The sequence below is a fragment of the Rhinolophus hipposideros genome (genome assembly GCF_964194185.1).
Source record: "Rhinolophus hipposideros genome assembly, chromosome: 13".
NCBI lineage: Eukaryota > Metazoa > Chordata > Mammalia > Chiroptera > Rhinolophidae > Rhinolophus > Rhinolophus hipposideros.
The window spans coordinates 57,288,789-57,392,798 of record NC_138059.1 but is presented as its reverse complement, the minus strand read 5'-3'; the positions used below and the strand labels follow the sequence as shown (position 1 = coordinate 57,392,798).

General features: G+C 37.6%; 1 protein-coding gene, 1 long non-coding RNA gene and 1 pseudogene across 3 annotated transcripts; 2 read left to right on the top strand and 1 right to left on the bottom strand.

The window, feature by feature from the left end:
- Nucleotides 1-5,904: 5,904 nt before the first annotated feature.
- On the bottom strand, nucleotides 5,905-93,475 carry RAB2A (RAB2A, member RAS oncogene family). Its single transcript, XM_081070901.1, has 8 exons — nucleotides 93,134-93,475; nucleotides 63,197-63,268; nucleotides 53,287-53,354; nucleotides 45,461-45,543; nucleotides 44,918-45,010; nucleotides 32,263-32,374; nucleotides 9,230-9,298; nucleotides 5,905-7,237 (listed from the first exon to the last, which is right to left on the bottom strand). Exons 1-8 carry the CDS (start codon nucleotides 93,177-93,179, stop codon nucleotides 7,142-7,144), a joined length of 639 nt encoding a protein of 212 aa, XP_080927027.1. The 5' UTR covers nucleotides 93,180-93,475; the 3' UTR covers nucleotides 5,905-7,141.
- On the top strand, nucleotides 70,338-70,638 carry LOC308506879 (large ribosomal subunit protein eL43-like; annotated as a pseudogene). Its single transcript has one exon. The product of its transcript is annotated as a large ribosomal subunit protein eL43-like (transcript).
- Nucleotides 93,476-93,771: 296 nt separating the features above from the next.
- Nucleotides 93,772-101,423, top strand: LOC308506906. Its single transcript, XR_013994789.1, has 3 exons — nucleotides 93,772-93,924; nucleotides 98,066-98,164; nucleotides 99,553-101,423. It is a non-coding gene; the product is annotated as an uncharacterized lncRNA (long non-coding RNA).
- Nucleotides 101,424-104,010: the final 2,587 nt, after the last annotated feature.

Sequence of the window (104,010 nt, the reverse complement as noted above, 5' to 3'; positions counted from 1 at the left end):
ACAATGGCCAAGATGTGGAGGCAGCCTGGGTGTTCATTGATGGAGGAATGGACAAAGATAGGTGGTACATATATGTGTATACAACGGAATATTGCTCTGCCATGGATGGGAGGGGGTTCTTGTCATCTGTGGTGGCACGGATGGACCTGGAGGGTGTTGTGCTGAGTGGAGTGTTAGAGAAAGAGAGATGCAATGTGATTTCTCTTGTATGTGGAATCTGAAGAACAAAATAAGCAAACAAACAAAGCAGAAACAAATTCATAGACAGAAAAAAAATATTTTGATGGTTGCCTGATGCAAGGAGACTTAGGAATGGGTAAAAAAGGGGAAGGGATTAAGAAGTACAAATTGGTTGTTACACAGGAGTCATGGGATGTAGGGTATAGAGTAAGGAATATAGTCAATAATATTGTAATAACTATGCATGGTGTCAGATGGGTACTAGATTTATTGGGGTGATAGATGGGAGGGGGTTGGGAATAGGGTGAAAAAGGTGAGGGCATTAAGAAGTACAAATTGGTAGTTACAAAATAGTCATGGTGATATAAAGTAAAGCACAGGGAATATATTCAATAATATGGTAATAACTATGTATAGTGCCAGGTGGGTTACTAGTCAGGAGATCACTGCTTATGTTATATAAATGTCTAACCACTGTGCTGTGCACCTGAAACTACTATAAAATAATATTGAATGTCAACTGTAAGTGAAAATTTAAAAGGTGGGGGGAAGGTGAAGGGGAATGAGAGGTTTAAATTTTCAGGTATTAAACAAGTAAATCACGGGATGTAATGTACAGCATGGGGAATACAGTCAATAATATTGTGATAGCGTGGTACAATGTCAGACTTAGGGTGTTAGACTTATGGTGATCACTTCTTTAGGTATATAAACATGGAATAACTATTGTGTACACCTGAAACTAATATAATATTATGTTAGCTATATTTTAATAAAAATATTAAAAAAGAAAGTCCTATGTGTTGTATTAGTGTTTCTGACTTCTTATGAAATCTCTATGTACAAAGATTTCATATTCTGAATAGCATCCTGATGTATACGTTTAAATTTTTCTGAGGCAGGAAGATGTAAAAATACCTAGAGATAACTTTGCTTCTCTCAGGATGAGCTCTACATGTGCTAAGCTGTGAGGCAGCTGTTACGCTCTCAGAAACCCATGGCTTCAACGCCACCTTTCACTGAAGGGACACAGACAACCTATCAAAAAACATCTTCATTCATAGGCTATAAGGGATGTATTAATTTCCTAGGGTGGCTGTAACAAAGTGCCACAAACTGGGTGGCTTCAAACAACAGAAACTATTCTTTCCCAGTTCTGGAGGCCAGAAGCCAGACGTCAAGACATGATCAGGGCTGTAATCCCTCTGAAACCTGCGGGGGAATCCTTCCCTGCCTCATCCCAGCTTTCTGTGGATTGCTGGCAATATTTGGCATTGCTTGGTCTGAGGTTGCACAAGGTCAATCTCTGACCTTGTTGTTACATCGTCTGCTTGTGTGTCTGTCGTCACATGGTCATCTTCTTGTAAGGACACCAGTCATAGGGTAGTAGTAAACCAGCATGATTTCATCTTAACTAATTACATCTGCAACAATCCTATTTCCAAAAAAAGACAAATTCTGAGGCACCAGGGGTTATATTTGTTCTTTTTTGGGGGGGACACAACTCGTAACAAGGGGATAAGGTAAACGTCACGCTTTTGAGTTTTGAGGTCAATTCGTAAGGCAGCATTATTAACGGAGACAAAATTGTATCTACGAGTACAAGAAAGTGCATTAAACATATATTCATAGTTTAAAGAATTATAAAGCAAGTATCCACGTAAGCCCCATTCAGGTCAAGAAAACAAACATTGTTGCTAGCAGAGAAGCTCCCTGTGTGCCACTCCACCAAAACCCTCCTGCAGGATCCACCCGGCATCCCACATTGCATTTAATTGTCATGTCTTCTTGTTTTCCCCAATCTGTGATAGTTCCCCATTCTTTATCTTTCACGACCTTGATATTTTTGAAAAGTGCTGGCCATTTACTTTGCAGAATCTCAGTTTGGGTTTATCTGAGGTCTCCCAGTGATTAGGCTGAGGCTATACATTTTTTGGCAAGAATCCCACAGAACTGCCTCCTTCTCAGTGTATCCCCTCAGCTGGTCCATGTGTCCTCGCATCTTATTGTTCACTTAATGAAGGTGGCATCGAGTTGCTTATCTGCAAGCTGGCACTTTTCCTTTTGTCAATAGTATCTTGTGGAGATACACTGAGACACTGCACATATCCTTTTCTTGTCATGTTTTACCCAATACATTCAGCATTCGTTAATGATTTCTATCAATTATTGTGTTGTTTGATGATTTTCTGCTTACCTCATGTCTCCTGTCTGCACTAATTGGTATTCTACTCTAAGGAAAAACTACCCCTTTCGCCCCATTTATTCAATCATTTATTTATATCATGGATATTTATTTTATTCCATGGTTTACAAGCCATTACTAGCATCGATTATTTTTTTTCAAATTGTCCCAGATTTGGCCAATGGAAGCAACAAATTGGCTACTGTGTCCTTTGACATATGACTCTCCTCCCCACTCTCATCATTTTACGAGCACTTTCTTACTTTGGCGTCACAAGATGTCCCAGGCTCATTTTCTAATTTCCCTGCCCCAGCCTGGAATCAATCATTTCTCCGAGGAGCCCTAGTTCCCTTTACGAGAATGGTATTTAGAAACCAGTATCTGAGCAGTAGGTGTGCTCATTGCTACTGAGGTGTCTTTGCCTTTAGGCCCTCTCTGTACACAAAACAGGAAATGTGCGTATACTCACACACTCACATATTTGCATTTCTCTACCCATCTGTACATATAAGAACCATGAGTTCCGAACATCTCCATTCCAACCCAACACCACAAGGTTCTTTCATGCCCTATTCTCTTATTTGTAACTCCTTTGCTTTCATTATTGATCTTTCATGATCCATAATATACAGAGGGTGCCAAAAAAGGGTATACATATTTTAAGAAAGAAATAAAACTATTAAAATTGTCACTCAATATATACCGATAACAAAAGGTGAATACAAGTCATGTGTATACATTTTTTTGGTACCCTGATATTTGCTCCATTTTAATATGCAAAAGATTATTTCTAGAATTGCTAACCCATACTTTTTTACTAGAGTGTATTTGTGTGTAGTTAATTTTGTCTTTAGCCTCACAGTATACACAATCAAAATCCTGTTTCCCAAAGTTGCTGGTTGTATGCTGTTTTTTTCCTCTACCCCTTTGCAGGGTGGTAATGTCCCTCATTTGTAATACAGGTAGGTTCATTCATTAGTTTGTATTTTGAATTCCCTGCACATCATGGTTGACTTTAATTATTTCTGGAGTATGTGAAATATTACTATAGTTGAGTCAGAACTAAACAAAAATGGATACTGAGAGAGTTATCTCTTGTCTCAAATATCCCATTTACAATCTTCCTTACTTTCCACTCCATACCAATCCACTTCCTTTAGGTAATATGCCATTAGTTTCTGGTTTATTCCTCCTGTTTCTTTTGCACAGATAAGCAGATACATGTGTTATTTTCTTATTACCTTCTTTATTATATGAAGGATGGTGAACTGTAGACACTCTTACACTTTGCTTTTCTCACTTAATACATCCTGTAAATCAGGACATCAGTTCATAGATAGCTCTTCCTCATACTTACAGCTGTGTGGGACTAAATTGTATAGACGTACCATAGTTTATGAATAGGAGATTGCTCCTATGTATAAACGTTTAGGTCATTTCCAATTATTTTGCAATTACAACCAATACTGCAGTGAGCAGCCTTGTGTGCATGTGCTTTTGCATTGTGGGAGGGTATCATCAGGGTATTTTCCTAGAAGTGGGATTGCTGAGACAACAGGTGTTAAGTATATTTTGGTTTTACTAGGCATTGCCAAATTCCTCTCCACCAAGGAGTACTAGTTTGTACTTCCACCAGCAACATGAGTGTTTCACTAACACAATGTGCTGTCATACTTTTATTACATTTTTTTCCATTCTCATAGGTGAGAAATGGCATGTTTCAATTTGGCATTTCTGTTTGAATTTTAAAAATATTTTTTAGGGACACTTTTATTTAGTTCGTGAATTGTCTTTTTCCATTTTTCCTATCAGATTTTTGGTCTTTTGTCCTACAATTTTTAAGAGTTGGTCTCTTTATTTTATGAAGCTAATGAATACTGAATATGTACACTGGCATTTCAGTTTCCCATCATGACTTCAGGCAGTAAGTACCATTATCTAGTACATACCGATGCAATGAGATGCTCTTCTATGAAGTTAGGTTCTATTTTCATTTGAACACCAAAGCACATGTAAATTCTAAGCAACACAGGTAGATAGGTATGTCAGTTTGTCTATTTGTATAGTCAATTCTTACTATACAACAGGGTTATCTTTTTGTATTATTTTTTAGCTCCTATTATTAAACCCTATAAAGCCAATCTTATTACTGGGCTTACATGGGGCTTCACTATGAGTGAATTAATCTTTAATGTGTTCCAAAGCCAGACATAAGTCATTTTTTTGAGTGATTAGATACATCTTGGTACCATTTCCATTTCTACCCTCTGGACTATTAGAAGATAAATAGAGACTATTTTCCTTGTAACAGGGTATTTTAAAATAAAAAATTAACTGCATGAAGATCCAGTTCAGCTCCCATATAATGAATTGTATATCTAACTATATGACACTTTTTAAAAAATTGACTCGTCTTAAATTCAGAAGACAAACATTAATACTATCTTTATGAAGATAACTTCAGAATGTTACATGTTGAGATATTAAAAGTTGTATTTCTTTAGTGACTGATTTTCTAGCTCTTAAAACATGTCCACATGATGCTACAAAACTGAGCAAAGATTAAAGACTTAATTACAGTATTCAAGATTCAATGACAGGTGCCAGTATTCCATTATTGGTCACAGGGATAATAAAATGAGCAAAGGGTAGAAAGCAGACAGTGACATTGTCAATTGATGTTAGTAGGTGAGATTTGCAGAGAAAGCGGTAATGACCTACAGGAGTCCACTCACTGCTCACCCGCTGCCCAAGCCCGAGGCAGGTTAAAGCTGCATTGCTAGAAACTGTATTTGAAGGCTCCATCTTTTCTTAGGGCATTAAAATATACGTGCTGGTTTATTGTTTGTTTTTATCATTAGCTGCTCTTCTTATACTTGATTTACAAAAGAATTAGGCTACGAAGCATGAAGAAACAACATTCTGGGAAAGTTAAGAGCAGTTTAGAAATAACAATTTCCAAAGAATCATCCTCTTCTTGGTAGAGACCAGAACAAGTCCTAGTTGCCTGAACCTTGTCTACTCATTACTAAAAAGAGATCAATGGATTTGATATGAACACTCAAGTGAAAAAAAGTTTATAATAAAAATACTCAAGAAACTCAATTTCCTCTCACCTTTCCCTCTGCCCTGCAGGAGCTAGTTAAGACAAAACTAAGATGGCATTAGGTGACTTCCCATATGAGTAATGCTAAAGCTTTAACAGCGTTTTGCTGAATATTCAGGGAAGACCTGTAGAAAGTTGAAGTCAGTGTGAGAATTGAAAGTAGTTAGTCTCATACTTAGAACTTCCTTATAAAGCCTTCTCATAGTTTAAATGTGCTTTTGTGCTGGTTGAGAAGTAGAAAATATTGTTTACATCAGTAACAAAAAGAATTTCAATATTATGAAAAGTTTTATCACCTTTTAGCAAAATTTTAATAAGTGTTAAACATTCTGAGCCTTTTAAAAATATGCTTAAATACATGTAAAAGCTGTGGATGGACTAATAAAAAAAACAAACATTAAAAACATGATGTGGCCATAATAAAAAAAAAGAACACTTTTATACATAGGATTTTATTTTGCACTGCTATAACAATTTCATTATAAGACCAAGGGAGAAAAAGAAGAAAAAAAAAAGGATAAAACCACCACACTGAGTAAATTACTAAAGCTTTTCTACTTTTTAACAGGATTTTCCATCTGGTAGATTTATTGTCAGATCCCCTTCAAAACAGACAAGATGCTTACCATATTTTAAAGATTATAGGTTACCACCGAAAGGAAATTTTACACAGTCACTGTACATCAAGATTGAAAAACTGTCCTGCATGAAAAAGATACTTAGAAATCATGTGAATAAAAGAAAAAGAAAACATTATTGTGAATAAGGAAAAATTAAAGTCCTCGTAATGTGCCATCTAAATGTGGACATTCATTCTTCTCGGAGTCGCTTAGGTGTAGGGAGTTCTTGCCTCTGCCCGTTTCACTCATTGTACTGTATTTTTAATCAACAGTATTCATTAAGGCAAACAGATCCTTTTCTGAAGAGGTCTTAAAGAAACTGTGGACAAATAGCAAACTTTTGGCATTAAAACAGGTTAACACATACATCGCCTTTAGTAATGTACATTAAGCCTATTTTTCTTGGACTAGTGACAAGAAAAGATGAACATGCTAGCTAACAATGTCAAAAAGTTTAAAATTCAGTGTCCAAGCAATTCCTAACAATGCTTCGGTAGCTTTAAGCTCTAAACAGGATAGAATTTATGCAAATGCATTAATGAATTCAAGCTTGGCAAATTACACCCAAGCAGGTTATTAAACTATATATACAGAAAGTAAATGATAAATACAGAATTAAAAGAGTCCTTCTGTTTTTTTTCTTATAGCCTTGAAAATTGACAAACTTTTTGAGGACAGTTCTGTTAATATTAAACATTAGGTAACCACAGGTGTTGGGAAACCTAACTACACAAACTGATTTAAAATACTCAAGATGACTTTGTAGTGTTTCACATAATTCAGTTCGTGGGTAAGGGCACAAGACAACATTTAACAAAAATAATCACATCAATTGACCTAGAAATCAAATGCAAATAGGTATGAATACAATCTCCAAAATCTGTCTTTTTAAGTGAACATTAACCATTTTTTCAAAGTTATACAAGAATTTGAAAGAGTAAAGTCTTCTGTGACATAAAGCCATCTGGAATAGTTTCATGTCTCAGCGGAGCAGGACGGAAGGAGACAGTGGGCAGGCCCCACTTGGGCGGTGAGACAGGAAGACCGGACTCAACAGCAGCCTCCCCCCGCCTGCTGCCCTCCCTGGCTGCCTGCATGTGTGGCGTTAGTAGCAGCATGCTGAGGGCCAATTTTAATGCCATTTGCCTGAAATGGAAGAGAGGAGGAGAATACATGTAACTGAATCCGATAAAAAGCCATTTAATTCTTAATGACACAATTTTACCAAACAATTCAGAAAAGTATAATCTCTTAGGGGATGTGGCTTTCTTTTAAAAACAATGTTGTGGAACTATTTCTGAACGTAATTCTTTATCATACCAGATCCTGGTTAAACAGAACTGGACAGTTCTGTTTTTCAAGGAATTCTCACAATGGAGAAAATGTTTAGAACAATTCTTCCAAGTCATCTTTAAAGGATGAAAATACGTAAAGCCTCTGCTGCTCTAATACGACGTAAAATCTTTTCTCTAGATAGCGTTTCTCTTCCATGTTGAATCAGCTGTACAGGCTGAGGGCATATGAGTGTTCTGTGTCATCAATAATTTCTGTGATCCCCAAAGACATGGCAGCTTGCCAAGAACCCACACACAGAGTAGTTCTTTCATTCATCAAACTCACACTTATGTCTTAACCCTCACTCCCTCAAGTGGATTTTACCTAAAAATACAACACTTTGAGAAAAGTAATACAGTAGCTTCAGAAATTAAGCTCTTAAGGAAACTTTACGTCACAGTAAATCTTAGATTTATAGTGCTTGGCAGTTGTTCTGCAACAGTAGTAGCCTTGGGGTTTCTGGCACTAGCTCAGTATTGACAGCAGCTGATGTGGTTTCTTTTCGCTCTTTTGACTCCTCTTTAATAAAAAGCATGCCCTATGGCTCATTGGTTTTGCCCCCTCTGGGCTGGTAGCAACTTCTTGAGGAATCAAGGAGTCAGACTTGGCACAAAGCCAAATAAATCGCACGGCCTGTTGGCTCCTGACAGCACATTACAATCAAAGCTGTGGCAGACACAGCAAAGCAGTCAGCTACTATACGAAACCAGACAGAAACAATGAACCTGCCCTTTTAAATCGAGGCCCAATTACTGTTCAATTTATACGGCATTAGTCTCTGAGTGGTGTCGCCTTTAAATTAACTCAAGATCTGCTGCCAGATAAGCCCAGAAGATAGGTTTTAGAAACTGCAATATTCCAAATGAGAACAAATGAGAAAATCAAGCACTTTTTAGACAACTCAGGCAAACTGCTGTTTCGTTTTAGCAAAGAATACTGAAGCAAATAATAAAGAGCCTCGTTTATGTACAGGCTAAGAGACACACATGCAATGGCTTTCTAACATAATGCTTTCCTAATGGCAACTGGGGGAGGAATAAGAGGTTTTCCCTTGGAAGCAAAAGTCTTAATATAGAATGGCAAAAATATGTATGTAACAGTAAATAATATGCCATATCCACAAAAACATTCTGAAATAAATAAGGATAAATGCATAGTGGGGATTTAGGTCAAAATGATGAGCTCTGATAAACACTGAATTATATAATTCAAAGCTTTACACTTTTATCCTAATCATGTTGATCAAAACTGGCTTAAAATAATTTTACAAACAAAACAAACACAAATAACCTCAAGAAAAACAAACCAGTGCCAATCGCTAATTAAATTATTTAGTTTCCTGAAAATATGCTATGCTATATTGGAAGTAATTTCCAAATTGGGTATTTCCCTCTTTCCTATCAGACAATCGGGAGAACACCTTGCATTAGGAACATGGCACATGCAGCATTTACACACTAGAAAATTATTTCCCAAAGCAGATGACACCATAAGGATGTGGGGATGAATGTGGGTTTTCTTCTCTCTTTGGAGGATTTATATTATTTTGCATTGCTTGCAACGCATGGGGAGAGTCACTTACTTGAATATGTTTGTACAGATAAAGTGATGTTCTACAACATGAACATTTAGCTATCACATGACATACAACAAATTTTCAGTTATATGATTATAAACCAATGTGTTAATGAACACTACAGATCCATTTTAGAAATTCTAAAAAAATACAAAATCATGAATCTAAGTAGTAATTAAAATTCAGTTCTAAATTAGCATTAGCCAATAATAGTTGTATGTTTATACCTCATTATTAATGTCAAAGACTCCTTCTTGGATTTTTTCATAAATTTCTTTTGCTGTATTAATAAATGCCTGAAATATAAAGGTAGAGAAATTGGTTCAGATTATTTAAAATCACAATAGTAAAAGAACATTATATAAAAGCTCTATAGAACATCATAACATTCAACATAAGAAAGTCAACCAATGTAATATACCATATTAATAGAATAAAGGACAAAACCACACGATCATTTCAATAGATGCAAAATCCAACAACTTTTCCTGATAAAAACACCCAAAGTAGGACTAGAAGGGAACTTCCTCAACCTGATAAACAGCATCTAAGAAAACCCCCCAGCGACCCTCATAGCCACTTGTGAAGACTGAAAGCTTCCCCCTAAGGTCAAGAGCAGGGCAAGGACGTGCTTGCTCATTAGCACTATTAGCAGCAACATCCAAAAAGTGGAAATAGCAAAAATGTTTGTAAGCTGATGAATGAAAACCACAACATGGGCTAACCATACAATGGAATATTATTCAACCATAAAAAGATGAAGTTCTGATTCATGCAACAATATGGATGAACCATGAAAACATCATACCAAGTAAAAGAAGTTAGATATGAAGGACCACATATAGTATGATTCCATTTACATGAAATGTTAGAAGAGGTCACTCCACAGAGAGGAAAAGCAGATTATTGGCTGTCAGGGATTAAGAGAAACAGGAGAATGGAGAACGGACGCTAATGGGTATGGGGCTTGTACCGGAGTGATGAAAATGTTCTAGAATTAGATAGTGATAAGGCTGCACAACTTTGCGAATATGCCAAAACCCACTGAACTGCACTCTTTAGAAGAGTGAATTTTATGGTATATGAGTTAGATCTCAAAAGAAAAATTTATGACTGGGGGGTAAGTGGGGGTTACCATAATGTGAGAATAGCATACATGAAAAAAACATGTCAACTAGATCAATTGAATTAACTTCCATGTTGAAACTAGCTTACTTTTGGGTGCCACTGCACCACACAAGATCCTTTTGCCAGGACAATGCATTACTTAGTATACAGTTTAAGAGGGGAAAAAAAAAAATCAAAGGATGCTTATGATAAAAATACAAAAAGGCAGCTCAACTTCTATGCCACAAAGTTGCACCCTTTTCCCATACAGCATGCTACTAAATTGACCAAAAATTAGTGCCAGAACACTGACCAAATTAAGCCTCTAAACACTGAAATTAATCCACATTCTACATTTATGTAAAATATTTAAAAATTTATGCAAATATCGCCAATGCTACAGAAGGTGTTCCTAAACTATCAGATTTGAGAGATCAGATAATAGTATCAATATTACAAGTCAGGTCCTTTTTAATTAGCATTCTACGAAACTTCATAAAGAAACCTATTCTTTATTATCACTGATACAGACTTCAAAATTTGAAAAGTAAACAGGCTCATGGAGAGGAACAAATCATACCTTTCCTTTTTTCTGCAGTGGAAACATTTGACTGCTGAACTTGCCACCAGAGCTTTTGTTTCCTAATTAACAGGACTGATATGTTTTCACCTTTAAAGGCCTTACAGCTCCCCAGAGTAATCAATCTACTGCAGCTCAATTACTGCACCAAGAACACACCAGTGAGTGCAGGAGCACAGAGATATGAATATGCATAAATTCTAAGTGGCTGATCGAATCATCAGAGAGGGTCATGAGAATTTGCAGCAAAATAATGAGAAGAATTAATCACTGCAGATTCACAAGGCACTTTGGAAGTGAGTGTGCTTTTCATGCGTGTGCTGGAGTTAATGCGAAGGAGAAACTGGCTCCCAGCCAACTATGAATTGATTTACATTCCTCAAAATTGAAGTTATCCTGATAAATAAGGAAAAATTTAACTTTACTTACAATAACATGTCAATTATGGTGACTGTCTTAGCAACGAGGCTGACTAAATATTGAAGTCAACAGACTCATAAATACATACGGTTGGAATTCCATATAGGGACACCCACTTATGTACATTTCATCAGACTGTTAGAACTACAAGGTCCCCGTAAGTGACTTATAACTTCATATAAACAATTACTTTATAAAAGTCATTATTAAATGTGTCAATTTACGTAAATAGACTTTTTGCTAATCTGTTGATGAATCACTTTAAAAACTGGCTTAAGAAAGCAATGCTGTATAAAATTTTCCAAGTCACTACTAATTTTATTACATAAGAATAGTTGTAACCAATGGACTTAAGATATATTTTATTTGAAAGATACGCAATGAATTTCACTACAATTGAAATATAACAAAATGGTTACATTTTATTTTATAATTCTCGTCATCCCAATGAAATAGTCTGTACAATGCTACATTTACTTGTAGTCCAAGTCTCTGATTACATATTAGAGACACTGAAATAAAACATTTCCCACTCTTCTGAGCATATTATAGAGAGAAAACATATATAAATGGATTGTTTTATCAACATCATAGCAAAAAATAAGTATTTAATATATATTAAGTGATTAATTAGTGATCAATTTTAGTGAGTACCCAAGAGTTTAAAACCCAATGTAGACATTAGTATACCTGTTTTAAAAGTGTGTGGCTATGGACTGGAAATTGTCCAGTTCGCAAATATAATGAACATTAAGCAAATACTATTAAGGCTTATTAGAGATCAAATGAAACTTCTAAGATAAGAGCCTGGGTGTTACAGACAATATTTGTCCACGAAAGTTGCAAAACATCTCAAGAAATGTGAAATACAAGAGATAACATATATATTGCAACAATTCGCTAGAATTTTCTTTAACTGCTCATTTCACTCTAGTCACTAAAAATCAACCCCCATATGTATTTTTCAGGGTAGATATGTAACATTCTGAAATTCCTCTAGAACACACACACACACAAAATGAGGAAATCAGCAGTAAGTTAACTAAATATATACTATGTTTCTCCGAAAATAAGACCTATCCGGACAATTAGCTCTAATGTGTCTTTTGGAACAAAAATTAATGTAAGACCCGGTATTATATTATATTAATTGTATTATATTATATATCATTACATTACATTATGTAAGACCCGGTTTTATATTGTAGTAAAATAAGACCAGGTCTTATATTAATTTTTGCTCCAAAAGACGCATTAGAGCTGACTGTCTGGCTAGGTCTTATTTTCAGGGAAACACGGTATCACAAAGGCTTTACACTAAAGGTCATGCTTTAATACAGTCTTGAAACTCTTTCCAATTTTAGAAATCATTTGAACCGGTTTTACTTTTTCAATTTCCCAAACTGTAGAAGCCAGTTCTGAGGAGGGGGAAGGAGAAAAAGAGCAGGTATGAGGGTGGGTCTGTGCGAATCGGGGGAAGGGGCACTGGGTTGACTGGCACGCGGCAGCAGCTGTGGCAGCAGCGATGTGTGCCGGCAGCTCCTGATGGCAGAATACAAGCATTAATGATGATGGGCCCCAGTTATCCAAGGAAAGGGGCTCAGTATTTGCTGTTTAACATAAGAAATAGAAAATTTGTTTTTTGAAAACTTTCATCATTATTCTTAAAAGTTTTGATGTGATTATCAAGGTAAGATTTTATAACCTGGGAAACTATCTGCAATGCTTATTTCCCTAATATCAGAAAAATGAAGCAAGCTAATGGCATACCCACAGAAAATATTTAACACTAGTTAATGTAATACTTTTAAAACATGGCATCCTAAAGATAATTGCAGGTTTTGTGACATAAGTTAGAACTAAAGTAAGAACATTATAATCATATATATCCCACATTGAACCTATAATCAATCCAAATATTAATAGGTTATAGAATAGGAAAAAAAGTATTTGCTGAGAAACGGATGTCAAAGGAGTATTGCATTATCAGCACTGTGAAACAATATACAGGTGGGTCCATGACCATGAAGTATAAACAGATTTCCCTGCAGCCAACTTAAATTGGCGAGCCTCTTGCTCCCCCATGCAGAGCTCTACTCCGGTTGGGAAGCTTGACTCTCTTTATCTTGCCATTAGCTCTCCCCCTTTGCTCTACTTTGATTAATTGCTATGTTCAGTCCTTTACTTTCATTAGCCATTAATTGCCTTCCACCTCAGACACTCATCTTTCAGCCGTTGGCAGTAGTTAGTGATCTGAATGGTCCCAATAATATCTAAACTTAAGTAAAATTTCAGGGGCTTCTATTGACAAAATAAGATAAACATTACAACAAAGAACTATAAATGCATGATGAGTCAAATAATAAATATTCAGCAAAACACACAAGTCGATGTGTATCCTACCTCTATCATTTGTCATTTACTCAAAGTCTACCTCAGATTCAGCACGGCTCTAGGTACCAGGGGAGACATGGGGACAACTAAACTGTGCCGATCACACAGTTTAGTTGGGAGACTCGAAGCACAGGGCTGAAGCCTCTGTTGAAGACGCAGGAAAAATAAACTTTCTGTGCTGACTGACATGGGGAAAGAGGGCAGGGCTGAGGCAGGCCCAGCTGCGGGCCGTGGACAACGGGCTAAGGCGCCTCCACAGCTGACGGCAGAGCCAGAGCACAGGCAAAGGGGGACACAGAATACAATTTTACTTTTATTATGGTTTAAGTTTTGAAGGCAAAATACTGAAAATAAATTCGGTCTACAACAGACTAGCATTTAAATTATTTCTTTATGTAACATGCTGCCACCTGGTGGCAAGATAAAAATTAGAGCATCTGTTAGGTAAGAAAAACAAATCTTACTTAAACCTCTTGAACAGATGCTAGAGACAAAGTACCCTGTAAAATAAGTGACTCTTTAGTTTTCTCTTAGAACTGGGAAACATGAGGCAGCTAATTTTCTTCTCAATTCCTAGTCAACGCTATGGACATTGCAGGAGTCCACCTGACGAAGCTAGTAACAGCCAATATTTACCAAGTACTTACTATGGGTCAGGCACTATGCTAAAAATAATTTACACAGGTGTTCATTATTTCTGAAAAGAAATTCAAAATATGGATAAAAATAAGGAAATTAATTTTCTTTCATTTGCTTTCAAGAAAATCAATGTTTCTGGGATGAAGTTGTATCTGTAAGATTGGCAGAAAGGCTGGAGGTGGGCTCTAGAACCAGACTGTCTAGGTTCGAACCCCAGCGCCACCTCGTACTAGATGTGTTGCTTTGGACCCCCTGATAACCTCGCTGTAAAATGAGAATAATTTACTTCACAGAATTGTTGGAAGGATGAATGTAATGCACTGGAGACAGTGCTTGGCACATAGTAAGGACTCAACGTGAGTTAGCTTTCATCATCATGAATGTTTGAGTGCAGTGACATGTGGGGAACAACAGAACAGGGAACAGGTGCCAAGTGTGAATGTGTCCTGAAACACTGCAGACTAAAGGAGAGAAAAAGTCATCAATGCTCTTCAGTAAATTACAATTCATTCTTGATTAAATAAAACTAGACATTAAAACAGTAAATTAGCAACATGTAATGTGTTCAGTGAGCCCTAAAGAGTAAAATATATTGAGCTCAGACTTAAATATTATGCAAAGATAGTAAAGTCTTAGAAAAAGAACATTAGACTAGAATTTAAAATTAGGCAGTTTAAACACAAACTCCTTCAAATTCTGTGACTTTAAAATGTTCTGATTCTATTTGACTTCGTGTAAGTGGGAGAGGACTCATATATATATCATCCAATAGACTGGCTTTCAAACTGTTATTTCATGGAAATCCTGCAGGGGCCATTTCTGGGGGATGAGGTAGAAAGTAGGGAGAGTGCAGTGGAGGGAGAACCATTTTCTCCTCTTTCTCCCTCATTTCCCTTGGCATCCCCAATTCCAAAGCATTTAGATAATAAAGAGCTATTTTGCTTTTATTTCTTTCGTACACCTCCCTGTTTCATTAAAAGAGGGCCACTGCTAAATCTACTGATTAAAATTGGACATAAAAACACACACCTTTCTCACATCCTTCAAAAAGCTTCTAGCTAGAAACTATTTTGGAATTCTAGGATTATTTTTAGAAGTATGTAATATTTGTGATTATTTACATCCTTTGTGTCTTTCCTTTCTCAAAAATTACAATCACCAGTGAATGCTTATTAAAAGGAAAAGAAATGGCCTAAACAAATCTTGATCAATTTTATCAGGGAAATAAAGGGGTAAAATTACACTAGAAAGGTCTAGGGCATTGTAATATTGAAGAGTTTCCCTTCTATTTTCTGTCAGAGATACACAGATATGTTTATACACAGATATGTTTAATTTCTTAGTAAACTTAGTAAAACCAAATTACTAAATTTCTTAGTAATTTAGTTCTTCTGTTCAACAAGCATTTAATGAGTACTTGGTTTGAACCAGGCACTGAGCAGACTCAGGTAAATATGAATGTTTTCAAAGATATGGCCCAGGACATGTAAATCCAAAATTGAAACACAGCATGGAAACTTCCACAGTAGTTGTTTAGAGGGGTAGGCGGCATGACTTCTGATGGTAAAAACAAACTGTTGCAAAAGCCCTGTGAATGAAGGCCTGCAGGAAAACTAAGCTCCTACTCATTTGTTGAAAAACTTAGTGGCAGGAAAGAAAGAGCACTCTGGACAGAGGCAGATTTTAAGCTCAGTTATGCTGGAAGCTGGGGTCAGGTCGACATGTGAGATGAGGTTTAGAGGGGTGGCCCAACAGACATCAAGAACCCTGAAAAGGCAGGAAGAGGTGGGGACAAAATCAGAGTATAGTGTAGAGGATGAATTAGAAGGAGGCGAGGTTGGCAACAGGGAGACCGGCAAGGAGTCTAGAGCAATAATCCAGGTAAGAAACGAAAGCCTGACAAATAAAAACAGTGGCAACAATGGAGAGCGAAGGTCAGACTTAGTAACCACTTTGGAGAAATAATAAGGTAAGAATGGCAAGGTGTTTAAGTGACTGAGATGGAAGTGACTGAGATGGAAGGGCACAACTGAGATGGAAGTGACTGAGATGGAAGGGCATGCCATGAGTTGAGACAGATAAAAAAGAAAATGATGTTTCAAAAAGGAAATGCGTTTATTTTAGACATGCAATTCTAATGTTCTGTCACATGCAAGTGGAAAAGTCTTGGTAGTTGGTGATCTACATAATTATGTGCCTATGAATACACACTATAGATAAATGTGTGTGTGACATGCACGTATCAGCATGATTCTCCTCAGTAATGTTTAGCTACCCTGGTTTCAAAGTAGATAAAATGGATGAAACTTTCTAAGTTTGGTTTGAGTCATCCCTGAAGTTCCGTAGGATGATGGCCAAATAAGGGGTAGAGAAGCTGATGCTAGTCTGCAAGTCTTCCAATTTGTGGAAGAGAGTTGTAAATATTTATTAAACTGAACTCTCCTCCAGGGACGCTGCAGCTTGAAAAGGTCACGTCAGATTTCCAGTGCAAAGTCGAGTGGTACCCTCACCACTGAGAACACCGTTAAGGGGACAACAAAGCCTTCAATTTTCAGCCACATGCCAGCTCCTGTTTCACCACTTACAAGACAGCCCAAGGCAAGATGTCTTCTCAACACAAATTAAGTCTGCAGATTTTCAAGTACCGGAACAGGACAAAAGTATGAGCAAGGGGTCTTGAAATTGTTTTTCTTAGTTATTGAAGTCTTAGGCAGTCATGTGTTTTCCCCACAGAAATTCACCTATTCTGTCAGTTCAGATGGCTCGCAGGTTTCTGCAGTCTGCCTCGGGGTTAGCTGGCTGTATTTTCATCCTGGTTCTATCTTTAGTCCTTTAATAGTTAAACCAGGAATTTCCAGCCCTGGTTTTTCAATAGTTTAAGATTACTTTTAATTACTAGACTTTTGCCTCAAAATTTTTGTTTATATATTTTTCTGGTTTAACAAATTTTCAATCTTAAATTTTAAGTAAAATTGATGAATATTGGAAAAAAATAACACACCAAATGGCCAACAGGTTGAGAAAAATATTTGAAAAAATGAGAACTGTTCGTGAAATGGCAAATTTAACCATTATTCACACCACAATCACCTTTAGGTCCTAGAAGGAATTTAACACTGTATGTTTTGGTAATGTACAACTCTGAGGAAATGAAATTTTAACTTAAGGAAAATACACAGAGAAAATAAGGAATTATAGAAGTAAATACACTATGTCTGGGGTATTCTAAAATCTTCGAAAAGCTGGCATGGAGCTTCTGGGCAAAGGTACTTCCTAGCCATATCTCTGCTAGCTATTCCCGGGTCTAAAAAAAACCCTTTCAAACCACAAAGACTCCAGGCAGCTACTGGAGGAAGCTCCTGATCAAAGGAGGAGCCAATTTGTGCATCTGGGTTTTCTAAAAATCTCAGGTTTTTAGAATGCTTAGGGCAAAGGAAGTTAAGGACACAATCCCACCTACATGTTAACCAAAGCATAACCTGACTGAAGACTGAAGGAAGAGGAGCAGGTTTATAGTAATTAAATAAATACTGAACCATCCAAACATTTATCTCCTACGTGGGGGAGAAACTGTGATAGGGGTTGGGGATAAGAGATGAAGATAGTCTGTTTTCAAGGAATTCTGCCCTTATGATGAGCTAACGTGAAAAATGAGTGTCATGACAGAATGCTAAGATAAATTTATGCCCAGGATGTTACAGGAAAGCATACAGAAGAAAGAGCATATAAACTGACTGTGTGTACACGTATGTGTGTTGGTTGGTGGTGCTGGGGCAGGGAGGGTGTAACAAGGGCCATGCATTCCAAGAGGAGGCATTCGACCTGACTTTATCTTTGCAGGGTCAGGTAGGAAGGAAGGGCATTTCAAGTGCAGAGAACACTTTCTGTGGAGGGGGTAAAGAGTGTCACGCAGCTGATGGCTCCTAGTTTAATATGGAGAGCACACTGGGGGTGGCGGGTGGGGGGGGGGCGTTGGCAAATAAAGAGACTTGTCTCCCAAGCTAAGGAGTCTTATTCTGAAGCTGTGGGGAACCACACGATTTGATAAAATTGGAGAGTGACATTCAATATTCATTTCTTGAAAGATCTCACAGGCAATGGTGTAAAGGATTGAAAAACAAAGACAGGAAGTCCAATTAGGAGGCAATTATGGAAGAGGACAATTTGCAGAGATATTTAACAGGTAGAAATAATAGGACACAAGTGGAATGCAATATGTATGCATATTAGCTGAATAAATGACTGTTCCATGGGGTCAGGGAAAGGGAACGCTTTAGGATGCAGGATACTGAAGATCTGCAGACCAGAGAAGAGTTCTCAGTTCGGTTTGGATGTGTTAAATTGGAAGGGTCCAAGGACCACTCATGCAGCATGTCCAGGCAGCAGCCTGAGTCAATCAGTAGAGCTGAACACACAGCCTAGACGTCACGGATTTAAGTAACATTTCAACATGGGAGAGCTGGTAAAGGAGTCTGGGAAGGCACAAAGAAAGAGGAAAAAATGGTGTCATGAGCTAAGGAAAAAGTTTATGGAATAGTCCGAAGTAGCGACTATCCCAAAGGGAGTGTTTAGGGTCAGAGTAGAAAAGCATTTGTTAGGTGAAGCAAGTAGGTCCAGGGTGCCCTTGGCCATGATGGAGGAAACATCAGACTGTGAACTGAGGTGTAAAAAGAATGAGGAAATGGCGATAGGGCTTATTAGAAGCTAGAAGAGAACATGTCCAGAAGAACTGGGAATGACAGGTTTTTATTTTTAGGATGGTTGAAATGTGATTGTATAATCATATGCTGAGTGCCAAGAATGAGTAAAAAAGGAAGATGAAGATGAGAACATTTGAAGGAATAATGCCTCTGAGAAGACGGAAAAGGGAAAAGGATAGCGCTGCGCTCGGCCAGTTTCATCATAGCCTCAATACTTCTTAGAGCAAGCCCGCAACCAGCAGCATCCACAGCACTTGAGAGTCGGTTCCAAATGCAGACTTTCAGGCCACACCCCAGACTACTGAATCAGAACCTGCATTTTAGTGGGAATCCTAGGTGATCGGAATGCACACTAATGTTTAAGAACTGCTGTAAATACAAGTGATTTGAAAAAAATTTTTTATGGTATATTCTGAGCTTTAAAAAAGTAGTCTTCACACCCCACAGTGCAACGTATCTGTTAGCGTGAATTAAGAGAATAAGCAAAATAAAAGAGACACCAACCCCTCAGACGTGACGCATCCCTCACGTGTAATTCCGTTTTTGCGGGGAATAGCTAAGTCACTTGCAAACCTCTGGGTTAAATAAAATGCAACAACTTTCTTAATGTTGGATTCTCAGAAACTAACATGTTATTGTGAATTATTCTGGTTTTCTGAAAGGAAATAGTCCAGATCTTCCTAAACGTGTTTGACCAGGGAATGCAATGTAGAAGAGATCATTTTAATTAATGCTCCTCAAAGGAGGACAAGATGATCTTCAGTACTGCTGTCCTCCACCGTATAGCAGCACAACGTGAAGGGGAATGGCTGGGGAACTGAGACCCCTGGGTCTGAGTCCTCTCGGGAAAAATGGAGATAACGTATGTGAAGGAATTCTGACAATGAACCACACAGACATACAACAGCATTATTTTAGGTACCTGACGTGTTTTAATCATTTAAAACTACATCTCAAAGAAAATTTCCCCTTATGAGATGCTTTTCTAAATGCTGATACCCATTGTGCGACTGAGGTCACTGGATTCCAGTGACAAGAGGAGCTCCTTGCGATCTTCATCCTAACTCCTCAGTTTGTCACAACACAGACCCCAGGGGTCAGACCTTCCTGCCACCCTGCAGAGTAGGACACTAAACAAAGTCACGGTCCTGGAATGAACTGGCAAAGGCTGGTAGCTGAGGAGGTGTCAATTCTGATGGGGAGCCAAGGCAGTCGCCGGGCAAACCTGGTATCCTGCTGTCCTCAATGACCTTCCAGTCTCAGTTGAAAATGGAAGTCAAAACTGATGTTCAGAAATATTACTGCTGATCACTTAGTTGATTCTTATTTCCTTATCAGCAAAATCTTTAGTAAATGGAGGTCAAAATAAATTGTTTTTTCCGTTTTGGTCAACCAGAGGTAAAAAAAAAACTCAACATTCCTAACATAAAATGTGATAACACTATGAATGCTGTGCACGTTTAGCATAAATATCACCTAACAAATGATAGGTGACTAACTACGTGGGTTCCCCCCGCATGCCGTGCAGTCAAATACGGGTACGGCATCAAATATTACATTTAAAACATCAGTAGTAAAGCGAATTGAAAATGTAAAGAATGAGTTCTGATATCCTATTACTATGGGAATACCATATAGACGAGAATTATTTTGGTTGAAATTGGCCTTTTTATTTCACTGACATTTAGGAAATGACTCTGGAGTGGACTTCCACCACATTTTTGGGTGATTCCTCAGTGAACAACACAAAGGATAAATAAGAACAGCATATTTGGAGCCATCCCAAATTGTATAAAACTGATTAAAATCTGTCTCATAGATAGAAGAAATAAATTCCTTTATTGTAACTTGTAACTTGGAAATTATAACTTATAGTTTGAAAACAAATATACTTAAACATACTGATTATGTGCCATATTAGTTTGCTAGTACAAAGGTTTTATATGAAGAAAGCTTTCTGTGTTTGCATGTATATAATAAATGTATGTATATATATATATATATATATATATACACACACACGTGTGTGTGGTATTCATGTTATATATTATTTTATAAATATAAAATTATATCTATCCACTAAATAGCAGATCTTGTCCTGAGAAATTCTTACCTCTGTAATTAACACATAGTTCAGGCAGAGTAGGGTATCACTTTATGTTTATGCTCTTTAGAAAATAATTAAAAAAAAAGGAATTTGAAAGTAGAGTTCCGGGTGCCATTTTTTACTTAAGATCCCAGGTGAAGACCAGCAGCATAAATTCAGGTAATAGCAGAACAGCTGGCACCATCAGAGGCACCATAAAGGAAAATGTAAAGTTCGAGACGTAAGGAGTACTTCTACAGCAGTGCTGAATGAAGCATACAGAGTAGCGGGTCAGGATGGTTTAGGAATTTAAAAAACTTGGATTTAGGTGGCAACATCACCATTGAGATGCTGTCACAGGTGAGGACACTCACTGCAGAATCCACAGGTCACAGAAAGCTCATAAAGTACAAGTGGCATTGCTTCATAACAGCCCTTTCCAGTCTTCACTTTCTCCCCCAGGTTTCCATTGAAATGAAGCATTTTTAAGGTCAAAATCATACACCCTTCCCTCCCTCCACTGCTACATAAAGAAGATTCATGTATTATGCTGAGTTGTCGGTTCTTCATTGATTTTAATTGTATCCTATTAGTCTAGCTCAGTGTTTCTCCACCTCGATGCTACTGACATTTTGGACCATATCACCCTTAGTCATGGGGAGCTATCCTGTGCATGTTTTTCTAACACCTCTGACTCTTCTCCCTCTTAAAAAATCCTTCATGGATGAAATCATTAAGCTGAGTAAAACCAGCATGTCAACAGATTAAAAGTAAATCTAATTTCCAAAACCTCAACTAATGGTGGAAAAATGATGTTATTGTGTGCTGCAAATTATCCCAATCTTGAGTTAAACTCATGGTCTCTACTTGCATTACAGTAACTGGACTTGGTTAAAATATAAAAATAGACTACAGCATAATAGCAAACGGTAATGAGTCCATTTCTAAAAAGGAAGGAATCATCAATGTATCAGTTAGGATTAATCTTAAAAAATAGTCATGTAATTTTAAATTTCTAAAAGGAACTTATAGCCAGACGGTCCATAATCAGGACACGGGCATCGTATAAATCATTCTATCTTTTAACATAATTGTCTTTAAATAATTCACATTAAAAACGGCTCTTAAAGAGTTTAAAACAGGGTTTCCTCAACAACTTCTCTCACATAAGAGCCAAGGATTGGCTAGGAACTGAGTAATTCTCATTAGATTATACGAAAGAGGACAAGGAGTGCTGTGAGCTGCCCCCACACCAACCACCACTGCTCACTAGGACTAGGACGAGTCACCAGGACACCTTCCTTCCTCTTTTAACTCCTCACATGATCAGCTCTCCTACTGGAGGGTCCTCCACATTCAGGCAGTAAGTCAGCCCACAGCTTGAGTTTCTACCCACTGTGCTAAACTGCCTCTTCTGTGGAGGATGGCATAATTAGGCAAATCCAAGTCCTTAGCAAGTAAAAACATAAGGTACAGCACTTAGAACAAATTTCCGTGAAATCAATGCTTATTTTCTGCAACCCCAACTCTAAGTCACTGATTAAGAATATATGGACCCGGGCGGGCCTGGTGGCTCAGGCTGTTAGAGCTCCAATGTCCTAACTCCGAAGGCTGTCGGTACGATTCCCACATGGGCCAGTGGGCTCTCAACCACAAGGTTGCCAGTTATATCCTCGAGTCCCGCAAGGGATGGTGGGCAGTGCCCCCTGCAACTAAAATTGAACACAGCACCTTGAGCTGAGCTGCCGCTGAGCTCCCGGATGGCTCAGTTGGTTGGAGCGTGTCCTCTCAACCACAAGGTTGCCAGTTCCACTCTCACAAGGGATGGTGGGCTGCGCCCCCTGCAACTAGCAATGGCAACTGGACCTGGAGCTGAACTACACCCTCCACAACTAAGCTTGAAAGGACAACAACTTGAAGCTGAACAGCACCCTCCACAACTAAGATTGAAAGGACAACAACCTGACTTGGAAAAAAGTCCTGGAAGTACACACTGTTCCCCAATAAAGTCCTGTTCCCCTTCCCCCCCCCCCAAAAAAAAAATATATATATATACATATATATATATATATATATATGGACCCTGTAAAACTAACATATTTATCTCTTATATTTCATCATGATTCTTCCCTGGATCTAATTCTAGCAGGCTAATTCTTGCTTAAATCCCAGAGATAATACATTGTAATTTTATGAACTGTGTGGTTTCCCATTGAGGCCTTAGCTCTCCTGCCACAGAAAACGCTGTTGAGTGCCTATCACAAGGTGGACGTCTGATAAATGGTGACTTAGTTCTCCTTCTTCCCACTTCTTGAAGTAGAAAGAATAACTTTTGTTAGTCTTCCCTAATCCCGAAGAAACGAAATACTTGTTTACCAACATTAATTTCTGAATAAAATAAAAAGGATGCTATGTAGACTTGAAATCAGATATTATTAAGGAATTATTGCTAAGTTTGTTAGGTACAATAATGGTATCATGGCTATATTTTTAAAATTACTGCCACTGAGATATTTTATAGGTAGAATATTTCTGGAATTGCTTTAAAAACAGGAGACATAATAAAACAAAATCGCCAAAATGTCAAAACGGTGGTAACTTCTAAAGCCAGAAGATGCATATATGGGTTTACTTTTTAAAAAGGTAACACTGTTTCAATTGATTTACAATACCATGTTTCCCCGAAAATAAGACCTAGTCGGACAATCAGCTCTAACGCGTTTTTTGGAGCAAAAATTAATATAAGACCGAGTACTTTTATTATTATTATTATTATTATTATTATTACTATTACATTATACCCGGTCTTAAACTAAAATAAGACCGGGTCTTATGTTAATTTTTGCTCCAAAAGACGCATTAGAGCTGATTGTTCAGCTAGGCTTTTTTCAGGGAAACACGTTAGCAGTTCCATCAATCTTACTGTGAGCCTACCAAAATGCTTTAATACAGGTGATGTAGAAAAATAAACTAATGGATAAATGTGCGCCGTCATACAAATGCTCTTTACATAATGTACTTAATTGTGTTTTAAAGTCTGACAATGCATAAGGGTCATTAATAAACTTATTTTATAATACTAGTTTACATATTAAAGTGCAAAATGTAATGTTTATCCCATCTGGGGAATTCTTAGTTACTTTGCTAAAAGTAAAACTCACTATCTTCCAGGTCTTTCTTATTCCATATAGCCTTTTTTTTTAATATTAGTATAATTTCATCTTCAGCTACATCTGAGAAATCGTATTAAGAAAGTCTATGCATAATAAAAATCTCAACACTAACTATTATTTATTAGGCATATATAAACACATTACCATTTAGCATGAGTGAACTGGTTGTTGTGTAAAAATTTTCTCTGTGCAGAAATGTGACAGAGACTTGTGAAAAAAATCTTTAAAAATTAGTAACTTAATTTAAAAAAGAAATTCTGTGTTCTTCATGAATTCAAAAAATACCAGTTAAGCTTTTATAACTATATTCCATATTCCCACATTACTATTTTATAATTGTGAGACATCTTAATCCTTATTTTAATTCTTTTAGATGGCTACTGTGATCTTAAAGAACAGGTTAAATTTAATTAGTTTATGTGGTTATAATTATGGTGTTTTGATCAAACTTTCTGAGCTAATTACAGATATATGTGCAGGCACACGATAACACAGAGAGATCCTATGTAACCCTAACCTAGTTCCCCCAATGGCGGTATCTTGGAAATGTACGAGTATAGTACATCGTTACAATACTAGAAAGGGATACGAAACATTTCCATCACCACAAGGATCCGTCACATTGTTTTTTAACAACACCCACTTTCCGCCCACCCTGACAAGCTCCTTAACACTGGCGATGACTAATCTGTTCTCCATTTCTCTAATTGTGTCATTTCATGAAAGTCATATAAAAACAATCATACAGTATGTAACCTAAGCATAATTTTCCAAAGATTCATCCATGTAGTTTGTCCTTTTTTACTGCTAAGTAGTATTCCATGTGTGGATGCACTACAATGTGTCTGACCATTCATCCATTGAAGGGTAACTAGGTTGCTTCCAATGTTTGGTTATTATAAATAAATAAAGCTGGGTTTTCGCACATGGGTTTGTGCATGAACATAAGTCTTCATTTCTCTGGGGTAAATGTCCAGGGGTACAATTGCTAGGTCATATGGTAATTGCATGTCTAGTTTTTAAATACACTCCCAAAATGTTTACCAGAGTGACTCTACCATTTTAAATTCCAACCAGCAATATATGAGTGATCTAGCTTCTCCACATTTCTTGCTAGCATTTGGTGGTGTCATTTTTTTTCATTTTAGCCATTCTGATAGGTGTGTTGGGGGTCTTAATTTGCATTTCTCTATTGGCTACTGATGCTGAATATATTTTCAAGTGCTTATCTGCCATTTATATATCGTCTTTGATAAAACGTCTACTCATGTCTTGCTCATTTTATAATTAGATTTTTTTTTTTCAGTTTTGAGAGTTCTTTTAGATACTAATCCTTAGCTGGATATTTGGTTTGCAAACATTTTTCCCCAGTCTGTAGACTGTCTTTCTATCCTTCTTCCAGGATCATTCAAAAGTTTTTAAAGACGAATCTATCATTTTTTTCCTTTTATGGATCATGTTTTTAGTGACAAGCATGCTTAGTGCCAGATACTGTAGATTTTCTCACTTTTTCCCCTAAAACAGTTTCAAGTTTTACCCTTAATTCCATTTTGACTTAGTTTTTGTGTATGTGTGATACTTAGGTTCATTTTCTTGCCTATGGATAGCCAATTACTAGAGCACCATTTGTAGAAACAGCTATCCTCCTCCATGAATTGCTTTTGTACCTTTGTTAAAAATTGGTATGTTTTTGGGTATAAAAATTGGGTATATTTGTGTGGGTCTATTTACTGGTTTGTTCCACCAATGTATGTATTTATCCCTTCACTAGTATCACACAGTCTCAGTGATTCCTACTTTATGCTTCTTTTTCTAAAGTTGATTTAGCTATTCTAGTTCCTGTGTCTTTTCATATATATTTTACATTAATATTGTCAGATATCTAAAAAAAATCTTGTGGGAATTCTGTTTAATAGGAATTGGGTTAAACCTGTATATCAATTTGTAAAGAAGTGACATCTTTACTATGTTGAGATTCCAAACAATGAATATAGTATGTTTATCCATTTTTTAGATCATAATTTTTCATCAGTGTTTTGTAATTTTTAGCATACATGTCCCCATGCATGCTATTTTTAGATTTATATGTAGATATTTCATTTTTTCTGTGACTATAGATGGTATTGTATTTGATATTTTGATGTTCATTGCTAGTATATAGAAATAGTTTTTTAATATATTTGTCTTGTATCTTGTAACCTTGCAGAATTCACTTCTCACCTCTAGTTTGTGTGTGTGTATAAATTCCACGGGATTTCTTACAGAGACAATCATAACATACAAAAATTGGAACAGTTTTGTTTCTTCCTTTCTGAGTTGTGGGCCTTTATTTCCTTTCCTTGGTTTAGTGCACTGGCTAGGACTTTCACCAATATGTTTAATAATGGTAAGAGCAGACATTCTTGCCTGATCTAAGGGGTTTCACTATTGAGTATGTCAACTGTAGGTTTTTTGTAGATGCTAGTCAACAAGCTGAGGAAGTCGGGCTCAATTCCTTTTTTTTTTCTTTGCGAGTTTTAAAACGTGTGGGTGTTGGATTTTGTCCAATGTGTTTTCTGCATTGATTGCTATGACATGGTTTTCCCTCTTTACCCGATTAAAGCGGTGGAACATACTGATTCGTTTTTGAATACTGAACCACCCCTGCAACCCTGAAATAAATTCCATTCAGTTATGATGTATATATTTTATGTACATGTATATAATTTCATGTTGTTGAATTCTATTTGCTGATATTTTGTTGACAACTTTTGTTTACATATTGATAAGAGCTATCACTCTGTACTTCTCTTTTCTGTACTTTCTTTGGTTTTGGTATTGGTAATATTACCTCATAAAATAAATGAGGAAATATTCTACCGTGTTTCCCTGAAAATGAGACCTAGCTGGACTTATTCTCTGGGCTTAGAGATTTCTTTTCTGGGAAGTTTAAAATTATGAATTATATTTCTTTAATAGTTATAGGGCTATTCAAATAATCTGTTTCACACTAGGTGAGTTTTGGTCATTGTGTTTTTTTGTCCGTTTCATCTAATTTATCATAATTATGTACTATTCCTTTGATGTCTGGAGATATATAATTATGTCTTCTGTTTTGTTCCTGATGTTGGTAACCTGTGCCTTCTTTTTGCTTCTTTGTCAGTTGCCAGAAATTTGCCAATTTTATTGATCTTTTAAAAAACCAGCTTTTCTTGTTGATTTTCTCTATTGTTTTTCTGTTTTCAATTCACTGATTTCTGCTCTTATCTTTATTATTTCCTTTCTTCTATTTGCTTTGAGTTTATTTGCTTTGGGTTCTGAGGTAGGGGCTAAGATTATCGATTTGAGACTTTCCCTCTTTTTTAATGTATGCATTTAATGGTATAAATTTCCCTCTATGCATTACCTGTTTCCCACCAATTATGTTGTATTTTCAATTTCATTCAGTTTCATGTATTTTAAATTTTCCTTTGAGACTTTCCCTATGACACATATATTATTTAGAAGTATACTGTCTACTTACCAAGTCTCTGGAGATTATTCCAATTATCTGTTATTGATAACTAGAACCGATAGAAATGAAAGGAGACATAGACAAATCCATAAGCATAGTTGAGACTGTCTTTGCTTTCTAGTTTAATTCCATTGGTTCTATTGCTTTTTGCTTCACATGTCTTGCAGCTCTGTTGTTTTAGGATTGCTATGTCTTCCTGGTGGATTCTTCTTTTATTATTATATGATATCCCCCTGTCTCTGGCAATTTTCTTTACTCTTAAGTCTACTTTATATGATATTAATAGAGCCACTTCTGTTTTCTTTTGATTAATGTTCATGTGATATATCTTTCACCATCATTTTATTTTCAACCTGCCTATATCATTATATTTGAAGTGAGTTTCTTATAGACTCCATATAGCTGCATTGCTTTTTAATCCTCTCGGTCAATCTCTGTCTTTTGTTTGGTGTAGTTAAATCATTTACATTTCATGTCATTATTACTATGTGAGGTCTTAAGTCTGCGTCTTATTTTTGTGTGCTGTTTTCTTTTTTGTTTTTCCCCCTTGCTTTACTGAGGGTTAATCGAACATTTGTAAGAATCCTGTATTGATTTTTCGATTGTTTTTTAGTTTACCTCTGTAAATTTTCTAGAAGTTGCTCCAGGTATTGCATTGTATATACCGTGTTTCCCCAAAAATAAGACCTAGCCGGACAATCAGCTCTAATGTGTCTTTTGAAGCAAAAATTAATATGACCTAGTCTTATTTTACTATAAGACCCAGTCTTATATAAGGCTGGGAACATTATGATATGATATGATAATTATATTAATTTTTGCTCCAAAAGATGTATTAGAGCTGATGTCCAGCTAGATCTTATTTTTGGGGAAACAGGGTATATAATGTATCACAGTCTACCAGTGTTGTCATTTCACCCAATCAGGTGACATGTAACCTTACCTCCCTTGACGTCCCTTTCTCCACTATGGTTGATATTTCCTGTATGCACACTGAGAACCACATCAGACATATAGTTTTGCTTAAATTGTCAAACATAACTTACAAGACTCAAAAGTTTTAAGAAAAAATGTCTATCATAGTTATCCATACTTTTGGTTACAGTATTCCTTCCTCCAAGATTCTTTCTTTTATTATTTCATTTGTTAGAAAACTTCCTTTAGTCATTCTTTTTTGGTAGATCTGCTATCGATAAATTCTTAGTTTTTTTTCATCTGAGAATGTGTTGATCTCCCTTCATTCCTGAAAGATATTTTTGGTGGTTCTAGCATTCTGGGCTGAAAGTTCGTTTCTTCCAGCTCTTGAAAAATGTTGCTATTTCCTTCTGGCTTCCAGTCTCCGGTAATAAATTTGCTATCATTTTACTTGGTAAGATGTTTCAAGATTTTTCTTTTGTCTTAACTTTCAGAGATTTGACTCTGTACAGAAGTATGTCTTGGTAAGGATTTACTTGGGTTTATCCTGTTTGGAGTTGGCTAAGCTTCTTGAAACTGTAGGTTTATGTCTTCTGCCCCATTTGGGAACTTTTCAGTCATTATTTCTTTGAGTATTTTCTCAGAGCCATCTTCTTTCTTTCTAGGATTCTGATAACACAATGTTAGAGCTTTTGCTGTCCCACAGGTCCCTGAGGCACTGTTTTATTTTGTTTTTACACACCCCCCGACCTATTTTCTCTCTGTAGTTTAGACTGGGTAGTTCCTTTTACTCTACTATCAAGTCCATTATTTCTTTCCTCTGTTCCCTTCGTTCTGCTGATCCTATCCATTGAGTTTTCTATTTCACTTATTTTGTTTTCCGTTCTAAAATTTCTATCAGGTTCTTCCTTTTATCTTGTATTTCTTTTGCTGAGACAGGTTTTCATTTGTTTCAAACATGCCCCTAATTGTTTGGTAGGGCCTTTTTTTATGATGGTCACCTAAGGAATCTTTGTCAGATAATTGTAACATCTTTGTCATCTTGCTGTTGGCATCTGCTATCTCTTTTTTTTTTTTTTTTTTGCATTCAGTTTGAGATGTTCCTGGTTCTAGGTATAAAGAGTGACTTTTTGTTGAAAGCTGGACATTTTTGGTACTGTTTTGTAAGACTCTGGATCTTATTTGAACCTATGCTTTAGCTGCCTTTGTCTGACACTGCTCCCAAGGGAAACGATGAGTGTGGAAGAATCTCATCACAGCCAGTTGATGGTGCAAACAGTGCCCCGATTTTTTTCTGTCATGTTGGGCTGTAGAACGGTCATTTTCTATCTTGCTAGGCTGTGCCTTTCCTGGTCCTTTGGCTAGAGAGTAAGCTTCCCCTCCGAGCCCCCACACCTGTTAGGCTTTCTAGATTGTCAGTTTCTCTAGCACCCAATCTGAGACATACTCGTATGAGGCAAAAAGAGAACAAGGGAAATCACTGCTGTCGTTCCTCAGGCCCCAAGATCCCCAGCTGGTCAGCCCTTCTCTCCACCTTTTGGAATCTTCTAGTAATTGTTTTATACATAATGTTTTGAGTTTTATTTATACTTAGCAGGAAGAAGGTGAGAGTAAGTCTACTCCATCTTCCCAGATACAGAAGTCCTTTGGTTATTATGGTCACGTTCAAGCAGTTCCTAAGTTGTGTAAAGAAATTCAGGTTTGATTTCACTCTTTTTGGATCATAGAATGGTCCTCCAACTTCATAAAATAGTTTATATCACAAAACATTTTTAGCTTTGAGGTAAAACCTCATGGATGATAATATTATATAATGCTTGTTTATGAATCCTTTAAAAGTAGAATTTAGAAAGATTATTTCTTAAATCCTTGGCTCTGAGAGTCAAATTAATTTACATGATTAAATAAAGTGCTGTTCTCTCATGAATATGGGGAATTCCTGCCCAAATCAAATTTAAATGATTATTTTTATTACTAACCACAGATACAGAATGTTTGTAATAAGTGCTGCCAAAACATTAATTGAATAAGCAGGTTTCTTCACTATCCGAAAGTAGAGCGTTCCTATGAAACCTTTCCTAAGCTGAAATGGCATAAAATGAAGAGTGTCCTCTACTTACTCAAAGTCCGCACTGTGCCATTTCACTTTTACAAAGACCCACATTAGTATAGTAACAGCTTTTTTGGTAAAAGTGAGCATCCTCCTCGTATTTCTTTCAGCTAATGAAAACAGGTACTAATGTAGATCTTTGGTGAAAGTGAAGTGGCATAACACAGACTTTCGCAAAGCGGGGGACACCTGCATTTCATTTAAATGACAACAGCCAAATGACAACAGTAATTTACTGCTTACAAATAAACATCTACTATTACTTATTAAGAGTAAGAAAAATGAACACAAAGGCATTAAAGATAGAACTAGAAATCAATAGTGGACGCCTTGTCATCTCACTTCATAGCATGGCTCTTTATTAAAATGCAGACAATTTTGGCTTTATGATTCTCAAAATCAAGAAGAACATCTATTGTTAATATTAAGGATATGTTTCAGATGTCTTGAAACCCCCACAACATGTTGGCTCTTATGGTTTCAAATACAACACCTCTAATAAAGGAGTCTCTCTGAAACAGGTAGCTTTACATGTCTATTTTAAGTTGAATAAAGGCAAGGAACAGATTTCTCTCTAGGGTTGCTGTGTTTAATGAAACATTACTCTTGTATGTTTTCGTTTTAATTATTGGCAGCAATAGGTAAAGCATTAGTTGGTGCCTACAGAAAATGCATTAAGGACTATCACAGAGCACCTCATTAACTATAGATAAGTATAATATCTTAACTAAGAAATAATTCTTCAGTGAAAATACCACTGCTGTTCAATTATTGAAGTCAATTTGTGGGTTCAAGGGCTAAACAGAAGAGCTCCAAGTATCATTCTTAATAAATATTTACTCACTGTTTACTATGTCAAAGGCACAGTGCTAGCTGCTGCCTATGATTTCATCCTCTGCTATCCTTAGAAAAATGAGATTCTTCAATCATTTGTTTTCTATAATCCCTTTCTGTAATTGTTCTTAACATTTTTATCCATAAGGTGGAACAGTAGCATTACTCTGGGTAAACTACTTATTTTTTGGCCTAATTTCTGCATTTTGTAAAATAGAATGTAGCAATACATTACCTTAGGGAGAATTAACTGTCCTTTAATCTGTGTCCAGTATATAAATACCATATCCAAACACATAGAGCACATAAGAACACGATGTGTTAGGAAAACTTCCAATGGATTAGGTTGATCAATGGAAATAACTGAGATACTGCAAATTTTTTCTATTAAAGATGGTAGAATTCCCATGCTTTACATAATGTCACATGACAATAATATAATACTTTCCATAGTTCAGCAGAAGTGGCTACAAATAGCTACAAATGTTTAGTGTCTTGAAACATTTCCAAATTTTATTAGTGTCATTTTTTTCCCTCATGCAACAAAAAAAAGATTTTAGAGAAAATATATATGAAGATGTGTTAAAGCATTTTGGCTTCGAGAAGAAGGCTCAGGATATAATTTAACAGTCTGATAGAAGATGAATGTTATAAGGCATTTCAAAGGGAAGGAATTTTCCCACTTTATGATATTCAAACAGTATCAGTGATTAACAAGCTTATGGAAGATACACCAATAAATGAATATTAAGATATATAAAACAATCCTATTAAAAGATGATAAACATTTAAAAGGGTCTCTTATTTACCTCTTCTACATTAGATGCTGTCTTAGCAGAAGTTTCCATGAAGATAAGTCCATGTTCTCGCGCAAAAGCTTCACCTTCTTCTTTTTTTACTTCTCTTCTAGATTCTAAGTCACTAAACATGGGAAAGAAAGGGCCATATTATTAACCAACATAGGACAAATAGAGGCGTCTGTAGAAAATGTACCATGAGATTCAAAGTCATTCTTTCAATTAGTTTTTAACACAGTAATCAACTGTATCATGCTGGGTACTACGAGGGTCGAAGTGTTTCGAGTACACTGCTTAGTTTCAAACAGAAGAAAGATTCTGAGTTACAGTCCTAGAATGCTAAAATTCGGAGAAACTTAAAGGGAACATCTAGCCCAATACCCTGCCTTTCAGAATAGTGGATTCCAAAATGAAAGGAACCATTTTACTCAAAGTAATAATTTTAGAGAGCAGAACTACACGAGTCTCCTCATCCTTCAGCCAGATTGACTGCTATGAATATAATTAAAAAATAAGTCACACAATTCTCAGAAACTATAGAAAACTGCTTAATAAAATCCAAAGTCCTTAAAAAAAATTAATTAGATTATTAATACCAGTTGGTTTAATACCCAGTAAAATAAAGTCAAACCTAGAAATTTTGTACAAAAGCATAGTATTCATTTTTATCATACTAGAATTGCATTAGTAAAGTGTGTGTGGGGGGAGAGGTAGCAGTCTCCGTCAAGTGTTTTATTGTAAAAATTTTTAAACTTTACTATTATTAGAGAACCATAAAAGCAGCAAGAGAAAAGCAGTTAGTTACCTACAAGGGAGCCCCCATAAGCTGTCGGCTGCTTTCTCAACAGAAACTTTGCAGGCCAGAGGGACTGACATGATATACCGTATTTTGCCGTGTATAATGCACTTCCGTGTATAATGTGCACTCACGTTTTTGGCCTAGATTTTCAGGGGGAAAAAAATCTTTTGTTTTAATCTTTTAATTCAAATTTTTATTTGTTTACATTTAGGTACTTTTTTGTATTATAAAAGAATTTTAGCATTTATATTTTTAACATATGGTACAAGAAATTTTATGTAACAAATAAATACAAAACACAAGAATAGACACAAGGTACAAGAGATTTTATGTACTGGTAACAAATTTACGATATTTATGCATCATAGAAGGCAAAGAAGTCTTTGTTGTTGCAAGTTTGTTTTAAGTTCAACAAGACCGATTATTGTATTCCAGGGTATTATTTTGCACACAGATATCATTATTGATTTCTAGAGTTGTACTTTTATCACATAAGCATAAATAAAAGAACTAAAAACATTTATGTAGATACAGAATTAGTACTACCCATGTGTAATGTGCATTATTATTTTTCCCTCACAAATTTGGGCAAAATAGTGCATATTATACACAGCAAAATATGGTATGTAATGACAAAAAGCAAAGATGTACAACTAAGATTACTCTACCCAGCAAAGCTATCATTTAAAATGAAAGGATAGTTTCCCAGACAAGAAAAAGCTAAAGGAGTTCATAACCACCAAACCAATATTCTAAGAAATGTTAAAGAGACTCCAATCAGAGGAAGAAAGATAAAAAAGATGAATAATAAAATGGCAATAACTACGTTTCTGTCAACAATTACTTTCACTGTAAATGGAAAAAGATATAAGATGGCTGAATGTAAGAAAACAAAACTCTTACATATACAACAGACTCATATCAGATTAAAAGACACACATGGACTGAAAGTAAAGGAATGGAAAAAGATACTTCACGAAAACGGAAACAAACAAAAGCTAGGGTAGCAACACTTATACAAGACAAAATAGCCTTTAAAATAAAAGCTATAGCAGAGACCCAGTAATCCCACTTCCTGGTATTTACCGTAGAAACCCAAACACTACTCCGAGGGGATGTGCGCATCCCTATGTCCATTGCAGCATTATTTACAATGGCCAAGATGTGGAGGCAGCCTGGGTGTCCACTGATAGACGAATGAATAAAGAGGAGGTGGTACATACATACAATGGAACATTAGCCATAAAAAAAAATGAAATCTTGCCATCTAAAACATGGATGGACCTACAGGATATTATGCTAAGTGAAATACGTCAGACAGACAAAGACAAATACCATATGATCTCACTTATGTGGGGAATCTAAAGAACAAAATAAATGAACAAATAAAACAGAAACAGACTCATAGATACAGAGAACATTTTGATGGCTGCCAGGTGGGAGAGGGTTTAGGGGGACGGATGAAAAAGGAGAAAGAATTAAGAAGTATAAATTGGTAGTTACAAAACAGTTATGAGGATGTAGGGTATAGCATAAGGAATATAGTAAATAAAATTGTAATAATTATGTATGGGTCAGATGGGTACTAGATTTATCGGGGGTGATCACTCTGTAAGTTATGTAAATGCCTAATCACTATGTTGTACATCTGAAACTAATATTGTGTGTCAAGCGTAATTGAAAAATAGCATACCTATGTACTTCCATCTAGCCTTAACACATATTATTTTGACAGATTTATATCAGATGATTTTTCTGTTACGAAAATAAAATCAATAGTTACAGTTGAATTGTCTCTTCTGTGTCTGTTTGTTCCTGATCTCATTCTCTTCCCTTGTACTTTGTACCACTCTGTATTTGGCGTTTTCATTCTTGTGATGCTTTTATATTTATATTCATGGTTATAGCCATACAATAGAGGTGTTTTGTTTTTTTCCTCACGTTTTTAGAAAATACAGATGTAGCTATTGTTCTACTTGTTAATTTTGGTCAACATTGTTTTTTAGATTTATCTACATAATGTATGTAAATCTAGTTTCCTTATTTTTTTACTGCTGTATTAATTCTATTAAATGAATGGGACACAATTTATTTTTAATTCTCCATCTGACAAAGTTATTTGCAATTTTTAATTATTATAAACAATGTTACAATGAAAATTTTATCTAGTTTTTAGGTGTACATGTGCCAAAACTTTTCCACAGTACTATTTTTCAAACTGTACCAGGACTCAGAGAATTGTTGAACCACTTTAATAAGTCATAATCAAAATTAAAAAAAAAATGTTTATCACCCACTGTTTCATGGAATATACATAATTTTATGTATAGGGTCATGATGGAAAATGTACCATTTACCCGAAAATAAGACCTAGCCAGACCATCATCTCTAAGGTGTCTTTTGAAGCAAAAGTTAATATAAGACCCGGTCTTTTATTATATTAAACTAAGACCGGGTATATTATATTTGTTATTATATATTATATTATGTTATATTATACCTGGTCTTATATTACATTATAATAAGACCGGGTCTTATATTAATTTTTGCTCTAAAAGACTCATTAGAGCTGATGGTTCGGCTAGGTCTTATTTTCGGGAAAACATGGTATTTATTTTAGGTCAAATCAAAACTTGAAAAGCCACTGCCCCTGAATATATACTTAGTATATAGCTGCTTTCACAAAAGAGTTGTATAATTTATACTCTTAGCAGCAAGGTTTGAATCACCATTACATCACATCCTTATCAACATGTGGTAATAAGATCACACTTGTTAATATCTGCCAATCTGATGAAGGTGAACGGTACCACACATTTATGTTAATTTAACTTTATCAGAGTATTAGTGAGTTTCATAAATGCTTATTAGCAACCTCATTAAATTAGGAAATACAGAAAAATCTAAAATGAGAGTCATTCATTCAACATTTACTGAATGCCTTTTATATGCCAGGAATTTTAGTAGGTGGGATGTATTGATGAACATATATACATATAGTTGACCCTTGAACAATGCAATGGTTGGGGCATTGCACATATAATTGCACAAAATCCATATATAACTTTTGACTCCCCAAAACTTAGCTGCTCTTAGTATCTGCTAGGGATAGGTTCCAGGATCCCACAGATACCCAAATCCATGGATGCTCAAGTCCCTTATTAAAAAACGGTGTAGATTAATGCATATAGTTGGCGCTTTGCATCTGCAGACTCCCAACCAAGGATAGAAAACGGTACCAGGTATTTACTGGAAAAAAAAAATCCCTCTGTAAGTGGACCCGCACAGTTCAAACCTGTGTTGCTCAAGACCAACTGTATTCTAGTACGCGACACACAGACAATAATATTAAATGAGTCTTGTTTTTTTTACCCCAAAGTGACTTTGTGTTACATATATTCATAATCATGCTATATCGGCAACTTTGTGCCCTAATTTTCTTCACTTAATATTGGTATCTATGTCATTATGTCTTTTCCATAAATATTTTAATGACTAATTAATAATAATATCCCATCAAGTAGATATTTAACAATTCACTTAATTATTTCCTTACAACTGGATGGTAAGACTAACACAGCATGAACCACGTACTGTGTATGAAGTGTTTTACATGGATTATTTAATTATCTTGACAGGTGAGGAAACTGGCACAGACGAGTGAAGGAAAGCATCTGAGCTCACAGTATAGGAAGAGCTGGTAGTGATTCTATCCAGACCACTGTGCTAGACTATATCTGTAAAACATTTTTTAATGATTACTTTTTCTGGTAATTGATTATATTGAAGATTTTTTTTGTCAAATATGAAAAAATACACACATTCACACACAAAACTATCCATAATTTCACTTTGTACAAGTAATTAACAACCTGGTGAATATAATTTTTGATTACTCGTTTATTATTATTTAAAATTTATTGGGGTGACAATTGTTAGACAATGTACAATTCTGTAATACATCATCTATAAATCCCATTGTGTGTTTACAACCCAGAGTCAGTTCTCCTTCCATCACCATATATTTGATCCCCCTTACCCTCATCTCCTACTCGTTTATTATTACTCTCTGTTCCCTATCACACTTGATCTTAGCCAACAGGTTGAGAAACAATGTTTCTTCCCTACCAGAATATACTCATATCCACCATTCATTAAAATTTGCTTTTTTTCCCCACTTACTATATTGTGGATCATTTTCCCATGTCATTTTTGCAGTCTTTTACAATATTATTTTTACTGAGTACACAGTAAAGCATGGTAGTATTTTATGCAAATTTAAATTACACAAATTAGGGATAATATAGAAGATGTTAAAGTCTCATCCACATAATGTTAAGTAACGTCAATGTTTCAATTTACAAAATTCAGCAGGAATTTCATAACTTCAAAGCTGCGTGACAGATAAGCTGTCAGTTAAGTTTACAAAGTTGCCATATCAGTCATTATCAGTCACTGTTGTTTCTGTGATCGAAACTTCCATGAATGATTCTAATGACTGTTTCGTAACCTTCACAGTGACACTTTAGAAATAGCTTGCAGTTTATAAAATGCCACCTAAGCATTCATTCAGTGAAACAAGTGCTGAAAAAACACTCCTAAAACTGAAATAGTGGAATAAAAGTTTGATGTAAAATACTATAAAGGGAACAGCAAGTATAGGCCATGATGTTAATTTAGGTGACTGTACTATAAAATATTAGTGGTAAGATTAAAACACATAAAGCAGGAAAACTGAGTTTGCAAATATCATAGCATAACTAGGCAAGGATAAATTCTCCAACTATAATCTGAGGATCTTCTGGGCACCAAGCTCCTTCCTGGTTCTGGGGACAGACCACTCAACAAAACAGACAAAAATCCAACCCCTCCTGGCCTCATTAAGTTTACGTTCTAGTACAAATTAAGAAGGGGGGGAATGCTAGCAACAGTGATATGGTAACATGCTCCTGGAATTCAGCCGCTTTGTCTGACAATCATTCTTAAGGGAAAATTACCGTGTTTCCCCGAGAATAAGACCTAGCTGGACAATCAGCTCTAATGCGTCTTTTGGAACAAAAGTTAATATAAGACCTGGTCTTATATTAAACTAAGACCGGGTATATTTATTATTATATATTATATTACATTACATTATATTATACGTGGTCATATATTATATTAAAATAAGACTGGGTCTTATATTAATTTTTGCCCCAAAAGACACATTAGAGCTGATTGTCCGGATTCGGTCTTATTTTTGGGGAAACATGGTAGCTCTAAATTACACAAAATCTTCAAGAAAGTACCTTTCCCTTTCCATTTTATGCTTATGACACATTATACTTAAGCCATCTCTTATTTTGTGATATTTAAAGTTATTCCCAGTTTCCCACTACCAGTATCTGATTATGTTTGCATTTTAAAATGTTATCTTAGCAGAGGGTTAAGGACTTGGACGTTTGAGGGATTTTTCAAAGAAAAGCAAGTGACACTTTTCTATTCACAATTTTTGTTTTTATCACTCTACTTTGTTCGTTTCCTCAGTTTTCCTGGCATAAAATCATATTGTCTTTGACTTTTCACCCCCTCTAAATTGCTTTCATTACTTAAATATTTCTTTCCTAAATCATTCTTTTATTATGCTCCCTTTGTGTTTAAGGTTTGTATGATAATCCTTTAACTATTAAAAACTTTCATCTTTGTAGATTTTGCTTCCTACTTCTTATATAACAAATTTAAAATGGCATAGTAAGAAAAATCTGTGTCATCTGTCACTCTGACTAGGTTACTGCCCTTCTCAAATCCCTTCCCTGGCTTCCTAGTGCTTAATACACCTAATTCAAAAATTGCTTCTTCTGTTTCCACGTCTACCTCAACGCACTTCATCTAATAATAATCACCTCATTTATCTCCTTCATTCCCATTTACTCTTTGCATGCCATACATTCTTTTTTCCTTTTTCCTAGCTTCTTTCTTAAAATGTCTTTCCACAACTACAATAGTCCTAATTGTAAGGGCCACCCACCCACCGTCATTAGAAACACCTCTTGTATATACTAAGCTTTGCCTTTTTATATTTAGACTATAAGCTCCTCATGGGCAGCAACCAAATTCAAGACACAAGTGAGCTGCCACTCACCATGCTTCAGACACAAGGAAAACACTGGTAAAACAAGGAATAAAAATTCCCATTCTTCTCCAAACATTCTTCTCTTATCATATCACACATCACCACTTAAAGATAGTATGAATACTTCCGTATTACAAAGACTAAAGCTTCCTTCCAAGAGCCTTAATCTTAAAATGGCTTAGTGAGGAAGATAACCAAGAAAGGCCTTGAATGAAAGCAAAGATAATACACACTTCTAACTACAAAGTAATTAAAAGTTAGCCTTTTACGATGGAAATATCACTTAAGTAAATATTTTCTCTTAACAGCAAACCTAGATTTCTATTAAAACAATACTTTCTAAAATCAAATCTATACAGTACACTTGATATAAAAGAGACTGTACATTTAATGCAAAGTATGATGAGTTTGACACACATTACCTGTGAAGCCATCAGCCTCTCCCAAGTTTCCTCACATCCCATTGTAATCCATCCTTTCCTCCTCCTGCACCCCAGGCAACTAATGATCTACTTTCAGCCGCTATAGATTAATCTCCATTTACTACAATTTCATATAAATGCAATCACACAATATGTCTTTTTTGTCTGTTTTTTTTTCACTTGGGATAATTATTTTGAGACTCATCTACTTTGCTGCATATACCAATAGCTCATTCCTCTTTATTGCTGAACGGTATCCCATTGTATGGCTATATGACAACTTAGCTACTCACCAGTTAATTGAAATGTGGGTTTTCCCCCGTTTTGAACCATTACAAATAAAGCTACTATGAACACTCGCATGTTTCTTTGTGTAGACATACGAAAGCATGTTTATCTTGGGTAAAAGATAAACAGTGAAATGGATAGGAGTTCATTGAGTGAACTAGGAGTGAAATGGCTAGATGGTATGGCAGATGCATGTTTACTTTCTAAAGAAACTACCAAATTGGTTTACAAAGTTGTGTCATTTTATGTTTACACCAGCTGTATATAGGTTTAGTTCTTTTACATCCTTGCTGACACTTGCTATGTTAAGCTTCTTAATTTTAGCCATTTCAGGGAGTGTGCAAGGTATAGCTGAGGTTTTAATCTGCATTCCCCTCATGATTAGTAGTTAAATATTTTTCATGTGCTTACTTTCCATCTGTGTATCTTTAGTGAAGGGCCCGTTCAGATCTTTTCCTCGTTTTTTTTTTTAAAGATTTTATTGGGGAAGGGGAGGACTTTATTGGTACTTCCAGGACTTTTTTTCCAAAAAAGTACTTCCAGGACTTTTTTCCAAGTCAAGTTGTTGTCCTTTCAATCTTAGTTGTGGAAGGTGCTGTTCAGCTTCAAGTTGTCCTTTCAGTCTTAGTTGTAGAGGGCGCAGCTCAGCTCCAGGTCCAGTTGCCATTGCTAGTTGCAGGGGGCACAGCCCACCATCCCTTGCGGGATTCAAACCGGCAACCTTGTGGTTGAGAGGACGTGCTCCAACCAACTGAACCATCCAGGAGCTCAGCGGCACGTCAGCTCAAGGTGCCCTGTTCAATCTTAGTTGCAGGGGGCACTGCCCACCATCCCTTGAGGGACTCTAGGAATTGAACTGGCAACCTTGTGGTTGAGAGTCCACGCTCCAACCAACAACTGAGCCATCCAGGAGGCAGCTCAGCTCAAGGTACAGTGTTCAATCTTAGTTGCAGGGGGCACTGCCCACCATCCCTTGTGGGACTCAAGAAATTGAACCGGCAACCTTGCAGTTGAGAGCCCACTGGCCCATGTGGGAACTGAACCGGCAGCCTTCGGAGTTAGGAGCATAGAGCTCTAACCGCCTGAGCCACTGGGCTGGCCCCTCTTTTACTCATTTTTAAAACTGGGTTGTCTTTTTATTAATGAATTGTAAGAATTCCACATTTATTCTAGATTCAAACTTTGGTTGGATGTATGTTCTGCAAATACTTTCTCCTTTTCTGTAGCTTGTCCTTTTATTTTTGGAACTGCCTTTTGAAGAGCAAAAATTTTAAATTTTGTGGAAGTATAATTTATTGATTTTTTCCCTTTTATGCTTTTCTCTGTCCTATTTAAAAAATGCTTGGAGGGTGGACGTGTGGCTCAGTTGGTTAGAGCGCGAGCTCTGGGCAAGGTGGCTGCTGGTTCGATTCCCACATGGGCCAGTGAACTGTGCCCTCCATAACTAGAATGAAGTCAATGAACTGCTGCTCAGCTCCCGGGTGGCTAGACGGTTCAGTTGGTTGGAGCGCGGGCTCTCAACCACAAGGTTACCGGTTCGACTCCTGCAAGGGATGGTGGGCTGCGCCCCCTGCAACTAGCAATGGCAACTGGACCTGGAGCTGAGCTGCGCCCTCCACAACTACGATTGATAGGACAACAACTTGACTTGGAGAAGTCCCAGAAGTACACATTGTTCCCCAATAAAACCCTGTTCCCCTTCCCCTATAAAATCTTAAAAAAAAAAAAAAAGAAAAAGAAATGCTTAACAAAACCAGAGTCACTAAAAGTTTGTTTTCTTCCAGAAATTTTTATACTTTTAGCTCTTACACTTAGGTCTATGATCCACCTCCAGTTAATTTTTGTACATCGTGTGAGTTAAGGATCAAGGTTCATTTTTTTGCATATGGCTATTCACTTGTTCTAACACCATTTAATGAAAGGATTATCCTTTTCCTTAATTGCCTTGGCAAACTTGTCAAAAAATTAATTGACCATACACGTATGGATCCACTTCTGGATTTCTCATTGTGTTACACTGATCTATGTCTATCTACACCATTATCAGACTAAACTAATTATAGTAGCTTTATAATAAATCTTGAAATCAGTGTTAGAGAAGCCAATGAATCCTCCAATTTTGGCTATTCTGTGACCTTTGCATTTTCATATAAATTTTTAAATTAGCTTGTCAATTTTTACCTCCTTAAAAATATCTGAAGAATTTTGATTGAGATTACGATGAATCTTTAGATCAATTTGGGAGGAACTGACATCTTAAAAACATTTCTGGCTGGTCTGGTGGCTCAGGTGGTTGGAGCGCCGTGTTCCTAACACCGAGGTCGCTGGTTCGATTCCCACATGGGCCAGTGAGCTGCGCCCTTTATAGTTAAGATTGTGAACAACGGTTCTCCCTGGAACTGGGCTACCGTGATCAGCCAGAGGTTGGTGTGAACTGCCGTGGGCTGCCAAGGGCTGCGGTGTGTTGCCGTGGGCTACTGTGTGCCAGTATGAGTGGCCGGTGGCCAGCGTGAGTGCTGGCAGCCACCGTGAGCAGTCGGAAGTTGGCGTGGGCTCTGTGTGCTGCCGTGGGCTCTGTGTGCTGCCATGAGTGGCCGGTGGCCGGCAGCCGACGAGAGCTGCCCTGAGCTGCTGTGAGCCGCCGACCGACTGCCTCAGCTGAGGGGAGCACAAGGCTCATAATACCAGCATGGGCCAGGGAGCTGTGTCCTACACAACTAGACTGAGAAACAACGGCTTGAACCGGAGTGGGGTAGGGGAGAGGGGAAGTGGAAGAAACGGGGAAAAAAACATTCCGTTTTCCTACCCATCAGTAGTCTCTCTCTCTCTGCTTATTTAGGTTTTTTTTTTTTTTTGACTAAGGACTCAAAAGATAAGAAAGTAATAATCTAATAATAGGAATTTTAGGAAGACCATGGTAACTATAACTTAGAGCTAAGGAAAAAATATCTGTGAATAAAACAGTATTTTTAAAATTGTTTAGGCACCATTTATTTTTTTACTGAGATGTAAATGACATAACACTGTATAAGTTTAAGGTGTATGTACAACCCACTGATTTGATGTTTATATAACACAGTGTGATTATCACCAGAGCATTAGTTAACACCTCCGTCACGTTCCATAACTCTCATTTTATTCTGTGGTGAGAAAATTTAAGATCTAGTCTCTTAAGGATGTAATACAGTACAACTTTGAAGTACATAATACAGTACTGATAACCATAACCATGATGCTATGCACCAGGTCTCCAGAACTCACTCACCTCCTGACTGCAAGTTTGTATCCTTTGACCACCATCTCCCCAACCCACTTGTTTATTTTGTTTACAATATTCCTTATTATTCCTATAATGTCGGGACGGTTTTTTCCTGCGGGCACGACGAGGAGCTCCATCCCCCTCCTCCGATACTAATTGGAGCTGTCTCCGGCGGGCCCCGCTTGGAGCTCCATCCCCCCCATACCTTATTATCGGAGCTGTCTCCGGCGGGCACCATAGTTAGAGGCCTCCCTATCAAAACAGTGTTGAGCGATCACAGCTCCTAGGGACGGACCTCCCCGGCACCCCAGCCAGATTTCCTCCCAACCTGGAGGCCTAACCCTACACAACAAAGCGCCCGACCCCAGTCAGTGCTCAGTCTTTGGGAACAATCCTGCTGCGCCCGCCGTAATAAAGCTGTGTCCTCCCTGATCTCTGCGTGCCGCTTGAGTCTCTCGGTGCTCATCATTTTTCTGCAACAATAACATTGAAGGATCTGCAGTGATACTCTTTTATTCCTGATATTGGCAATGTGTGTTGTCTTTTTTTCATGATCCGTATCTATTTATCTTCTCAAGAACTAGCTTTTAATTTCACTGGTTTTCTTATTACCTCCTTTTTTGCTTATCTTCGGGTTAATTTACTCTTATCTTTCTAGTTTTAATCTTAAGGTGAAAGTTTAGCTAATTGATTTTGATTTAAAACTTTTTCCTAATATAAGTTTTTAATGTTATAATCTCCCTCTAAGCACTGCTTTAACTGCATCCCACAAATTGTCAAAGATTGTAGAGACAGAAATTAATTTCTGGAAAACAGGTAAATAATACAAATAATTGTGGTCCATAGAAATAGACTGTGCACCATAGAATATGACTATCATCCTACGGTATTGTTTAGTTTTGTTTCCATTTGTAAATTCATTTCAGCATTCTTTATTTCATTAAAAATGTGGTACTTTGAATTACCTTTTAAATCAACCGTAATATCTTACTGGTTTCCTCATTAATTAATTGTGTCTAGCTGGCATTTTAGAAATACTAATTTTATCTTTTACCACTGTAATTTTCTACTAAAATCAGTGGAAACTTTCCCCCACTCTTGCAAGTTTATAGAAACTATGGGCAAGAAACTGTTCTCCCATTACTATCACTTCAAACGTAGAGCACAAGGACATTACTGCAGACAATGCTCCCTAGCAATACAAAGGAAAATAAAACTGAAAAACAACATTAGGATGACACTACGTAAAGCTTTAGAGGTAAGTTTAAAAGCACTAATGAGATATGTACTGAATAATATTAAAAGTGTTTCAGGATTTTAAGTAGAAATGCATGGGATTAATCTATGTCATGTATTAACTCTTAGAAAGTACATTAAGTCATGAAGAAGGGAAAAATATTTTTTTGAGTTTTGTACAGATACTTATTTCTACTGTCAAGTAGTTAAAACAATTTGGATAATATTTAACAGTGACTCATCCCCCAAATAAATCAGTGGGTTTTATTTCAAATTACTAATCAGATAAAACTCTTTTAGATTATTCTTTAAAGTATACCTTCCAAAACAAACAAAAAAACCCCTATTTGAAATAATAATAATTTCCAACAAAGCTTATTATCTTTATTTTAAAAATCAAAAGAAACATCTTAGGGTTCTCACAATTTTATAATTTAAGAAGCAATAACTTCTACTTGGACAAATGTATAAGCGCTTTAACAGTTATCACATCAACGGTTATCCGTGGTCTTCACCATTAATGCAAAAAAGCTTTAAACTAGTCCTCTTACCTTTTGTTTCCAATAAGCATAATGACCATGTTGGAATTGGAATGCTGGCGGGCATCTTCTAACCAGGTTGTCAAGTGGTTGAATGTATCTCTCCTAAAGATAAACCATAATCTGATTACTATTAGCAAAGGATTTCCCCTAGTAGGGTAGTATGAATGGTACAGGGCACAATGAAAGGTATATATTCCATTGAAGGTAACTATTTTTAGCCATATCCACTTATATAATGAAAAGAGTTCAAGTACAGTATTTGGATTTAGAATCCATTGATTATAATTCAGTTTAGAAATTAAATGTAACATCCCTTTATAAAATTAGAACGTGTAAGTACCATTACCAAACTGATCAACTTGGGGGTACTTATATAAGAAAATAATTTAGTTGCAAATTCTATAGAAATTTATATTTAATTCAACACCCACAAATTTGAAAGGCAAACAGCCAGGGCATAAGGGTAAAGCTATACTTTTACTACTGGTACCATATTTATTTAGAAAAATTCTCTGCATTGACCACAGCACTAAAACATTTCCAAGTTCTCACCTTGTAATATCATACACTAGTAAAGCTCCTGCTGCACCTCTGTAATATGACCTTGTGATGGAACGAAAGGATTCTTGCCCTGCCTGTGAGGAAAGAAAAGGTTGAGAGTTTCCTTTAATAAACTGTCCTCTACATTTTCTTATTATTCACATGCAGAATACGGGCAGGTATGGAAAAGAAGAAAACCTACCTTCACCAATCTGGGAAAAAGTCATGAATACCACTAGTGCTTAAGTCAACCATAAGTGCATGCAACCCCCCAGACCTCTAAACCTTTTTTGGCAATCCCTGACAACCCAATTTACTGAATGGCTTCACAATACATGAATCATTATTAGAGCACAGAATGGACTCCTAGCAACTAAGCTCTGAAGACAAATTTGAAAGGAAGCAAATAACCCAGAGCCTCACATTTGAATTCAATAACCCACTCCCTGGGGCAGCTGTTGACACTAGAATAAATAAAGTCCATTGTAAATAAATGATGAATGACATCTTTACGCCCACCATCTGCTGGTGTAAAGGTTGTTGGAAGGCCAAGGATGCAGATTTTACCAGTTATATCATAAACTGCAGTGAGCTTTCAACAGTCATCAGATGGAATCATTTGAGCAATCATTTTATTATGAAAAACAGAAAATGGCCCTCAATTTAATTTATGTAATTTTTCTCCACACTTAATCAATTTTCTCTGTATTTGATATATAATGCTGTCAAAAGGCAACAGGATGTAAAAGTCATCTTTATATTCACTTATGAAAACAGACTTCAGATTATACAAATTTCGTTAATTTCTCTTTTACTGGTGGCACTAATGTTGTTTTTTAAGAAAGGCTGGTGAGGGACTGCCTTTGAGTTTACTTGTAAAATGGAGACAGTTCTTATAAAAAATACTTTTCTCATTTTTAATCACTTTTTTCTACCTTTCAGAAAAAAATAAGCATGTAATAAATTAAGTAAACACAAAGCCAATTTTCACCATTTTTGTATTCAAAATCTACTATCTTTTTGAAACATATTCATGTTTGTATGTTTTGAATGTGGATCTTCCAACGTAAATATTAACCCTCAGAACGCACAGAGCTCAGGTTCTGTTCCGTTCTAATATTCAATGCTAATTCCTGTTCTTGTTGGGCCTCCCAGGCCGCCCATGCCTAACACTGTGCCTGGCACACAGTAGGCTCTCAGAGAAAGCCTGCTGAGTGAGAGAATGAATCCTGATGTCTTAGTCAAATGCACAAAATGGTCACTACTTGATCCCACCTAAATGAGTGAACATCAGTACATCCTTAACATGCTAAGATTCAGTAAAAATAACTTCTATGTGGAAACTAAAGATTTAGACCCTCTCTTTTTAACTCACGAGCAATTCTGGCCCTTGAATAGTGTCTTATGCTAAATTAGATACTGAGAAAGCCATCACATAAAAGGGCTGTAAAAATAGTAAGCACACATTTATATACTATTTCCATTCCTCCTGAACGGTTTTACCAAGAACAAACATGTTATAATACAGAGATAACATCTCTAACTCATGACTTTATACTGAATCCACTGAATCTGGATTTTGCCCTCCATTATAAAATCAAACAAAAACTCAACAAAAAACCCACATGTTCCAAGTGAGAACTATGAATGTAGCTATGCCTCTTAAAATCTTTAATTACATAATAAGTAAAGATCAGTACTTAGAATAATTTCCAAAATCTTGAGACCTGACTTGTAGGAAAAACTTCCCACATTCTGGCCTACTCTGTTAATGGCACTGGTAGTCTTGAAATAAATCTTGCTCAAGTAAGTGTTTCATTATGGCTTTTCTAACTATATACAAACAACAGCTAACTGCATAAAGCTAGCCCAGTGGTTAATTATGTTGGTCATATTAACACAAAGTAATCGCGTTTTTATAAAGCACTTTAATATAAACTTGTCCAAACTGTGATTGACCTATACTGTTTTAAATGAAAAAGAATGTCAACTTAGGAAATAGAAACGTTATTTTTGATCTTCTTCACTATAAAGTGTTGACTTAAAAAGAGATTTTAGAAGCTTGAAACTGAACAGGATATAGAATTCTTTGTAGTAAGGGATTCCTAATGCTAGCTGAGGGTGTAAAGAAAAATTCATTTAATGAAAGGAGGATGACTGGTTAATAGCATCAGACCTGGCAAGGGTGGGCCATGAGGTTATTAGCTCACAACATAGCTGTTGATTTCTGGGGAAAAAATCAGCAACATACCCAGAATATTCAAAAAAGTAGAACAGAGCAAGTTGGCCTTGAGAGATAATGGAAAAGCTCATGTTTAGTGATGCTTAGTATTAAAAATCAGACTCAAGAATATTTGTGAAAAAGAAGCCTTATTGATCTTCACTTTCCATGTTAGAATTGCTAAATCAAATAAACTTGATTCTTTGCCCTATACCTTTGGAATTTACTCCCAATTGCCAGATGAAGAGTCCCCCAAACTGGTTTCCCCAGGTGTCTGAGTCGTTTTGCTGATAATTTTTTTTTATAGTAACCAGGCTGGCAACTTAACTCTTCTTCCTCTCCTGTTACCGTCATAACATTAACATACAACTGTACACACGTTAAGCTACTGCTCGGAGTTCTCTAAATAGCCTGAATTTAAGTCCTAAGCTCTTAGGAATTTGATCCTAGTTCTTCAAAACTTTATTTTCTCAGTCAATAATAGTTTTGTTCTGGGGCGGCCGGATGGCTCAGTTGGTTAGAGCAAGAGCTCTGATAACAGGGTTGCCGGTTTGATTCCCACATGGGCCAGTGAGTTGCACCCTCTGCAACTAGATTGAAGGACAACGACTTGGAGCTGATGGGCCCTGGAGAAACATACTGTTCTCCAATATTCCCCAATAAAATTAAAAAGTCTTGTTCATAAAATGATTTTCTTGTCTACTGATATCGTGCCTGTATTCTGAATATTCCTGCTTTTATACCTCTGTTTAGCTCTCCCTGAGAACTATTTTCTCCCCCGCTTCATCTGCCCAGTTTCTATTCCCTTTGCTAACCAGTCAGGCCCCGAATTCTCTCACAACGATAGCAAGCTCGTCTACCGCAGCCCACGGTTACCCTTCTCCCCTCACAATTCAAAAAGCACTTTCATGTGATCATTTGGTTCTAGTACTATTGACTAGATAAAATGAACACACCGCTTAAATGCTTATCTTTTTCCCTTTTTAGTCCCCCTTGAGGGGTAGCCTAATGCAGAATACTGAAGTATGTTTATAGCAGGCACATTAAAATGGTATCTTGATTGATCCCAAAGAGCCAATAGTTAGAAAATTAAGATCTGTGAGAATCAATATTATAGCAATACCTCTTACTTTCATTGTTAGTCATTTATCTAACAATTCCAAGCTATTAAAACCTAGCCAAGGACTAAAAAGAAGAAGAAAAGGATTTCTAAGTAGCCAAGTTGTCTAGTGCCCTCGCATGAAATCCCAGGTACTTTACTAAAAAGACTCAACTTAAAAATCTAGACCAGTGATTAGGGAACTGCTATCATTGAGGAAATTGAAAATGTCATGCGTTGAAATGTACATGCATGAACAAGACTTCTGTTTTGGACTATAGTGAGATTAGTAAGAACCAAGTGATTCTTACTGCCTCAGTGTCCGTAGCGTGGTTGGAGAAAGTCAACCTGGACTATAATTCCAGGCCTTTTTGAGGGAGTCTCCTATAGAAACTAAAGTAGATCCTGAGAAGAGAAACAAGGGTTGTAGATATCTATAAAGAATAGCAGATGTTGAATGCTTTAAAAAAATTTAAGAATATTTACTTTGAGAAAAAGACTTACAGGAGATGACTGCTGACTTCAAATTCTTTTCATGCTGCCATATAAGAAAAACTCGAGACCACCAGTGGGAGGTAAACATTAGAGTAGAATGAAATGTCTAAGATAGTTTCCTGTCCCTGTGGTTGTTCAAGAAAAGGCTGATGAACAGCTGCTTGAAAGAGGCAAAATAGCTGGATCTCCAAAAGCCTCCGACTCCTGGGGATGGGAGCAGAAGTAGGATTGTTTCCCAGGGCTTGGTTCCAGGCACTTCCCTAGCCCCACTGAATTCTGGTCCTTACTGCTCCATTGCTACATAAAAATATTCATTTTTTTGGGGGGGCGGGGAGGGTTAAGGAGTTGAATATAAACTGACATTTTACAAAAAACCAAAAAAATGCCTGTAACTTGCTGAAAAAGGTACTTTTAGTATGTATGTTTCACATGACTTTTTATATAATTGCACTAACTCCTACTTGATGAGAAAAATATTTGTAAATCTAAAATAAAAATATTTTAGGAAAATTGAGAAGATATATGGACTTAAAACATCCATACTACAAATTTTTGGGAACCATAGATTTATTTGGATATGCTAGGAAGGCGCTTGAAAAAGGGACAAAAAGCAAAAGATGAGTAACAACAGAAAAAGGTGGTGGGAAAGGGTAGATGAGAGTCTAAGAGCGAGAATGGACTTCTTCCATCAGTCAACGAACAGGAACTGGGTGTAACCTACGATTTTCCTTGACTTAATGTGGCAGAGATGAAGAATATCACACACCGACTCTTGATAGAGGAAAAAAGGTGACACAGGGCCAAGGGAAAGTGCCTTAAGGAAGGCACTGATAGACGGTGATCACAGCTTCTGGCAAGAGTATCTCTTAGCAGCTAGACTTACTATTTTTAAAAGAAAGCAAAGATGGTGGATGTGGATATTTTGCAAGGAAAACATTCTTATTTTTGTGAATGGAAATGGATGTATAATAAATGACAACTATACTAACATCCTGAGATTTAAGTTGTTGGGAAAAAGATTAATTTCTTTAAGGCCAATGAAACAAACCATAACATTTGGCAAATTTTTCCCTGAAGAACTCCAGAATGGTTTTGTAAATGTCCTGGGCCAGGAACCGACACAACCCTCGCTAAAAATGTAGCTTGCTATCCAATGTACACACTGCAAAACATTAACGATACGGGAAACCATGTTTCACTCAGATGTAAACTAAGTGAGGAAGCAATGTCAGTATGTCAGTATGTCAGATAATGTATATTAAAGAGTTCTGGAAGTTAGGAGTGAAAGTAAGAAGAAAACCAATGACACTGAGAGGAAAACCTATGAGGCAGAGACTCAAGAAACAACTTTCAAAAGTAGTAAGTTAACAGACATATTTGAACATTCCTTAAACTCTGGAGCAGGCCACACTGGGTCCCAGCACCCTCCATGTGGAAGACCTAGAATTCTTTTTTCGGAGTCATAATGTCTTCAACGGCACTACAGTCTTTCCCTTTTAGATACTGAGGAAAGAAAGCTAGCCTCGCCATTCTAGAGGAAGTCTGAACAAGTTTTTCCTTTCCCCTTTCATACTGTCCAGCATTAGTAATTATTACAGATTTCTTTCAAAGTTCACTGCAGTATAAAATAATCTACTCATATGCTAAGAAAAAAAGTCTTCTATCAAACGAAAGCATGGCTAGTACACGTACAAAACAACTGGGAAACGAATGACTTGTTCAAGTTTCAAGGAGTGGGGGGATTATTACTTAAGCGAACACCTTAAGGATAGAAGAACGATTGAATAAACTAGAATAAACTATAATGAGGTGGTTTGTGTCTAAAATATTACATAAATTTTCATGACTACAATAATCTTTCCTTTTGAAACCATGTATTTTAGTACATGCTATCCATTGAACATGTCCAATGAGCCTCCTCATTCAGTCAGTAAGATTTATCAAACATTGTATCAGTCAGTAAACTAAGAAGACAAGATACAAAGTTGAATAAGATGTAGATGATCGTTTCCCTCGCCGTGTTTATTCTGAGGTTAGATAGTTGAACAAAAAACTACACTGACAGGATGAGAGTTGTAGCAGGAATAAAATATTATGGGGAGAACCAGCTATCCCAGGGAGTCAGAAAGGTTCCACAAGAGCTGACATCTGTGCTGATCTTAAATGGAAAGGGGGAACAAAATAAGCAAATATTTATGCAAAGTACAACGGATGAAAAATATATTTATTAAAGAACAGCAAATAGTTTGGTTTGCACCTACATGACACTGAGTATGTGTGTCACACAAATATATCAGCTAAGAAAGCAACCCAGGTGATGTAAAACAATCAGTTTTCAAAAGAGAAGAAATTCTTTTAATACAGAAGTAGAAAATACTACCTTTTGGTTGGAGATCATTGATTTTAAATCTCTAGGAAAGAAGGGACTTTGCGTATTTTATTTTTCCCTTTTCTGTGCAGTTTTGAAATCATGTTGCCTGAGAGAATATACATCAAAAAAGTTATGAGGTGCTACAGGCTGGTGGGGAGGGAGAACCCTAAAAAAACAGCAACAGCATTTAACTCTTCAAGAGGAGATAAGACAGCGTAAGAACCTAAAAGTCCAATGCTTAACTCTGGGACAAAGCAAGATAGAGATCTAGGGTTTTCCATTTCAGGGACAATTATGTGATACACAGGAAGTGTCAGGAAACCTAGGTCTCACAAGGGCCTTGAGCAACTTGCTCGGTCTTCTGGGGAATCCAGTTTGTGAGACTGAGTATTCTCCAAGGTTCCTTCCTTCATTAGCTGTTAGAGGTGACAGGAGAGATACTAAGACTGGGTGACTACAGAAAAAAAGATCAGGAGTGTATTATGACAAAATGCCTATTTCCTATTTCATTTACTAGTTTAGAGAACATGCTCTTTGTCATAATAGGAGACCCTTTGGGTTTTCTCAACTGGGGTTCTGTGAAGAATTAAGTCCTAATTGTCTCAGGTAGTGGTTCTCAAAGTGTGATCCCAGGACTCCTGGACGTCCTTGAGACTTTTTAAGGGCCCATAAGGTCCTGTGTTTCCAAACGACCTATTTATGTGAAGTCGTATTTTCTCCATATATTTCAAGTAAACAACACACATAAGCCTCAGTGCAGAAGCAGATATCAGAATCTAGCTGTCTTCTACTAAACAGACAGTAAAGAGATTTTCCAAAATGTAATAAAATGACACTCTTCTCACTAGAAAAACATAGGATTTGTTGTTGCTTTGGAAAAACAGTTAATTTCCATAAAAAGTGTACTGGTTTAGCCCAACATGAGTTTATTTTGGTTCTTTCTAAAAGAATTAATAACTAAATATTAAACAAGTTTCTAAGTTTTAGTTTCTAATATGGTAAATACAGACAGCTGTAAGCTACATAAAAGCAAAGGCTCTTTGGGGTCCTCACTAATTTTTAACAGTTAAGGGATTCGGAGATGAAAAAGTTTGAGAACGGCTATCTTAAGACATCCATTGTATATAATAAAGTAACTTCTCTTTTATACATCTAAAATGGGAGAATAGAAAATAGTTACTCAAATCATGTTCTGTGGTTCAGGTGAGAAACTGCCATTAAAAATTCTATAGGTACTCAATTTACATAAACGAGAGAATTAGGTTGGAGGGCAAGGTGGCTTCAGGCGGTTGGGGCAAACTCAAACTTTCAAAATAAAGTAAAATAAAACTGTCAGATCAAGTGACTTTATGGTACTGAAATTCATATTGTATACTTTAAAAATTGCTGGTTTTTCTTAAAAACATCGTTTCCAGAGCATTGCTGTTTAGAACACAGCTGGAATATTCACTCAGGTATGTTCACCAACACCTAACACCTGCATAAGAAAAACTAATCTTTTCTGGTACCACACTTCATCTCATGGCTGCATGGGTGTTAGTGTTTAACAAATCATAACAGGCATAAAATAACATTGAAACAAAACCAATATACAATGTACTTTTATAAAACAATTTTGTTGAAGTCATACAATGTATTTTTGCTATACTTACCGTATCCCATATCTGAAGTTTTATTTGTTTTCCATCAATAGTTATCATTCGAGCACCAAACTCTACACCTGAATAGATTAGAAAATGATTTGTTACACAATCTAGTGGGAATACATTTCACATTTAAGGATTAAAAAAAAGGATGCCTATTTCCAGGACATACTATGCCAGGTGATATACACATAGATGAACTTGAACAAATTCAACTCCTATCCTTAGAAAACGTGTAAGCTAAGGCAGAGGTGCTAACAAGACATAAGCTAAGGTCATAATCCAAATACTAAAATATGTGAGTCTAGTACACGCAAGAAACCAACTGTGGTCTTCATGTATCACAGGCTCAGTAATATAAAAACAACCAGAAATGTGATTTAAGAACCATAATTATTAGTAACAAACATTAAAATTTCTTAAAAAACAGTTAATGTTGTATAAAAGTCACCAGAAGAGATAGATGAATTTCAACATCATAGTCTTGGGTCCCAGTATGGGCTATTAACCGGGGAAAACTCTCTCCGAATCTGTCCCACTAGAGATAACTACTGTAAATAAACTTCCAGACATGGCCCCACAAATGAATACACACTCAGAAATAAGTATACAATTTTACAAAACCAGAACCTATAAATGCTGTTCTGCAAAATGTTGTTAATATGTCATAAACACTATTTCATACGATAAATACCTGTGTCAATCAATAAGTATATAACACTGTATCATTAGTATTTTTGATGGCTGTGTAATATTTCTCTCTCTCTCTCTCTCTCTCTCTCTCTCTCTCTCTCTCTCTCTGTGTATCTATCCATATACACGTGTGTATATCTGCTACAAATTTAGGTTGTTCCCAAATTTTCACTAAGATATGTTCACCAACACCCAACACATGCTGAAATAAACTTTCCTACATATGTTTTTTAACTTAGATTTATAATTTTAGGCAAACTGCAGGTCAAAGGGAATATAAGCTTTTACCTTATAACTTTACTACACTGGCTTTTCCCCTTGAATTTCTCATCTCTTGAAAGAGAGACGAGAAAAAAGATGATTCCAGAATAGCAAACAGCTGTGAAGAAGACGCTGAAAGAAGTCTATCACTTATCATTACTGCTTGGAGTACGTTCTATCAGCATTTAAATCAGAGTCAGGGTGAAGGGGAGACACACCTGGTCCCCAGGATCCAGGTATCCTCCCAGCAGAAAAACAGCCTCTACCTGCCCACGGGAGGACATACTGCTCAGGGTCAGAATTCCATTTCAGCATCTCCTGTAATTCCCTCAATTTGGATTAGGAGGGTGAAATAGAACAGTAATTTATCCTCCCATGATATGTAACTTGATGGAGTTTGCACTCTACAATTGAATACTTATTCCATCCTAGAGACACTGTCAATACCAAGAAACTAATGGTATGTTTCTCAGACTCAGAAATATAGAGAAAAAAGACCCAGGAGTCATGATGTACTAGAATGAAAAATGCAAAATTGTAAAATTATGCCATATAAAACCATTATAGTGTTTACATATCTACCTATCCATAAACATATACATTCATTTGCAAATATGTAGTGTGTGTATGTGTATTATGTGTGTTGTGTGTGTGTGTATATGTATAGTGTGTTCTCCCGCTCTGTGGCACAGAAAACTTATCAACCAGCTTACCATTAATGACATGAAAATGAGAATAGTTGGGGAAAGAAATCAGTGACTAAGCATGGTACAAATGTTTTTAGAAATATTCAGTATTTAAAAGAAATGTACTGAAGTACAAATACACATATCAACAAGATATGTGACAAAGTGGAAGTCTTTTCATTAATCTATTGTTTCTAGCCACAAACCAGAGAAAGAAATCCTGTTTCTCCTTCCATTGTCATGGATGGACTTCTAACCACCATCCACTGTGCCTTGGGATTCAAAATTTCTTCAATCCAATGCACAATGTCAAATTTGACAAAAACAACTACAAATTAGAAACAGGCCCTTGACTGATACCAAGGCAAGGCAATCAAGAGCAAGCAGATGCGCCTGTGGAATTGGTATCTTGAAACAGAGGGATAAAAGATACTACAAAAGATGGGCAACCATTCCATCCTAGCACGTGAAAGTCTAAGTTAGACTCCTCTGCTGAAGGAGCACCGGCACGGTTCCTGCTTCCTGGACTCTAAGATGCCTCGTTCCTGCCCATTCCCAAGTTCCAGTCTCTACCTTCCTGTGGGTTCTTTTAAAAACTCCAGGTAATCTAATATATCCCCTTTTGCTTAACTTAGCTGTAATTGGGTTTGGGTATATTTATCTTTTTATTCGAAGTAGATAGAGGTTGCTGAAGCTTAAAGTCTTTACACAAATTTTGCCTCTAAAAATATATCCAATTTTAAAGAAATGTTATATAAAAGTGAGGATTGTTTCTAAAGCAGGGAAATGTCATAATAAAATTGATGTTTTAACTTCATTTATCAATAAGGTTAGCATAGAGAATTAAAAAAAAAGAGGCAAAGAAACTAGTTGAAAGGCTATGTATTATGCAGGAATAAGATACAGAATGAGGGTAGGAAGAAACAAATCACATCTCAAAAGGAAAAACTGACAAGCACTGCTGTTCACTGGAAAAAAACAACAATCTTATCAAATGAAACAAAAACAGAATACAATTTCAGCTTCAAAAATGTAACTCTTTCCCATTTACCTTCTCTTTCTTAACTGGGTTCAGTGAAGGTTTTACCTTTCTAGAGTATGTTCTGTGGCAAAAAAACCCACACACACACACACACAAAAACTGAAACCTAAAGTATTCTGGAAAGTTCCAGAAACAAATAAAAAACCAAAAACCTTATTTCTCTTCTGGACTGTTAACAATTTTTCATCTTTTCCCTTAAATATACATATATATGCTTGAGAATTCCATTTAGAAAAGCTTCCTTATCTTTTTTTCAATAGCATAAATCATTGTCCCTTATGCCCTTGAAGCTGTCTTCCCAGATAAATTTTCAATTAATAGACAATTTGGCTGCCAGAGAAATTGTCTGTGGAGCCAAAGGCAAGACCTCATTTACCTGACACTGTCAGGGAGTGATGCTTATTTTTTCGGATATGTTATTCACTTCCAACCTTCCAGAACAAAAGATTCAAAATGCAAATACACATTCTCTAATTGTTTCTAGATCATTATCATCCTTGCATAGTAACCATTTATTGAACATTCAATAATTGATACGTACTAACTGTGTTACCCTTGGCAAGTTATTAAAATTGTTTCTGTCTTAGTTTCCTTAGTTTCTGTAAAGTGGTATTAAAGACATCCATCTCATAAGATTGTTTTTCAAGATTAAAAGGGTTTCTTACATAAAATATGGAACAGTGCCTGGCACACAGCAAGTATTCAGTATGTCAGCTATTCTTCTTATTATTCCATATTGTACACCAAAATTTCTAAACCATCACTCATATAACTATGATGACAGCCTCTATGAGAAAGGGCCACCTGTCACTGCCAGGTGATTGCAGAGGTGCAGAGGCAGGATGTGGCTCCTTCCCCCAGGTGGGGCTGCCAAAGCAGAGAGCAGCGAATCAAGCAAGTGGTCGGGTCAGGCTGAGCCTTCCTGCGACCAGCCTGAGGACCTGAACCTGTTCCTGGAATCTAGACACTTGATTCAAAACTGACACCTGTGGAAAGAAGATTCTCCTAATTCTAGAAACAAAGGGAAAACTATATATATAAAAACAATTTCCTTAATTTTCCATAAAAAATAAACAGCAAACACCATATTTACAGGTAAAACACAAGAGGACTTTAAATTACACTGAAAAAAAGATTATAACACCGTCAGCCTGTAAATTATTCTAGAGATTTTGGTCATAAATTACAAAAACAAAACTAAAAGGTATAAATATTAGCTAAGGAAAAAATTACAACTTCCAGATAAGACCAAACTATCTACATAGGACATGCAAAATAATTAAACAACAATGATGGAGAAAGAAAACAACTTACAGTAGTAATAAAATATACAAATACCAAAACAAAGTTGAAAAGTATAAGGCATATATGAAGAAAATTACAAAACTTTACTGAAGAGCATTTAAAAAGTTGGAATAGATGAAAACATATACTGTGTTTAGAAATGGTAACCTCAATACAATAAAAACATAAATTGTCTCCAAATTAACAAATAAAGTTAATGAAATTCTTAACAAATTTTAAAAGCCTCACCAAAAATTTTGCAACTTGGCAAGTTGAGACTAAAGTTCATCTAGAAGAACAAATGCACAAGAATAATCAAAAAAACTTAGAAAAGGAAAAATGTCAATCGCATATTAACTATACTATAAAGTTACTATAAATATCACATTGTGATACAGCCTTAGGAAAGAGCAAAAAAACATGAATGGAATAGATTTGAGAGTCTCCAAACAGGCTTGCTTACATACGGAGATTTAGCATTATGACAAAGGTGATAGTTCAAATAGGAAAGAAAGAATGGCTTATTAATTAATGGTATGGGGCCACAATTGTATAGGGATTAAAGAAAATCAGATACACGACCATATACCAGATGGAGTACAAATTTATAGTATCAGAAGAATATTTAAGAGAATATGTACTTTTGGCACTGGGGAGCCTTCCTTAGTAAGGCTTGAAAGTCACAAAGAAAAATACCAGTGGATCTGACTAAAGAAAACCTGTAGTAGAAGGGGCAAAGATATAAACAGGTAATTCAAAGAGAAGACACATAAGTCGTTCTTAAACATAAAAAAGGCTCAGCCTCTCTAAAAAAGAAGGAACTGAAAAGTAAATTAACAATTTTTTCCTCTCCAATTCTCCAATTCACAAATGTTAAAAACACTAATGAGCTGCAGCAGAGGCAGGCTGAGGAGAAGCAGGTCCTTTAGTACACTGGTGGAAGGCGTGCACATGACAACAGCTTTGTGTGTGCATGACTATGTCCAAACCCTCCAGAAGGTGATATACACAACCGAACTCTTCACAGTGGTTGCTGGAAGGCCACAGGCAAGTTATACAGGAAATTTAACTTTCTCTGGACTTTCATGTTTTCATAATAATCATACCCTGTCAGGAAAATACATTTATATTTTAAAATTCAGGTACTTGGTGAAATCTAAATTAGATGCTCACAAGAGGTGTTTTAAGCTATCTTCCTAGTTCTTGGCAGTATTATTCTAGATAACGTTATCAGAAAATTGAACGCCAAATAAATGAGGTATATATTTTAACTGATGGTCTGTGGGGAGCTTGATGGAAATGATGCTTCAATTCTACCACCTTTTCCCCAAAAGTATACTTCCACTCCTAGCAGTCACTTCTTACAGGTTGACTGGTTTAAGGACGTGGGAGAGATAGGTAGGGAGGTGGCTCAACAAGTGGCCCAGCCTCTAGACCAGTATTTGTCAGATTGTCCATGAACAGGTAGTGAAACAATCGTAGTGGGAATTAGTGGGCTGTCACTGGGATTATTTGTAAACATAACCGAATAGCATTAAAGGAATGCATGCATTAAGCACTGTAATGTTAAATGCTGCTTTATGAAGCCTTCCCCCCAGACAGATAGTACCGTGTATTAATTTAGCAAACATTCATAGAGTCTTCATATGTAGCAGGTGCTGGAGATACAGTCGTGAAGAAAACAGGTAACTGCTGTCACGGACTTTATACTGGTGGGAGACAACGTTCACTTGTATTTACTTGTATAAAAAGTTAAGGAGAAAAAGACATCTAGGTAAGAGAATGGGTAGGGGGGTACATGTACACTTACAAAGATCTGGGGGGGAAAACATCAGGAGCTATTTGCACATGTTAAGTTTGAGATGCCTATTAGATATCCGAGAGAGGAGATGTTGAGTAAGCAGCTGAAAATGTGTATCTGGGAGGAGAAAACACTAATTGGAGTGGGTTCGAGAATGAGTGGAGAAAAATCAGACGTAGAAAACATGGACAATTCTTTCTGAGGACTTTTGCTAAAAAGGAGAGGCAAGTATTGAAAGCTAGAAAACAGTCATGAAAAATAACGATCAAAAAAGGAAAAATTAATGACACGAAGAACACTGCTGAACAGTGTTCTTCAGTAGGTCTTGGCCAGCAACGCCGAGTTCACCCACAGCAGCGAGGGGAAGGCTGAGTTGACGGACACAATGCAGGCAGTGAGCCTATATGGTGGTGGAAACCAGTGAAAATGCTCTTCTACTTGCCTTTACTTTCTGGGTGAAACAGAAACCAAGGTCATCCCCTGAGAGTGAAGACAGAAAAGTGCTGTATGCATAAAGAGCAAGAAGGCATAATGTAGTTATACAGGAACGAGAATGAATGGACTGGGAATAAAGGGTTATTGCCTGGCAGTTAGAAGTTAGTGTCCAAGAAATTACAGTACTGACACTAGCTAGCCTGGCTCTGTGTTTTTCTCCATGCAAGCAACGGAGCAGGTAACTGAATTTAACCTATGGGTCAGCCATAGCATACGGTGAAGTGAGAGAGGGCACGAGGGGGTGGAGGGTCCATGCAGGAGTCACTGTGATGACAATTACGGTGGTTAGAATTACAACTGGGTGAGGAGGGAAGTACGAACCCAGAGGGGAGAGAGTGAAAAGATGCTGGGATCAACAAATTATAGTCTGATGGGGTAAATAGTTACTGTCAGGAACTAGGAGAGGGTGTGAATTGGAAGGATGGGAGAGAGAGCAAACAGTCAGATCCCTGAAACTGAAATTCTGGAGCAGCTGCAGATATGCAATGACAAGGTCCTAGGTACGACAGTGGGCAGAAATAGCTGAGGTAGAGTGGAAGCAAGATCACAGGAGAGAAAGTAAGGGAACTGAGAGGCCAGGATGTACGTCTGCTCATGTGTGTGGAGGTCAATAATATAAAACATATTTCTAGCTGGGGAATCAACAATTAAAAACCACTGCTCCAATGCTTCTCAAACTTTAATGTTTGTAAGAATCACTTGGAGATCCTGGTCAAATGCAGAATCCGATCCAGTAGGTTAACAAGCTCCCATGTGCTCCTGCCGCTGCTGCTCCAGTGCAAGAGCCCTTGAGTACCCTTTGAGTAGCAAGACTGCGGTGTAGACCTTCCCTGTAATTGTATCCAGGAAACTATTGATAAACTGTGTCTTTGATTCGTATCATAACAAAACTCACTGAGAAAGTAGTCAAAGGGTAAGGAATATTTCAGTCTTTCCTCGCCTTTTATCTCCTCTTTTTCTATCATTTAATACTTAGTCATGACCCAACCATAACTTTTCACATTTCTCTACTCATCAGGCAAAGGCAAGTATGCAGCAGAATCAAGGTACTGTTATATGTCTATGTTAGCAAACACTCCAATGTTCCTTTAAAAAGTTGTGCTAATGACCTGTTGAATTATTTTTATGTCTGAAAAATACATTGTTGTGATCGGTGTCATAAAGTATAGTGGTCAGAGTCCAACCAGAAAAACAGAAACCACATTTAAGTATTTAGAACAGAGGGAATTTAACGTAGGGAATTGGTTACAATAAGGAAGAACTGAGAAGCCCAAAACAGAGACGGGAAAGCAATGCAGAGATGAGCCAACAGCAGGAAGCTGCTACCATCCCTAGCCTGGGGGAACAAAGAGAGTTTGGAAACCAGGGTTTCCAGAGCTCAGGAGCAGGACCACCAGTGGGCCTGGTGGGCAGGGGTTGGGGCTACAGCCATGCAGGACCTACAGAGAAACTGAAGACCCTTGGATTCTCTATGCTTTTTTTTTAATCTATCTCCCAGTACATTCCATCAGCAAATCCAGAGGGGAGCCAGCTGGTAGTTAGTTTTCCAAACAACTCCCTTTGGTCTACTCCTTATCTCTTCCCCAAAGTACGGATAGCCTATGCCAATTTCTGACAGAAGGCTCAGGCCCATCCTTTCCATCAGGTATGCCTAACAATTTACAAATTTAAACAAAAACTTCAATGAAAAGGAAGACACCTTTTTTTAATAACCTGTACTAAAAACAACTGTTTGGCCAGTAGTCTAAGGACTGAGTCATGCCTAAGAGATGGCTACCAAGGCGCAGACCTATCTGCCAAAGAGCAAGTACATCCTCCATAAAAACGAGCCCACCAAAGTTAAAGTATGTTGAGGGCCAGAAACAGTAGTACCTGTTTTACCCATCATTATTGAGTATACTTAAAACTATCAAAATTAAAATAGAATTTGAATATTCTTATTGATGTCCCTACTAAGGAAAGATTTCAATATAGCCACAAAGTACATGGGGCTTGGTTGAACTATTAATTAATCTATAATTTGATTCATAAACTCTATCTCCGATTTGGTATTTTAAAAATACACAAGACACGAGAATCAACTTGCTAGTAATAGTGATTTAATGATATCTATAGAAAATAAGCAGTCACTGGGTGAAAAGACACATCAAGTTATGAAGTGTGAATAACTAGATTACCAATTACTTTATTTCTTCATAGTTGACTAATTTCTAGTTGTTAATGGGCTATAGCCATAGAATAATCAAGCTAGATTCTTTAGTTTTCAGGGCCTAAATAGAATTTTTTTTTTAAACAAATAAGGACCTTGAAATAGTATGCTTACTTCAAGATTTTAGTTTTTCATTCATTTTAACTTCATACTTTTGCATATTAATAATATCATTAATAACAGCTAATCCTTATCAGTGACTGTCTCATTTACTCTACAAAATTGAAGAAACTAAAGAATGCTTGATGGTAGTTTTTCTACAACAATAATAATAATGATATCTAATATTTAAATAATATTAGTTAAAAATAATAGCTAATATTTGTTGACTATTCCTTATCAGTAACTGTCTCATTTAGTCTTTAAAATTGAGGAAACTAAAGAATGTTTGATGGCATTTTTTTTACTACAATAATAGTAAGAAGAATAATGGTAACTAATATTTAAACAATTGAGGAAACTGAAAAATGCCCGACAGCAGTTTTTCTTGTTTAGTAATTATAGGTGAGCCTAGAGCACTTACCACGTTGCTAGGCACTATTCCGATGCTTCGCATTTATTAACTCATTTACCGCTCACAATAACTTTGTGAGACCAGTACAACTATTATACTCATTTCACAGGTAAAGAAACTGAGGCATGCGGTGGTAAAGTGGCTTGCCTTGATTCAAACTCTGGCAAGGTGGTCCAGAGTCTCTGGTCTTACCCCTATGCTATACTGTCTCTCAATTATTGTTTCATCATTAAAAACAAACAGAATCTTATGCATTAATGTCTTGCTGCAGTGCAACCATTTTTACAAAGTTGGGTAACATTATTTTTACTATACTTATATTTTTAAAAAGTGATGGAGACTAAACTCCACAGAGCAACAAATCTAGTTTCACTGATATTTTGACTTGTCACTAATAGAATGGACCCTCTAAGCATATTCCGTTTCCAGTACCCAAAACTTTTGAATGCTTCTTGTCTCTTTTATAAAACTTACCAATAAATGTCCTTCGATAGATGAATGGATAAAGAAGTTGTGGTATGTATACACAATGGAATACTACTCGGCATCAAGGAAAGATGATATAGGAACATTTGTGACAATATGGATGGATCTTGAGAGTATAATGCTAAGCGAAATAAGTCACACAGAAAAAGCAGAGAACCCTATGATTTCACTGATATGTGGTATATAAACCAAAAACAAGACAAACAAATGAGAAACAAAAACTCATAGACACAGACAATAGTTTAGTGGTTACCAGAGGGTAAGGGGGGTGGGGGGTGGGAGATGAGGGTAAGGGGGATCATATATGGTGATGGAAGGAGAACTGACTCTGGGTGGTGAACACACAATGGGATTTATAGATGATGTAATACAGAATTGTACACCTGAAATTATGTAATTTCATTAACAATTGTCACCCCAATAAATAAATTAAAAAAAAACAACTTACCAATAGTAAGGTCATGAACTGGCTGAAACCTCTTGTCTGTAAACTGTAGCAGTAAGCATGATTTACCAACACCTGAAAGTTAAAAAAAAAAAAAATTGAGACAAAACACAGAAATTAAGGAACACTTAACAAAAGCACATGGAAAACAGCCAGCCAGGGTCTCTGGTGCTCCTTGAACAATCTACCTTGATTTCTCAGGGCTCTAACTTCTTTGGAAATTAGAGGACTGATAATTTAGGTGGAGCGTGTTAATCAATCATAAACACCCTTTTCATCCTCTTATTCATTCAATCTGAAAGATAAAAGTGGCAGTAATTCCTACAAGACAACTAAGGTCTTCCCAGGAACCACTACCACAATCCTCATACTTTTTTGTGTGCTAGTGAAAATATTTAAAAATGTAATTTCATTTCTTTGTAGTTTATTTTACCTTACTTTGTTCTGCAAATAAACAAATAAGTTAGCAGCGTTTGGGATCTACTTTTCTGGGAAAAGCTGCTTGCTGTATCTTCCTTCGGGCTAATTCATTTCAGGATCAACTCTAATCTGAATTGCATGCCTTTTCCACCAAATTTCACCTCATTAAGGTCATGAATAACTTCCACATTCCTAAATTAAACGCAAATTTCATATATTCATTCTACTTGCCCTCTAAAAAGAAATGTATATTCAACACCACCTTCCTATTCGTTTTCAAGCCCTTAACCTCAGACTAGACCCAGTCTGCTTAATTGGTAACCTCTTGCACTTCTACAAAACACTAAAGGCAGGCATCCGTTCATTCACACTCATTCATACACTTATTCCAGAAGTCTTTATTGAATGCTAACTATGCACTGCACTAGGCACGTGAAATACCATTGTGTGGAAAACCAATATGCTTCCTCCCTTAGAGTCTAGTACAGGTGGAGAAATTAAACAAAATGAATGCCAAAATTATCTATATGAACTGTAATTTGAAAAATCACCATCTGAAAGAAGAGAATAAAGTGCTAGGAGGACAAACAATAAAAGAGACTTAATTTAGACTGAAAGGCTAGAGAAGGACTTTCTGAGGAAGTGACACAAACTAACCTGTTCAATATCTTCTAGATTATAAACTCACGAGAGAAGGAAAATGAATACCTTGTCACTTGCTGTCTTATGGTAGAGATAAGGCACTTAATAATTTTGCTGAATGACTGGACCTAGTGTCAAATGTTATAAAGTTTACTAAAAATGTCCAGTAACAAATCAAAGAAATGTTCTGTATATACATATGGTTGCGTTCTAGGAAATACTGTATTTATTTGAAGTTTTTTTGAATGTTTTAAGATTCTAGTTAACTGAAAATAAATTGGTATTTGACCTTAGTTTTCTTCCCTGCCTTTTATTCATGATGTCTTTTATATTACAAAATGTACAAAGTCAAACTCATTTTATCAGATTTCTAACTCCACTGAACAGCCTTTCAGGCCTAGGATAGAAAGGAAAAACAATTGTTTTTAAGTATGAAAGTACAAAATAGGTGAATAGTTGGGATATGAATCTTCAGTTCTTTTTTTAAAATACTTTATTTTTAAGAGCAGTTTAAGTTCATAGCAAAATCGCCAAGTCCAGGAGCCCCCATATTTTCCCTGCCCCACATGAGCACAGCCTCCTCCACCATCAACACCCTGCACCCAAGTTGTAAAACTTGTTTTGTTACAATCTGTGAACCTACATTGACACATCATCACTCAAAGTCCATAGGTTACATTAGGGTTCATTCTTGACGTTGTACATTCTTCCGATTTTGACAAATGTATGATGTATCCATCAGTACAGTATACAGAAGGGTTTCACTGCCCTGAAAATCCCTATGCTCTGCCTGTGAGTCCCGTCCTCACCCCTAAATCCTGGCAACCACTAATCTTTTTACTGTCTCCATAGTTTTGCCTTTTCCAGAATGTTATATAGCTGGAATCATATAGTATACAGTCTTTTCAGACTGGCTTCTTTCACTTTGTAATATGCATTTAAGATTTCTGTGTCTTTTCATTTTTATTTTTAACATCCAAAAAATTCCCATATGGTACAGAAAAAAATATAATTAGAAATCACAGATTTTATTACTATTACTGAGGGACTTCAAGAATCATCTAACAGTCATTTATGTGATACAAGAGCTTGAAAACCCTCTCCTATCTCAACAGAATACTCGTACATATTGCTCTAATAATACCAATACCACGTATTCTGACCAAGTGCTTGTTAAATACAGAAAATGCTTGCTCTTTGGTTCTTCATTTTTAAGACTCCATATTCTTTCTTCAGATAATCAAAGTATCTTTCAATGCAAAGTATCTTTCAATCCAATTGCCACTGTGGTGTTTCCCAAGTCTCCTTAATTATACTACAGATCCTTTGTTAGTGTTGGTTATATTTATAGATAGCTTATCTAATTCAGTATTTGTGGACTTCCATTTCAATTCTGGATAAACCTGTTTCAGAATACATAGGCTGTCTGTCTCACGATCACCAATGCTTTTCCAAATAGCCAAATTGAATTAGCTAGCCTTTTCTCAATCCTCATCTTATTTGATCCAGAAAAATGATCTATTTGTGCCACAAACTATAGTTTATCTGCTTACAACCTGAATTTCTGACTTTATCAGGCTCTGACTATCTCCCTGGTTTCTTAATTCTGTGACAACTGCTCCTCTTCTATGTAGGCTTTAAATACTGGAGGTTTTCCCCACCATCCCATCTTTGGTCACCTGAGAGAACTAATCCAGTCCGACAGCCTCAACCTACTTCTATAAATTCATCAGTGATTGTTCAAATCCATCTCTCCCCAGCCACCTTAACTTCACTTTCATTACTTCCAACTGCCTACGGAACATTTCCACTTTAATTCCTTTAGGGCTGAAACTTCCAAAACTTAATCCATTCCTTTTCATTCTCCTGCCGACCATCCTCCCAACCAACAACTCAGAACAAACTCAACTTCTCCTTCAGTATTTGCTGGTCTCTGCAGTTGCCTTCCAATGGATCACACCAACAAGAAAACCACAACCGCCCTTAATTCCGCTTCTTCCTTTATCAGCAGCTGTATCATAATGTTTCACAGGCTCTCCCACAATAGTGGGATCCCCACCGGAATAGCCACTAAGCCACTAAGATGGAGACCACGTGCAAGAATACACCTCCAGCACGAAACGGATCAGAGCGAGTGTTAGAAAGCCTCCTTCTGTCCTCTTTCCTATCTTACTACAAAAATTGCCGTCGTCGTTGTCGATTCAAAAAGAAGAGTAAATTTGCACATATAATTAATTCTGAAATTTTTTTCAGTATTTCAGGATGGTGGTTGTCTGGGAGGGATTTAACCAACTTGACTCTGTACAACTCATTTCCCCTTATTTTCTGAGAGTAAAAAAATAAGTCTTTAAAATAAAACCATTAAAATACGGACCAAAATTTCATCATAAATAGGAATCAAAACCTTTTATTGGACTCCCATCTTTAAAAAAGTGCTAAATATTATTTAAATAAATTTAATGCAATAAAGTTTAATTTTTAATTACAACTACACTCCTGAACAAAGAATGTAACAAATATCAAGTTACAGATTTTTGGTAATGTGCATACTTCGTAGGCCATCATTTATTTAATATTTGCCCTTTTTATAATATAAAGTTAAATTGATGAAAGAAAAATTTCTTTCACCAATCTTCCCACCAGTCTCTCTTAATCCTTGATATTCAAATAGTTCCTTAATAGCATCTTCTGTATCTGTCCTCTTCTTTAGTAGTTTATTAGCCTGAATTGTCAGATCCCCATTCATCAATGGCATTACATGGAATTCAAGCAGTGCTCCAACATTTCCACAAAACTGATGAAATCCTATATATTTTGTGGGATTTGCAACTGACTCATCCTTTATTTTCAGAGAATCATTGTCAAATATGTTCATTTTCCTGAAAGGAGACACTTAGAAAAAAATAAATGAACGAGGAATCGTTTTTTTTAGTGGCCAATGAATATTCTCATGTCATTATGACTATATTCTGAAGAACTCTGAAATATTAAAAATTATGATTCCCAACAACAGATAAAACTTATATACACCCTCCCCTGTGCCAGACGTTGTTCTAAGCAGTTTACGTCAACTCATTTAGTTCTAAGACCACTACAGCAGAATGGTTAAGATTTGACTCTGAAGCCACACTCTTTGGGTACCAATATCAGTCTTGCCAATTATTGATAAAACCTCAGATTATTTATCCTCTCACTGCCTCAGTTTCTTACTTTGTAATAATACCTATCTGATAGGCTTACTGGGAATATTGAATGAGTTAATGCATTAAGTTCTTAAAACAGTGTCTGGCACATAGTAAAATTCAATAAAGAATTCAACTACTATTAATAAAACTATCACTTATTACTATGCCTGTTTACACTTTAAGCTCCCTAAAAGCAGAAACCATGTTTTATTCATTTTCAGTGCAACCACATGTATCTCCAATGCTTGCCAAGTCAGTTTTTCTAGAAATATCCGTGAGTGCCTACTATGTATGTTCTAAGACTAACTAATTGGCATACATCAGTAAACAATAAAGACAAAAGTTCCTGCTCTTGTGGAGTGAGGAGAAAGAGACAATGAATAAACCTTTTTTAAAAAGGTGTGTCTATAGGTACGTTTCCCCGAAAATAAGACCTAACTGGACAATCAGCTCTAATGCGTCTTTTGGAGCAAAAATTAATTACTACAAGACCCGGTCTTACAATAAAATAAGACCTGGTATATATTATATTATATTATATTATATTAATTATATTATATTATATTAATTTATTATATTTTATTTATTATATTATATTAAAGACCCAGTCTTACAGTAAAATAAGACTGGGTCTTAATTTTTGCTCCAAAAGATGCATTAGAGCTGATTTTCCGGCTAGGTCTTATTTTCAGGGAAACACAGTATGTGTGTGTGCAGAGAGAGAGAGAGCGAGTCAGTCAGTAGCAGGGTGTTAAATGAGGAAAAAAACAGAGTAAGGTCCTGGAATGCTGGGGGGAAGGGAGGGAAAGGGTGTGATATTCAAACCAGGTAGTCTCTCACGGAGGAGAAAGTGAGATTTCGGTAGAGGCTAAAGGAGGTGAGGAAACAGGCAGTGGATTACTGAGAGAAGAGCACTCCAGGCTGAGGAACCAGCTGGAGGAGAGGCTGTTACCGCGGGGTGTTGGAGAAACTGTAACAGGCCAAAGTGGCTAAAGCTGAAAGGGGGGGAAGAGTCACACCCCTAGGAGGAGACTGCACAGGACTTTTCAAGTTTCTGTGGAATAAAATGCGAGACTCACTGGAGGGTTTTGAGCAGAGGAGTAATATAATTTGACTCAAATTCTAAAATAATCACTCTGGCTGCTACAATGGGAACAACTTATACGTAGAAGCAGATGAGAGTGGAAGAGAATGGTTAAGGAGGCTTTCTCAATGAAGCAAGACCAGGGCAGTCGCAATGGAGGTGGTTCGAAGTGATGGAATTCTGCACATATTTTGATGCAGAGACAAGAGAATTTGTTGATAGTGAGTTTTGAGAGGAGAAGTATGTTAAGTATAGCTCCAATATTTTTGCCTGATCAACTGGAAGAATCAACGGGATGGGGAAAACTGTAGGTAGAGCAGGAAAGACCATCAATTGCAGTTTGGTTATTTTGAGTTAAGAAGTTTATTAGACATCCAAGTGCTAAAGTTGAGTAGGCAACTGGATGTATGAGTCCTGACTTCAGGAAAGGTGTTCAGGCTGGAGACATAAGTTAGAGAGACAGCAGCATTAGATGGTATTTAAAGCCATATTAAGAGAGGAACCAGCCAAAAACTATCTTTGTTTTATAAAAGCATGTTTGTTTAATAATTGCAGAATTAAACAGAGACAGAACATACAAGTGGCCTCTCCAAATCCATCTTCCACCACTGGAACCTGCAGGGCCTTCACATATCCTCTTTCCTCTCTCGATGTACAGAATCTCATGGCTGGCTGCTCACCACCACCAGGCGCCTCCACAACTATTCTATGTGAAGCAGCTCCCACTCTCAATCACTTTCTACCTGTTAGAAGTTTCTGATTTTGACCAAAATACCCCCAAATCAGTATCAAGCCTTGGCCCTGAGATTGTGAATGAGTTGTCAGCATTGAACTAGTTAGCCTTGAACAAACCACTGGCCTCTGTATTTCCTTTGCTGTGCAGCTTTTTAGTTTGATGTACTACCACTTGTTTATTTTTGTTGCCTTTGTTTTTGGAGTCAGATCCAAAAAATCATCACCAAGACCGATGTCAAGGGGCTCACTCCTTATGTTTTCTTGTTGGTTTTATGATTTCGGGTCTTACATTCCAGTCTTGAATCCATTTTGAGTTAGTTTTTGTGTCTGGTGTAAGATAGTGGTCCAGTTTCATTCTTTTGCGTGTGATAAGTGACTGTCCAGTTTCCCCAACAGCATTTATTGAAGAGATTGTCCTTTCCCCATTGTATACTCTTAGGTCCTTTGTCATAAATTATGCATGACCACATATGCATGAGTTTATTTCTGGGCCCTCTACTCTGTTCCATTTATCTATGTGTCTATTTTTAAGCTAATATCATACTATTTTGATTACTATAGTTTTGTAATATAGTTTGAAATCAGGAAGCATGCTACCTCCAGCTTTGTTCTTCTTTCTCAAGTTTGTTTTGGCTCTTCAACTGCTCTTTAATTAATACCAATTACTGCACTTAATAATGCTGCTGTTGGAATTCGTACCATGAAGTCGCCTTACTTCTTCCTTTACTCAGGGTCCTCAGTAGGACACAGTGTAGTGTTGAGAACCAAGTACCTAAATACCACATCAATGCCACACAATTACAAGTAACACTCATTAAAAATACAGATTCCTAAAGCCCCACCCCAGAGAATCTGATTCAGCCTGTCTTTGACTGGGCCTATGAATCTAGTAAGTTCCTCAGTGATTTTTAGGTGATAGGTCCTTCTCCACAAAACACACTGGTGTAAGTGCTACGTAGTCTACTCATGTTTATTTTCCTAGTCTTAAACCGACGTCCAACCAATTTCAAGGTAATTTTTAAAAATTGGTGATGGCTCACCAGACAGCTCTCTGGGTTCTGACCTAGTTTGCGGCGACATGGCTAAACGCAGTAAGAAGGTCGGAATTGTCAGTAAATACGGATCCGTTATGGCTCCTCCCTCAGGAAAATGGTGAAGAAAATTGAAATCAGCCAGCATGTCAAGTACATTTGTTCCTTCTGTGGCAAAACCAAGATAGAGAGACATACTGGGGCTCTGGCACCGTGGTTCCTGTACGGAAACAGCGGCTGGTGGGCCTGGATCTGCAACGCCACTTCTGCCGTCCAGTGCAGTCCGCCATCAGAAGACGGAAGGAATTGAAAGACCAGGAGAAGCTCCACAATTTGAAACACTGCTAGCCTATAATAAGTGGGTAATTTACGACACAAAATTTAAAAAGAAATCACAAGATGAATCACTTCAATTTAAAATATGAAAAAGCAAAGATTAGAAAAGTAACGGCAAATTCCTAACTATTAAAGAAAAGTTTTGTCCACTTATCATCCTGAAATCATGCCTGCATATTGTCATCTACTACACTTGGTCCTCAAAAAAAAAAAAAGTCACAAAGTTCCACGAATGAACGACCTATCTCATGACTAAAAGTAATCCACTGAAGATCTACATGTTTTAAAGTCGTACCAAAGAACTGACAGACCCCAAACACAGATCACATAAAGAGATATAATGAGTTGGTTTAAATATTAGTAACTTATTTTGCAAACAGAGAAAATCTTACTCTTCCTTGTGCTAACATTCCAAATTGAGAAACATGTGAAACATGAAAAAAACGATAAAGTCTGCTCTTTTTAAATAAAACAGTAATAAACTTGGCAAGCTTTACACAGTTGTTAATGCCAGTGTTCAAATCCACTTGCATTATTTTATAACCAGTGACCTAAGAAAGATTAGTTACAGAAACTGAGGTCCATTTCCACACGTGTAAAATATGAAAAAGAAAACAGCATTCCGGACAGCCGGATGGCTCAGTGGCTTAGAGCGCAAGCTCTTAACAAGGTTGCTGGTTTGATTCCCACGTGGGCCAGTGAGCGGTGCCCTCCACAATCAGATTGAAAACAATGCTTGACTTGGAGCTGATGGGTCCTGGAAAAACACACCGTTCCCTAATACTCCCCAATAAAAATTTAAAAAAAAGAGGGAGAGAGAAAGATGCACACAGGGGAGCAGGCCACCTGAAGGCAGGCAGAGAGACTGGAGCTCTGCTGCCACAAGCTAAGGAGCACCTGGAGCCTCTGGAAGCTCCAAGCAGCAAAGAAAGATTTTCCGTGGATCCTTCGAAGGGAGCGTGGCCCTGCCAATATCTGGATATCAGACTTCTGACCTCCAAAACTGTGAGAGAACAGGTTTTTGTTGTTTTCAGCCCTAAAACAAGTTTGTGATAATTTGTTACAACAGCCCTGGGAAACCAAAACACTTATCACGAGTCCCTTTCATCCCTTTCTCCTTAGACTTTTACGTTATTAGTCTCCCAGTCTTGTTGGCTCCGTCTATAATTCCTACTGTATTCAGTAAAGTAAATCAAATATTAAGAATGAGTGGAAAGGGAAAAAGAAATGGAATATAGAGCATTTATTTGAGAATTCTATCAGTGAAGGCTGGAAAGGAAGAAACAGTCACTCAAAAAACATTTATTGAGGACTATATTCCAGACACTGAGTTTAGTAATAAAAATAAAGAAATTAAAGAAAATTCTCAAAAGGATGTAGCTTTAAGAACGTAAGACATCTTTTCCCTGACACCAGAAGGCATAGAAACAAGCATGCTGAAAGAGTTGCTAAAGAATCAATAAAATGAGAAGGAAATAGGAAGATGTGGAGAACCAGCCTTCTTTCCCGTATGCAAATCACCTATTTCTGTATCTCTGTTTCACAGACTAAAGGACTCCAAGTACTAAAACACTTCTGGGATGAGATCAAAAGCACGGAAACGAGTAAAGCAGGCAGCATCAGCAGAAAGTCTCTGACGCCTTATGCCAGTATCTCTCACACACCGGGCCTTTGCACATATTTATTTAGCATTTTTTTAAGTGTTCTTTCTCCAGGACTCAGTGACTTTTTGTCCACTTAGCAAATAGCTACTTTAAAACTTAACTCAAGTGCCACAACCTCTAGGAAGCTTCCATAACACATCTACTTTCACAAAGTGAGTTAGGTGTCCTTTGGATTTTTAAATATGGAGACTTTCTGGCTGTGTGTGCATTGAATATAGTCAATATAATTGTGTGGTCTCAGAAGAAAAAACAATATCCTCTGCTGTAAATGCTGGAGGAGGCAGGGACACTAATGGGCTTCTGGGATGACCTCACTCCCCCTGGGATGACCTCACTCACCATGGACTCTAGGAAACCAAATCTAGACCTGAGCTCAGAACAACACATTAAGTCGGGCCTCACTGAAAGGGAAAATTCATTTCAAAAACAGGCTTAGGAAGAGCTACAACCAGTTTGTTTTAGCCATTGTTTGCTGAGCACCTATGGACACACGATGGCGGGTGGAGAAGCCTTACCTTGAGTAGTTTAATCCTTACCCTGAATTCTTTACGAAACCTCTTTGCTTTCACCTCTTCCAAAATTTTGTGGTTTTTTTTTTTTTCCTTAAATTTTTACCTAATGTCTGTTTTCTGTCCAGGATCCCACCCATGAGTCCACATTACATTCAGCTGTCATGTGCCCTTAGGCTCTTCTTGGCTTTTTCAGTCTTTCCTTGTTTTTGATGCCCGTGACAATTTTGAGGAGCACTGGTCAGGTATATTGTAGAATGCCCCTTAATTGGGATTTCTCTGATTCCCTCCCCAACCCCTTCCCCTTGGTTGACTGGAATTATGGGTGTTTGGGAGGAAGACCACAGAGAGCACAATTTTCATCACATCGAAACAAGGGCAAACACTATCAACACGACTGATTACTGCTGACGTTACCCCTCATCACCTGGCTTCGGGAGTTTGGCAGGTTTCTCCCATGTAAAGTAACCTTTCCTTTCCTTTCCATAACACACTCTACTTGTAGTCCACTCCTTTGGGGAGTGGAGCTTCCCAAAGTTTTAACCTCTGTATAGTCTGACCTGCTTCTCTTTGCACGATGTCATCTTTCACTCCCACTGCCCCCAGTCATATCCAATCTTCTGCCCTTCATAGTGTTTTAACATTAACACATGTATTCATTACCTTTCCATTAAACAAATAAATGAAAAAGGGCCTGTATTTGAAATATATACTCTTCTTAGATGGAAGTGTCTGTAAATTACCTTCATCTTTTATTTTTTCACTCTCTACATCCTTCCCTAAACCTGTCTGCTTCACTTTCACCACCATTGTCTTAGACAAGGCCTTTCCACCACCTAATTGGACCATTGGAATAACCTCCTAATCAGCTTTCTAATTTGTCCTACATATGACTAAGCCAAGGATGGATGAGAAAAGAAGACAGAAGGAAAGGATTACACTTAGCATCTAGTATGTCTCTGCCACTGTATTACAATATGAATACATATACGTGTATATATATATATATATATATAGAGAGAGAGAGAGAGAGAGAGAGAGAGAGAGAGAGAGAGAGAGTTTTTAATTTAACTCTACAGTCCTCCAATCTTTCCTTTAAAAACTTCAATCTTTCCTACTGTCTAGAGAACAAAGTTCAAACTCTACCTTAACCTGTCACAACCTAGTACCTACTTAGGTCCTACATGTGTAAAGAACTTATTTTTCCAGCCTTATTTCCTGTAACCGCCTGACACAGGTCTATATACACTTAAACTGGATGGTTTATACTGAGGACGGTTTATAATGATGGCACTTAGCAGATGTGCAATAAATGACAACTACCTTGCTGTGTTTTCCTACTTTTACATTTTGATTATTTACCATTTCTACTTAATTAATATAAGACACAGCAGTATTATATCATGTTATGTTATATGATGTGATAAGACCGGGTCTTATATTAATTTTTGCTCCAAAAGATGCATTAGAGCTGAAAATAAGCTAGGTCTTATTTTCGGGGAAATAGGGTACCTATGATAAAGTTCACATTATCAACTAGGCAGAGCGAGAGATTAACAATAACTAATAATAAAATATAAAAATTGTAATAACACACTGTAATAAAGATTATGTGAATGTGGTCCCTCATTTCAGGGAGTCCCAGCTGAACTCTTCATATAGGCTCAATGCTTTCTGGTGCAACATGCTGCCGTGAATTTAAGCACGTTTTCTGTTCATGTCTTCCACCCACACATTCAATGACATTTCCACCTTAACTACCAGTAAGCACTCATGAGCTGTGCCCGTAACTTGCGCAGTTTGAGGCATGAGAGCAAAAGTAGCATGATTTTCTTTTTCCTCTATAATTTCACAGATAGAAGATTGGTTCTTACTGTAGATGTTTGCAACCTCAGCATGCAATTTTTTCCTTTCCTTATTAGGTAGAGAACTTTTACCTTTTCACTTAAAGGAAGCACTTTTCAGCTTCTCTTTGGCACATCTGCACTGCCAGCATGACTACTCCTGAGCTTGGGGCCATTATTAAGTAAAATAAGGGTGACTTGAACACAAACACTGCAATACTACAGTTGATCTGGTAACTGAGATGGCTACTAAGTGACTACCGGGTGAGTAGCATAGACGCCAGACTAAGGGATGATTTATGTCTGAGGAAGATGGACAGGGACTGCAAGAGATTTCATTACACTACTCAGAATGGCACGCAATTTAAAACTTAAAAGTTGTTTATTTCTGGAATTTTCCATTTAATATTTTCAGACCCTCAGTGAAATTCTCTACCACCCAGTGGGCCTCAGCCACGCCTCTCCAAAGAGGTCTAGATGTCAGGTTTGTTCCATCCACGCTGGGCCTCAGGCTTCGGGGTAGTGGCCGTGTCCTTCATCTGCTGTACTGTATTCTTTAGAGTTCTCTTTACCTCTTAGCCAATTTCCCATTTATGTAATCCCACATTATAGTATTTCCCATTATGTAAATCCCACTTTACATTAGACTCTCCCTGTTCAAATTCCTGTGTAATTTCTGTCTCCTAGTTGGACTCCAAATGATACTAGATGATTAACAGCCTTCATTATCAAATTTAATTTGGTGAAATTGAGGGTTTTTGAATATAAGCTAAGTTTAGATTTTCTTAGGAAAGACCTAGTTTGTCTTTTTTTAGTGCTATACTTTCACAAATACGAAACTCGATGCAATTGAAATTTTTAAAAATTAGAAAATAAAATGAAGGATTTGCTAATTTTTATAGGGAATAAATAACAGACTAGTAAAGCTAATGCCAAGTAAGATAGAATAATGTGGTAAAAACAGCATCCCTTTCCTTTCTCTCCCAACTCCTAAGACTTTCCCCCACTAGTTTGTTGTAATGGTATAAATTAGCTAGAGTGAGAAAAATCAGAGTGAAGAAAACTGAAGTATATAACTAATTACCTTTCAGAATCTTAGAATGCCAGTTTGTTGGAATCACAGTGGTCCTCTGTGTAGTGGCTTTTAAACAGTATGCCTTAACCAGTAAGGACATAAAATCAATTCAGTGGATCACAACTAGCATTGAAAAAATGAACCAGGACGGCCCGGTGGCGCAGGTGGTTGGAGCACGTGCTCCTAACACCGAGGTCGCTGGTTCGATTCCCACATGGGCCAGTGAGCTGCGCCCTCTACAGCTAAGATTGTGAACAATGGCTCTCCCTAGAGCTGGGCTGCTGTCAGCAGCTGGAGGTTGGCGTGCGTTGGCGTGGGCTGCCGTAAGCGGCTGGTGGCCAGCATGAGTGGCTGACCGACTGCCTCAGCCGGGGCAGCACAAGGCTCATAATACCAGCCTGGGCCAGGGAGCTGTGTCCTACAACTAGACTGAGAAACAGCGGCTTGAACCAGAGTGGTGGGGGCCGGGGGGATACGGAAGAAAGGGGGGAAAAATGAACCAGAACAAAACAGCAAATATTAGACTATCTGTACTATACGTAGTTAGGATACTACTATTTGGAAACTTGTTTTAGATATATATATATATGCACTCACACATATCTGAATGTTGGGCTGCAATGTATTATGTCCCTATTACTGTGGCTTATAAAAAACAAACTTGGGGGCCAGCCGGGTGGCTCAGGTGGTTAGAGCTCTATGCTCCTAACTCCGAAGGCTGCTGGTTCGATTCCCACATGGGCCAGTGGGCTCTCAACCACAAGGTTGCCAGTTCAACAACTCGAGTCCCGCAAGGGATGGTGGGCTGTGACCCCGCAACTAGAAAACGGCAACTGGACCTGGAGCTGAACTACACCCTCCACAACTAAGACTGAAAGGACAACAACTTGACTTGGAAAAAAGGCCTGGAAGTACACACTGTCCCCCAATAAAATCCTGTTCGCCTTCCCCAATAAAATCTTAAAAACAAATAAACTTGGAAATCACTCTCTAGTATCTAATCCAACCACACATCCAATGAAGGAACTCATCTACAATATTTTTGCTAGTATTTGTGGCACAACAAATCAGTTGAACAATCTAGAATACCTTTTAATTAACATTTGCAAGGACAGGAATCAAGGGGGGGGAATCTGATTGAATCATCTGTTGGCAATTTAATATAATAAAATAAATACAACTTGGGTATCATGAGTCACCCACCAGGTGACAATTCCATTACATAAACCTCTTTGTAAAAGATTTTTCCATTAGGTAAAATTAGGATGACCCTATATCCTGGTTTGCCAGGAGAAGGCTCAGTTACTCCTGTTGTCCTGATAAATTACGGATCAGCTTGGATGATAAATTATATGGTTTCCCTAAAACCCTGATTGTCCAAGTGTGGTCCCTGGACCAGCAGCATCAGTGTTACCTGGAAACGTATAAGAATGCAAATTATGGCCCCATCCCAGACTTACTGAATCAGAAACCCTGGGGTGGAGCCTCGCAATCTGTGTTTTACCAGGCTCTCTACGTGATTGATGTGCCCTAGCAATAACTGACTAAAATGCTGCTTTCAGTGTCCAATCCTCTTCAGTTTAGTTTTCCAGCTACAACTAATCTGAAGCTACTACATTTGGTATAACAGATACATGAATGAAAATACTGGAGACATATTTCACCATAGTACAGATCAAGTTCAAAACATGATTATGCTGGTTTCCACTTAGTAAGAATAGCTGGACTACCTGCTACCTGCCAAATACCTAAAGGACCCACGTCATATGGGTATTTCTTTTTTACTGCATCTATGGAGTCCTACGTTCAAGTTTCTGCTAACGTACTCTTATTTAAAATACCTGCGTAGCTTTTGATAATTTGAAGGAAAAATATGCTCCCTCGTCACATACAATCTTTTCTGACCCTAACAGTAAATCTATGAGATCAGCAAAGTAGGAATGATAACCTCATTTTAAAGATGAAGAAACTGAGGCTTACGTGATATGCCTTAAGTTAAGAATGTAGGCGGCAGAACTGAAATGCAAAACTGGGCTTTTTGATTCTCAGTCATATTTTACCACTATACCACCCAACCTCCGGAATTTGTTCTTCTCAGATACATATTACTATTTGCAACCTCTCCTAACTAAAAAGAATGTTATCTCACTTTCTAGGTATCAATAACAATACTAAGAGGAAGGAGGAAATATTTATAAATGAAATGACTCTGGCAAAGCAGAAATTTAATGAAGGAAGAAGGTTTCAAAAAATGAATACTATTTCTTCGACACTGACTTTATGCCAAACAATAATGTTCCAGTTAATATATCAGGTATATTAGTATATTTTAATTTGACCATTTTCTTAATCCTTGCATAAGCAATGGTTCCACATGAGGAACTGCACATCTCAGCAATGCATTTAAACGAAAGAGCTTGAAAAAGATACTTATAGAGGACTCTATGGAAGGAAGGGGTCTGGATGTAAATGTACAAAATGATTACTGTACAATAAATTTATTGTACCTGATCTCTAAGTGGTATGTATGCTACAAACAGGTATCTGTTTGAAGTCTATGCAAAAAGAACTATTTCATGCAGTTGTCAGATTAAAAGTACTAAGAGCCCAAGAAGCATATGGTAACAGTAACTAAATCAAACTAAGTCCCCAAACACAGACTAGCCATCAGTCAACACAGACAATTAATGTTGAGAGTAGTCTGTTGAACTTAAGTACATGCAATACGTACCAAGCTCCGAATCAAATTTTCTTTATGAATCCATATTTTCAATGGAAGGTTATTTGGCAGTATCTATCAAAATGCAAAATGCAAATCCTAGTGGATCCATAAACTTTACTTACACACAAGCATCTGAATGCTTACCACAGCACTGTGTGTAACTATATTCATCAGCAGATGTGGGTGGACATTTGTTGTTTCTGTCCACCGAGCATCAGAGCACGCTTCTTTAAGCTCCCCGGCAGTGAGGGCACAGACATGTGCCGCAGGCTGAGCCAAGCTGATGCTCTCGTCCAGTATATGGAATCCTGAAGGAGTGTTCCAATATGGGGGGCCATCAGGAGAGAATCCATGGTGGCTACAGGGGAGATGAGAGCACTGGCATGCACCCAGCGTCTTCTTTAGCAAGTGAATGACAGGAAGAATTCTGGCTGTGCCTTGCCTTCCTTGGTTCTGCCATTTTCAAGCTTGATTATGTCGCCTTCCAATCAATTCTGAGGAGCACCCAATCTTTCCAATAGAATACTCTTCTGCTTAAATTAACCACAATAGGTTTCTGCCATTTGCTATACAGACCAGGCCTAACAGAATCTGGAACTGATTAAATTAATTATGGTTCAGCTATGCAGGTGTTTAAATAGAATAAGGCAGATGTGTATGTGATAGTATGTTAAGACATCCAAGGTTTATCTTTAAGTGAAAAAATAAAGGTGCACAACACATTACTAATCGTATCTTATTGGTGGGATTAGGACATACACAAACACATACTGATTTACAGATGCATAGAAAATGTCTGGAAGATACACAAGTCACGGTTTACCATACTTACATAAAGTGGTCAAGTATTTCATTTTCATTTTTACCATAAGGATTTATGATTGTCACCATTAAGAAGAACATGTAAGTTTTCAAAAAAACTATTTTAGCAAACACTGTATAAGCGATACTTTTACTCATCCAACAACCTCCATAGAGATGTGGCATTTAAATAACTAGCAGAACTTCTAGAATGACCAAAAATAATTACATTAAATGTTGGTCTACTAAAATTACAAGGAAGACTGCAAGTAAAATAATGAGCTGTGAAATAGCAGGTTTTGATTTCCTTTTTTAACTCCTAAAAGCCACTAAAGAATACAAAGCAATAGAACTTTTTAGCAAGACTTACTCATGACTCAGGCTGAAAACTCACATATTCACTCAAATCCAACATGATTTTTCCATTTCTCATGTAAATTCTCCAAGAAAGGAAACTTTACCAGAAGGATGTTTCCCATCCTTTGGCCATGAAAAAAAAAGTTAAATGGTGGGAAGGGCTCATTAATTACCGTCAGAAATCTGAATTAAGGGTAGAAATTTATCCCATTTAGAGATGGGGGATAAAGCTTCTTTGAAGCTACCCAGAGGATAAAAACCCAACTCTCCAAGCCACACAATGATCTTCACAGTATGGTCCCAAGATTCCCTTAGTCTTCAGCCCCCCACAAAATCCTGACAAAAATCCTGTACTTCCATCCACAGGTGGGGAATTATTCAAACAAATGAGACCACATCTGATCATGACACACACGATTTACCATTTGTAAAATGGGATCAATAGCTACCTAGGATTACTGAGAACAATTATGAAAGCCCGAGTACAGCACTCATCGTACAGTAGGTGCTCAGTAAATTTTTACCCAAAATTTGAATCTGTTATGAGCCATTCCTCCAGGAACTGCCTACATGGTATCTTAAATTTCTTTAAAAAGAAAAAAAAAATAAAGTCCCATCCTGCATAAAATTCATCATCCAAGTCCTAATACATGTCGATCAAACCTCTGCTAGAACAACTCCAATGACAAACCAACTCACCACTTAACAGGCTCTTTCCATTTCACTGGGAGTCCAAATCTATCCTTTTTCCTACTCATGGCCCTCGTTCTACGGGTGAAAAGCCACAACAGGCTGTTGAAGACCTCTTTCATATGACAGTAACCTAAGTTTGAAAGTCATTATATTTTCCTTTAAGTCTTCTCTTTTTTTAGGTTAAAATGTTTGAGTTATTTTAACTGGTCCTAACACGTCATGGTCGATACAGCCTTCCTACCACCCCGATTGGTCTCCTGAGCACAGACTCCAATGCGCAGACGTCCTTTTGATACAAGAGTTTCCATACTGAATTGTAGTTGAGTCCAGACAGAGTAGAACTATTACTTGCCTTGTCTGTACATTATACTTTTACTAACCTAACATCACATTTGTTCCTTTGCTGGCTTTATTACTCATCTGACTCATATTGAACCAAATCATGTAGAACTTTAAGTTTTTAGACACATGCTGCTATTTAATGAGCTGACCTCCAAATTGTAAGTGTATGGTTGTTTTTTAAAGTAAATACAGGGCTTCAACTTCATTTTATTAAATTCCATTTTGCTAAATTTAGCCAGGCAAGGTCATTTTTCATTCTGTCTAGTATAATCTACACATTAGCTCTTTCAACCAAATTGGAGTTTATCCAAGTTGTTGCTATTATGAAATGTAAAAATCCGGGACTGAATGTAGCAGCACACTTCCTCCAGCTTGCCTACATGGGCAGCCCTTTATGGAGACAGTTATTCAACCAGTTAAAACTCCACTTAGACCACAAGAATTCCTTTACACTATTCCAAAGGTGACCCTGAAAAAGTTAACAAATACCTTTACTTGAAGAACTGGGGAATCAATTCACCAAGCATATAATTATTACTGCTTTAATATACATCTAATAACTCATTTCCCTATTTATTAATTTTTGTATCAAGTAAAACTTTGAGCATAAGTGATTTTGGACACGTGCACTTTTACTTTGCCCTGTGAAATGGTTAAAACTGAACTATAAATACTTATTCAAAGAAATAAGAAAATAACCTTTGATCAACAGATTCATTTATAACGAAAATTCTTCTGTAGATCTACAAAACTGTCTCTTTCCAAAGAGGTTCAAAATTGAAAGAAAACATTCAAGAGGTATCATGAGGTACCAAGAGTTTCCAGTGGCTCAGGCGGTTAGAGCTCCGTGCTCCTAACACCGAAGGCTGCTGGTTCGATTCCCACATGGGCCAGTGGGCTCTCAACCACAAGGTTGCTGGTTCGACTCCTAGAGTCCCACAAGGGATGGTGGGCAGTGCCCCCTGTAACTAAGATTGAGCACGGCACCTTGAGCTGAGCTGCCGCTGAGCTCCCGGATGGCTCAGTTGGTTGGAGCGCATCCTTTCAATCACAAGGTTGTCGGTTTGACTCCCCCAAGGGATGGTGGGCTGTGCCCCCTGCAACTAGCAACGGCAACTAGACCTGGAGCTGAGCTGTGCCCTCCACAACTAAGACTGAAAGGACAACTTGAAGCTGAACGGCACCCTCCACAACTACAATTGAAAGGACAACTTGACTTGGAAAAAATCGTGGAAGTACAAACTGTTCCCCAATAAAGTCCTGTTCCCCTTCCCCAATAAAATCTTAAAAAAAAAAGTTATTGTAAAAGAACTCAAGTAGAAGACAACTACGTATCTCTTTCCTGAAAACTAATAAAAAAAAGCACCTCGTACTTGCTAGTCTTCTCAATCTCTAGTGGGCCATAAGGACATTTGAAATAGAAAAAGACATTTTCTTTTATGGAATCCAGAGAGAATTTCAAGATCAAAGAACTACCATTTTGCACATTAACAAGTGATCTTGTTTCCTTCAACTCAAGTAATTGCAGCTTAAGGTCAGCACAGTGAACAGCTTTCTCTGTAGACAAGACCTCCCCTACTAACTTAACTTCAGGATGCTCAACAGATTAGAAAAATTATCTTTAACACATTACTATCAATAAAGCACTTTGCAGCTTACAAGGCACCTGCACACACTGTTTACTTCAAATTCACAAAAATCCTGAGATAGATAAGCCAGGCATTACTACTGCCTTTTTCTAGAGGAGAAAACTGAAGTTAAACAGGTTTGAATTTTACCAAGAGGAGCCACCACACTAATCAAGATATTCTAATTACAAATACTAAGATCTTGGAAAATTTTTAGAAGTGCTGTCTAAGCTGACATACCCAGAGAGAACTTAGAATATGTTATTTGCCTCACAGATGCATAGTAGTTATTGCCACAGGTGGACCAATGCTAACAGGGGAGTCAGCCACCAATTTTAATAATGCTGGGGGCAGCAGACCAGGCATGAATACACCACTCTCAACTGGAAATAAATGAAGGGAAACAAATTACTGACACTTGAATTTCAAAGACAGCTATAATGTTAGAGAAAAACAACCCTAGGTGCACTAGGCAGATCCTATATACATTTCATAAACAGAAAACACAGGAATTTAAATTAATTGTTCATTTACACAATTAAGAGTTAGTGAAGGTATCACCTCTTTCCATTAGACTCTTTCTACATTGTCCTTCCAGGAATAGGTGACACTATACACACTTGGGAAACACGACCACTGTATTGCTTCCTGTGTGGGACACATGCTTGCCTTACCCCAAAACCCAAGGCAAATGGGCGTGCCTGTGACCTATGCCCTGATCTCTCCCCACGTGACTGGACAGAGTAGGACCTAATAGTAGAAATACATTCAAATTCTTCAGTGATTAAATTCTCCTGGTAAAAGACAGCTTCTTAGATTGAATTTTTTTAAAAACATGGCAATGGGCTATATGAAAAAACACAGGCCTTAAAAAGAAGTGACATAGATAGTAAGGCCAAAAAAACAAGAATGAAGAGTTAACTGATTAACTACTCAGGAGAGGGACTTAGATCAGTTGGTAACACGGAAGACGTGTATACCTTCCACCCATAATCCTACTTCAAGGTTTCTCTCCAGAACTCTAGCACATGTGTTCCAGGAGGCAGGCACAAGAATAATCCATGAAATACTGTCTTTTACAACACAACAACAAAAAAAATCCACTCTAAAATTTCCTTAAGTGGAAAGAAGGGGGAAATTGCAGTACAGTCAAACAATAGAATATAATTAAAATTAAACCAATCAAGCAATTAATATCAACAAAATTGAGCAAAATATATTAATACAGATAAATCCCTAAGAATAATGTTGAACAAAACGTTTCAGAACAAGTACAATTCCATTAATATGACGTTTAAAAAACCCTGATTCCAAGAAAAACTAAAAGCAGACAAAAAGTACATACGAGGCAAACATGAATGAAAAGTTAATGTTCAAAATTAATATCAAACACTTAAATACCAAAACTACACTACCAAATACACAAAATGTGAAAGTGGAGAGTAACTTAATGACAAAGCAATAATTAACACTCCAGCAAGCTATAAAGACCTGAGTCCATATACACCTTACCACAAAGGAGTCCTCAAATTTACTGGGGAAAAAAAATTTAATCTGACAGAACTACCAAAAAAAAAAAAAAAAAAATCCATTATCGTAATAGGGTATGTCAACATCTTGCCCCAAAACTCAAGCGACTATTAAGAATACAGAAGATATGACCCACACAAACAGCAAGCTGAATCTAACAGAATGTACCGCGAACACAAGAATACACTTTTCAAGCACACATGGAACATGTATAAACACTGACTGAGAACTCGTCTACAAAATTAGCCTCAAACACTGAAGAATCAATACACATAGTCTATATTCTCTAAGTGACATAAAGTCAGAATAATGAAAAGATTTTAAAAAAAGAAAAAGCATATTTAAAACCAAAAACACATATTCCTAATTAGCTCAAGGATTGAAAGAGAAGCCATGAGAGGAAAACAAAGATTTCAGAGTGATGAGTTTCCCAAGACTTATTTACACAGTTTTCCTTGGATTCCTATGAGCCCTCTTTAAATCCATATCAAACCTCTTTTCTTAAATTAGTTGGAGGTTTCTGTTCTTTGTAATCAAATGGGTCCTTTCCTAGAACAAAATCCTAGAGTCTTTCTAAATCATTAGTGGACTTGGATGGTCATATAGATTAAATAAGGCCAAGCTGCAAAAAAATGTAGATACCTGGAAAAAAATGTATCTTGATAAATAATTTTGAATGTTGTTAAAATAATGTTGCTAAAGTAAGGAACTTTCCATAAAATATGGAGACACAAACAAGTATAGTAAGTACAAGAAAACACCAACATATGCTAGGAAACAATGAGAGTCAAAAGTAGCAGACTGAGATTATCAGCTGGCGACAAATGAGTAAGCTAAACAGGCATGTGGAGGGGAAAAAGACCACAACATATTAGTACATACGAGGGCAAAAGAAATTATCTTTGCTGTGAACAACATTACTCAAACACTATACAGCACTGGTCAAGTTTGGGTTAGTTTTTCACATGCATATGGGGACAGTATAGAAACATTCAAAGATGCAGGATAAAAAGTGAAGATGAAATATTAACCACTTCTTATTCAAGACAGTGCCATACATATTACTTCATTCCATTTTATAGATGGGGACACCAAGACTCAGGGCAATTAAAGAGGTTGCTCAAGCTCACATAGCTGGTAAGGAGCAGAGAAAGGACTTAATCCTTGTTTTATACAGAGGACAGTTCTGCCCCATTTTACACGAGTGGAGGTCGGTGGTTATCTGTTTTAACAAAGGGAACGAGGGACTATGTACTCCCATAGCCACTCAACAGACAAAACAGTTAGGACCAACAGAAGAGGACTGATAGGGGATTTGTGGGAATCAGGAGATATGTATAATATGGGAGAGAGCATGACTTTGGAGTAAGAAAGACCTGGGCTCAAATTCCAGCTTGGTCAGTTGCTAGTTGTGTGATGTGACAATTTGTCTCCCTTTCCTCATCTATAAAATGGAGTCTTCCTCATGGAAATCACTGTTCAGGCTCAATGAGTTATACCTCATTGAGGGCCCTTTATGTAGTATAAATATACTAGTTGCTAAACAGTATATTCTTCACCAGATTAAGACCCATTATCAGTTATAATTAAGAACACGCATGCACATACTTTTTAAAAAAGCGATGGATAATATAATTAGGGGCAATGAGCGGTTTTTCTGTGTGCACTGCTTAGTGCTAAGTACAGTGTTCACTTCAAAAAGGTGTCCACATCATGTCATTGTCAAGTATTAATGTTGCTTCAGACTTCAATTCCTGTTTCTCCTTAGCCCTCATGTAGGCAGAATAATGCCCCGCCGTCAGACATATATGCCCTAATACCCGGAACCTGTGACTATGTTATAAGGCAAAGGGGACTGTGCAGATGTGATTAAGATTACAGACTTTGAGATGAGATTATCCTGGATTATCCAGGTAAACCCAATCTAAGCACATGAATCTTTATAAGTAGAAAGCCTTTCCCAGCTTCAGTCAAAGAAAGGGGACGACCCAATAATAATCAGAAAGAAATGACACTAGAAGAACTTGATCCCTTGTTGGCTTTGAAGATGGAGGAAGGGGCCACGGGCCAAGCAATGTGGGTATGTGGGTGGACTCTAAAAGCTGGGAACAGCCTTCAGATGACAGCCAGCAAGAAAACAGAGATCTCAGCACTACAGCTGCAAGGAACTATATTCTACCAACACCCTGAATGAGCAAAGACCCTCCAGAAGGGAACTCAGCCTTGCTGAAACCTTGAAGTTAGCCAGATGAGAGACACATGTCACACATCTGACATGTTCATGTAGAACTTCAGAAATGTAAGATAGTAAATTACACAAAATGAGCTGCTAAGTGTGTAGCAGTTTGTTACGATAGCAGCACAAAACTAATACATACCCTTTCTCTCATTTGCATTAAAAAAAACTAAATTTTTTTTTTAACGTAAGTGCCCTTAATAGTTTTTGAAACAGAAATAAATGAGTTCGTGCATGAGGCTACCCAGCAGAGGCTACCCGGCACACATTTATGGTTTCCTGAAGCACTCTCGCTGTGCCAGGCAGTCTTGCTTTCAAGAACTTCGCTGCAGGATGCATCCATCAGTATTTATTTTCTTCCTTTTCTCCCTCAGATTTGGCCAGAACAGTTAACTGTCAGCCACGCCTGAAAATGGGAATATTTTGGAGAAACTGGGAGAAACTTGAAGAGCTACACCACATCTATGAAAAGTAAAAGCTTATGAGGTGGGGGTAAAAGGAGGGAAGGAATAAGTAATTTGCCCCAAATGACATAGCTCAGTTTGTTCATCTATAGAATGGTAACTTCATAAATCTGTTGACAGATTAAAAGATAAGAAGCTTTCACTATTGTGTATGTACTATAAAAAGTGTGGAGAATTCCTCGTGAGAATCTACTACATGGACATAGTGCCAAACGCTAATGTGATGGAGAATTCTATATAAATTCAGCCTGGATATATCTTAGGCATGACTTAAATAAAATCCCAGAAAGCAGAAAATCTGGCAAGAGAAAAGAATCAATTTCAGAAAAATAGGCAAAAAAGGCCTATGACTGACCAGTAGAGAGGAATGTCATAGTTCCACCACTTCGAACAACACCTTAAAAAAATACAGATGTCCAGGGCTCGCCGCAGGTTTACTAAAACAACATCTCCAAGAATGAGTTACCAAACAGTGCAGGAACTAAAGCGGGGTGATTACGTGTGTACGACAGCAGAGGGAATCTAGCATCTTTTTGCTAGGCAGCCTTTAGGTACTATTGAAGAATAACACCTAGAATGTAGAGTATTTTAAAACTTGAAATTAAACAAGGTTTATGAAATCAAATGGGAAAGTTTCATGTAGAAAATGAAAGGTTAGAGAGGGGGACAAGGCAGGTCAGAATGTGGGTGCTTGTTTTGCAGCAAAGGACAAAGCCTCTCAGACTGAAGATGAGTAGAGAAAAACAAAATGGAGCAAGCACAGCTGGGCCACAGAGGGAAAAACAGCTGAGCTGGCAAAATGAAGACCTGCTCAAATAAAACAGCAAAATTACTGGCTACTGCAAGAAGAGGAGAGCTGGCGAGATAAAATGGGGGAGGGGAAGCAGTGGGATGATAAAGGAGAGAATTAATTTCATGTTGGAGCAGGAGTAGGAATCAAGTGGAGACAAAAAGGACAAGAGCACCAAGGAAGAAAGAGGGGCATTCTTTGGGATGAGGAGGAGGTAGGTTCACTAAGAGAGGTGAAGAAAGGGAAAAAGGAATGAGAACACAGGGTCACAACCTCTATGGTGCAATATAAATTCTCCGGAGCAACAACATTATTAGGGGAAGCAAGAAGCAAATAAACGGTTAGGAGAGAAAGAGAAAAGGAAAGGCTGGTCAAAAATCTTTAAAGACTACACATAAAATGTATAAAACAAAAATCTAAGTATAACAGAAATATATTGTTTATATCTTAGATGACATTAAAAGGTTATGTTTCAGACATGTTTAGCTCTCTGATTTAATGAAACTACTAAACACATCTAAAAACCGGCAAAACTAAACAATATAGTTTCGGGATGCTAAGTGACACAACTATGAAGAAAAGCAAGGGAAGAATTCACACAGAATTCAGGCCAGTGGAAGCCTGAGAATGAGGGAGAGGTATGTGATGAGGATCTATATTCCCTTAGCATGTGTGTTTGATTTATTACTTTCTTCAAAACAATTAAACTATGCATATAGATATGTAAAATATGCATATTTCATAAATTAAAAAATTTAATGGATTTGTTCTACCTCTGAATTTCCCAGTTTGTTTTTTAATTTTTAAAAAAATTAAAAAATTTTTCAGTTAGAGTTGACATACAATATTGTATTAGTTTCAGGTGTACAACATAGTGATTAGACAGTCATATTGTGGGGACAGAGTCCCAGAGAGCAGTTTCCAAGCTCTCGGCCTCACGTGGGGAGGTGCTGGCCCGGGTAGTGAATGACCATCAACTGTGATTGGTTGGCCACCAGCTGTAACCGGTTAGCCAATTGGCTACTGATGTAACTGCGGGACTGTGTTGATTGGTTGGCAGGCAGAGAAGTGAATGGCGCACTGAGGATCGTGTGGCTACTACTGCGTGTGTCTCCCCAGCCACCAGAGAGAATATAGTGGTATGATTTCCCTATCTATGGCTCCGGGGGTGTTCCTTTTTGGCCTCACCATATCCTGCATTCTTATGTGGGGAGCGGGACCAGAGACCCCGCAGGCCGCCCCGCACGACAAATGGCGGAGCGAGCAGGGTCCCCAGCACGACACATATAACTCATGAAGTTAGCAACCATCTGACGCCATACATAGTTATTACAATATTATTGACCATATTCCCTTTAATGTACTTTACATCTCCTTGAATGTTTTTATATTTGGCAATCTGCATCTTAATTCCTTCCCCCTTTTCATCCATCTCCCCCAAACCCCCTCCCATTTGGTAACCATCAATTTGTTCTCTATCTATGAGTTTGTTTCTGTTTTGCTTATTTTGTTTTTGAGATTCCACATATAAGTGCAATCATATGGTATTTGTCTTTCTGCCTGACTTATTTCACTTAGCATAATATCCTCTAGGTCCATCCATGTTGTTGCCAGTTTTTTCCACCGTTTGTTTTCTGAAGATATTCTAGCAAACTTGCTCAAATCAAAATATCTGGGGGTTGGGACATCCAATCTCTTTTTTTTTTAAACACCCTAGGTGATTCACAAGAATCTAAAGAAACTCAACTTTGAGTCTCTCACAGGAAGCTTCCTTCCTTCTGTTACAGCTCAAGCGCTAGAGAATCTCATGCCATTCCTTTACAAGTCCTCTAGGATTTTGTTCCTGCCCTCCCTCTGTATTTTCAACCTTTCAACCTCAAGTCTTCCATCTTAAAACACATACACCAGCCAACCTGATCTTGCAATCAATTCTATACTTGTTCTTTCCTTCTTTCAGACTCAAAGTCTTCAATAAAATGGATCTATTTTTAACTTCCCAATATCTCTCTTTTTAAAACCACCAGTAATACATGTGAGATTGACAGATTGAACTGCAAACATGCACTTCCAACTACCTACCAGACATCTCTCCTCCTACCCCACCTAGCAAATCCCTACTATTTCCATTTCAGCTCAAACATCACCTTTCAGGTAAAGCCTTGCAACCTCCCCCAAAGGCCCATCCACTTATCTATTGAAATTTTTTGACACTGAAAGGCCTACTTTTACATTTACAACAAAGACAAAAGCTTTCCAGATAAACAACAAAAAAAGACTATTTAGAATCATGTAGTGAAGGCAGTCAAAAGGTCAACTTCTAGTTATAAGAAAAGTAAGTCCTGGGGACGTCCTGTGCAGCATTGTGAGTATAGTTAACAACACTGTATTGTACAGCTGCAAGTTACTAAGAGAGTAAACCTCAAAAGTTTTCCTCACAAGAAAAAAAAAATTGTAACTGTACTAATGGATGTTAACTAAACTTGAGGTAATTATTTCACAATACATACATATATCAAATCATTATGTTGCACACCTGAAACTAATAAAATGCTATGTCAATTATATCTCAATAAAAAATATATATTCAGATGATATAATAATGTACAGCCAGGCTGGTCTTGTTTATTTTTTTATATAGTACTTCTCCTCAAAAGACTTTAAGGGGGGAGCCAGATGGCGCAGTTGGTTAGAGCACAAGCTCTGAACAACAGCATTGCTGGTTCAATTCCCACATGGGCGAGTGAATTGCGCCCTCCACAACTAGACTGAAGACAACAAGCTGAGCTGCCGGAGGGGCAGCAGGATGGCTCAGTTGGTTAGAGCGTGAGCTCTCAACAACAAGGTTGCGGGTTCAATTCCTGCATGGGATGGTGGGTTGTGCCCCCTGCAACTAAGATTGAAAACGGCGACTGGACTTGGAGCTGAGCTGTGCCTCCCACAACTAGACTGAAGGACAGAATTGGAGCTGATGGGCCCTGGGGAAAACACACTGTCTCCAATGTCACCCCCCCAAAAAAAATTGAAAAAAATATTTTAACAACAACAAAAAAGCATGTGGGGGAGAAAAGAAGGAGGAGGAGAGAATGAAGGAAGAGAGGAGGGGACCAGTATGATGCAATAAGGAGTGGTGGGGTTATCATCTTAAAAGAATGAATAGGAGTTGGTCAGGTGAAAAAGTTTTGACCTAAAGTTTCTCTTCTTTTTCTTTTCTTTTTTTTTTTTGATGGGGGGAGAGGGGGTGTGCACAGCAAGAAGGGGCATTTCAGATAGAACACAACAAGGTTTGTGCTTTTGTGTGCCTAGTTGAGTGCCAGGGAAGGCAAGGGAAGGTTAGTGATGAGGTTAAAATGATAGGCAGAATTTTAGGAGTAACAATTACAGGTTTATTACAATTTTTCTCTTCCTCTATACTTAATAATTACCTGCTTGTGATATTAGGCCAGGCTTGTTAAAAACCAATTTTCACTTTATATTTGATTTAATGAGGGAAGGAAACATGGTAAAGGATTTCTGCCAAAGTCAATTGTAAGAAAGTGGCAGAACTGGGCTAAAAAATTCTGCTGTCAAGTTACTAATGTATTTTAATAAGCACACAGTGGCCTGTTTGGCTATTCTTTCATTACTTTAATGTATAGGACTTTCTACTAGGTTCTTGCTGAAATACAAAGCCATACAAAACACTTTTTCTGCCCTCAAGAAGTATATAATCAAACATAGGTGCCTACACAAGTATCTATAGAACAGTCTGGGATTAATATCAGAAAAATGATACAAACTGAGACACATCCAGATAAGGAGTAATCACTTTCAGCCAGCATACCAGGAGACGCCGGACACATCAGAAGAGCTTACTATAGTACGTTGATTCTGAAAGCATTATGGAAGACCAGGGTTAGACTTTGAAGGGCTGTTGCAACTCCCACAGAGCAGCAAAGACCAGAGAAAAAGCACAGCAATCAGCCCCTGGGCCTCACTGGCAAGGTAAGGAATAGTGAATAATGGGAAAGAAGGTTAGAAAAGTCAACAGAGGCTAACATATGGAGTTCCTTGAAGGTGAAACAGAAGAATGTGAGCAAAGGAATAGCCTCCTGACAGCCATGTTTCAAGAAGATAAATCTGAAAGGAAACGATACAAGCTGAACTGCAGTGGGGAGAAAGTAGCGCTGTATAGAGTCCAGTGTCAGGTGTTCAGGGCCTGAACTAGGCGGTTAACAACAGCAATGCCAAGAAAGAAATGTGTTCTTTTGAATTGCCTGGGGATTGTGTGTGAATGAGGGCAAATTCCAAGAGAATACCAACTTGTTAATATTTGTAGCCCTACTACTCCCAACACAATGCCTTACCCGTAGTAGATGCTAAGTAAGTAAGCATCCTGCCTTGAAGGCAACTTGCAAAGACTAATTTGAATCTTCATTATTGCTAACGCCCATCATCTTCTCCCTACTTCTGAAACCTACTCATAGGACAGTTAGCGTGAAGACCCTCTCCAATCTTGGTTTTACAACCTAAACCAAATGTTGCCAGTAGGCTTTAGAACCCCACTTCCTTTTCCCTCAAAATATGCCAGAACATTTTTAAAAGCATATAAATTTGCTACTAAACATGTGCAAAACACTGCTTTTCCCAGGATTTCCTGTAGAAAACCATCCAGTTTCCATACACACTACAACAAAAAACTTGCGGAAAAATTGTTAGTTATAGCAGAAAGTTTTTCTTTTAGGCAGCAGTCAACATGCTTCTTGTGTTACTTATCGAATCTGCTAACTCACTAGTGCAACCACAAGTTGCAGCTTACATTTCCAAAGTTGTGCAAAGGGTCCAAAGTTGTGCAAGAGTCATCACTGAAATTAGAGTCTGGTATATTAATAGTTACAACACCTAAAGAAACCTCAGTGTTATTAGAGTCAAGCAATACCAAAATCACAGGTATTAAAAAATATTTTAGCACTTTGTTTACTGTCTGTGCAATATCCTCCGATGTTATTTGAAGTGAGCATAATTCAATTTCTTTCTGCTTCAGCTACCAGGTCACCTGAAAATTGGCACTTGTGACCCTGGATTTGATCTATCTTAAAAACAACAAAAAAAATCGCAGTGTCTCCGACACACATACACACACGCAAGCTCACACGCAGAGCACACGCAGAGCACTGACGGGCCCTGCACTACCACCAAATAAGCCGAGTTTACACGTGGCAAGAGTCGACAGAACTCTTTCTTGCTTTAATGACCTCGAAAGGGGTTTCCCATCCGTCCAGTAATGGGATGTGACTTATTCTGATTTGGGAGTTGAAGGTGTCAGGAAGAAAACAGTAATTTTCTCTAAAGGTTTCTTTCTCTTCTTCTCCGCTGGCTGTGCCGAACCAGGGCGCGCGCTGCCCAGGCCTTGGAAGATGCATGTAGGTCAGACAAGGTGGGCCTGTTCAGGAAGCCCGAGACCCTCCTCCCATCACCTCCTGCTCTCCTCCGCCTCCCTTTCTCTTTCCCGGACGCTGCCAAGCGGCCCAAGGTGACGGGGCCTCGGCGAGGGACTGCAATCCACGGCGCCGGGCCCTGACGGCGCTGGGCTGGGTGGCCCGCCTGTCACACACCTCCCGACCGCGCGTCGCAAACGGCGGCCCGGCCCCCGGCTGCAGCACCGCTCCGGGCGGGGGCCGCGGCCCAGGCCTGGACAGGCCGCGGCCGCTCGCAGCGCCCACGTCACCAGCTCCAGCACTGCGGAAATGGAGCGGCGCAGCCGGGAGGGAGGCGCCGGGCGGCATCGGCGCCCGCGCCGCGCCCCGACGCCGTGGGCCCCTCAGCCGGGACCCGCGGGTCGCCGACACCCGCCCGGCAGCGCCCCAGGCCCTCACCTGTGTCGCCAATGATGATGTACTTGAAGAGATAGGCGTACGCCATCGCCACGGCCGCTCGGTGCCAGGGCCCACGGCTCCTCCTCCGGCTACTGCTCCTCCTCCTCCTCCTCCGCGCCCCTCACCCCGGCGCCGCTCGGCCTCGAAACGCCAGGCCCCGCCCGCCGCCGCCGTCAGCCGCCCGGAGTGAGGGGCTGAGAGGGAGCCAGACAAACTGACACCGCCAGAACCGAGTAAGACAGCGCCCGGCCGCGCACAGTCGAACAATAACAGCCTCCTCAGCGTCTCCGCCCCGCCTCCGCGCCGACCCGGAAGTGCTGCGGCCGCCGGCGCCGCGGGAGTAAAGGGGCGGAGCCTGTCGCCGGCCGGAGCCACGCCCAGCAGAGCCCGGCCCAGTGCAGCGCCCAGCGGGCCGCATCCCGTCCGCCCGGTCCGCCCGGCGCTGGGCCGAGCCGGCTGCTTGCCGGTCGTGCCGGCACGTTTGAGCTAGCGACCCTGGGGCCCAGAGACGCTGGGGGAGGGTGGGGAGGGTTCGGTTCCGTCGCTGTGACGTGCGCGACTGTCGCGTTCTTCCGCCCTTCGGAAGGGGAGCGAGGCACGTGGGGGGAAGGTCGGGTTCCGCCCAGGGCCCCGCCCTGGGATCGTGAAGCGGTGTTCGGAAATGCGGGAGCCGCCCTGAAGTGGGTTGGAGTGCGGCGATAGTTCTGTGTTTGGAGACCGGGCCTCGGCAGTGAAAATGGAAGTGGTTGTGTCCTCGAGACCGTAAATGAGGGAATGTGAGGTAAATGATGGTATGTCCCTGCGGTGGAATACTATGCGGCGAAAACAAGGCTCAGTGTATAAGTATGTATGTGTTAGTTACAGATGCTATATAACAACTATAATATGTAATCAGTTATGTTTGTAAGTTATATTTTGTTATATAAATACATTTTTTTTTACCATTGCGTAAAGTGCTAGGAATACACTTAAATAAATACCCTGTGTGTCAAGTCAGTCTTAAAGGAAACACAACGGGCACCAAGGGGGTGAGTGGGATGGGAGCAAGATCTACATTTCACTGAATCATTCACGTGTGGTTTGGTATTTTTTTCTGTGTTCGTGAATTACCTATTGAAAAATACGTTTAAAGGAATAAAAACTTTTTTGTTCATTGAACTAACACTGAGTATGTGCTTTGTTTCGTGCACTGCTAGGCATTGCAACTCAAGGCAGACCCTGTTCTAACGGGGCACAGATTTTGGAAGAGGGAGTAGAGGACAGAGTAAGTGTCAGGATAGGTTACCTAGAGAAGATGATGTCTGAACCAGGCATATCAGTGTTAAATAGGAATGTGTCAAAATGACAGAAGTTTAAGGAAGGGGATAGAAGTTCAGGCAAAGAAACAGAATGAGCCATGTTCATGGATCTGCTCAGGGGAATTTAAAGTTGCATAATGGGGAGAAGTGACTAGGATTTAGTGGCTTGGTTCCTGTTAATAGTCTCCTCATTTGGGATCCTTCATTATGTAATTCTATTGACATCTTCATGTGGTTGGTTGCCACATGATTTGAATGGCCGCATAAGTGTGAACTCAGGTGTTTTCTGGAGTACTTGGAGGAGAGTTTTACTAATGATTCAAGGATTATTAGCCTACAAGAATTTGATAGGAAAAGTGACCGGCAATTGCATAATCTGGTTCATTCATCTGTAGCTTGGGGAGGAGAGGTCCCTGCCCAAGGCCTCTAGGTTCCAGAGGCCATTTTGTCCCTCCCATTTGAATGCCTTAACTCAAGTCTTTTCCGGTGATAGACATGTAGAATGGCCCCTCCTTCCAGGAAAATCTCAGTTCTTACTGTTCTCAGAGGTACGGCCTTTACTCATAGTCCCAGCAGGACAACTCTATCAATCAGCATGTTACACAAAAGCCCAGTGTCCTTAAGTCTTAAGAGTCTAGAACATCCCCATACTGTTGGAGAAAGTGAGTAGCTGAAGATGTCACTGGGGCCAGGTCATGCAGGGTCTTGTAGCCATGTCATTATGCAGATAGAACTTTATCCAGTGGACACAAGGGAAACTGAAGAGAAAGGTCAGAATTGGGTACGTAAAAATCATAGAAATGGCTGTAGAGCTATAGAAGTAATGCAGTTTAAAGAAAAGAATTTAGGAAACCTGGCTTTTGATTTTGGCTCTGCCACCAATGGTTGAATCATTGTGACATACCATTTGGCTTCTTAAAGTGTCTGTACTCATCTATAAAGTTAAGTGTTACCTAAGTGCTCTGTTCCAAGTCTGAAGTCCCTGAATTTTATGTTTATCCAACCTCCAGATCTAAAGCCACCTGTAAAGTAGGTAGTAATCCTCTCATGAAAATGTCAGGGCCACAGCAGTCAAATGTATGTTGTTCTTGCATAGACGTAAGATGCATTACTTATTTGTGCACAGGAATTGTAACGATCAGTTGCTGCAGAGCAGTGTCATCTCATGAAAAAATTGACTCCTTTTTCAAGTCCTTCCCTGAGCCTCAGTTTCCTTATCTGGAAAATGTACATAATAACTGCCCCACACAGTCAATTTAGGGTCAAATGAGATAATACCTGTGGAGATATTTTGTAAATTATGAAAAAAATATATACTAATACGTAAAACTCTTAGTGCTGTATAATTTTTTTAAATTACCTTAAGGAAGTAAAGGCCAAATCACAATATAAATTCAGTTTTTAAATCAGCTCCATTCCTATCTCTATTTCTCTATCTTTATTTTTTTCCTACATGTCCTTCATACTATTTTGTTAGGTTTTCTCTATGCCTATACGCTGTTTTAAATCCTCTTTGAAACAATACAGTGTACACATAAAAACCACACAAACTTTTATTTTAAGCATTTTATTTAGACCCCCAAATCCAAAAACATTTTTCAAGAAAAATTTCTCCAGCAAAATGACAGAAATAAATCTCTCTTACCTTAACTTGTAGGGTACTTCCTGGGATTTTTCCATTCAGTTTTATTTTTAGCTATTTCACCCTCTTGAGGATGAATTCCAATAAACTCATCTCTCAGTCTTACATCACGTATGGTCTGAAGGTCATAACTGTGAAATATAAATATTGTAAGACAACATTCTCCAAGGTCTTGTTCAATTTCTCCATGACATTTTAAAGTACAGTATTATATTGGAATTTTGCATTTAGTGCTCCAAGCCAACTTTTCATGAGTTTACATTTTCTCTGGTTTTGATTCCTCTGAGACTGTGGGAAGAGAGGTAGAGTGGAATGGCATGGGAGAAAGATGGTGGCTTGGAATACTGTAATCCATAGTTTCTTACTTTGATTTTCATGGTTTCTCTAGCCAGTTCTTGAATGAACTCCAGGGGCTCTGATTCTCCAGAAATGGTATGCAAAATGTTGTATGTAATTGCATATAATTTTATGGGAGAGATTCTTACATGACTCCTGCCCTAGAAATAGTTAAGAACCACTGTGAAATGCCCTCTTTCAGCCATTTCTAAATACCACGACAGAACTAATTTTCAAGCAAATACTAATAAACTCAGTACCAATTTTGCAGAAAGAAAGAACTAGTTTCAAATCCCAAATTTCCCATCTATCAATTGAGTGATCTTGGATAAATTCCTAAACTCTCAGCCTCAGTTTTCTTGTGAGATGACATAAAGTATCTAGGACAATGTCAAGTTCACAGTGGACATTAAATAAACATTGAAATCATTTCCCCCTTCCTTTCATCCTCTCCTTTGTCCTCCACCTCCAACCTGTCACTAATAACTGTAAGAGTTAAATGAGACCAAAAGACCCTCTGACTTAAAGGAGATTAGCGTCTCCTTGTGCTGAGTCATGAGTGGCTTTGGCCTGATGAAGGCTACAGGAGAGAGGTACTGTGTTATTTTAGAGGACAGAATTTTGTTCTGAGAAATGAGGGTAGATTTTATGGAAGGAGACCCATTTAAGCTGAGCCTTAAAGGACATCATCTTTCATAGTTATTGCTTTAACCTACTCATTCTAGATGCTTCAACAGCCCTCTTCATTGTACTTTATTCACCTTATCCACCTGCTCTGCCATTTATATTCTAGTTGGTCAACCTACTTAATATTTTGTTTTACTTTACCATTCATGACTTATTTTTGACCACTTGTCAAAGCCAGAAATGCTGTTTTCTCTCTTCCATTTCATTCTGCTTATCCTTCAAAAACTTTCCTAAAGAGTCAAAATGATCACATAGTCACATCCTTACTCAATGTTTGTGGAGGTGGATGAAGAAACTTTCTTTTACATGTAAACTATTCTTTTTACCAATGGACCGATCATTAGTAATACAAGGGACCTACATAAGTGCGTGGAACAGAGAAACAGTGAATATTGGAATAATAATAAGCTTATTTTATAAAATGGTAGATTAAAAATATAGCTACATAAAATTTTTTGAATTAATAATAAGAAAACCTCAAAAGTTAGTTAAAAACCAGAATAGTGTTCTTAAAGTAACTACTTTTCTAAGTGCTTAACATTTGCTTAGTGCTTTCAGCAGAGAAAGTGTTCTGGAGAAATACCTAATATTGGATTCCAGGAGGCCTGAATTATAGTCTCTTCCCTGCCACTACCTAGCTGACCTTGAGAAAATTATCTTCAAGCTCTTTGTCATATGTTCAATAAAAATAATAATTTCAGAGGCTTACATAACTGAATTGCTGGGAGGTAGATGTGAGAGACTCTGAAAAGAACATTATTACTAGGAGAATGATGTGAATGAAAGATTTTCTGTACATGTATCTAAGTATATTAAAAGACCAACTATATAACATCAGTAATATTTCCTTATCAGCATTGCTGTTTTGTTTTGTTTTGTTTTTATCAATAGAGACTAGACCATGCAATTACCCCAAACGCTACTCTTTATTTATCTTTAATGTGTTCTATGTCTCGTGTTAATTGGCAGGTGTTCCTTGTTTTGGAAAAGTTGGGATGGGAATAAGAATGTGGATGTAGGAGGAGTATACTTCACATTGTGCTGAAGAGAGAACCATTTACGACTCCTGTAAGTGCTTCAAGTTCTTTTCATCTTTATCCCTAAAACTCTTTAAATTTTGATGAAGGTAAATCAATTTTCTCTCCATTTTTGAGGAAATGATGAACTAGCTCTGTCCTACTGGGAGGTGTGGCCAGAGAAAACATGTCACTGATGACCTTTGTGTAAGATGGGATCTTAGAAAATAAGTGGTGCAGGGAATTGTAAGATCACACTTCAACCTTTTTGTATCTCCCTTCCCTCCTATCTAATCTTTATCTCTGCTTTTAACAATCTCATTGTCAGAATTTTTGACATGTGGAGTGAGACAGAAAATGACCAGCACAGGGTCACATTTCACTTCTAATCTGGAGTATTTTTCCAAACTTCCATATTTAAAAAAAATAAAAGTTATTAAAAGAATAAATTTTTTCTTCAAAAATTGAGATGATATCTAAAGGCTCACATTTAAAAATCTGCCAGGCTAATTTAGATTTGTGCCAAGAATTATATCTGCACTTCTCCCAGTATTGCTCTTTTAAAAATTTCAATTTAAGGCACTTGGGGATCAATTCTCAAGAATTTCTTCAAATAAACAGATCATGAGATAGTACACTACAACCTTAAAACAGCAATCAACATTTATTCTTATACAAGTTTTGTGCATCAGAAACCTAGGAGCAGCTTAGCTGCGTGGTTCTGGCTTGGGGTCTCTCATGGGGTTGCAGTTAATCTGCAGTTCTCTGAAGGTTTGATTGGTGCTGGAGGATTTACTTCCAAGATAGCTCATTCACATGGCTTTTGGCCAGGTGCCTTAGTTCTTCACCAGATGGATCTCCCATAGGACTGCTTGAGTGTCTTCATGACATAGAAGCTGATTTCTCCCAGAGAGAGAGAGAGAGAGAGAGAGAGAGAGAGAGAGAGAGAGAGAGAGAGAGAGAGAGAGAGAGAGAGAACAAGGCCAAAACCTCAATGTCTTTTAAAACCTAGCCTCAGATATCACTCCTGCTCTATTCTTTTGGTCCCATGGACCCACTATGATACGTAGGAAGGGACTGCATGAAGGTATTAATACCAGAGGCAGGGGTCATTGGGAGTCATCTTAGAAGCTGGCTACCGCAACCTAAAGAGATCACGAAAAACAGGGATCTAATAAATGTCTAACCATCTGAAATCAGATACATTTTGGATCATATCAGGTTTATTTAACCTGTCTATCAACAATAAAATTTTACTATAAATAGATTAGTGTATAAAGAAGTTTATGACAGGCACAAGAGCCAAATCACATTTAAGCAGTCAACCCTCACGCAGCAGAACACCCTGTGATGGGCAGAGCCAAGTCTCACAACTAGTCAGCCTAGGAGTTAACCCCACCTACTCACAAGCAAAAAGCAATTAAAGCTCTTCTTTAACAGGACAATATACACAACACAAGAGTCACCTTTGGAGCACACGCAGAGGAGAAGAACGAAGTAGTGCAAGTCAAATATAAAGGACACATACTACATAAGATAACCCAGCAAGAACTAAGAACTCTAGGGGATCTACCTAATACATCGAAGCAAACACAGAGAGTCAGCCAGAATGGGGAAACAAAGAAACGTGTCCCAAATAAAAGGACAGAATAAACCTTCAGAAATGGAACCAAATGAAATAGAGGTAACCAACCTATCAAAGACAGAGTTCAGAACACTGATGATAAGAATGTTTAAGGAGCTTAGAGACAACATGAAGGATGTAGAAATCATAACATAACCAGTTAGAACTAAAGAACACAATTACTGAAATAAAGAACTCACTTGAAGAAATTACCAGCAGGTTAGATGAAGCAGAGGATCAAATCAGCGACTTAGAAGACAAGTTAGCAGAGATCACCCAAACAGAACAACAGAAAGAAAAAAGAGTAAAAAACAATGAAGATGGCTTAAGAGACCTCTGGGATAACATCAAGCGCAACAACATGCGCATGATAGGAATACCAGAAGATGAAGAGAGGAAGCAAGGGATTGAGAACATATTTGAAGTAATAATGTCTGAAAACTTCCCTAACCTGATGATGAAGGAAACCAACATACAAGCCAAGGAAGTGCAGAGAGTTCCAACCAGGATAAACCCAAACAGGTCCACACCCAGACACATTACAGTTAAAATGGCAAAGCTTAAAGACAGAGAATCCTAAAAGCAGCAAGAGAAAGACAGAGGGTTACATACAAGGGAACTCCCATAAGACTATCAAAGCCTTTTCTGCAGAAACATTGAAGGCCAGGAGGGAGTGGCAGGAGATACTCAAAGTGATGGAAAACAAAGGCCTACAACCTAGATTGCTTTATCCAGCAAGGCTATCATTTAAAGTTGATGGAGAGATAAAGAGCTTCCCAGAAAAGAATAAGCTAAAGGAATTTATTACCACAAAGCCAGGATTGCAAGAAATACTAAAAGGACTTCTGTAAATAAAAGAAAGATGAAAACAATCTAACTAGCAATTTAAAAATGGCAATAACTATGTACCTATCAATAATCACTTTAAATGTAAACAGATTAAATGCTCCGATCAAGAGACATAGGGTGGCTGAGTGGATAAGAAAGCAAGACCCTTGTATATGCTGTATACAAGAGACTCACCTCAGATTAAAAGACACAGGCTGAAAGTGAAGGGTTGGAGTAAGATTTCATGCAAATGGAAATGAGAAAAAAGCTGGAGTTGCAATTCTTATATCTGACAAAATAGACTTTAAAATGAAGAACATATTAAAAGACAAAGATGGGCACTATGTAATAATAAAGCAATCTATCCAACAAGAGGACATAACCCTAGTAAACATCTATGCACCCAACATAGGAGCACCTAAATATATAAAACAGATATTGACTGACATAAAGATAGAGATCAACAGTAACACTATCATAGTAGGGGATTTCAACACACCTCTGACAACAAGGGACAGGTCTTCCAGACAGAAAATCAATATGGAAACAACAGCCTTAAATGAAACATTGGACCACTTGGATTTAATCGCGAAACTGCACAATACACGTTCTTCTCAAGCCCACATGGAACATTTTCCAAGGTAGACCATATGTTAGGCCACAAAACAAGTCTTGATAAATTTAAGAAAATTGAAATCATACCAATTGTCTTCTCTGACCACAGTGCTATGAAATTAGAAATGAACTACAGCAAAAAAACTGGAAGACACACCAATTCATGGAGGCTGAATAATATGTTACTAAATAATGAATGGGTCAACCAGGAAATCAAGGAAGAAATCAAAAGATATCTCGAGACAAACGAAAATGAAAACATGACGACCCAAAATCTATGGGATGCCTCGAAAGCAGTCCTAAAAGGGAGATTCATAGCATTGCAGGCCTACCTAAAGAAACAAGAAACATCACTAATCAACAGTTTATCTTCACACTTAAGGGACCTGGAAAAAGAACAGCAAAATAAGCCCAAAGGGAGCACAAGGAAGGAGATAATAAAGATCAGAGCAGAAATAAATGAAATAGAAACCAGAAAAACAATACAAAAGATCAATGAATCCAAGAGTTGCTTCTTAGAGAAGATAAACAAAATGGACAAACCTTTAGCTAGACTCATTAAAAAAAAGAGAGGACCCAAATTAATAAAATCAGAAATGAAAGAGGAGACGTGACAACAGACATTGCAGAAATACAAAAAATTTTAAGAAATTACTATGAGGAACTACAAGCCAACAAATTTGACAATCTGGAAGAAGTGGACAATTTTCTAGAGGCGTACAACCTTCCATGGCTAACTGAAGAAGAAACAGAAAACCTGAATAGACTGATTACCACCAGGGAAATTGAATCAGTAATCAACAATTTTCCAACAAAAGCCCTGCACCAGATGGCTTTACAGGTGAATTTTACAACACGTTCAAAATAGAATTATCACCTATGCTCCTCAAGCTCTTCCAAAAAATCCAGAAGGAGGGAAGACTCCCAAACACTTTTTACGAAGCCACTATCACCCTGATCCCAAAATCAGACAAAGACACTACAAAAAAAGAAAACTACAGGCCGATATTCCTAATGAACATAGATGCAAAAATCCTCAACAAAATAGTAGCGAACAGAATTCAGCAATACATTAAAAAGATCATACACCATGATCAAATGGGATTCATCCCTGGTATGCAAGGGTGGTTCAACATCCGCAAATCAATTAATGTGATACACCACATTAACAAAATGAAAAATAAAAATCACATGATCATATCAATAGATGCAGAAAAAGCATTTGATAAAATCCAGCAGCCATTTATGATAAAAACCCTTAAGAAAGTGGGAATGGAGGGATCATATCTCAACATAATAAAGGCCATATATGACAAACCCACAGCTAACATCACAGTCAATGGGGAAAAGCTAAAACCATTCCCCTAAGATCAGGAACAAGACAAAGTTGCCCACTTTCTCCACTTCTATTCAACATAGCGCTGGAAGTTCTAGCCGCAGCAATCAGACAAGAAAAAGAAATAAAAGACATCCAAATTGGTAAGGAGGAAGTAAAATTGTCATTACATGCAGATGATATGATACTATATAGAGAGAACCCTAAAGACTCCACCAAGTAGCAGGATGCAAAGTTAATATTCAGAAATCAGTTGCATTTGTATATACCAATAATAAAACATCAGAAGGAGAAATTAAAAAAGCAATCCCATTTACAATTGCTCCAAAGACTATAAAATACCTGGGAATAAATTTAACCAAAGAAGTAAAAGATCTGTACTCAGAAAATTATAAGACACTGACGAAAGAAATGAAAGAAGATACAAATAGATGGAGACACATATCATGTTCATGGATAGGAAGAATTAATATAGTTAAAATGTCCATACTGCCTAAGGCAATATACATATTCAACACAATTCCTATCAAACTACCAACGATGTTTTTCACAGAAATAGAACATATAATCCTAAAATTTATATGGGACCATAAAAGACCCTGGATAGCCTTTGCAATCTTGAGAAATAAGAACAAAGTGGGAGGTATAACAATACCTGACATCAAATTATACTACAAGGCTACAGTAATCAAAACAGCATGGTACTGGCATAAAAACAGACACGTAGATCAATGGAACATAATAGAGAGTCCAGAAATAAATCCATGCCTACATGGCCATTTAATCTACGACAATGGAAGCAAGAACGTATAGTGGGGTAAAGATCGTCTATTCAATAAATGGTGCTGGGAAACTGGACAGACACATGCAAAAAAATGAAGCTGGACTATCTCCTTACACCATATACAAAAATAAATTCAAAATGGCTTAAAGACTTAAATGTAAGATCTGAAACCATAAAATACCTAGAAGAAAATATAGGAAGAAACTTCACAGACATTACCTGGAGTAAGATTTTTACTGGTATATCCCCTCGCACGAGGGAAGTAAAAGAAAAAATAAACGTGGGATTACATCAAACTGAAAAGTTTTTTCACAGCAAAGGAAACCATCAATAAAACAAAAAGGGATCCTACTGAATGGGAAAAGATATTTGCCAATGATATATCTGATAAGGGGTTAATATCACAAATTTATAAAAAACTCAATGCAACTCCAAAAAACAACTCAATTAAAAAATGGGCAGAGGAGATGAAGAGACATTTTTCTAAAAAGGACATACAGATGGCAAACAGACATATGAAGAAATGCTCAACCTTACTAACCATCAGAGAAATGCAAATAAAAACCACAATGAGATACCACCTCACCCCAGTCAAAATGGCTATCATCAATAAATCAACAAACAACAAGTGCTGGCGTGCATGTGGAGAAAAGGGAACGCTTGTGCACTGTTGGTGGGATTGCAGATTGATGCAGCCACTATGGAAAACAG

What these genes read in the sequence shown, in the direction of transcription:
- RAB2A (XM_081070901.1), bottom strand. Translation starts at nt 93,179, where the DNA reads ATGGCGTACGCCTATCTCTTCAAGTACATCATCATTGGCGACACAG. An exon ending in AACTTCAGATATGGGATACG is followed by an intron (nt 45,544 to 53,286) that starts GTAAGTATAGCA and finishes CTTTCCTCACAG; the next exon opens with GCAGGGCAAGAATCCTTTCG. An exon ending in CTAGTGTATGATATTACAAG is followed by an intron (nt 45,011 to 45,460) that starts GTGAGAACTTGG and finishes GTTTATCTTTAG; the next exon opens with GAGAGATACATTCAACCACT.